This window comes from Balaenoptera physalus (assembly GCF_965194825.1).
Source record: "Balaenoptera physalus genome assembly, chromosome: 5".
Taxonomy (NCBI): domain Eukaryota; kingdom Metazoa; phylum Chordata; class Mammalia; order Artiodactyla; family Balaenopteridae; genus Balaenoptera; species Balaenoptera physalus.
Genome location: NC_138884.1, coordinates 56664798 through 56808976, shown reverse-complemented (window position 1 = coordinate 56808976; position 144179 = coordinate 56664798). Strand labels below are relative to the sequence as shown.

The window sequence follows — 144179 nt, the reverse complement described above, 5'->3', positions numbered from 1 at the left end:
TAAAAAAAAAAAATCAGTAAATGATACACGACCAAAAATCAGAATATCAACAAATAGACAGAAACTATTAAAAAGAACCAAAGAGAAAGTCTGGAGCTGAATAATACAATAATTGAATTGAACGATTCACTAGAGGATTTCAAAAGCAGACGTAATCAAGCAGAAGAAAGTATCAGTGAACTCAAAGACAAGTCATTTGAAATTGTTGAATCAGAGGAACAAAAAGGGAAAAAGAATGAATACAAGTGAAGCTGTCCTAAGGGATTAACCAGAGACCACAGAGCAGACCACTTATGGGAGTATTTGTGAGTATAATAGGAGTCCCAGAAGAAGAAGAGAGAGAAAAGGGAGCAGAGAGCTTAAACGAAGAAATAATTGTCAAAAACTTCCCAAATTTAAGGAAGAAAATGGACATCCAACTTTAAGAAGCTCAACAATACCAACTAAGATAAATCCAAAGAATTCCACACCAATACACATTATAATCAAATTGTCAAGTCAAAGATGAAGAAAAAATCTTGAAAACAACAAGAAAAAAGTGATTTGTCATGTACAAGGAAGTTCCCATAATTATCAGTAGATTTCTCAATAGAAACCTTGCAGGCCAGAAAAGTGCTAAAAGGAAAAAAAAAAAAAAAACCCTGCCAAATAAGAAGCCTATATCCAGCAAAACTATCCTTCAGAAATGAAGAAGAAATAACGACTTTCTCAGATTAAAAAACAAACAAACAAAAAACCACTAGACCTGCCTTACAAGAAATGCTAATGGGAGTCCTTCAAGTTGAAATGAGAGGATGCTAGACAGCAACACAAAAGCATACAAAAAAGTATAGCTCTCTAGTAAAGCTAAATATTTAGACAAATACACAATCCTGTAATATTGTAATGGTGGTGCATAATCACTTTTATAGAATTTAAAATATAAAAGCATAAAAAATCATAGCCATAATGATAAAAGTATGTTAAGTGACACACATATAAAAAGATGTAATTTGTGACATGAATGATATAATATAAAGTAAGAGAGATGTAAAAGAGTAGAGTGTTTCTATGCAATTGAAGTTGTTATCAGTTTAAAATACATTGTTAGAGGGGAGCTCAAGGTGGCAGAGTAGGAGGATGAAGAGCTCACCTTCTGCCATGAACACATCAAAAATACATCTACATGTGGAGCAATTCTCACTGAAAACAAACTGAAAACTGGCAAAAAGACTTGTACAACAAAGGCTGTAAGAAAGATCCACATGGAATCATGGAAGATTCACTAGAGGGTTTCAAAAGCAGACTTGAAAAAGCAGAAGAAAGTATCAGTGAACTCAAAGAATCTATAGGAAAGGAAAAATTCCACTAGTAAAGGGAAATACATAATAAAAACTGTGGATCAACCACTTAAATAAGCTAGTACAAAGGTTACAAGACAAAAAAATTGTAAATTCAACTATAACTACAATAAATAGTGAAGGGATAAACATGAAGATGTAAAATATGACCTCAGAAACACAACAGTGGGGACTTCCCTGGTGGTCCAGTGGTTAAAACTTCGCCTTCCACTGCAGGGGGTGTGGGTTCAATCCCAGGTTGGGGAGCTAAGATCCCACATGCCTTGTGGCCAATAAACCAAAATATAAAACAGAAGCAATATTGTAACAAGTTCAATAAAAGACTTTAAAAATGGTCCACATCAAAAAAAAAAAAACTTTAAAAAACCCCACAAAAGTGGGGGAGGGGAGTAAAAAAAAGTAAATCTTTTAGAATGTACTTGAACTTAAAGGACTACCAGTTTAAAACAAATAGATATAGTTATAGGTCAACACACATGAACCCTGTGGTAACCACAAACCAAAAACCTACAATAGATACACAAAAACAAGACACAAAGGAACACAAGCATATCACTAAGGGATCCATCAAACCACAAGGGAAGAAACTAAAAGAAGAAGAAATGAACAGAAAAGAACTACAAAAACACCCAGAAATTAAGTAACAAAATGGCAATAAGTACATACCTATCAATAATCACTTTAAATGTCAGTGGACTAAATGCTCCAATCAAAAGACATAGGGTGACTGACTGGATTAACAAACAAGACCCGTCTATATGCTGCTTACAAGAGACTCCCTTCAGAGCTAAAGACACAGACTGAAAGTGAGGGAATGGAAAAAGATATTTCATGCATATGGAAATGACAAGAAAGTGGGGGCAGCAGTTCTCTCATATCAGACAAAATTGACTTTAAAACAAAGACTATAACAAAAGACAAAGAAGGGCATTATATAATGACAAAAGGATTAATACAAGAAGAGGATATAACACTTGTTAACATATATGCACCTAATACAGGAGTACCTAAATATATAAAGTAAATATTAACAGACATAAAAGGAGGAATTGACAGTAATAAAATAATAGTAGGGGACTTTACCACTCCACTTACATCAATGGACAGATCATCCAGACAGAATCCAGACAGAAAATCAATAAGGAAACAGTGAACATAAATGACACATTAGACCAGTTGGACTTAACAGATATCTACAGGATAGTCCATTCCAAAACAGCAGAATACACATTCTTTCAAATGCACAGGGAATGATCTCTAGAATAGATCACAAAACAAGTCTCAACAAATTTAAGAGGATAGAAACGATATCAAGCATTTCTTCTGACCACAACAGCATAAAACTAGAAATCAATTACAGGAAGAAAAATGAGAAAAACACAAACACGTGGAAACTAAAAAACATACTACTAAAAAAGAACAAAAAAACCACAATGGGTCAATGAAGAAATCAAAGAGGAAATCAGAAAATACCCTGGGATAAATAAAAATGAAAACAAAACTTTTCAGATCTATGGGATGCAACAAAAATAGTTCTAAGAAGGAAGCATATAGCAATACAGGCCTACCTGAAGAAGCAAGAAAAATCTCAAATGAACAACCTAACCTACCAACTAAAGGAATTAGAAAAAAAAAGAACAAAGCCCAAAGTCATCAGAAGGCAGGAAATAAAAAAGATCACAGAGGAAATAAATAAAATAGAGACCAATAAAACAATAGAAAAGTTCAATGAAACCAAGAGCTAGTTTCTTGAAAAGATAAAAAAATTGGTAAGTCTCTAGCCAGGCTCATCAAGAAAAAAAGAGAGAGGATCCAAATAAAGAAAATAAAAAATGAAAGAGGAGACATAACAACCGATACCACAGAGATTCAAAAAATCATTAAAGAATACTACAAACAGTTATCTGACAACAAATTGGACAACCTAGAAGAAATGGACAAATTTCTACAAACATACAACCTTCCAAAACTGAATCATGAAGAAATAGACAAACTGAACAGACCGCTCACTAGCAGTAAAATTGAATTTTTAATTAAAAAAAAAAAAACTCCCAGCACACAGAAGTCCAGGACCAACAGCTTCACAGAGGAATTCTACCAAAAATATAAAGAAGAGGTAATACCTACCCTTCTCAAACTATTCCAAAAAAAATTAAAGAGGACAGAACATTCCCAAATTCATTATACAAGACCTCCATTACCCTGATACCAAAAGCAGACAAAGATACTTTTAAAAAAAGAAAGAAAATAAAATGACAGGCCAATATCTCTGATGAGTAAAGATGCAAAATCCTCAACAAAATATTAGCAAACCAAATTCAACAATATATAAAAAGGGACATACACCATAATCAAGTGGGATTTATTCCAGAGATGTGACATTGGTTCAATATTCTCAAATCAATCAGTGTGATACACCACAATAACAAAGGAAGGGTAAAAATCACATGATCATCTCAATAGATGCAGAAAAAGCATTTGACAAAATTCAACATCCATTCATTATAAAAACTCTCATCAATGTTTGTATAGAGGGAACATATTTCAACAAAACAAAGGCCATTTATGACAAACCCACAGCTAACATCATACTCAAAAGTAAAAAAAGCTGAAAGCTTTTCCTCTAAAATCAGGAACAAGATAGGGATGCTCACTCTCACCACTTCTATTTACATAGTATTGGCATTCCTAGCCACAGCAATCAGATAAGAAAAAGAAATAAAAGGCATCTAAATTGAAAGGGAAATTAACTGTCACTATTTGCAGGTGACATGATAATATATATATAGAAAACCCTAAAGTCTCACACACAAAAAAACTATTGTAACTAATAAATAAATTCAGTAAAGTTGCAGGATACAAGATTAATATACAGAATCTGTTGCTTTTCTATACACTAATAATGAACCATCAGAAAGAGAATTCAAGAAAACAATCCCATGTATAATTGCATCAAAGAAAATAATATACCTAGGAATAAACTTAACCAAGGAGGTGAAAGACTTATACTCTGAAAACCATAAGAGATTGATGAAGGGAACTGAAATTGGCAGAAATAAATGAAAAGATATGCCATGTTCACAGATTGGAAGGATTAATATTGTTAAAATGTCCATAGTACCCAAAGCAATCTACAGATTTAATGCAATCCCTATAAAAATACCCATGATATTTTTCACAGAACTAGAATAACCCTAAAATTTATATGGAACCACAAAAGACCCCAAATTGCCAAAGCAATCTTGAGAAAAAAGGACAAAGCTGAAGGTATCACACTCCCTGACTTCAGACTATACTCCAAAGCTCCAGTTATCAAAGCAGTATGGTACTGGCACAAAAAAAATAGACATAGAGATCAATGGAACAGGATAGAAAGCCCGGCAATAAACCTACACACCTACGATCAACTAACCTACAACAAAGGAGGCAAGGATATACAATGGAGAAAAGACAGTCTCTTCAATAAGTAGTGCTGGGAAAACTGGACAGCTATATGTAAAAGAATGAAATTAGAACCTTTGCTCACACCATATACAAAAATAAAATCAAAATGGGTTAAAGACCAAGTGTAAAACCAGAAACTACAAAACTCCTAGAAGAAAATATAGGCAGAACACTCTTTGATGTAAATCATAGCAATATTTTTTGCACCTGTTTCCTAAGGCAAAGGAAACAAAAGCAAAAACAAACAAATGGGACCTAACTAAATGTAAATGCTTTTGCACAGCAAAGGAAACCATCAACAAAACAAAAAGACAACCTACTCAATGGGAGGAAAAAGTTTGCAAATGATATGATTAATAAGGGTTTAATCCAAAATATATAAACAGCTCATATAACTCAACATCAAAAAAACAAACAACCTGATTTTTTAAATGGGCAGAAGACCTGAATAGACATTTTTTCCAAAGAAGACACACAGTTGGCCAACAGGCACATGAAAAGATGCTCAACATCACTAATCATCAGAGAAATGCAAATCAAAGTGAGATTATCACTTATTTTATTATCACAGTGAGATTCACACCTCACACTTGTCAGAATGGCTATCATCAAAAAGTCTACAAATAACAAATGTTGGTGAGGGTGTGGAGAAAAGGGAACCCTTGTACACTGCTGGTGGGAATGTGAATTGGTACAGTCACGAGGGAAAACAGCATGGGGTTTCCTCAAAATACTGAAAATAGAACTACCATATGACCCAGCAACTCCACTCCTGGTTATATATTCAAAGAAAACAAAAACACTAATTCGAAAAGATACATGCACTCCAATGTTCATAGCAGTGTTATTTACAATAGCCAAGGTATGGTAGCAACATAAGTGCCCATCAACAGATGAATGAATAAAGAAGACGTGGTATATATATATACAATGAAATATTACTCAGTCTTAAAAGATAATGAAATTCTGCCATTTGCAACAACATGGATGGACCTAGAGGGTACTATGCTTTGTGAAATAAGTCAGACAGAGAAGGACAAATACTGGGTGTTATCTTATATGTGGAATCTAAAAAATAACACGAATGAATATAACAAAACAGAAACAGACTCACAGATACAGAGAACAAACTTGTGGTTACCAGTGGGGAGAGGAAAAGGGGAAGGGGCTAGACAGTGGTAAGGGATTTAGAGGTACAAACTACTATGTAGAGAATAAATAGGTTACAAGAACATATTGTACATTACAGGGAATATAGTATTTTATTATAATTTTAAATATAATGTATAAAAATTTTGAATCACTATGTTGTACACCTAAAACTAATATAATATTATAAATCAACTATATTTCAATTTAAAAAATAGATTGTTATACCATAAAATGTTTCAGATAATCTCCATGGTAAGAAAATACGTAGAGAATGAGAACAGAATCACAGCCTGCACTGTAAAAAACCAACAAAACACAAAGGAAGACACTGAGAGAGAAAAAAGACATAAAGAAAAAATTAACAAAATGGCAATAGTAAGTCCTTCCCTATCAGTACTTTACATATAAATGGATTAAACGTCCCAAATCAAAAGACATCAAATGAGTAAAATGGATTTTAAAAAAAGATCCAACTATATGCTGTCTACAAGAGATTCACTTTAGATGTAAGGACACACATAGGCTGAAAGTGAAAGGATAGAAAAAGATAGTCCATGCAAATGGTAACCAGAAGAGAGCTGGGGTGGTAATAATTATGTCAGCAGAGACTTTAAGTCAAAAACTGTCACAAGAGATAAAGAAGGACATTATGTAATTATAAAAGGTCAATTCATGAGGAAGATTTAATAATTATAAATATATATGCACTAACATCAGAGCACTCCAATATGTGAAGCAAACATTGACAGAAATGAAGGAAGAAATAGGCAGTAACACAATAATAATAGTAGATTCCATACGCCACTTTCAGTAATGGATAGACCAACCAGACAGAAGATCAATAAGGGGAAACAGAGGACTTACACAATACTAGAGACCCACTGGACCTAACAGATATACACAAAATTCTGTTCAACAATAGCGGAACACAAATTCTTCTCAAGGATACATGGAACATTCTATAGGATAGAGCACATGTTAGGCCACAAAAAAGTCTTAACAAATTTAAGAAGATTGAAATCATACTAAATATCTTTTCCTTTCACAATGGAATAATATTAGAATTCAATAGCAAAATAAAAACTGGAAAATTCACAAATATTTGGTAATTAAACAACACGCTCTTGAACAACAAATGGGTTAAAGAAGAAATCTCGAGGGAAATTAGAAAATATCATGTGATGAATGGAAATGATAATACAACATATCAAAACTTTCAGGATGCAGCAATAGCAGCACTAAGTTTATCGTTAGTAAATGCCTACATTAAAGAAGAAAGATCTCCACTCAATAACCTTACTTTACACTTCAAGGAAATAGAAAAAGTAGAACAAACTAAGCCCAATGTTAGCAAAAGGAAGGAAATAATAAAGATTAGAGCTAAAATAAATGAAATAGAGAATAGAAAAAAATTCAATAAAACTAAGAGCTGGTTTTTGAAAAGAAAAACAAAACTGACAGACTCTTAGCTAGATTAAGAAAAAAGAGAGAAGACAACACAAATCAGAAATGAGAGAGGAGATGTTTCAACTGATGCCACAAAAATAAAAAGGATTATAAAAGACTACTACAAACAATTATATGTCAGCAAATTGAATAATCTAGAAAAAATGAATAAATTCCTAGAAACATACAACCTACTGAGACTGAATCAGGAAGAAATAAAAAATCTGAACAGACTTATAACTAGCAGGGAGACTGAATCATTAATCAAAAACCTCCCAACAAAGAAAAGCCCTGGACTTGATAGCTTTACTGGAGAAGTCTACCAAACATTTAAAGAAGAATTAAACTAATCCTTCTCAAATTCCTCTAAATATTAAAAAGAAGGGAGCACTTCTAAACACATTTTATGAGGCCAACATACCAAGGCCAGACAAAGATACTATAAGAAAAGAAAAATTCAGACCAATACCCCTGATGAATACTGATGTGAAAATCCTCAACAAAATACTAGCAAACTGAATTCAACAGCACATTAAAAGGATTATACGCTACAAAAGAGTGAGATTTACTACGATCCTGGAATGAGATGAGATTACTACGATCCTGGAATGCAAGGATGCTTCAATATACAAAAATCAATCAATGTAATACACCACATTAATAGAATGAAGAGGGAAAGGCCACATGATCATCTCAATTGATGCAGAAAAAGCACTTACGAAATGTAACACCCTTTCATGATAAAAACACTCAACAAACTAGAAGGAAACTACCTCAACAGAATAAAAGCCATATATGAAAAACCCACAGCAAACATATTATTTTGCTTATTTTGTGAAATAAGCCAGTCACATGAAGACAGATATTACATAATTCCCTATGATGTATGTAAAATAGTTGAACTTTTAGAAACAAAAAATAGAATGGTGGTTGCCAGGGACTAGGGGTAGGAAGAAAAGGGGAGTTTCTGTTCAGTGAGTACAGAGTTTTTGGTTTTGCATAGAGTTTATACTACTGTACCGTACACTTAAAAATGGTTAAGAGAGTAAATTTTATGTTATATGTTTTTTACCACAATTTTTTAAAAAAGTGTCCCAGTTAAGTTATATGTTATACATAGGTTAAGTTATGTTATATGGTCTCCCTACCAATGACACATAGCTGAGTCATTCAAGTAATCTGAAGCAAGCCATCTCCAACACCCCTCCCCAACCTACTCCAGAGAATGAATCACTCAAATCGGTGTTTTATGATAAATCTGCTTGAGGTGGGGGAAATATTCAAACTTCCATGACTTTGCACGTGCTCTTCCCCAGTTTGAAAAGGGCATGGCTTATCTGGGGAACTAGTCCATCTGCTGTGGCAGGGAAATAAGGGCTGAAGGGGTAGGAAGAAGGTGAGGTTGGAAAGGTCCAATGCTGTGCAAGGCCTTTCAAAATCTGACCCCATCCAAAAAGTGGGAAGTTTATCCTCTAGTCAATGGAAAAATCTCTAAAAAGTTTCCACAGCAGTGAGTGACAAGATCCCATTTGTGTTTTTAGAAAAATAATTCTGACAACTGCAAAGGATGGATTGGCAAGGGCAGAGTTGGTATGACTCAGCTGGTGTCATCTATACTTTTGCAAAACCTTCTTAAAGAAATTGTGGAAGGGATGAATTTAGGAGATGTTTTTGAGGTAGAATTAAGAGGATTTGGTGACTGACAGTAATGGAATTAACTGAAAAGCATTTGAAGGAATAAATGTAATTCACCTGGCATAGGGCCTGACACATAGTAGGCAGCTAATACATATTCATTTCCCCATTACTTAGAAGTACATATGCTTTACAAGTAGCATAATTGTTCTGTTACTTGGTTGCTGGAATAACTAGGATTCTTCTTTTTAAAATAAATACATGCATACCACATTTTATTGCACTTTGCTTTATTGCACTTTGCAGATATTGCATTTTTAAGAAATTGAAGGTTTGTGGCAACCTTGCGTTGTCAGATGGTGGTTAGCATTTTTTATCAATAAAGTATTTTTAAATTAAGGTATGTACATTGTTTTCTTGGTTTGGTTTTTTTTTGTTTGTTTATAAATTTATTTATTTATTTATTTATTTTTGGCTGTGTTGGGTCTTCGTTTCTGTGCGAGGACTTTCTCCAGTTGTGACAAGCGGGGGTCACTCTTCATCGCGGTGCGTGGGCCTCTCACTGTCGTGGCCTCTCCCTTTGCGGAGCACAGGCTCCAGACGCGCAGGCTCAGTAGTTGTGGCTCACGGGCCTAGCCGCTCTGCGGCATGTGGGATCTTCCTGGACCGGGGCACGTACCCGTGTCCCCTGCATTGGCAGGTGGATTCTTAACCACTGCGCCACCAGGGAAGCCCCTACATTGTTTTTTTAGACACAATGCTATTGCACACTTAATAGACTATAGTATAGTGTAAATACCGCTTTTTATATGCACTGGAAAACCAAAAAACTTGTGTGTCCTGCATTATTGTGACATTTGTGGTCTGGAATCAAACCTGAATTACTGCCGAGGTATGCCTGTAATATATTTTCATCTGCGAAAAAAATTTTAATACAATGGAAATAGAAGCAACCAGTCAGGAAAACTTTTGGTAATATTTGGCAAAATTTGGCAAGATTGAGTCAAATTGAATATACTCATATCCTAAGACCATGCAACTCCACTTCTGTCTATAATCCCTACAGAAAGTCTCATGTATGTGAAAACTGAGAACAAAGAACCAACCAAAATGTCCATAAAGAGGAAAATGGATAATGAATTGTAGACTATTCATATAATGGTATGCTATATAGTACTTATGAGCATGGATAAATCCCAAAAATATATTAGGCAAAACAAAAAAGTTGCAACGAGATATGTATGATACCACTTAAAGTTTAAAACCTGTTAAATAATACTATGTAATAAATAAGAGAAGAGCCTTGTATAAAGGAGGAGTGCATAGAAGGTCTTAATTACATTTATGACATTTAACATCTTTGAAAGAAGGGCTTGCACAGGTAGAGCATAATGTTAAGATTTGACAGAGGTACATACACTGGTGTTCATTACCAGATTCTCTATACTTTTTTTTTTAACATCTTTATTGGAGTATAATTGCTTCACAATGGTGTGTTAGTTTCTGCTGTATAACAAAGTGAATCAGCTTCACTGATGTATGCATGTATCCCCATATGCCCTCCCTCTTGCATCTCCCTCCCATCCTCCCTACTTCACCCCTCTAGGTGATCACAAAGCACTGAGCTGATCTCCCCATGCGATGCATCTTCTTCCCACTAGCTATCTATTTTACCTTTGATAATGTATATATGTCAATGCTACTCTCTCACGTTGTCCCAGCTTACCCTTCCTCCTCCCCGTGTCCTCAAGTCCATTCTCTACGTCTGCGTCTTTATTCCAGTCCTGCCCCTAGGTTCATCAGGACCATTTTTTTTTTTTTTTTTTTTTTAGATTCTATATATATGTGTTAGCATACGGTATTTGTTTTTCTCTTTTTGACTTACTTCACTCTGTATTACAGACTCCAGGTCCATCCACCTCACTACAAATAACTCAATTTCATTTCTTTTTATGGCTGAGTAATATTCCATTGTATATATGTGTCACATCTCCTTTATCCATTCATCTGTTGATGGACACTTAGGTTGCTTCCATGTCCTGGCTATTATAAACAGAGCTGCAATGAACATTGTGGTACATGACTCTTTTTGAATTATGGTTTTCTCAGGGTATACGCCCAGTAGTGGGATTGCTGCGTTGTATGGTAGTTCTATTTTTAGTTTTGTAAGGAACCTCCATACTGTTCTCCATAGTGGCTGTATCAATTTACATTCCCACCAACAGTGCAAGAGGTTTCCCTTTTCTCCACACCCTCTCCAGAATTTACTGGTGGTAGATTTTTTGATGATGGCCATTCTGACTGGTGTGAGATGATATCACATTGTAGTTCTGATTTGCATTTCTCTAATGATTAATGATATTGAGCATTCTTTCATGAGTTTTTTTGCAATCTGTATATCTTCTTTGGAGAAATATCTATTTAGGTCTTCTGCCCATTTTTGGATTGGGTTGTTTGGTTTTTTGATGTTGAGCTGCATGAGTTGCTTGTAAATTTTGGAGATTAATCCTTTGTCAGTTGCTTCATTTGCAAATATTTTCTCCCATTCTGAGGGTTGTCTTTTCGTCTTATGTTTTCCTTTGCTGTGCAAAAGCTTTTAAGTTTCATTAGGTCCCATTTGTTTATTTTTGTTTTTATTTCCATTTCTCTAAGAGGTGGGTCAAAAAGGATCTTGCTGTGATTTATGTCAAAGAGTGTTCTTCCTATGTTTTCCTCTAAGCGTTTTATAGTGTCTGGCCTTATATTTAGGTCTTTAATCCATTTTGAGTTTATTTTTGTGTATGGTGTTGGGAGGTGTTCTAATTTCATTCTTTTACATGTAGCTATCCAGTTTTCCCAGCACCACTTATTGAAGAGGCTGCCTTTTCTCCATTGTATATTCTTGCTTCCTTTATCAAATATAAGGTGACCACATGTGCGTGGATTTATTTCTGGGCTTTCTATCCTGTTCCATTGATCTATATTTCTGTTTTTGTGCCAGTACCATACTGTCTTGATTACTGTAGCTTTGTAGTATAGTCTGAAGTCAGGGAGCCTCATTCCTCCAGCTCCATTTTTCTTTCTCAATATGGCTTTGGCTATTCGGGGTCTTTGGTGCTTCCATACAAATTGTGAAATTTTTTGTTCTAGTTCTGTGAAAAATACCATTGGTGGTTTGACAGGGATTGCACTGAATCTGTAGTTTGCTTTGGGTAGTATAGTCATTTTCACAATGTTGATTCTTCCAATCCAAGAACATGGTATATCTGTTTGTATCATCTTTAATTTCCTTCATCAGTGTCTTATACTTTTCTGTATACAGGTCTTTTGTCTCTCTAGTAGGTTTTTTCCTAGGTAGTTTATTCTTTTTGTTGCAATGGTAAATGGGAGTGTTTCCTTAATTTCTCTTTCAAATTTTTCATCATTAGTGTATAGGAATGCAAGAGATTTCTCTGCATTAATTTTGTATCCTGCTACTTTACCAAATTCATTGATTAGCTCTAGTAGTTTTCTGGTAGCATCTTTAGGATTCTCTATGTATAGTATCATGTCATCTGCAAACAGTGACAAGTTAATGTCTTTTCTGATTTCTATTCCTTTTATTTCTTTTTCTTCTCTGATTGCTGTGGCTGAAACTTCCAAAATTATATTGAATAATAGTGGTGAGAGTGGGCATCCTTGTCTTGTTCCTGATTTTAGAGGAAATGGTTTCAGTTTTTCACCATTGAGAATGATGTTGGCTGTGGGTTTGTCATATATGGCCTTCATTATGTTGAGGTAAGTTCCCTCAATGCCTACTTTCTGGAGAGTTTTTATAGATTCTCTATTCTTATTCATATGTTTGAGACATTTGCAGTAAAAATTTTAAAATGAAGTAGTCAAATGTCTACTGTCCTCTAAGCTCCAGAAAAATATTGTGTCCAGTATTTGCTAAAGCTGCAGGACAGAAACTAGGTCACATTTTTAACATTGAATGGTCTCTGTAGAAACAGCAACCACTTTGGTGCAGTGGACATGGGGTTCTGAGAAACCAGTGCTCATCTGGCTCTGATCTTGGGCAACTCAATAATTCTCTTGTGACCTTGAGCAATTCATTTTACTCTGGTCGTCAATTTCCTCACCTCTTCTTCAACCAATACAGCTTAAATCCCCTTGAATTCAGAGGAGAGCCTGAATGTTACAGTGAATCTTAAAAATAATAACAAGGATAGCTTACCATTATTGCTACATGCCAGAGATTCTGGTAAGCACTTTAATGAGGAGGATTAAAAGGTACAATGCATTTGTGTCCTATTATTATCTCTAATCTATACATCAGAAAACTGAGGCTTAGAAAGGTTAAATAACTTGCCAGTGACACACAGACAAAGCAGGGATTTTAACCCAGATATATCTGTCACTTTCTGACTCCAATGCCCATGCATGGTCTTAACCAGACCCGAGGACCCTTGCTTGGTCAGATCCACACTATTAGTAAGTACCCCTCCTAATATTCGGAGTAGGGTGGCCACGTAACTTATTCGCCAAACTGTGACACTGAAAGTAAAAGGGGGACTATTAATAATTATGCCAGGCATAAACCAGGACTGTCCCAAGCAAACTAGAACACAAGGTCACCACATTTCTGACTCTCCAGCAAACAAGTTCCAGCAGGATTTTTAGAGATACCATACAAGCACAGTGGTTTTCTAGTAGCAATCAAGTGGGTCATTTAGATACCCAGTCTAAGGGTCTGCTGCTCTAGTAGCACCAGAAGTACTCCCAACCCAGCTGGCAGAAATAGCTGCTGGAACAGTGCCTTCTGATGATGTCTTCATACACAGGTGTTGCCCACAGAGGGACACAGCAGCTGCTCCAAAGTCCTTCCACAGTTTCTCTCTTACTGCCCTATTCATATTCTGGAACACAGAGTTTCTGCTTCCTCACTTGCTGAGGCATTTAGGAAAATCCTGTCTGCTGAGAAGGCTCTCACTCCTGGAAGCCTTGGATGGGATAATGTCGCCCTCTAGTGTGATCAAGGAGGCAGGGAGCACAGACCTGGTCAGGAGGAGGGTGCCTTACAGAAGTGAAGGCGAGGAAAGCAGTTCTTACCAAACAAGCATATTAACAAGTTTTCCTATTTAATTCTTACAACAACTTTACAAAGTCCATTCTTATGTTATCCATTTTTAGAGATAATAGAAGTGCTCAGAGAGATTGAGTAACTTATTCAAGCTCATACTACTAGAAAATGGATAGAAGTTTAAACCACAGTCTCTCTAGTATTAAAACCCACGGTCTTTCCTTGTATCATTCTGTAGGCCATATAAAAACTGGGTCTTCAAATATTCAAAATATATTTTGGAACACTATTTAATGCCAGAAATAGAAGTTGAGAATAGATTTATTTATTCTATAAAGAGACCTCAGAGTACTTTAAGATGAAGTATGTGCACCCATCCGTGTGTGTGTGTGGGAGGACAGGGGTGGGGGAGGAAGTGGAAACAGTCCCTAGGTGCCTTTCCTTATGTGATTCTTTCACTTATAATGGCCTTCTACATCTTTGTTAATATTTTCCTATATCATTCATAAAAATTCAGCGTTCCTTACCAATCCTTGTCTCTCACTTCTGAAGCACCTACCACTTTTCTTAGTGAACTCAGTATTACAGTCATCATCACATCGAATTCCTCCATCCACCATCCATGTATTACTTAGTAAACTACCTGAGAGCTGAGACTGTCTTACTTTTTTTCCACTTCAAACCCTTGAACTTCTATCACAGTGCTCCACAAAGAACAGACCCTCAAGGCATTTGCAGAATTTGGACTGCAATAGATGTTGGTCACTGTTCTTGATGAGATTTTAATTCCAAGACATTAATAGCTTCTTCCAACTTGATAACACCCCACTGTGTCCTCTTACAGAGCAAATTAGCCAAGTTAAATGTCTAACAGCCTGGCAAGATCAAAGCTCTGCTAACTCACATCCAGATACTGGTGAAAATATAGGTCAATGAAACTTGGAGTTGGGAAATGGGCTGGAGGTGTGGTCTCTCTCCTCATCTCAAGCGTGGAGGATGTGGGCCAGCGTTCCGCCATGCCTGTCTCGGTCTTCCTTCATTTCCTCATCCTCCTCCCTCGGTATTTGGTGATTCTGTTCTACCCTAGCACCATCTACCCTCTCATTCAATTGCTCCCTTAAATAGAACCCCTCTGCTTTTTCCTTTCCCTAAATGGCTTTCACTGATCCTGACTGGTGTGTCCTCTATGTTTAGGGAAATGTGACTAACCTCCTGACCTCTAATTCTGCCACAGACCAGCTGTCTTCCATGTATTAACCCTGTTTAAGCAAGTATTTAAATTCCTGGGATGCTCAGTCAGCAGCATCAACATCAGCAGCACCATCTGCTGGGAGTTTTAACCCCTGGCTCCCTGGGTTGTAATGGTGGAGGTGGATTAGAAACCCAAGTTTCACATGGGGCTAGGTCTGAGCCACATAATATCTTAATGTTCCTCTGCAATTCCAATCATTCTAAATGTTGGCAAAGTAAGTTTTGATATTGAAAATGTAAAATTTTAGTACATTTATGTTAGTCTCAGCGATATATAATAGTAAAATATTAGAAGCAATTTATATATTCATTAAATACAAAATTCAACCCTATGAAAGCACAACCAAAACATTTTGAATGGCTTTATAATATTCTGTGGTTTTGAAGTTATATTTATTAACCTGGAGAAATGCTTAAGTTATAATGTTAAGTGGAAAAGAAGTAGGATATAAAAATGAATTAAAACCTAGTAACCATTTTGATGTATTTTCATCCATTTTTTCCTGCACCAATATTCTTAAAAATATAAAAAGAGAACTTCCGTTAGTTTAAAAAGCACTTTTACATATTCATAGTAATACCAAATCAATGCAATACGATAGCTCTGCTATAGGTATAGCGTGTTAACCAGCATAAACCCACAGCTAACAGGTGAGCTAAACCATTTTTATTGTTTCCTCCAGTTCCTAGAATTCTTTTTTCTACTACCAATTTTTCAACACTACCACCATAAAAAAAAAAAAAAAAAAACCCTTTCAATTCTCTTCTTTCTTCTTTTTCTTCCCAAAGTCATCCCAGGCCCTCTTCTTTGCACCTGAGCCTCAGATAAGGGGAATAGAAAAGCGGATCAGAGCAAACATTTCTCCCATTTCATCTTTTCACTAAGACACTCCTCCTTACATCCCTGAAAATACACAAGGCACTGTCACTACAGAAAAACTGGTGGCCCATGAGTTCACAATTCCACTAGAGATGATAGTCCCACCACTGCAGTTTCAGACAAGATCAGAATTTTGTATAGTAATTGCATAATTGCCTAATTCTGGCAAAAAGACAAATATTATACATGCTTTTAACAACTGTACTATAATAAGGCACTCTCAGACCTTTGGCATGTATGCTGAAAGGATTTCTTATTCCTTTCTCCTGCGTTTGTTTTCAGGATAGGAAGAGACACTGAGAGCTCATATGACATAACACTTGTCCCTCCAGACAGCTGAGTATTTTCCACAGATAGACAACGACATTTACTTGGAGAAGCTTCTTTAATATGCATTTAGACAGCAGATGTTTAAAACACTGTTCAGCCCTTTCAAACAAAGAGCCATTTCCAGTCGTTTCACTTGTATTCAGAACGTAATCAGGTCAGAGGAATACCCCTAGATAACATTAGAGTAAAAAAGACGTTCCGTATAGGCCAGTAACAAAGCCCATCCAAGGTGGCTTGGATTTAAGGAGGAAGTATGCAGAGGAGAGGGACAAGGAGCTATAGATTTAATCAATTCTTTGATAAGTTTTCCATTTTTATGAAACCCCACAATTGATTATTTTTTCATTGCTCATAATCTATTATAGCACGCACACATATACACCACCTCCCAACTGTGGAGATTAAGTTCCCAAATATCTACAAAATGGGAGCAGTTGAATGTGAGAAACTTAAGAGCCTAAAGCACTAGGAGTTGGCAGACCAAGTTTAGTATTGAACTTTTAGAAGTCCTTTATAAATAAAACTATAAAACAGCACAGTAAAAAAAGACTATCAATGACTTTTTGTACAATTTAAATTAGTAATAATAGATTTGTACTTAATAAAATAGAGAAGAGAAAGATAGTACTTATCAAGTCCTACTGGTCTTACATCTGTAATGTTTCTGACTGACCTCTTGCTTTCCATGGCTCCCCAAACCTTGGCCTACTCCTGACTGGTATCTTTTACTCGCCCTACCTAAGAAACCAAGAGGAGGAACAGGACAAGTGATGGAAAGATTCATTTAATTTGGAATATAGTGAAATTAGTGTGCCCAAGAATTTCACAGAGGCAGTCAGAAATAGAGGACTAAAAATAAAGAAAGAGATTGGGGTAGAGTTAGACGTTAGGGAGTCATCTATGGATGGAATAATGAAAAGGAAAGGAAGCACCTAGGGCTGATGCTTGGAATAATTCAAGGGTAGTGGAGAAAGAAAGAAAAGGAACAAACAGGGAAGAAATAATTTTTCCTGAGTCTTTTTCAACTCTTCTGAAGGTTCACAAAGGCCAAGAGAATGGAATTTTTAAGAAGAAATGGATGCTTATCATGAGTGAATGTGACAGAAAGGTTGAGGGAAATAAGGACCAAGGTCATTGATTTGATATCTGGGAGTTGGCCGACCACCTCTGGGTTTCTGGACCCACTACTCCACTAACCTGCTTCCCTCCAGGTCCAGAGGGTCTAAAGAGTGAGTGAGAGAGGAGGGAAACAATAAGAATTTTCCTTTCCTTCACTGTCAAATTTGTTATTTCCCTTTCTTTTGTCTTCTCTTTCAAGATGAGAAGGTAATGGAATCAAATGAACATTCTACAGAATGAAAGAGGCTTAATTATGTCCAGTTAAGAGTTGAACTACTTATTCAATTACTCATATACATAAATAAATTGGCCATTACATTTCCTTCAGTCCCAGTTATATTTTAATTCTTTGCATACTTCAAAGACATTTTTATTAATGACTATGAACATAACTATCTGAATGATAATGAAAATTGAAGATTCTATGAGTCTAAATGCCAGAGTTGGGAGGCCAATTAGTGGTCATCTAGACTTACTGTCTACAGAAACCATATTTTCTTCTATGGTGTTTCCAGAAGTAGTAGCAAGGAAATCTCTATGTGGTCTGTTTTTAAATACTTCTAATAATTTAAAAACTCTCCCATTTATTGTTCTGTGTGTCTTTAAAGGAAGGAAAACTAAGAACAGAGGGTAGCTATTAAAGAGAGGCTCAATAATTCCTCTCCCATATGATAAAAGTTTTCAAACATTTGAAGGGCTGTCATATTTCTAAGTCTTCTTTAATGAATTCATTCAATAAACATTTTATTGAGGGCACTGTGCAAAGATGATAAAAGCTGCTCCACCCTCTAAAACTGGGAAGTTGCAAAAGGAACCTAATTTTTTGTATCTTCTCACATCCCTCACTTAGCCTACACATTTCCTAATGGCTCCATGCCTTTTTTTTTTTTTTTTAATTTTTTCCCCATAAGTATGCCTATGAGCTGGCCTGCATCAGGAAAGTAGAAGAAACATTTGTCTTTTGCCATCTTCACATTGAATCCAGTAGTCACTGTCACGTAGTCTGTACGTGGCGAGTTTGTTAAGTCAGATGTTTGTGGTGATTGCCAAAGATATCCCCTTGGTTCTAATGGAAGGCATTACTATATACAACTGAAACCCTGGGTCATGTGGAGAGCATCCAAGACTGTTCAGAAACAACTGCTTGGCCAGTTGTGCTGAGGAGAAACCCAATCTGGAGGGTTAAAAGAAGTAGCACATTCTCATGCTGTCAGCCTCTCTAGCAAATCTTTCCTCCCTCCTATGGGGGAAAAAAAATGGAAGCTGTTACATGGATCATTGGGTCAATGCCTGAATCTAACTTCCTGATCACAGGGCAGAGAATTCACATAGTCAAAACATAAAGTCTTTCTTTTTTAAACCTGGTATAGAATGTAAACTTTCCAAACTTATCTGATTTTTGGTAGATAAGAGTTGACAAACCATCAAGGGTATAAGCAAAAAGTTTGGCAAGAGTATTTTTGGCTTAGAATAAGACTCTTAAAACAAAAGAGTTCCCTTTTTTCCCCTCATAGAATATTTTATAGATGTGGAAATACTAAAAATAAGGATTAAAATTTCCACAGAAATAAATATCTCACAGCAGGATTCTCCATACTATTTCCTCTCCATATGTTTAGTACCTCATTTTGACACATCATTTGTGGTCTACTAAATTTAGACTAATCATCTTGGCTATGTAGTTGCAAATTACTAAAGAAAGCCAAGCTTATGGAAGGGAAGGTGTGTGTTGTTCTTTGGGTGTTCTTAATTTTCTCTATTAACAGGTAAAATATTGAATAAAGTAGTCAAAATAATGAAAGTACTTAGAATCGTATTTAAAAGCTTGCTACTTCAAGTAATTTCATGCCTCTCATAAGATGATATTTATGGTGATTTCTTCTATATATAAAAAATATGTAGGTAGCCCTACCAGAAAATAATGCTAGGATGACATAAGATTCATCTGGCATTCATGCTGTTACTACTAATGACATACAAATATAGCCATATGTTTGCAAGCTTTTCTGAAGCAAAGTCTGTACTGTATCATCTCTATGAATCCGCCTACAGCACCAAGTGTGTACATAATTACAAAAAAGGGATATACTTCTTGTGCTGGTCATTTGCCTGCTTGCTCTCAGATTCATTCCCATTCTTCCCTAGTTCTGCCTGTATCTCAGGATTTACATTTCCCAGGGTCCCTTCACAAGTGGTTTCTCAGTAGGTTTGGCAAATGGGAAGCCTTGCTGGATTACTTGGGAGTGGGAGAGAGAAGTAGTCAGGGCATTTTACCCTCTCCTTCTCTGCTTTGGTGGCATCTCTGGCATTGGCTATGTTCCCTCCATAACACCAGTTCCCATGGGATAATCATTCCTATATATTTCAGATCTCACAAGATAGCCACTGAGAGGTTCCAGCTCCCAGTAGATAGCTCAGCTTCTGAGCCCTGGTAGCACTCTGTCCTCCCTACATTCCATCCACCCGAGTGGTGGTAGCAGTTTCCTGCTTTTCCACATTTTTTAGGATTGCCTCAACACCTTCTTATTTGGCTTCCCAGTTCTTCCATTTCCTGTAACCAATCCCCTGCATGAAATTTCTTCTGTTTGCAACGCCCGAAGTGGTGTCTATTTTTCTGAATGGCTCCTTACTGATACAGCTCTTGGTATCAGGAATGGTTGCAGGAAACTGATATTCAACATGGAACCCTGAGATTGGGTTGTTATCTGTTTGACCAGGAATGCAGTGAAGACCTCTTTATAGGCAATAAATGAACACCAGTAAGTTGTGGCGTGCAGCAGCAGCATGATTACTTAATAAGCTGTGGTTTCTTGAGACTAGTACAGGGTTAAGACAACGCTTTGGCCAAGTAACTGATGCACTTGACCATTATGATAATAATCATGATTAACAAGAATTATTAGATGGTATGGATGCTTCTGATTGATCTGAAGAGTATACACAAAGAAAAAGATAAACCTAACACCTTAAACTTCTAACATAAAACCTTAGGCTTCATAGCCACATTCCATTGCCCTGTAGTCACAGGGCAGACATGGCTGATAATACAGACTGAAAAGTTGCAACATTACTTAAATGTATAGTCCTATTAGTTATTTTATGCTAAGATAAGGGCTCTGGATGCAAAGGAGCATTTCACTGAGACTTTGGATGGTAACATTTGCGCAGACAGAGATGAGGCTGCAAACTCTGAAATTTCCAACTTCCTGAATCTTCCTAGCTAGCAGTAGTTCTCCCCTTGTCAATTTGTCAATTTAACATCTCACCCAAGGCAACCAACCCTCACTTGCATAAAACCTTTGCATGACTTCACTTGTGGCATTTGCCAGAGAAGAGGATGATTATTCCCCATAGAACCCATTCTAACCATCCATCATTGTCTCTAGTCTCATGACAAAAGTTCTATCCCAACATAGCCCAGATGGAAAAGCTGGTACAGGACCTGCTCCAGTGAAAGACAGCAAATACACCAAAGGAGTTGCAGAATTTTGTCAGTTCGTATTGAAAGAAGTCTTGAAAACATGTATAGGAATATGTCTTAGTCCATTCCGGCTGCTATAACAAAATACCACAGACTGGTAGCTTATAAACTACAGAAATTTCTGACAGTTCTGGAGACTGGAAATCCAAGATCAAGGCACCAGGGACTTCCCTGGTGGTCCAGTGGTTGGGACTCCGTGCTTCCACTGCAGGGAACACGAGTTCGACCCCTGGTCAGGGAACTAACATCCTGCAAGCCACGTGGCGTGGCCGAAAAAGACAAACAAACAAACAAAAACAAGATCGAGGTACCAGTGTGGTCACCTTCTGGTGAGGGCCCTCTTCCTAGTTCATAGATGGCACCTTCTTGCTGTGTTGTCACATGGTGAAGAGACAAAGGATCTCTCTGGAGCCTCTTTTATAACGCACTAATCCCATTCATGAGGCATCCAACTTCATGGCTTAAGCCCCTTCCATAGGTGCCACCTCCTAATATCACAAACTTTGCGGGTTAAGATTTAAACGTATGAGTTCTAGGTGACGTGATCATTCAGACCACAGCAGAATATATTCTAAGACTATTCAGAAGAATGGAGTTCAGAAGACTGAATCAGTGTGAACGTACTGATGTGGGTACACCTGCCTGGGATTCAGGATTAAGTGTGTTGACTGAAGCACCACGGGGTGGGACTAACCCCGTTAGATTAGTAAAATAATGCCAAAAACATGTGAGGCAGAGATGGCAGAATGTGCTTGGCACACTGAAGAACAGTGCTATCAGACAGAAATATGAGCCACATATGTAATTCCTAGCTTTCTAGCATCCATATTTTAATCAATTTTTTTAAAACTATCATTACAAGTGCTCGACAACCACATGAGGCTAGTGGCTACCACAGTGGGTAGCACAGGCATAGGCAAAGGCATCTGGAGAATCCTAGAGATGAGACTCTGGAACGGGTTCATAATGTACAAACTGCTTAGCCGCTCCCAACCATACCCTCACCTTGAAGGGCCCAGAAGACATTCTTTTGACACAGTATTAAGAAATACATCTGCGACAGGAGCATATTTGTGTAAAGGACACTGGCGTCCTGTTACATAGCAGCATTAGGTTGTGGTTGTATTGACACTAAAAATGGTTAGACATGAAGAAGGGTTCTAGGAAGATGGCAGAGTAGAATGCACCAGGAATCTGCCTCTCCACCTAGACAACAATTACAGTGGCACAATCTATCTGAGAACTCTGGAGTGTACTGAAGACTTGAAACTTCCAGGGGAAGGCTTGGAAGGTAAATCGGGATTAATTTTGGTCAGTGTCAGCTCTTAGCATAGTAGCAGCTACCCCACCCCCAGCCACGTGGCGGGCAGCTGTGCACCTGTTCCTGGAGCAGCCAGCGCACAGCTTGCAAGAGGCAGGGTGAGCAAACAGAACCCAGTTCTCCAAATATTGGGGATCTGTGCTCTGACTACCAACTGCTGCCTTTGATCACAAAGGTGCAAACACAGGGAGATCAGCTGGGTGCTTTGTGACCACCTAGAGGGGTGGGATAGGGAGGGTGGGAGGGAGACGCAAGAGGGAGGAGACATGGGGATATATGTATATGTATAGCTGATTCACTTTGTTATACAGCAGAAACTAACACAACACTGTAAAGCAATTACACTCCAATAAAGATGTTAAAAAAAACACAAAACACAAAGGTGCAAAGTAAGAGGCAGCCAGTGCTGTTGCACCTCCCCTCACTGTTGCAAGCCCCTCCCCCTCGGGCTGAAGTGACTTCCAGAAAATATAAAGGGTTGGTGCCCTTCCCCCTGGAAACATCACAGCACAGCCTGTGCAGAGGAATACAACAGAAGAAAACAACTTTCCCAAAGAATTATAAGACCTGGGCTAAAATTATGACCAGGTACTGGAGAACCATGTGGAAGTGGATTTTGAAAGCGCTGGGCCAGAGAGACCTCAGTTAGAGTACATAAGGAACAATTTATTGACAAAGTGGCACTCTCTAGTGATTCAAAATTTAAAGTCTTAGCAGGGAGTCCTGGAGGCAGTCCTAATATGCTTCTGGCATGACTCCTTAAAACTAGGTGTGGCAGGTCCTGTTCCTTGGGAAGCATACTCTGAGACGGAGATTAGTGTGCAGGAAACTTATTACTTTAGGAAGTGCTCTCAGAATCACACCCCGTGAAAGGAATTAGAACTGGACCAAGGGAGAAGTTGGGTTACAGTGAAGTCTCAACAGAGGCACCATGGGGAACTCTGAACATCTGGTGGGTTGGCCCTTCAGAGTTGCTGAGGTGTGGACTGAGACCAGGCCTTCATGCCCACGCTGCCCAGGCACTGGATGTAGGCTGCCCCCAGGAACGGGCCATGTGGGGCTCACCATGCTAGTGTAAAGGTTCACCGTACTGCCATGAGAAAGTACGGGTGCTACTACTACAAAATGGGAGGCAGGAAGAAGCATGTCTGGAACCCACGGGATTCACTGGGCGGCTCTTGGTAATTTCATGCCCAGGGATGGGTTAGCAGACTGTTTACCAATGGCCCAACAAGCATAATACATCTTGTTGGGATGAAGGTCTGGGTCACCCAACGTTAGGGAAGCAACCTAGACCACTGATGTGGTGGTGCAAAGCTAGATGTGGAATGCATGATGGAAGAGGGAGGATGACATTAATCATAGATTAATTGTAGCCTCAGCTCCACCAAATGTTTCTCGCTTTCTGCACCATCTCCCACCCCATTTCTCCACTATTATTGTATGGGATACCTGCAGGGACCTGCTTAGTGGATTTGATAGGTGTACAAACATGGATAGGAAAAGGAATTAACACCCATGGAGCAACCCTTGCCTCATGGGAGATGGGACTCCACAAACAAATCCTCTCCTCTCCTACCCCTCACGGAGACAATTTTGAGGTGCATTCCATTCAGCTCTTCAGAGGGTCAGTGGCAGGTTTACGCCCCAGTTGCCCACAGAGGATTAGCTCAACAGTGCATCCTTGACTTGGCTTTCCCTCCTTCCCTGTTTCATTCTTCCTAGTGCCCTACTCTGCTTTCTTGGGATCACTTCTTCAAATAAACCACCTGCCTGCAAGCCCTTGTCTTGGTGTCTGCTTTTTGAGAGAAACATTTCATGAGATTTAGTTTCTTAAATTCATTTTACCAATGAGGATGTGTTTTGCCCAAGATCACACGGTGGAATGCAAGGTCACCTGGTGAATGTCTTGATTGCCCTGTGTGTCTTCTTAGTAAGGCAGTATCCTGAAACCTGGTCCCTTCAAGATCCACTTCAGAGGTGAGTGATTCTACTTTTGGAGGACTTCCAAAATGCTGGCCAACATCAAGGCCTCTGTAAAGAGATGGTCCTCAGGGTCAGTGACAGGCTCACAATGGGTCCTTAGTAGAAAAGACAAATCAGTAGGCAGTGAGCTTTCAGCCTAGAGATTTGATGTTCTTAGCAATCTGTTCCAAAATAATCTGTCAGTATCTTCCCTAAACACTTGTTAAACTGGGCAGTTCAGTTTTTTATTGTGTTTCACTCAAGAATAATATTGAATTATTCATTCAAAAATAATCTGGTCCCAATCACACCATGCGTTAATATCATTTTTCTACTGAATATCCCTAAACATAGCTTTCAGAATTCCTAATTATTTCACTGTGTGCCTTTCCCTCTCCTCTTCCAAGATTCTAAGATTTAAGATACCTTTAACTAAAACACTTCACTATTTACTAAATAGTAATAAATAGAAGAGGATTTGGAAAGTGAATTCTTGGAGGATGGGGAACCTGTTGGAACCTGTCCAACTTGTTCATAGCAGATACTTAAATGTCTGTTGAATGAATTTACTCTAAGTCTTGGCAGGTTCACCTGCTGAGATTGGTCAATACTGGTAACTCGGCACATCTGTCTGATGGTTGTCTATCAGTCAGGACGGGCTAGATTATGCTGTAATAACAAACGTTTACTGAATTAAGACACTGAGATTTGGCAATTGTTTTTCACTCACACTACATGTCCTATGTAGTTCAGCAGGGGAGCTCTGTTCATCATTACCCAAGGATCTAGGATGAGAGGTTTGATCTCAACATACGTTGCTATGATCATCAAGGCACGAAAAGGGAATATGACAAATTGCACACTGGCTCTTAGAGCCCCGCTCAGAAGTGACACATGGCCCTCTGCTCAGATTTCTTCAGCCAAAGCAAGTCTCATAACTATGACTATTTTCCAAATCTATTCTAAACAAAGTGTTACTTAAGTAGTAATGTAGTTTTCACCAGGAAAAAAAAATGTAGTATGAATTTGTAATTTTTGCCTGACCTTGGTTCCCAACTTCACTTTAGAAGAGATACGCTGACCTTAAAGCAGACCTTTAAACTGCACACGTAAAGAGTAAAAAACCAAGACAAAGGTATGCAGTTGCAAAATGGCCATTTATTACCTACAGGGGAAGGAACGGGAGGGAGAGAAGGGGAAGTACACAGGTGCGAGGAAACAAGCATATATTTAGCCCTATACATCATGTGTGAGCAGTACCCAATCTCCAAAACGGAAAAAAGTATTTTGTCATCTGACATAGTAGTTAAGGTTCTTAAGCACCTCCCTCCTGAGCTGCCACAAGATTTAAAAGGCAGGACTGCTTTGATTAGTCAATGTTCACATTAATGAAAAAATACTACCACCCAACTGTGTCCTTTTGCACGCATATTTTGTACAGTGTCTATTGTGAAAAACATCTCAGCTGAGCAGTTTTGGTCAAGATACAGACCTCATCAACTGTTTAACCGTAATAAATAGAAAAATAAAGCAGCTGGTGATTTTGTCAGAGAGAATGTGTTCCATAAGAGTAGAACCACTTTCTCCGGGGATGACAGAGTGTTAAATGATTAGAACACCACAGAACCAGTCTATCAAACATTAAACACTAGTAACCTACAATTACATGGCACTTCATTAAATCTTCTGATTAAAAAAAAAGAAAGAAAATCTCAGATTTTAAACTGATTATTAGAACACAATAACAAATTGATTTAGGGCTTGGCTTTTTCTTAGGACAAAAGCAAAGTAAATACACAACCTAAAACAGTAGAACCTGTTTTGGAATAGCATCAACAGAAACTACCAAGTTTGCAAGGAAAAAAATTACCAAAACATCTTGTTCAGTTTTAAACTCATGTGCTTTGCTTTCCAACCATTAAATTAGTTACAAAAACACTTTAGAGGCCACAGAATGACTCAAATGTAGGCAAAACAATGGATTATTAATTTAATGCCAAGAAATTAAAATAAATGAGCCCTTCCCTATTCAAATGGTAAACTGAGTGGAAGAGTCAGTCATCTCACGGACAATTAGTTGGCACTTGTTTTATGGTTGAAAGAAATCACAATAGAAAAAAAATATAAATTAATCCACGGTGAATTTGACCAACACCCTGGCCCTTTCAGAGAGAAAAGGTACATACACACTCTCAAAAAAATCCCCAAACAAAAAACCACCTCCCTCCATGCCACCCCACTCCACTCAGACAACAAAACCAAAAGTTGAAACATTCATCCCTCTCAAAATATACTAAGTACTCCAACGAATCCTACTCCTCAGCTTCTCCTAGATGAAAGAATTGCTTGCATGTGGACAACTGTACGAATGCCCATAGTGCACTTCTCAGTGCTGCTGGTGTTTAAGAAATTTGCCACTCACAACACTGAACAATTCCACACCCAGTGTGCAGTAACACAGCCATCCAAACCACACCCCCAAAACCTGGCAGAGCACCGCCCAAGAATTTCAAAGGTAAGGAAATATATTTTAAGCAAATTAAGCACACAGAAAGAACAGTACAGTTTCTGAATAAATACACACCCAGACTAGTGCATCACTTACTGCATCAAGATTTAAACAAGTAGCAGGAAACTAAGCCTGTTCAGTAAGAAGCAAAGTCATTGTTTGACACATCAACGCTGAGCCAATTGTGTGAGTTAACTAATTAAACAAATGTGGTACATATAACCATTGATAACTTGAAAGAAAACAGTCATATAGCAGTAATTAGAAATTAACACAAAACTGAAATGAGCAAGAAAGGACCACTTCTGAGAGGGCTACCATGATTCTTACGCTTTCGAGTTAAAAGTGACAGACACACAAATAGGGAAATTATCTAAATTTGGGGAGACTGTTGTAACAAAAACAACAACTAGTAGGCGCCAAACTATATGCCTTCTGAAAGTTTCTGGAAGCTGAATATATCCAATGCTACTGTGCCAAAAGACTCATATCACTTGGCATTTGCAAACACTCTTCATAATGTGATTTATTTCTGATGACACAATTTCTCGTGTCAGTACAATGCTACTAAATTTTACACCACTGCCATAGAAAATTAATATTTAATATGCAGAAATGTCCTTATTTCCCATGCTTTGAAAGTGAAAATTATTTTACTTAAAATTCCATTACTTTGATGTCATAATGTTTGTTGAATAAAACCTTAACATGCTTGTTGTCCTTTGGTTCCAAGAATAACCAAACAAACTTATGCCAAAAGAAATTACTAACTAGGCTAATAAAGCTTGCTTTTCCTGGTATTTCCCTATTTCTTACAGAACTTGTGATTTAACAGAGAAACTTACACAAGGCATTTGGTTATAAACAAGAAACATGCATGTTCTCCCTTACCATCTTCCTGAAAAGAACTACTTTTTTCTTTCTGTGGATCTTGTTCAGAACACCCTGCAGTACAGGTATAAGAACCTTCTTTTTTCTTTTAAGCTTTAAGGTGACACACAATGAAGATGTATCATGCTGTAAAACACAAGACGCTCTTGGCATCCTGTTCTTAAACAGATTACAACTTTGGTAAATAAACCAGGTTAAGATGTACTAATCTACTTAGGTTTGAATTCAAATTTAGTAATCATGAGGCTGTTAAAAAATTACAATCACTCAAAGCAACCATAAGTATAAAAGTTCTCATCTGTCTACAAATTCAAAACTTTAAAGCTCCTGGCTTAGAAAAATATTCTAATTTCCCTAGTTAATTTGTGTACCAATAATTCACAGAGTTCTACAAACATGATACAGTTCAGAAGGAAAAGGTTAAACAAATCTTCTACACATTAGAAAGGTGTCTTTTTTTTTAAGGGGGAGGACAGGTAGAAGAGAAAGACTACCTTACAAATGTGAGAATTCACATTTCTGTCAAAATGTAAGTATATATGAGTGCTATTTTGAAAATGTGCAGTGAAGTCTTTGCTCGCTATGAAACCATTATTCTCAGGGCCTGCCAAATGTATCAGAAACTGATGACGTTTTCTGTGACTGAAGCTACTGATCAGTCAGTGCCTTTTACAAAGCTATTAAAATCCCTCAGAAACTTAGAATATAAGACCTTAGAAACAAAGAAGTAAGTACTGGGGATACAGTCAATTTTTATTGCTAGAAAAATCTAGCCTTGGATTGGGAATGACGAACCATATGCCTCTGGTTCCACCGAAGAACACATTTAACTTTTTTTTTTCTTGTGCTTTCTCTATTCTTTGCTATTTGATTTGAAAGTATACATGGCACTAGTGATTTTTAGAAACTCTTGGAAATGCAAATACAAACTTAATCTTTCACCCATTTAATGGTATATACTTAGGAGATACAATTTTAAAATGGAACACCATATGATTGCCCATGTTCCAGTTTTAAGGTGTCACATCCTCAATTCTAATACAACCCACCGTAGAATCAAGTGATATGAGCCTTCGGGATCTTTCAACTTTCTCCCTTGCTTCTCTGTGATTTAATAGGTAACTTTAAAACACCAAATAGGGACAAATAAGAAATGAAGCTTTATATTTCTGCAAACTACAACACTAAAACACAGTGGCTTCTTTAATACATTCACACAGGATGCTTATTAGTAAAATTAAATATTTGCCTATGAATATCAGAAAAGTAATTTGAAAAGAAAGAGCTCGGAACAAGGCAAATGGGAGGGAGGAAAAGCTGGTCTCAGAACCCATTGTGCCATACCTGACTTTAACATGTGATATTCAAACGAACGTTCACACGCCTTACATCAAAGAAATGAAACAAAAATATTCAGCTACGTTGTACAAAAATTTTTTTTACATAAAACATCATAAATCTTGAACAGATTTACTATATTTGAATTCTAAAAAGTTGCCTATAGAATGGTGCTGGGATTCTGTTCTCTGCTTGCTTTTAGGCAGTGCTGTTGCTTAAAAGTTGACACCAGGCACAATATTTTAAAACAAAGTCAACAAGCAAGGAGCAGTAAGTGGATTTGAGCCTTTCCCAGATGTCAGTCCTGAGGATGCTGCAAGACTCCCCATCAACATGTGTAAAGCTATGAGGCGGATACTGATGCCTGAGAGAGTGGGTGACGACACGCACTGTGTGACTGTTGTAATGCCAAATAGTGCAGTTTTCCCCTCCTCAAACAGCACTGTTTCAATAAATTTAAAGAACACTCCAGTTCTTAGAAAAATATCAGAAATCATATTTAACAGTTAAAAGAAAACATTATCACAATCTAAAAATGCCCAAATTTTCTCTCATCTTCAGATAAAATATGCAGCAGCCCCATGGCATAAAGCTTATTAACTTATTCTGAGAACCAGAAAGTATATGAGCATAAATATTTTACTTTCACTGAATATATACCATATGTCATTCACCTCTTCCTTTTGGCTTTTCATGCCAAAGGTCCAAATGGCATGCGTTTTTAACAAGACAATACTGAGGAGAGCAGCATTTCTGATCATCTGAATTGGCAGCTCAAAACAGATACCACTCCTTTTACAAAGGGAACAAAGGGTGAAGGGTGTGTGAAATTTGGGCAGTGGGCTAAAGGGAAACCGTGCACATGAAATTTGGGTCACCATGCCCCAAGTGTGTTTGCCACCCAAAACATAACACAGTTACCTACTTCAACAGAGCTACTACCAACATTTACTAAAACCACATTAAAAATACACAGGATAATGAATGGTTTGAAAGAGTGCATTTGGAAGCAGAGAGAACCCAATTACACACCTTCCTGCAACAGAGTGCCTCAATCATACACAAAATAAACTTAAGCTGTTTACAATGTTTCCCAATTTTTTTTATTTTTCCCTCTACATTTAACTATTAAAAAAGTTTTTTATTAATAAATGGGCTCCTCTGTGGTTCATATACAATCATAAGTGAACTTTAAATTCCATTTTATACAAACATCTCAAAAAATATTGGGAGTGAAGTATGGTAAGAAATATTGCTCACATTGCTAATTAACATGCGTAGATGAAAGGAGGAAAATGTTTTGTTAGTGCATATACCTCCAGAGCAGAAAACCCACCCAAAACAAAAGATTTAAAATAAAACATACAGTAGCTGATTACAAAAAAAGGTAATGTCCACAAAATTAAGTTTTTCATGCTATTCTACTTTCCAGTACTATGTAATCAATTTGCATGGCTAGATGTTGAATGCTTGAGGTATATAAGAAGGGATACCTGCACATTGAGGAAAATCTGTCATCTTAAGGGTTGTTTCTTTGTTTATTTTGTTTATTCTGATATCTTGACATTTTTAAAAGAATATTTTATTTACATCAAACTTCACTCAACTACAATGACATTCCAATTATAATAGATGACAAACAACGCCTCTATCACTAGGCACTTTTAAAAGGGAGTTTAGGCTTTACAGAACCCTTCTGATGCAATCCCATATATGACATTACATCAACCCACCTCCCTCGTTGCACTAAAATTACCCTTCAGGGGAAATATCATATTATGTAGCCTGATTAATTTACTATGGAAGAAATTAGTATAAAATGACCAAAGGAAATGCATCATTTAAGACTAATAAAACAGCCTAAGATGTCAGGTTTGATAGAGGAGACAAATTGTATATATTTAAAACTAATTAAATAATTTAAATTTGACCTGTACTTTATATATTAGTGAAACACAAATATAGGTTATTTTCTTTTAAAATTTCATTCACATAATGGAGAGTTTCTTGTTTATTAAAAATATCACATTTTGAGACTAGAAACAGTAAAGTGCATGAAAAGTTTAAAATATAAATTTCAGAAAACTCTTATAGCAGCAAAAAAGCAGAATAAAGAAAAACTTAAAAACACAGACACAACCTTTTCCTGTTACTGTGCCATAATTAACATCAAGTAGCCAACCAATTTTTCCCCCATTAAACGGTATTTCAATCACTGCCTCTTGAGTCACAGACTTTCAACTGGCCCCTCCTGGGCGAAAAAAGGATTCCAACATATCTAAAGAGCATCAACAGTTGGGAATAAACCAGTAGCTTCTTAATTCAACCCTGACAGACAACGGAAACAAAGATTAAAAGCATATAATGGCCATTTGGCAACTAGAGTCAGGAAAAATGATCCAAGGTTTTCAACTACTCCCTGTTCTCTCTCTCTCCCAAATCCTTCCCACTGTCACCTCAAAAGGCCAAAACCAACAGCCACTTGACCTACTCTGGGAAACACATGAAATATTTGTAGCTTTCTTCTTCTAAAACTTTGATCAGGGCCTTTTCATTCAGTAGTTATTTTTTAAACATTTGACCATAACAGCAAAAATGATACAGATCATATAATATCTGTTTTTTCCAGCACAACCAGGCAGAAAAGGGTGGATGGAAACAATAAAAAATACTGGACACTAATTTTGTGGGCATCCTAAATAGACCAAATTCTATTTTCAAGATGTGTGGCAGCAGAAATTACCCATTGTTTTCCTATAAAGAAACTGAAGAGACAGGCTTAGAATTAATACTTCTAGTAAGGTTATAACTAATAGGGGAACAAAATACAGAATGATTCCTCAAAAAACAAAACAAACAAATAAAAAAAACCAACCAGCACTTGCCCAACAAATTGTTGTGTGCTGTTAAATGCTTGATTTTGAAAGCATATTGTGCAATCACCTTTCATTCCTCAGTTTTTCTCATTATGGCTAGTTTATGTACAGAGCTAGCAAATTTAAGTGCTTTGTTAATGTGCAAATGACTGGGGAGCCAAAAATCAGTTTGTTATCATGGAAAACAGAAATTCAAGGAAGTTTCCTGCAAGGCATGCCATCATTCAGTTTAAAATCTTATATTTATAGTTTTTAAAAACTGCCTTTCACAAAAATGAAAAATGGTTGGCTCACTTGAAACCATTCAAAAGAAAGTATTTGTTTTGGAAAAACAAATACCCTGTTGTTGGGCCTTGAATCGGTGATTTATCAATTATGAATGCTGACTCCTAATATAATATGAAGAAGGTCCAACTTAAAAACATGTTAAATTAAAAATTTGGAAAGAGAGTGATAATACTTTGGTTCCAGCCCTAGTGCCAAATGATACCAATATGCACAAAATTGTACAAAATCTTATAGCAAACACATAATGAAAGGAACCTGAAGAAGCAGCTTAAGGATGGCCATACTTCACTCCTACATACTTTGATTTACAACTGTACAGGTCCATAGTAACAGATCCCCGTCTTTGCGGGGCAGTACTCCACTACCTCCGATTAGGCAAGTGGACACCATTGACAAGAGGCAGGAGTGGAGGGTGGAGTTCAAGTTGTGTTAACAGTGAGAAGTGGTCTGAAGGGATGTGAGGGTGTGGACACCCAGTGATGTTGTTCTCAACCAGCCATTGAGGATCTAAAGGCCCCAGGACACCAAGCACGTTCATATGAGTCTTGGAATAGAAAATGTAGTCAATCACGCCCTGAAAAGAGATTGGGAGTTGGGAAAAAAAGAAAAATATATGCTTAGATAAAAGAAAAACTTACGATATATAAAAGAACAATACATAATTTGTAAAAGCCAAATACCTGAGTAACCTGTATTTCTGGTACACCTGCTGTCTTCACAATGGGTCAAATAGAGCTCAAATCTTGAATGGGTACTACATGAAATAAAGGTGGCTGGACAGGGAAACACAGTACCCTAGTGGAATCATAAAGCCTTGCACATGTGCATAAGTGGTAAGCAAACTGAGAAGCTAAGCACACCAAATCATGTCTAGGTATCTTTAGAACTGGCTTGCTTGGGTCAGTGAAATCTAATTTATCAGTATAAACAATATGGAAACTGCACTGACTCTGTTACAATAAACAGAAAATCAGAATATTTATACAAACATATACAAAGTTAATGAAAAGTTACGACAAGAATAATTCTTTTCATGATAACTGGTATGATTTTCAGTTATTTGTACATCAATCAAACACATCTGAATGAAGCCACTGTAAAGCATGTTTTCAGATTTGCTAATCCTAGTTCAGCTTTCCCAGATTTTATACATATATACAAAATACTGCACATATTTAATCATCCTAATCTGTTCTTAAGTTTAGAATATTCATTTTCACAAATCCTGGTGTACTATAAATTCTGGATTCCTTGATGCATAACAGTACCTCAGCAAAAAACATTCAGTAAAGACCTATCTATGTATTCAGTTGTATCACTCAGAGCTAAATGATTCGGTTTATCTGATCAGTAAGTTTCAAAACTAGTGTGCTTTTTTTGCCCCAGGCTATGTATGCAAGAGTGTGAAGTCAGATTTCTTCCTTCCCACATCAAGAGAGCCTGAGCCCAAGTACGAAGAAAGAGTTCCACACCTGGAAATACCTATTCATAAATACTATACACAGTGAGTTCTAGCTAATATTTTTAAATGGTATCACAGTGAAATGGGCTACTTTACTAAAAGAAAAAAAAGAAAAGACTTCAATGAAAAAAATTATACTGTGAAATTTCGGAAACAATTACCTTAGTTTGCTGATTTTGACATGACCAAGACCAAAACAACAGAACAGTTCTTTTGAGGGAGAGGGCCTTATTCAACATTAGATACTTTAACTTTACTTTACCACAAATTAAGGAACCTACATGAATCCAGGGGAGTACTTTCTGCCATTAATGCTCCAAGTCCAAATAGTCAAGAAATATTAGCGCAATGTATTTTTATCCCTTCATTTTGGCTAATGCCTAGTTTTGCAGTGACATTTTAGGAAAAGGGTTGACAAGAGTTACAGTGGTTTTACTTTCTTTTATGAGACCACCCTTTGCTTCAGCGAACACATTTAAAACATTTGTGTTTTAAACAAAACACAAACAAAACATTTTCAATTATTTATGTTGAATAAAACCTCTTATATCTTATCACTTTATTATAAAGTATCATTATGCACATTAGCTACTAGAGTTAGAGACTCCTTTGCAAACATAGGTCCCAATAAAGATGTTAAACATTCCAGAAAGTAAGAACTGGAGATATCACCTGTAACTGTTTTCTTGGTTTGAAACATCCAGAGTAAAAGCTCTTATCAAAATCCTTAGCAAGTTCATGTCTGAACTCGCCCAAATATTTATACGTATGTAGGTACACTTGTACACTGTATCATATTCACAAAGAAGGTTACAGACTAATGATTCTTAACCTTTTCTGATTCAAACTGTTTCTTTTTTAAAAGACCATAAAAAGGTGGGAAAAGTCTTTATATTAGTAAAGTCTGTAGGTAAGTCTATAGAAGTGTATATGAGAAAAAAGTAAAAACAATGAAAATAGTTTATGAGGTGACATTATGCTAAGCTTTGTTTTGTAAAAGAATGTGAGAAAATTATATACTATACATTTCACAATGTGTTAACAGAAAGATTTACTACTTGACATAATAGGAAAACTGTCCTTCCTCTTTTCATTAAATGGTTCAGACACACCCTTAGATTGGCACGGGGCAGGAGGGGGAGCAGGTGATGGTGAAAGCAGCAGCAAGTTTGAATTAGGCTGTTTATTCAACTTATCTGATGTTATGAACTGAATGTTTGTGTTCCCCCCAAATTCCTATGTTGAAATCCTAACCCCTAACCTGATGGTATAAGGGGGTGGGGCTTTTGGCAGGTGATTGGGCCATAAAGATGGAACCCTCATGAATGGGATTAGTGCTCTATAAAAAGAGACCCCAGAGAGCTCTCGCTCCGCCATGTGAGGATGCGATGAGAAAACAGCTGTCTGCAACCCAGAAGAGGACCCTCATTAGAACCTGACCATGCTGGCACCTGATCTGACACTTCAAGCCTCCAGGACTGTGAGAAATAAATTTCTGTTGTTTTATAAGCCACACAGTTTATGGTATTCTGTTATGGCAACCTAAACTCACTAAGATACCTTGTCTACAAGTAATTCTCCTAACTGCTTACCCTTCAAGTCATTCCAAATCAGTTCTAGATTAAATGACTCTGAGTTCTAAATACCACTTTTCTACATTTCTAATTTATTCGAGAACCAAGAAAGTAAAAAAGTGCTAAGCCAAGTAAACAAAATTTAACAGTACTCCATTGATGCAATGGCAGAACACCATACTTGGATCTGTATTTAATGCTAATCACATGACATTTTTACATTTGATGTTACCTATCCTTTTTTACCAACTGCCTTCAATATTGGCACAGCACTAATTACATAAAATGCTCTGTATGAAATTGAAAAGTTTATTGTCTGCTACTTGGACCAAAAGCTTAATTCTCTCTAGTCAGGTATGCCCTTAGTTTGCTCTCTGATCATCCTTCTTTTCCATCCTATTCCACCCTCCCATCCATCTACCCCGCCAGCCAGCGTATTTATCTTCCCATTCATGCCTCTCTCGCACGGATTTATAGTTCTGCCCTTTCTCACCCTATCCTACATATGCAAACATCAAACACTCTCTGAGGCATGCACTTTTGGTTCTTTAACTGTACTTCTTTAGGCAATATAAATGGTTCAATAAGATTCTTTTATTCACTTATTAATACATGTAAGTTCTTTTGAAGAAACATCAACAAAAGGTTTGAAAACAACTCAGATGATAGAGGAAGATGGCTTAGATTAATATTCTAAACCTTATTTCCCTAATTTTTACTTTGTGGATAAGGTAAAAGCAACCTTTATAAAAGCCTAGTTAAGGTAAAAATGATTTGGTTTTTTTACCTACACACAAACCAAAAGAACAATAAGAGTTGTAGAATTACTGAACAATTATTTTAAGGAACTTTATTTTAGGTTTTCTGGGTTGTGCTGTGCTGGCAGAGCTGTATTATATACCACTGTATAGGATTTAACCTACAGTAATCTGTGTATCATTAAGTCCCGAGGTTTTCCTTTAAGCTTACACAAGAAGCCGTGGTGTGATAGAGTCAGCTAGTACTTGCTTTCTTAGCACTTCATCCCAACTCTGTGTTCAACAGTATGATGTTGGGAGCTTGAAATCTACTACAATGGGAGTACATGTACCACAGAAATCAGCAAACACTACAAATTTGGGCTTCTTTTTTTCTCAGAAAGCTGATTATTAAATATTTACCAGTACATTACTGCATATGAGTGATCTGAACAAAATCAATTATCTCTGAATAGTATTTTCTACTCTAACAGCAAAAATACTAAAATTAGATTCAACTTCTAAACAATTCTTTTCCACTTCTTGATTACAAAAACTGACCAATAACATAAGCACACAAATTTCCTTTCTTCTTCCTACTATCTGTTTCTTGGAAAGGGGCTAACAAGCAATGAAAATGGAAAAAGGTTATCGGAGATGTGTAAGAGCCCAATTCATAAATTTCCTTTGGTATTTTATTAAATTCCCCATCTAGGATTCTTACTCCTAACCACTTTCTAACAACTGCATTTTTTCAGGACTGTATAAGACTTTAGGATAGATGCCTGAAATGCCAGAAAGTCAAACAACGGTACAATAGAAGAGCTACAGGCAGACAGAGTGATTAGAAAACTGGCAAAGGGAAAGGGACTGACTACAGAAAATCACTACCAATCAATGTTTCAAAAGAACAACTGGGGGCTTCCCTGGTGGCACAGTGGTTGAGAATCTGCCTGCCAATGCAGGGGACGTGGGTTCGAGCCCTGGTCTGGGAGGATCCCATATGCCGCGGAGCAACTGGGCCCATGAGCCACAATTACTGAGCCTGCGCGTCTGGAGCCTGTGCTCCGCAACAAGAGAGGTCGCGATAGTGAGAGGCCCGCGCACCGCGATGAAGGGTGGCCCCCGCTTGCCACAACTAGAGAAAGCCCTCGCAGAGAAACAAAGACCCAACACAGCCATAAATAAAATAAATAAATAAATTTAAAAAAAAGAACAACTGGTTTTGTACAACTGGCCCTCTAATTTTTTTTTTTCTTATTGTGCAAAAAGAAAAATCTTTCTTGTCCTTTTACTAAGCTGGAATGGTCTACTGCCTGGGCATTGATTAGCATGACAACGCGGATATAAAATAGACCCTAAACACAACTTTCTCTAACCCATCTCACAAAGAAACCTGGAATATATAAAGATAAATAAGATATCAATGGAAAGTACTAAGGAAATTTTGAGGGAATATTCTACAGATTCATTCAAGATGAATGTAGCTATATCAGGTTGCTTATTATTTGGATACTTACTGAAAGTTAGGGGTGGTACGGACAAGTGAAGATTAACTATATTAATAAATATAAAGTGCTTTTGAACAGTGCCTGGCACACACATAGTAAAGTATTTTGGAATGTTTTGCTATTATCATGGTTATTTGAAATTTGAACAAATAAGGGTTCAAAGAGAATTCTCAAGTCAACAATAACCACCACAAAACCTAAGAAACCTCCTTACATTATGTGCACGCTTAGCCAAGACATTTTGAGAATGTAAAAAATCCTGAAGATTATACTATTAAGCATAAACAACACATATCTTTCTTGTCACAAGTTTGTATTTGACATAATTTCTATGCCAACCCAGAGGCTGTCACTCACTTTGAAATCAAAGGTGTAATTGGTGTAAGGCATCAAGTTATTTTCATAGGCGCTCTTCAGTTGGAAGCCATGTGTGATTCTCCCTTCTGAGCTTCCATTCTTTCCATTGCAGCTGAAGTTCATAAGACACTCATTGTACCTTAGTTCCTTGAAGTCTTTATGGTTGTCAGCTACTCCTCCATTGCTTAAATATTCCACGACACCTAGTAGAATAAAGAAGGAAGAAACACTACCATTTAGCATTTAGACCTTACAGAAGACTTCATGGCCAAAATCTGTTGCCAGGTGCATGCACCAAGTTCACAGTGGTTTTACTACACTGAATATTTACTTTTACATATGAAACTGCCTTTTTGTTGTTGATGCTAAAGAAATCAAATATCAGCAATTTCATATGGTTCCATCAAACTGAGGTGTATTTGCCTACTCCAGAGCAAAACATCCTGATCACCCAGAAATATCTTCAGTTTTCTTAATGGTTCTTCAAGCTGAAGATGATTCCCAGGGTCTAGGATGGCATTCACCAGGAGGGTCTTGACCCTAAATATTTTTAGAATATTATTCCAAAGCACTATCTCTCTAGCATTTCACCATTCTATGCAGTCAATCAACGACTTCTGGAATATGTAAAATATAGCATACATAATAAAAAAAATTTTAAATCATTGACAATAAAAATAGATTTTGCATCTTCAACACTGCAATGTCTAGCTTCAGCTAGGCAACATCATTCTTTGTTTTGAGCTACAGTGACACTAAACAGTACATTATATGCTGGAGGTATACCACTTGGTCAAAAATACTAGATGTGTCTAAAAAGCTGAAGAGAGTAGAGGCATTCAAAAAAAGCTCACCACTTCCACTGAATAAGTAAACATGAAAAAAATACCACAACCCTTCTTATGACGATGATGATTACTAAAGTTTGTCAGTCATCTCTTTCTATTTGTGATCAGGAATGACAGCAACATATATAATGAATACATGATGAGTGCAACATCAGTAGTGTGAATAGCTGAAAAGGAGCTATCATTTATCCAGCAGTTACTACATGCCAGGCACTGCTGTAAGTGCCTTACACACTTAAACCTTACAAACAACTCTATGAAGTGGATAAAATGATTATCCCTTTATTTAAAAATGAGGAACCTAGCCATAGACTGCAGAGCTCCTAAGTGGCAGAACCAGGATCCAGGCCTGACAGTCTGGCTTGAGTCAACTCAGCCTGCTGTGATGCCAAATGATAGCTCATTGGCTTAACCAAATCAAATGAGATGGGGGAAACCTGTGCTTGAGAGCAATTTACTCAAAAAAAAAGAAAAGGATTAAAAAAGGAGGACATGGTTAAGGTGTCAATGGGCCTAAGGGCTGAATACAAACATTTGTGAAAGGATGATTTCGGCATTTATTTGCTAAGGAGAAAAAGCAAAGGTGTTTTCTAGATTTGAGACTTTTATTAATATTACAATTGTAGGCATTTGGGTTATGTTATATTTATTCTTGAGTGGTTATTTTAAACAATTTAAAGTAGCGTACTGAAAATAAACAAAATTTAGAACATGCCTCAGTAACAGCAAAACTGTGATACTTTAATGTTTTACATTTGAATTTTAATATCTAAGTGCAGAACTGATTTTTTACAAAGATCTAGAATAATTTAAGTTAGGACATAAAGTAGTTAAGTGGAGCTCAAGAAGTAATGTGAAATCCTAAGATAATTTTGATTACTCTTCTGCACCTAATATCAGAATTCAAGCATCATTTAATGAATTCACTTAAAGGCTGCCAACATTATTAAACTAGATAGCTACCTGTGCTGCATATTTTCTGGTTGCTTCTTCAGGTCACCCTTCTCCACTGCATTCTGTGCGGCAGGAGGCTGACCTTTACTTGCATCAACTGCAAACCCCTCCCCGCTCTAGCTTCTAGTTGGATTTGGTCAATGGACAGCAGTGGCGAGAGATCAGAGGACAGTAGCAGAGTGAGGCAGGGATATATATTCCCCTGGCTCGTCAGTTTGCAAGGGATTGATTGCATCCCAATTCAAATCCATCGCTCCTATTACATGGCCCTCTCCTCGTAAACTATTTTTTCCAAGTTCTGATAACAGTTCCCACCACTTTTCCCCCTTAGGTGTACAGGTGGTGAAGGGTCCCTATCTCCCCTAGTGGCAGGGTACTGCATCCTTCATTGTTTTATGTCCCTAACCCTGCACACATCTTTGGAAATAGCTTAACTAAATAAACTCTCCTCAATTACTCCATGCTCCATCCCTGGGATTCTTACTGATACACTCTATAATTTAGAAAAGAAAGTCTCTACTCAAAAGTTAAGAGCTAACTGACCTTTCAACTAGAAGTAAAAACAAAACTGAAAGTGAAAAGGAAATGATGTTATAAATACCTGAATCTGGCAATGAGTTAAGATCTGCACATAGCACCAGCGGGATGGAATTAGGATCTGCAGTTGGGCTGCCAGGCCTACTTGAGGCTTTCTCCAGAATGTTTTTAACCTCTGAGACAAACATCATGGTCTGAATGAGTTTCACATCAGAATACTCTGGGTCCCAATGCATGTGGGCATTTGCCACTATAAGCAGCTGTTTGTCTGCAGCATGAATAGGCTTCATACCTAAATTTAAGCATTAGAGAAACAAAGGTTAAGATTATACTTTATGTATCAAAAAAGCAGTATCTTAAGGTTTTTCTCCCCCAAACCCATAACCACTTCTTTATTCTTTTCCATTCATTTATATTTTCCCCTTTATCTCATAAAGTAGTTCTTAGAAGCTAAAGTGCTGAGATTCTGGTAATCCCAACATGGGGGTCGACAAACTGCAGCCCATGGGCTAAGTCTGGCCAACCACCTGTTTTTGTACAACCTGCATGAGCTGAGGCTGGTTTTACATTTTTAAAGATTCTACCAAACATTTTTTAGAAGATTGTGATAGAGGCCATATGTGGCCCACAGAGCCTAAACTATTAACAACCTGGCCCTTTACAGAAAAAGTTTGCCAACTCCTGCTCTCTACCCAAGTTAGGAGCTATACTGTGATGTAACCAACATTTAGTTATAGTACCTTGATTTGCTGAGCTTAGTGTAAACAAGCAGTTTAAATATCTCTGTCATTTAAATATCACAGTAACCTAGTGAGGTAGGGTTTTCAGTTATTTGAATCACCTAAACCTTAATTTAAGTTCTTCCTACTGCCCAGTACTTGTTCACCTTGCATTTCCTGAGCACATCAGTGACAGGGTCAGCGGTAAAAGGCAGTAACATTATATTAACCTATACAAAATAAAGTAAGGCAGAGAATTTGCTATGAATCTGCTACCAAAGCAAATTCATACCACACACCCAAAAGAAGTAATGTAAAAATTGAGAACTAGGGAGTAGTGTGCTCTCAAAGTCTGGACATGGGCTTCACACTTGGCTTTATTACTAATTACTAACCTTTATTTCTAATCACTTAGCCATTCATTTGGACAATGAGGTATTCAACTATAAAATCTCTAAGGTTATTTTTCCCCCTAAAACACTGTTTTATAATTCTGTCAAAATAAATATTAACATGGTGGATGAGGATAACACATTAAAGAACTTGCCCTTTCAAAGAGGCCATACGTACCTCTGAAGGGGCAAACTGTGACAATTCAACTCAGTTAACATGTACTGACAGAGAAAAAAAGTGTCCATAAAGTTCTTAAGGCTCAAAACTCTATATGCACGGTACGATGCCATTTAAATAAAACTATACACATATATGTTAGTGATGTGTAATGAATGAATAAGAGTTACTCCGAGAGGGTATGAATAAGATGAAGGGACTCTCACGTTTTACTCTATGCACTTTTGTACTGTTGGAATATTAGATACATACAAAATTAACTTTTCTATAGAATTTCTATAAGTATTTCTTAACATTTTCTATTAAAAATATCAACTCTGCAGAAAGACCTGATTTTTCTTAGTCTACTATTTTGGTAAAGTTTCCGTCTTACCAAGCTATAATTATCTTTAATGTTGAGTAAAAAAATAACTGAAGTTATCTTTCATATGTGACAGAAATGGTCATTTTTAAAGCAATCTGATCATTCTCTAAGCTCTCTTCTTTTCCTAGGAGTTTCACAGTATCACTTTTGGCTGTAGATTATATGTTCACGATACTAAATATTAAAAACTTGCCCCTTCAAAAAGGCCATAAGCACCTTCTATAATATTAAATTACTCTTCCAGGAGTATAAGAGAGAGGTATTTCAGAATGTGAAAGTTTTAACTATATAATTAGTAATTACTCTTCTGCAAATTAAAAGGAGAGTAAAACTCTAAAAGAAATTCAATGTTCACATTACCAGAAAAAATGGTACCAAACTTTTGAGAAGAATGAGACTGGAAAGGACATAAAAGTCAGTAAAAATGGAGAGGCTAAAAAAGAAGAAGGAATTTAAAATCTCACATCAAAGACTGATTGTCTTTGATGATGGATAAACTGAAGAACAGTGAGAAAAGGAGGTTTGACAGATATGCATGGTCTGAATAATTCAATCAGTACTTAAGGCAAAAATCTTTTCTTCTACAGGTAGTAAGTAAAGAAAAAAAATTTTAAATAAAAGCCCTGATGTTGTCTTGCCACCTTCTCCTTGCTCTTACCTAAAATATAGTTAAGTAAACAATGAAATGCTGAAAGGCAGGCAGTAGAGAGGGGAAAAAAAGGTCTGGATATGCAAAGTACATAATGAGTTTCTTACTTTGAAGGAAGCTATAAATATCTAAAGTGGAAAACAAAAGTACCAGGTAGATAAAAGATGCCTCTCTTACCCTGACAATGACTGAGATATAACAAAGAAATTAGAGAAAATGTGCGAAGTACTTAACCTTCAAGACAAAAGATTTCACAGTCAAGAAGCTAAAAATATGGCTAAAAGGAGAACCAAATCATCATAATTTCCAAATTCAGCTTAAAACTATTCTTATTTCAAATAACCTTCTGGAATTAATGGCATAGTGAAGATTTTCCTTTTTACAGATTACCCGGCAAGTAATATTCCAAGATATAGATGACGCTTTCCACAATTAGTGCTGTTTTCCAGCCTGTCTCCCTTAGATTTTCTCAAAAGACAAGAAAATAACTATGCAATAAATATCAGCAAGACTCGCTGCACTTGAGATGGTGTTTATTTTTTCTAAGAATATTTTAAACTGCACTCACCTGCTCCAAATAGTTCTTTGTGGACCTCTAATACCACAGCGACACCAATATTATCTTTTGTCATCACTCTGTTCAGCATAGCTTCGGATCCATCTGAATTAGCCATTGCCACTTGGTTAAATTCCACTGTATGCTTCTGCACCAATGTAAATCTAAAAGGTACAATGCATTAGTATTATGATATTAGATACTTGGACTATCATGCTAAAAGCCATTAAATGAAGGGAGCACAAGGTATAGATGCTACTCATTGTCTCCCTAGTCACTTTCTAGCTGCAAGGGGCCTTGTGATATAGTTCTGGCCAATGAGAGGAAAAAGGTCTGATTACTGTAGAAACTTTCTTGGAAGTGCCACCTAGCAAAGATGGTGTGTGTGCATGTATGTGTATGTGTGTATTCCTTTACCCTTTTATATCTCTGCCCCTGTGGTGAGAAACAGGAGGGTAAAAGCCCACTCTGAATGGAGAAGCAGCTGAACCAGTTCTGGACTGCCATTTTTGGACTTCTTGTGTGAGAAAATTACTCTCCTCCTACTTCTTTAAGCTACTGCTGGGATTTTCTGGTATTCAAAGGTGAACACAACCTTAACTAAGTCAGCAGATTAATAAGAAAGAACAGCAAGAGGGAGGGGATATGGGGATATATGTATACGTATAGCTGATTCACTTTGTTATACAGCAGAAACTAACACAACAATGTAAAGCAATTATACTCCAATAAAGATGTTAAAAAAAAATAAGAAAGAACAGAATAAAATCTACCTACCCTGTTTGCAGTTTTATTCTCACCACATCAAGAAATCTGTCAAGAAAATGCAGGGACACACCCTTATCTCGGCTAAGTCGAAGCCGATTTTTCCATCTGGCTTTTACTAGAAAGCTGGAATTAGGTGAATGTAAGTGAACAGAAAGAAAGATTCTATAAGATGAGGAATGGCTCTCCCTGTGATTATAGCTTCTGCATCTGCACTAATATTTCCTTTCCTTAGTGCCAAAGCAGGTATTCTAGCATTGTAGGATTTAATAGAATTGAGTCTAGCACTGTCATTTAATAGCAGTATGACTTTGGTCAAGCCATTTAACCTCTGTCAGCCTAGTTTTATTAAGTTTGTGAAGTATTTATAAACAACCAAAAGCTACTAAATATACTGTCTACCTTTCACTAGGTTTTAAGTGGAGAAAAGACATCTTTGCTCTTATAAAAGGTCCCCACCCCATGTTCTCCTAGCTTTGAAAGAGAAGCCTGCACACATTCCTTCAAAAATACTGACTAACATCTTACTGTGTTGCAGGGCACTGCTAGATGAAATAACACTCCTCTCCTTGCTCCAATTCTGAACGTCTCAGATGCGCTGAGAAGAATAAAAGGTCGGGTCATGTGCCTACTCCTAAGCCAGAGTGATTCAAGGGAGTGCAGTTTCCACCCTCTACCTTAAACAGGGGATATTTAAACTGAAACATGAAGGATGAGGAACTACCAAGGTGAAGAATGGAATCAAGAGCATTCCAGGGCTTCCCTGGTGGCGCAGTGGTTGGGAGTCTGCCTGCCAATGCAGGGGACACGGGTTCGAGCCCTGGTCTGGGAAGACTCCACATGCCGCGGAGCGACTGGGCCCATGAGCCACAATTACTGAGCCTGCGCGTCTGGAGCCTGTGCTCCGCAACAAGAGAGGCCACGATAGTGAGAAGCCGGTGCACCGCGATGAAGAGTGGCCTCCATTTGCCACAACTAGAGAAAGCCCTCGCGCAGAAACGAAGACCCAACACAGCCATAAATTAATTAATTAATTAATTAAAAAAAAAAAAGAGCATTCCAGATAGAGGAAGAAGAGAGAGGTCCTGGGTCAGCAAACAACTTTGTACGTTTATAGGTTAGAAAGGAATGGAAGGGTGGAAATGGTGTTGGAGACTAAGAGGAAGAAGACTGAATAGGTTCTAAGCAAGGATATGTTATTATTTGATTTATATTTTTTAAGATCATTGCAGCTGCATTGTAGAGAATAAATTACAGGAGCCAAAGTTCAGGAATTATGAGAACAATTAGAAAGTTTCTGAGGTTGTTTGGATGACAGATGATGGTGGCTTAGACTAAGGCAAGAGAAATAAAGAGAAGTAGGCAGATTCAAAATAAGTTCTACAGATACAATTGATCATCCTCCATATCAGACTTTTAAAAATGTCTTTAAGCAGTGGAATACCTTTTTCAAACAATTTCTGTTAAGATTCTTATATATAAAACAGATAAAAGCAGTATTACATTTAAATAAATCAATCACTGAAAATGATGAATCTGTTTTGATTATAAAAATTTGAAATCAGAGGGTACGGATGATAATTATAGTCATATCAGTCTCAGTACCCAGTTTATTTCTCTATTCTGTTTTGGTTACACAGTATTAATAATAAAAATCCTGATTCACACAGACACACAGATACAAGTGGTAAATAACTGACTTTGAACTCAGAAAAAGCAAGCAGGCAAAAACTCAATTCAGAGGTCTGCAACAAGTCAACTAAGCAGCGTATCAGGAACATGTTATCAATTTCCAAAGTGTTAAAATTTGATATTTGAAACATCTGAGTGAACATGTTATTTTTAAATTACAGTTTAATTATTTGTATTTAATTTTTGAAATATCTTGTAAATATTAACTCTTAAGGCTTATTTATAGGAACCTAAGGTTCTGTAGGAAAGTTTGAAAATCCTACTTAATAGTTATATTTTTAATATTGGAATATTTTTCTTCTACCAAAGTCAGGTTATTATTTGGTAGGGGTTCTAATAATTAGATATTCTCTCCCCCCCATATCTAATATCTAACTATTAGAACTAATATATCTAATTATTAGAATTGTCTAATTATTAGAGAATATCTAATTATTAGAACTGTCTTCCCTAACTAAAATTTGTTTCCCTGTATCTTTCTTCCATCAAAACTAGATCTATATCATTTCTTTACAGGAATATAGAATTTCTTTTCCATTTGACACTACTTTAAACATCATCCCCAAGTCTTCCCCAGAAAAGAAATCATCAATTCTTTATATGATATATGGTGTAAAACAGTTGTTCATTTGAAAAACTCAAGTTCACCCAAAGGTGCAGTACCTAGAACTGGGCAAAAATGAACTACTGCCTTCCTCATTTTGGACTGTATTTTTGTTAATAAAGACTGAAATTGCATTTGGGGACAGCCATATTATTTATAAGCCAAATAAGTACTAATATATATCTAAAACTTTTTGGTCCTTTTAGCTCTTAAACCAGGTCTCTTCAGTTCTGCATTTATAGATGCTTAAAAACAAACAAGTGAAAAAATGATTTTATTAAGTTACATATGTTTATTATAGAGATTTGGAAATGAGTTAAAAACATAAAGAAAACTTCAAGTCACTTGCAATCTAACACCCCCATCAACAAGTCAATATATTTCCCCCGACTTTTCTCCATGCACGTGCACACAAACATTTTTTATACAATTAGAATAATACTCTAGGTCTATATTAATGAACATTCTACCACGGACATTTCCCTATAAAATACTATATGTTTCAAAAATCAATTTTTATGATTGCATTATAGTCCACTATATAGATTCACCATAATTGAACTATTCTGTGTTGGACATTTACTTCTGATATGAGCTATTATAACTAATGCCGTTAGTTATAGTAATTAACATTTAGTTTAGTAATGAACTCTTTTCAGTGTAAATATTCTTCTGTGCTTTCAAATAATTTTACCTCTTCCTCTTTCTTTCCCTTTAACAATCTAACAGTAGCAGACTTTATTTCTGTTGAGTATCATTTCATGAGCTTCTGCGCATTAGTTCACCCATTCAGATATTAAGGGTACTTGGAAACTACATTCTGTTTTTCCAAAAGATTAAATATCCCTGCCAGCTTTTCAGTTTTTATAAATCTTATATGTATATATATATATCTTCTCTTAAACAATCAAAATTCTCAATAGGACAGTACAAATAATAATAAAAATAAAAATAAGGGGTCCGTTATTGAGGATCAACTTTGTATCAAGACCTGTGACAGGTACTTCATACATATTAGTCCTAAAATTTGTTAAAACTTTGCAAAGGGGTGGACATGAAGAGATGCTGCCCAGATTCCTCATCAATCCTTCAGGAATTGCTCCAGTTGCAGAGAGCTGCCTCACCAAGGTCAAGTACTTCTGGGAGTGGTACATATCCAATTACAGATCAAAAGCAAAAGATAAAGGTCTGGGGATTTTGGTCCCTCCTGGGTTAACTCTCACAGGCCATTTCAGCTCTAAAGCTACAGGGTGGGGTCAGCTGAGGCTGTCCAGGTCTGCAGCACAGCTCTACTCTCTATGCTCATTTCTGCTTTTTCCCCTTCCTTTCCACAGTTGTTGATCCCTAATAAACTCCTAAACACCAAAGTAACTTGGAGTCTTCTTTCTGGAGAACTCAAATTGCAACAGACAGTATTACTATTACCATTACAAAGATGAGGAAAACTGAGGCTCGCAAATTTTTTGGAAAATGAGGTGGTTTATTTGTCCCCAATATATTAGGACTTTTCCTATACACCAATATTCATGCCATCTATTGGGCTGGCCACACAGTCCGTTCGAGTTTTTCTGTAACATCTTATGGAAAAAACCCGAACGAACTTTGTGGCCAACCCAATACTCCTCTAATCATACTCTGGCAAGATATTTTAATACTATGGGGACATGGGATATAATTATATTGATATGGAAACCTAACTAGTTAAGGCACTTTAGTGACTCTCTTGGCTTACCAATCTCCTCTTCTTGGTTTGCCAATCTCCTCCTTACCTGGTCTTAGTCTTTCCACTTTGAAAATAATTCTCCTCAACAGAGACCATGAAAGCAAAATAGAAGTTGCATACCTCTGTTTTTTTCTTGATCGTCAATTAGTGATGGCACAATCCACAAACATATACCCCTTTACAGTGCATACGTTATTTAAAATATCCTCCTCGTTGCCTTAACACTTTCACCCAATTTTCCCTTTTTCTTAATTTTCATGGCAAAGAACATAGGTTCATAAACTCTTTTTTTTTTAACACATACTTGGTTATTGACTTTTTTAATCAAAAAGAAAAAAAAAAAAAAAACCCCAAAACAAAAAACACTCCTTTTAAAACTAATCCTGAACAATTACCCGGTTCACTAGATGCCTCCAACTACCTCTCCAACTTTCTTCCTCATTGTTAGTATAATTTATAATTGTATTGCCTTAGTTTTGACTTTTGAAACTTCCCAATCTTCTTGAGGTATCTGCTTTTTAATGTCTTTGGTTTCAAAAAGTTCAGAAAAATAACACCAGTTTTCCTAAATAGAGTACATGTCATTATAACTTATACCTCCCTCCTTGGGGCTTAGAGATACTAAAAGGGTCAGGGTTATATGCTCAATTTTATTATTTCAGCTTCACCAGTAGTTGAAGAACCAAAGAGATAGTTGAGAACTAAGGAAAAGAAGATTCCTTCTGTCCAGTGAGAATTAAATAAGAGCACAGATACACTTCTTGAACCATAAGAACTTTTCAGGGACTCTGCTTTTACAAAATGAGATTTCCAGCACCAGTATAGGGAGTTATAATCTCCTGTAACTTATCTTGTGTTTGTGTTTATTTTATACTATATTTATAATACATTTATAAAATAGTAAGAAATAGTTATCCGTATTCTATCCATACTACTTTAGAACAATACTATTTCTTACTTTCTCCTCTCCTACCTACAACCAAATAACCTTCACTCTGCTTCTACTTTCTGTTAACTATGACCCTTTCTGATCACATTAAACTCACTCTTAAACCTAAACCAAATAGAAGTTTTTTATTGTATATTCAGTATAAGATGCTATAAAATGTGTTCTTAGGTCCTTTCAAGTAATCATGGGAGTGCCAGAAAACAATCTGCTAGAAAAGGTAAGCTTAGAGAGTGAGATAAATAGGGAAGAAAAGTGGATATTCACCATCCTACCTATATTTGTACAACACTTTTAACCACTAAAAGCACTTTCACATTCTTGATCATTTTAGCCCCATACGAAACCTCTGAAGTTAGGCAGAACAGTTATTATTATCCATACTGGAAAGGTAAAGGAAACTGGCATAAAGCAATAATTTTATGTTTCAGATTAAATTAATGGGAAAGCTAACACTGGAAACCAGAAACCACAATCTCAGATTTTAAAATTCTAAACACAACCACCACCTATGACAGACAAAATTAGTAACTGAGAAACTATTAAGACAGGATTATCACAATAGGTCATTTTGGGACAACACTATAACCTCTGAATGACCTCTTCTCAACCACAAAACCACCTGTCGTAATACAGAAGGAAAAACAAGGACTTGGCCTTACCTGGTACCTCTGAGACAGACAGCAGAGGCAATACAGTAAGGACTAAGCACCATGACAACCTAGTTCCCAGTCCTATTGGAAGAGACTGCCTCTTCACAGTGTAATGGTCACACTGTTCTAAAACTGCTGTTTTCATCTTTCCCTTTCTCACTGATTTGAAACAAAGCATGATCAGATCAGAATTGCTAACCTCAGGAAAAGCAAGTAAGTCTAGTATCTAGATCTGGTTTCAGCTCCATTTTTCAACATTTTGGATTTCTTCAATTTGTGTATCGGGCTCCAAGACTCCATTTCTACTAACTGTTTAGTCTATAGGACAAAACATGGGAATGAGAAACTTTCTGACTCTAAAAAACTTATCTATAATAACAGTCTCTTCTTACACACACACACAAAATACAGGCCTATATGTATATGTCTGTTTTATAAAATATTTTGGACTGAAGAAAACACTTATTAAGATAAAGGACAAAGATAAAGGTGATTTCTGGCATCTTGGCAACCAAAATTTCTATTTTCTGGTATCTAATTACCCAAAAAAAGATGTTCATAATAACCAAAAGGTGCTACCAAACCTTGAAGTGCCTTCTGAATCCCCAAAGATTAAACTAGAATGAATACAATATAAAGTATAATGTACACAATATAAAATATAATGTATTCTAATTCTCTGAATAATGGTCTGTGTCCCAGCCATTACTAAGCAATATACTATCCTTCCATCATGATGGATAAGAGATTTTTATTATAATATTTTGCTAAAAATAGTGATTATTATAGTTTCCATTTATTGTTACCCATTCTGTACCACTGTTTTCCATGAAGGGAAAAAAAATGTCATCAATGAAGATGAGAAATTATCTGATACTCTGGTTTTAGAAGATTAAGACCCTGAGAATGAGTACAGAGAATTGAAGCACTCTTCTACAGCTATCTTTTAACTGTTAGTTTTGTAAATCATATAAATTCTCTTACAAGGTAATACACAAATATGTACAAATGAGAAAATAAGGCCAGAAAGGGTAAGTGACTCATTCAAGATTATACAGCTACATAAGCAGGAGAATCACCCGGCTTCAAAACAGTCTTTTCTTTGCACTGCATCATTTCTCCAATCTGAAGAAGAAGTAGAAGAAATGCAGCATAGTATACTTTGTGTTAAATTCCAAATAGTTTGGCATTGGATAGATAACATGACATCAGCAAGTTATTTGGCACTGTTCAAAACAGGTGGAATTTAACAACATATCACACTCAAGGTCTTCATCTGTTGCTGGATCCATGTTACTATTTAGGCAAAAAGTCGAAGAAGGAAAGAAATGCAAATGATGCATCTAAGTATTTCCTATGTATTTATCTCTTAACTAATTTACAGCATTTTTAATAATTCAAGTATCAATTTTCAAATATTTGGTTGTTTAAAGTTTCCTAGACAATTGTTAGTTCAAAATCTTAATTACCTCTAGTAAGGCAGTTTAGATTTTCCTCTCAAAACTGTGAAGGGAATGAAAGAAATTTTATGTATTATCATCTTTCAGAAAGAAACAATGGCAAATGGAAAAACAGATTGATATTACACGTCTCAATGTTATCAGTAATTCTTTTTTTAATTATGGTGTTTCAAGGAAATTTGTGCATGAATACTGGTAACAAATATCAAATTCAAGGCAGTATTTCCCAAATGAGGTAACCTTTTAAGAGGTACAAGTGATATTGGAAGCTGAAACAATAAGTCTAAAGATAAACAACAAGGACATACTATATAGCACAGGGAGCTATACTCAATATTTTGTAATAACCTATATAAGAATCTGGAAAAAAATATATATATATGTAAAACGGAATCATTTTGCTGCACACCTGAAACTAACACAACATTGTAAATCAACTATACTTCAATTAAAAAAAGTAATAAATACTAAAAAAAAAATGAAATCTAAAGACACAGTTTAGTACAGTGGTTAAAAGCATTGACTGTGAAGTCAGATAATCTCTATGTCTTGGTTTCCTCATCTATAAAAATGAGGAAGTAGCTCTATTCCTACCTCTGAGGATTGCTTTAAAAATTAAATAAGATAATCAGTATAAATAAAAGAAAACGGCCGACATGTAAACACTATGAAAGTAATAGCTATTGTTATTCTAAAATTTGTAAAAAAAAAAAAAAATCACCAACCCACTTGAAGAATTTAGCATATCCTGACCTCAAATACTTCAGGGCTGTGTACTAATTATTAAACAAATGAAAAATCTCTATTAAAAAGTCACAGAAAAGATATGAAAGTAGGTACAAATAAGTGAGAAGAAGGGGCTCAAATAGCTTTCAAATTCACTTAATTCATTTACTTAAAATAACATGCCAGGTTGGTAATAAATAGGCCTGTATCAATAAAAACATTGAAATGATTTGTTATAATAGGCACCAAACAGGAAAATATAGGAAAATAGTCACAGGCATTTAGTAGATGATTCCCTATCTAATGTATCAAACCTAAGTTATTAACTACGGGATACAATCTCTATGAGAATCCCTATATTTCAGTCTTCTATTGGAGGTTCCTTCAAATTTTCCACTGTAAAACTGGCAGCCTTTATGAGGCAAAAATACACTTCTCTCTTTTCCTCAGGATGATAACCAAGAATCTGCCTCTAACCATCTAGTCACTCAGCCAGCGTTCAAGAGATAGCCTTCTATGAAATAATGCCATTTGCAGCAACATGGATGGACTTAAAGATTATCATACTAAGTGAAGTAAGTCAAAAAGAGAAAGACAAATACCATATGATATCACTTATATGTGGAATCTAAAATATGACACAAATGAACCTATCTAAGAACAGAAATAGACTTACAGACATAGAGAACAGACTTGTGGTCGCCCAGGGGGAATGGAAAGGGGGAGGGGCAGTGGCGGAGAGATGGATTTGGAGTTTTGAGTTAGTAGACGCAAACTGTTATATATATAGAATGGATAAACAAGGTCCTACTGTACAGCACAGAGAACTATATTCAATATCCTATGATAAACCATAATGAAAAAGAATATAAAAAAGAATGTATGTATAGCTGACTCACTTTACTGTAAATCAACTATACTTCAATAAAAATAAATAAAAATAAATAGATACATAAAAGAATGAAAGAGTCACATAATAAACTCTTCACAATTCCAAACCAAAAAAAAAAAAAAAAAAAAAGGGAGAGATAGCCTTCTCAGTGTGTTACAGCTCTGCACCCTCAAGTAGGAAATGCAGTTCCTAAATCCAATGCACACAACATCATAAACCCAGTAAGAGAGAAATACTAATATTGCAAAGGATTACAGAAACAGAGAAATATGACAATAATAAAAATATTTCCAGGACACTTAATGATTTACGAAGTACCTATCCATTCGTTATCTCCTTTAATTCTTGTCACTAACTCTGAACAGATACTCTTTTCCATTTTAAACTCAAGAATACTAAAGCACAGAGGTCTCTACAAGATTGTTCATGTATTTTAATAAGCAGTCATCATCTTTTTATCTTTGACTGTATTTTCATCAACTATATTACAGCCCTGAAAAAACAAAGGTCATGTTTTCTGTTTTCCATTTCAGGTCATGACCGCTTTCCACTGTCCTGTCTCAGTCAATCCTTTAACTCCCTACCTCCATAAGCTCTGTGCGTGTCCTCCCTTATCTATCCTTGCATATCTCCATCTCATATATACCATATTAGATTGTGATTTTCCTACTAGAGCTCTGAGTGGGATAGAAACTATATGTCTTTGAGTCTATTGTGACTAGCACAGCACTTGTCACAAAGCAAATGCTCAGTAAACATTTAGTGAATGAATGACTAAATAAACATATAGAATGTTAATTTAAAAAGATGAAAAGTTCATAAAATGAATGATTCTGAAAAAGGTCAACTAGCAAAAAAAAATCTACTTTCTTTTTTACACAAAAACTAATATTTTACTTCATGAAAATATATATAGAAATACAGTATCATTCAAGTATATACCCTTTAATATTTTTAATGTAATTTGGCAAAAAAAGCATAAAGAATAATACAGTAAACATTCTTATTTCCAATACGAATCAGTATAAATAAAACGGCTGACATGTAAACACTATGAAAGTAATAGCTATTGTTATCCTAAAATTTGTTAAAAAAAAAAAAAATCACCAACCCACTAGAAGAATTTATTAGCATATCCTGACCTCAAATACTTCAGGGCTGTGTACTAATTATTAAACAAATGAAAAATCTCTATTAAAAAGTCACAGAAAAGATATGAAAGTAGGTACAAATAAGTGAGAAGAAGGGGCTCAAATAGCTTTCAAACTCACTTAATTCATTTACTTAAAATAACATGCCATGCTGGTAATAAATAGGCCTGTATCAATAAAAACATTGCCTAAGAAATAAAACATTACCAGCAGTTTTAAACTTTTATATTACCTGTCTGTTTCAGGGTCAAACCAAAGACAATTTCAAATGTGTGGTAATTAAAGAAATAAGTACACTATTATGCTTCATTTCCTTAACTCACTTTTCTGTTTTGAAGAATATTGCACAACCATCCACATGCTTTCTCTCCTGCTCAGACATGATTTTGGCACGTGACTTTGGAGAAAAAAATCCATCATATCCACGCTCCTTCAATGCTGGCAGAAAGAGAGTGAAGTATTGCTCTGTTTCCACTTCCTGAGACGAAAGAAACATTATCATTGACATGACAGAGGAAAACTAAGATATAAAAACGTGCAGCATTGTGAGTAAGGTGTGACCAAGTTAAAATATTTCACTTAAAAAATATTATCTAAGTACCTTACCTTATTGCTGGCAGCCACCATTTGACAATGGCAGCTTTTTAAAACCTAAGAGAACCAGTAAGTAACGTGATTTTCTCATGCTCACACAGGTAATTGGTCCCAAGTCTCTTGACTCCCAATTTAGAATTCATTCCACTATACTTCACTTCCTCAACTGGTAAATGAACAATGAAAGTTGGTCATATTATAGATTAGGTGGTATGGAATAGCAAATTTTATATTATAAAGAGGTAATTTTAAAAATTATTTCAAATTTCTCAACTGTGGTGGAAAGAAATGATACTCAAGAGTGAGAAGCTTAAGATCTACCAACAAAAAATTCTACTTAAGGAATTTTTAGGTACCTGAATACCAATAATCCAATGGTCTGTGTTGAAGTAGTAATTATTAAGTTAGACCCATAACATATTTTTAACAAATCTTTCCAAATGAAATAATCAAGTGTGAAGATAATGATTTATGTATGCTAATGCTCATAACAACATGATTTTGTAACAGTGAAAATATAAACAGCCTGAATGTCCAACAGTAGGGAAAATGCTAAATCAATTAATATATATTCATATAATTGGCTTTGAGGAATTTTAGTAACATGGAAAGTGTATTAAGTGCAATAAACAAGAAACAAAATACATCAATGGTGTGATCTCTATTTTGAAAACATATCCGTACATATTTGTAAATAAATAGGCAAGTGAATTTTTTTAAGAGTGTACAAGAAATACTTCAGAAGTTTTAACCCAGCAACTGTATTTGGGATATGGGATTAGGTGTTTTCCTCCATTATTCTTTATATTTTTTCAAAATTTCCAACTTCTCTAGAATGAACACTTTATAATATAATATTACTTTAAATATGTTCTTACTATAATAAGAACATATTTTTAAAATCATGATGCTTTTTTTTTTATATTTTGGGCTTTGTGGTCCATTTTCTATCTTTCTTTCTTTCTTTCTTTCTTTCTTTCTTTATTTATTTATTTATTTATGGCTGAGTTGGGTCTTTGTTTCTGTGCGAGGGCTTTCTCTAGTTGTGGCAAGTGGGGGCCACTCTTCATCGCGGTGCGCAGGCCTCTCATTATCGCGGCCTCTCTTGTTGAGGAGCACAGGCTCCACGGCATGTGGGATCTTCCCAGACCAGGGCTCGAACCCATGTCCCCTGCATTGACAGGCAGATTCTCAACCACTGCGCCACTAGGGATGCCCCATATGATGCTTCTATACTTCATACTACACTTTACTTCTGAATCAAAAGGAGGACAATTAAGTAACTACAACAAGCCTATGCTTATTTGCCTCCTCCTCCCCCCAATTTTGTGTCAGTTGTCAGTGTTTAAAACAAAATTTAATTTCTGAAGACTTCTTGTTATTTCCTAGGAAGTCAAATGAACCATGGATAATAACACAAATATAAATAAGCTGTTCTAGTACAAAAAAATTATTATAAAAAGTAATAGCTTTCTTAAGCTATGCTGAAAAGGAGGTATGACATTATAACACTTAAAATTTTTAAATACCTTTAAGCATTTAATATGCTTTGAAAGTTGCTAAGGAAAAAGTACTAAAAACTACACATAAACCTTCTTGGCCATTCATTAGCTGAGTGTTGAAAAGAAGCAATAAGACAAATATTTCAATGGAAAGGTACTTTGTCAGTTAAATTCATTATAAAGTATCTAGATTTCTGAGGTTGCTTTTAAAATAAGGCAAAAATGCATGATTTATAGCGCAATATTTTTAAATGTTTAAAATGCTTATCACTGGGACTTCCCTGGTGGTCCAGTGGTTAAAACTTCACCTTCCAATGCAGGGGGTGCGGGTGCAATCCCTGGGTGGGATCCCTATTCAGGGAACTAAGATCCCGCATGCCTCGTGGCCAAAAAAACCAAAACAGAAGCAACATTGTAACAAATTCAATAAAGACTTTAAAAATGGCCCACATCAAAAAACAAATGTTTATCATTAAAGAACAACGGTGGGCAAGTAATTCTGTTTTACAGAACCCATTATAAGTTAAATTTATAAACCTTAGAGATGCAATATTCTGCAGTTTTCTCTTTCGGCAATACCAACGATTTGTTCATAAAATGAATTAACATGAATAGTGTGGTGAGATTACTTTCATGTAAGAAAATAGTAAATGAGTATAAGTTGGTGGCTATACTTAGCAAGACAGTTTCACTGTAGAAATATCTGAAGTGCTTATTAAAATTGTCCTTTTTTTTTAAGAGGAAAGAAAATAATTGCTTTGGGTTTTCCTTCGAACACAGGAACTCTCCCAAAAGTAAGGTCTTCTATAATTTTTAGGTTCACCTTTAAGTTAAAGACAATTTAATTTCTATAGTGTTACCTGAAGACTAATGATATCTGCGTCACAGTTAACAATTTCTTCCATAATTCCCTTTTTCCTGTATTCCCAGTTTAATGCCCAGGATGGGCAATAGCCATATAGCTGCCGGGTGGCGTATTTATCACATAACACATTGTAACACATAACCGTGAATGATGCTAAGAAGTGGGAGAAAAAAACAACAGACAAAAGGGAGAAAATTAGGCAATGTTTTCTAAAGCAATATTACATATACACCTACACAAGCACACGTGCCACACAAACATACCCCAAATATCTTCATCGTGAAATGCCTTGGGCAAGATTCCGTTAAACTATACCTAAAAAAACTTCACTGGAATCCATCACACCAAAGTTCTTTTACCAGAATTAGACTAATACTTCATATTTGTGATTTTTTAGAATATTTTAATAAATAAAAATTCAACTTTTAAATCAGAATACTATTTTTTGCACATAATTTACTGAGCAAAACTTTTCTCTATAAATGGAATAAAAGTAAATTTTAATTTCTTTCTCGTTAAAAGGCTCTAATTTCATTAACTTGTATTAACAAAATATCCATACTTAATACTTTTTTGGGCCTCTTACTGCTCTCACTGCTCTGAGCCAGAAGAATATGGACTAACAAAGTTCAGTCATAAGAGAATCCTTTTTTACCAAATCAAATGTTCATTTCTAAAACTAAATTCTCATTTTAAAATGCCTGTAAAAGGACTACGAGCAAACTAATAGGAAAACGCAGCTTGTATCCCTGCTACTCAAAAATGTGCTCTAAGTACCAGCGGCATCAGTTATCACCTAGGAACTCAGTACTGAAGAATTTCTGGCTTCACAAAGACGTAATGAATTGGAACCTGCAATTTAACAAAATCCCCAGGTGATTCATATGCACATGCACACCAGTTTGAAAAGCCCTGATTTTTATCATTAATTCTCTATCCTGGCTGTCCATTAGAATCAGTTCGTAGAACTTTTTAAAAAAAATGCTGATATTCAGCGCCCTACTCCAGACTAATTAAGTTAGTATATTAGGATTTGGGTATTAATATTTTTAAAAAGCATCCCAGGTGATTATAATGGGCAGACACAGTTGAGAATCAAGTACTTAATAAAAGATGAGGAATCCAAGAATGAAGTAACACTTGATTGAAGTTGATTCAAAGTCAGATGATGGGAAAGGTATTAAGAGAAACTTAGTTCAACGGTCCCCTGGAAATCTGACTGGTGGCCTTTTTGTATACTGGTACCTCTTTTCACTATCTGGGATTAATTCTTACATAGTTTAATTACCATTATAGTTTTGTGGCTATAAATCACCCATAACCATTGTTAGTTATTATACACATCTCCCTATGCATCAGAAGTAAAAGGCATTTTTAATATCTTTTTTTTTTTTTGTAGCACTGATTCTACTCACGGACGTCAGACATCCCAAGAAAAATCCATAGTGGTTTTTCAATAAGGAAAACCCAAGAACACATTACTTGAGACTTCAACAACTAATAAAAACTTGTTTCTGTTGTTCCTCTTCTTAATGGAAATGAACGTATGTGATATTAGGAAAGATTTTCTTCAAGATTATGTTAACTCGTGCTCAGAAAGGGATTACTTTGAAGAACTAGAAAATGGTGTTCTTAATATCATTTTAATACCAGAAAGGGAACAATTAATTACACATTAAGGAAGGCTAAACATAAAATAAATCTGCCTAACTTAAGGCTTTGTAGAAAAACTGAGGTGTTCGTTTTACTCAGACCATCAAGGTGAATCCTGATAACAGAAGTGTTATTCTTGATAACACTGATACAGTACCTCTTAGAACAGGCTGCAACTATGGCTCCAGAGTGTGGTGGTTTTAAAATTATTACCTCTAGAAGATACAGAAATGTACTGATATGATAATATTTCTCAGTGTTATTAAAATATAAATAGAACCATGAACACGTTACACTTCCCACATCACCCGATACCTAAGCAAATGATTTTTTCTGAATCCTTCCATTTCTTACCTTAAACTAAAAAAAAAAATAAGACGGGCTTTATATTGTTGTAAAAGTACATAATAAATTCTGTGGTTTACCCTTTAAAAATTAAGTATCGGTATTCAGTGATTGGTTTACCTTCATATTAAAACAGTAAAATTTTCATTTTTAAAACAAAATTAGGTATCATGAAAACTATCACTTGTGAGTAAGAGGAATATTAATTCATAACAACTTATTTTAAGCAGAATTCCCAATCATAAAATGTCTAATAAGCAGTAAGAAGCCCTATAAATGTCAAATCATCATTGGTCTGCACCAAAAGATAAAGGTTTATATTTCCTACATTACTGCAGTTCTAGAAATGCTAAATCATATAATTAAACTGCTCAAATCTTCACTCTATATCATTTCTATACCCTTGGCCTGGTATCATATTTTGTTTCCAATATAGTAAATTTGACTCAGTCTAAATTATCCTTCTACAAGCGTTATCAGCCTACCCACTCAAGAAACATAAAGTATCTAAGTAGTTCAAAATTCTTCAGAAGAAAATTCATTACTACTCATTTTTCTTAAATCACCAAACCCTATGTGAAGATGCCATTTGGAAAGCTCTATTACAAGAAATAATTTTAAAACCAAGAGCTGCATCATTGTGAAAGGTATGAGATTCCTGTACATAAGCCTTAGAGTAGACTTTTAAGTCTATTGATCAGTATTTTTAAACGCATCTACTTAGGGGAGGTAAAATGAAGGCCTGCCAATTTTATCACAAAGTCCAAATGGCATTTCAAGTATATCTGAAAAAAGTCAAGGAAGAATAAGAAAAACTATTTACCTGATGGCAGAATTTGGTCTCGTTCTTTTAATGTAATCCATGGCCTCGGAGGAAGCTGCTCTGGATGAACTGGAAAAAATGTATATTCTTTTAAACATATTTTCATATCTTTCTAAAATCAGTATCATTTGCTTTATAATGTCAAATCAGCTTCTGTTTTCTCTTCAGCTATAATGCCCCACAAACTGACTTAAAAATATAGTACTGAAATATAATGAAGATTTAGAAGCTGAAGGAAGTTGACGAAGGGTTCTGCATAAAACACGTAACTAATATCCAAAAAGAACATGAGGAAATTCATTAGTGGCATTTATACTTACACAGTATTTATAAAAAAGTACCTATTTAAAACCTTAAGTAAGGTTGCTTCCATGTCCTGGCTATTGCAAATAGTGCTGCAATGAACACTGTGGTACCTGACTCTTTTTGAATTATGGTTTTCTCAGGGTATATGCCCAGTAGTGGGATTGCTGGGTTACATGGTAGTTCTGTTTTTAGTTTTTTAAGGAACCTCCATACTGTTCTCCATAGTGCTGTATCAATTTACATCCACCAACAGTGCAAGAGGGTTCCCTTTTCTCCACACCCTCTCCAGCATTTATTTTTTGTAGATTTTTTGATGATGGCCATTCTGACCGGTGTGAGGTGATACCTCACTGTAGTTTTGATTTGCATTTTTCTAATGATTAGTGATGTTGAGCATCCTTTCATGTGTTCGTTGGCAATCTGTATATCTTCTTTGGAGAAATGTCTATTTAGGTCTTCTGCTCATTTTTGGATTGGGTTGTTTGTTTTTTTGATATTGAGCTGCATGAGCTGCTTCTATATTTTGGAGATTAATCCTTTGTCAGTTGCTTGTTTGCAAATATTTTCTCCCATTCTGAGGGTTATCTTTTCGTCTTGTTTATGGTTTCCTTTGCTATGCAAAAGCTTTTAAGTTTCATTAGGTCCCATTTGTTTATTGTTATTTTTATTTCCATTTCTCTAAGAGGTGGGTCAAAAAGGATCTTGCTGTGATTTATGTCACAGAGTGTTCTGCCTATGTTTTCCTCTAAGAGTTTTATAGTGTCTAAAGGCAGGACAGGAATAAAGACGCAGACACAGAGAATGCACTTGAGGACACGGGGAGGGGGAAGGGTAAGCTGGGACGAAATGAGAGAGTAGCACTGACATATATACACTACCAAATGTAAAACAGATAGCTAGTGGGAAGCAGCTGCATCGCACAGGGAGATCAGCTGGGTGCTTTGTGACTACCTAGAGGGGTGGGATAGGGAGAGTGGGAGGGAGACGCAAAAGGGAGGGGACATGGGGATATATGTACACATATAGCTGATTCACTTTGTTATACAGCAGAAACTAACACAACATTGTACAGCAATTATACGCCAATAAAGATGTTAAAAGAAAAAAAAAAAACTTAAATAAGATGTTATGTCTTAATTACACATGTAAATTGTGTTGACCCAGCCTTGTTTCCAGCTGGAAAATCAAAGCTATGTGAAGTTTCAACACACTGATGAACAAAATATTCAAATATTTTTAAAATAGAAAAAAACAAATATGCATGCATAATAAAAATTACTGAATTTTCTAACAGGGCTTTCATTTCCTAATTTTAACTCTTTCTTTCATAATGTCAATGCAAAGCAAGAGATTAGAGTTACATTATACAGAAAAAAAGAAGGCACTGGTTAAACATTAATTGCTCAGATATGATTGTCAATACTATGGAACTAAATGTTACCAAACTATAAGATGAAAGAAAATTACTAAGTTAAGATTTAACTTCCTCTTTTTCTTCTCCCTTTTAAACACATTTGCAGTTACAGAACAATTTGATTAGAGGTTGCAGATTTACCCAGGGAATTAGTGGATAAGAAATGTATTCCTTTAAAACAAAAACACTCCATCATCATCCAGCCACAGATATTTTGACCACAGTATCCAAGACCTTTAAAAAAGTTTCACTTTACTAATCATTTTGATGTTCTGAAGTCTACCTAAAGGATGCCTGTTTTAGCAGCCATGCTTTTCACAAAGTGAAATGAATGTTATTTTGCACAGTCCATATGAAGGTCATCATAAGATGACAAACAAACCATCCAGCTGGTTCAACACATTGAATCCTGGAAAATAATCATGCCTGCTAGGAGTGCCACGCCAGAATCTTGGCAACTATCTCAAAAAATGGAAAGCTCATTATATAAATATAATGAAGAGTAAACAAGGAACTTTTTAGCTGCTGGGATCCTTATTAGCAAATAGTTAAAAATTCAGAAAGCACAAAAAATATCAAAATAAGACAAGTAAGGTGATGTCAACATTCTCACACTTCCCATATCTTAACTGATACAGCACAATATATCAGTGTAAGTAAAACGTATAATATTCCCCAACAACAACCAAAGAACAAAAACATAGGAAAAGATACTCTATCTCACCAGTAACCGGGAAAAATTAAAAAATGAGATAGCATGTCTTTATCCAGATTGACAAAAAAATTTTTTAAGTTTACTAATATCCAGGGTTGGTGAAGGTGATAAGAAACAGATACTTGCATGTACAACTGGTGGGAATACAAACTGGTACAGCTATCTGGGAGGACAAACTGGCATCATCTTTTAAAATTTAAAACATTCATGTCCCTGTGACCCAGCAATTCTATTTCTTGGGATCAGCCCTATCTGCTTAAAGCAGCATTCAAATATATATTCATTATGCCACTGTTTATAATAGCAAAAGCAATGGTAAATGGTTATTATCCATTTCACAGAAGTCTATGCTACAGTTTAAAAGAAAAAAGATATATGTGTGCTAAAGTGGAAAGGTATATAAGAAATACTGTTGAGTGAGAAAAAAAGTAGAAAAATATATGATACATTTTAATTAAATAATAAGATACATTATAACAATAGGATAGATTTTATTAGAAAAAAGTTTAAAACACACATGCAAAGTAATACCATAAAATTTCTACTGGTATAATTTTTATATGTAATGTCTATAGACATGTCTACAAGGATACACACCCAACTTACAAGTGTGTTTACTTACACGGAGGGGAGTGGAATTAAAGGTAGTGGTCAAAGGAAAATCTAGTCTTAACCGGAATTTAAGTATTTCTTCCAAGGAGAATATATATTCATGTGTGGCACATACTTAAAATTGACATTTTTCAAAGATAAAATTGCATAGCCAATGATACGACAAAGGAGAGGAATACAGAGTTATATGGGCCAACTATCAAATCAGATAAAGACTGTTTAATAGATAAATCTATATGGTCCTAGACACAGCACCAGGATTTGGATCAAAATTGAAGATAAGTCTATTCTCATTATGAAGAGAAGAAACAGCAGTTGACATCTTAATACGTCTTTCAGCATCATACCTATAATGTGATAAAACAATTCTCCCATTTTTATCTCCCACACATGCCACATTAAGTGCGAGACAGCCCTGAAGCCACCAGGAATAGACCCAGGGTGGTGAGGCATGCAAGGAAAGTTCTGATTTCCCACACCTCCCAGTGGCTGGCAGCACTGGGCCTGGTCTCCCCACAGAGAGGGTGCCAGCTGAGCCTGGGAGGAACAACAGAACCTACAGGCTAAACCTAAATTGGCTGCCTGCTACTGAGGTTTTTAAAAGGTCATGAATCTCCTAACAGAATATTCAAAATATCTAGGGCACAACTGAAAATCACTGGTCATACCAAAGACCAGGAAAATCACAACTTAAGTGAGAAAAGACTACCAACAGACAACAACACAGAGATGATTCAGATGTTGAAATTACCTGACAGAAATTTTAGAGCAGCCATCATAGAGCTGCTACAAAAAGTAATTACAAATTCTCTTGAAAACTGAAAAAATAGAAAACCCAAGCAAAGAATTGGAAGGGCACAATAATAACGATAACCAAAGATAAAATGATTGGATTTGAGAACAAATCAAGAGAATTTACTCAATAGGAACAATAAAAAGAAAACTGAAAAAAAAATGAACAGAGCTTGAGGAACCTGTGGGACTATAACAGAAGATCTAAGCTTCATATCATCAGAGTTCAGAAAGAGAATGTAGACTTAAAAGTATTCTAAGAGATAATGAGTTAAAATTCTCAAATTTAATAAACAACATAAATCTACAAGTTTAAGAAGATGTGCAAACTTCAAACAGAATAAACCCAAAGTAACCCACACCAAACCATGTCATAATAAAACTGCTAAAAATTAAAGACAAAAATCCCAAAAACCTCAGAGAAATGACACATTACCTAAAGGGGAACAATAAGTCTCTTTTCTAAAACCATGGTGCCAGAGGAAGTGATAAAGTGCTAAAAGAATAGAACTGTCAACCTCAAATTCTGTGTCCAGCAGAACTTTCCTTCCTAAATCAAGGAAAAATAAAGATGTTATCAAAGGAAAACTACAAGACTTTGTTGCTAGCAGACCAGCCCTTAAAGAATGACTAGAGGAAGCTCTCTAAACAGAAAGAACATAACAGAAGAAACGGAACATCAAAATGGAAGGAACAGAGAATGACTAATATTAAGGATAAAGATAACAGATTAACCTTCTCCGCATAAGCTTCTTAAATCGTATCTGACGGCTGAAGCAAAATTTGTAATGCCTGTGTGGTACTTAGTACAGGTAGAGGAAATACTAGGGACAATAATATTTTAAAAGTGGGGAGGGTGAAGGGACACAAATGGAAGTAGGGCAACAGTAATTCACTTAAAGTGATAAGACACCATTATCAATAGACTGTGCTATGTATGTAATTGTGATATCTAAAGTAACGACTAAGAAAACTATACAAGACAATATACTCTAAAATAGCATAAATAAAACAAGATGGAATCTTAAAAAAATGTTTAAGTAACCCACAAGAAACCAAGAAAAGATAAATGAAGGAGAAACAAAGGAAACAAACAGAATACAAGTATCAAAATGGCTGATTCAAGTTCTACATATCAATAATTATTTTATATGTACATGGTCTAATAAATACACAAATTAAATGAGTGGAATCTTGGCAGAGTAGATAAAAATCATGACATAAAAGTCAACTGTACACTAATACAAGAAATTCACTTCACATACACATAGTGAAGCTGAATCTAAGAGTATGTAAACATTAAACAAACCAAAAAGAAGCAGAGTGGTTATGTTCACATCAGATAAAGTAGACTTAAGAGCAAAAAAGATACTAGGAACAAGGGAGGTTATTACACAATGATAAAAAGATCAATTCATCAAGAAGATGTAGCAATCCTAAATATGTATACATCAAACAACACCACTTCAAAATACATGAAGCAAAGACTGACAAAGCTGAAAGGAGAAACAGACAAATCCACAACTATGGTTGGCAATTTCAGCACTATAACATCTGGTAAGACTACTAGATAGAAAGTTACAAAAAATATAGAGGAATTAAATACCACCAGCAACCGGCATGATCTAATTTGCATGTGTAGAATACTCCACCCAACAAGCCACAAAATATATACTTTTTTCAAGCACTCATGGAACATTCACCAAGACAGACAATAAAACAAACCTCAAGAAATTTAAAAGAATTGAAATAATACAGAATGTTTCCCAACCAGTCCCAAACTGGAATCAAACAAAAAGTTAGTAACAGACAACAGGAAATTAAGTAACATATTTCTAAATAATCCATGAGTCAAAGATGAAGACTCAGAGGAAATTTTTTTTAAAATACACTGGACAGAATGAAAATGAAAATGAAAATACAACATATCAAAATGTAAGGAATGCAGCTAAAGTAGTTCTGAGAGGGAAATTATAGTGTATAGTGCTACATCCTTACATTGAAAATGAGGAAAGATTTCAAATCGACAATCTAAATTGTTACTTCAAACAAGAAAAAGAACAAAATAAACCCGAAGTAAGAAGACCGAAGAAACTACTAAGATATAGGGATACAGAAAGGTTTAACATAGAAAAAACAGAAAAAGATATACAGTGCAAATTCTAACCAAAATAGAACTCATGCAGCTGTATTTTTTTCATGTAGCTATATTAATATGAAAGTAATAAGAACAGCATAATGATAAAAGTTTCAAATAACCAGAAAGATGGAACACATGAAAATATATCCTCAATATATGTAATGAAAAGTTGTAAGAACTACAAGAAGAAATAAACAAATCTATAATCAAAGTGGGAGATTTTAACACAGCTCTATTAGTAATGAATAAAAACAAAGTAATCATTAAGTATATATAACACATTCAAATTAGCAAACTTTAATATACATAGGATGCTGTACCAAACAACTATAGAATGCACATTCTTTTTAAGTACATATTTAACATTTATAAAAAGTAATTAAGCATGAGCTGGCTAATATATAACATATTTTTAGAATTTAAATCAGAGTATGTTCTTTGACCACAGTGGAATTAAGCTAGGAATCAGTGACAAAGAAAACTAGAAAAACTCCCCTAAAAATAAAAAAATAAACTTCTAAATGACTCATCAGTCAAAGAAGAAATGAGAGCTTGGAGAAAATATGCTGAACAGAATGATAATGAAAATCATACAAATTAAAACTTGCAGGATACAGCTAAAAGTCATGTTTAGAGGGAGATTTATTAATGAATACATCAGAGAAAAAAAAGTCTAAAAGTGAAAGATTTAGGTGTTATAAGAAGTTAGAAAGAAAACAGCAAATGAAACCCAAAGAATGCAGAAGGAAAAAATAAAGATAAGAAATTACTGATAGTGAAAAAAAAGTATGATAGAGATGACCAAAAAAGCTAAAAATTGGTTCTTTTCTTCAAAGAAAATATTGATAAATCCCTGGACAAGACTATTCATGAAATAAATAGAGGCAACACAAACAACTAGTATCTGCAATGGAAAAGAGACATCACAATACATTAAAATGAACATTAAAACCTCATAAAAAGATATTCTGAACAACTGTATGCCAATAAATTTGAAAAATGAGATAAAATATTCAAATTAACAAAAAAAACTTTCAGAAACTGATAAAAAGAGAAATGGAAAATCAGACGAGTATTATAGTTATTAAAGAAATTAAATCAGTAATTGAAACTGCCTACAAAGGAACCCCAGGCTCAGATGTATTCTACCAAATATTTAAGAAAGAAAGAATACCAATCTTAAATAAACTCTTCTAAATAACAGAAAATGAGGAAATAATCCCCCAAAACTTTAATGAGGCCAACATAACCTTTATATCAAAACTTGACAAGAAAAATTACTGGCCAGTCTCACTCAAATACACATGCAAAAAATCCTAAGTAAAATATCAGCAAACAGAAACAGGGATATATAAAAAGAATAATAATATATTACAAGTTACTTGGGCTTATTCCAGGAATACAAAGGTGGTAATACGAAAAACCATCAATGCAATTACCAAATTAACAGAATAAAGGACAAAAATTTTATACTCATCTTAATAGAAAAAAAGCATTTGATAAAACTCAACATTTATTCATATTAAAAAATAACAGACTCTCTTAGCAAACTAGGAATAGAAGAAAATCCTTAATCTGTTTAAACTATCAATATAAAAACTACAGTGAACATCATACTTAATCATAAATTATTAAAAGCTAATAAATTATGAAATTAGACAATGATTCCCATTATCACCACTTTTAGTTAGCAGTTTACTGGTGGTCTTAGCAAGTGCAATAAAGAAAAAGAATAAAAGATATAAGAATTAGAAAAATAATATTAAAAGTAGAATTTACAGATGATATGATTGCATAAATTGACATTAAAATGCATTAGTATTAAAAAGAATTGAGCAAAGTGGTTGAACACATATTTAGCAAGTGTTCAGCAAGGTGGGAATACCAAGAAGTATACAAAACTCAACTGCACTAACAAATCAGCAATATCCATTAAGATACTATTTATTTTCAAAAAGACTATAAAAGCATCAAAAAAGTCAATACCTAGAATAAATGTAATAAAAAATGCACAAGATCAATACACAGAAACCTAAATCTAAATAATGAGATAAATTAGAGAAGGCACAATAAATAAAAGAATATTCTACACTGTTAGATTAGAAAACCCAGTGTTGTAAACATGTCAATTCTTTCCAAAGCAGTCTACAGTTGACCCTTGAACAATATGGGGGTTAGGGGCCCTGACTCCTGTACAGTCAAAAATTTGCATATAACCTTACAGTCAGCCCTTCATATCCACGGTTCCACACCACAGATTCAACCAAACGTGGATCCTATAGTACTGTTCATTGAAAAAAAAATGTGCATATAAGTGGACCCGTGCAGTTCAAACCTGCGTTGTTCAAGAGTCAACTGTATCCCCAATCAAAATCCCTACACTTGGGGGAGGGAAGAAATTTGAAAAGCTGTTTCTAGCAATTTTAATGAAAATACAAGGCAAAAGAAGCATGGGGCCAAAACTAGCCAAGACTTTATAATCAAATCAAGAGGGAAGACTTACTCTACTGTATCTCAAAACATTTTATAAAACTGCCATAATTAACAACAACGTTATACTGCCATAAAGACTAGTGGAAGAGAACAAAAAATAGAGAATCTAGAAATACCATACAAACATTGATGATTCATGACAAAGATGGCACAAAAAAACAGTAATGAAAAGGACAGTCTTTTCAATAAATGGCTAAGGGTTAATTTAATACACACATGGAAAAACTGACTCCTGTGTTACACAAATATCAATTCTGGGAAGACTATAGCTCTAAGTGTTGCAAGTAAAAAATGGAGTTTTTCGATACTAACATAGGAGAATACATTCATGAGCTTGAGGTAGAGAAAAATTCTTAAAGAGAACACAAAAGCAGTACCACACTAGAAAGATCAATAAAGCAGAGTATGTTAAATTTTTTCTATTCATCAAGAGACAAATTAAGAGAGTGAAAAAGCAACAAGAGCACCAGAAAAGGTATTTGCAACATATGTATCAACAAACAGCTTATATCTAAAACACGTGAAAAACTCCTTAAAAATTACACACACACACCACACATGCCATATGGCTGGGTCAACAGGCTATATCCATAGAGACAAGAGATACTTAATTTTTAAACAACAAGGAAATAACATACACATGCTTTGTATACAACTTAACAGCAACATATTCTTAATTTCTTACTAAAAGGACTTCTCTAATAAGTTTGTTATCTCTCTCTCATCAATCAACCAAAAAACTTTTAAATAACATTAATTTGACTTCACCTTATTGTAAATCTTACGATTTTTTTTTAATTTTGTATGTAGGTGGGTGTCTTCTATGATACAATTAAAAAGAGAACAGCCAAAATATTGTGATGATGGCCTCTATGCTGGGATCTAGATTTCTCTAGCTCTGTTTCAAGATTCTGTGTTTTAGAAAGGCATTATTCCAAGAAAAATATCTGAATTTAGTAGCATCTCCATTCTTTTAAATGTATTTTGAGTGTTTAAAACAAACAAAAAAGTTTTAAGTCAAATACTTAATAGCTTTCTTACATTAAAAATTTTTCATCTAGAATATCACTATTTTGATCAGATAAATCTGGTGTTCTTAATTAAAATCTTGCTTTCAAAATTTCCACAGATGTGTAGTGAATCAAACAAGTCATTTCATTCATGAAAAATGTGCACAATGTGTGGGTTCCAAACATTCTGCATCAAATTCAAACAATTGATAACTATGTATCTTTGTGATTAAGAGCAAGACAATCTTGAGTTCACAGCTCTGGCATTAATCAGCTGTGTACTCAGGTAATACTTTATTCTCTGAATCTCAGAATTTGCATCTGTATAATGCCAGTAAAAATTCCTACCTCCTATGTTCCTAAAAAGATTCAACAAGATAATGTAACTAATGATCCTAACATAAAGCACTCAGTATGTGAAAAGAAGAATGTCCCACTACCATGGAATATACTAACGCCAGAAACTTCAATCCTATAAGCAGTTATAAAAAAATGGTCAGATGCCTACAATAAAAATTTTTAAAAATAATAATAACAACAACTAAAAAATAAATGGTCAGAAGCTCTTAAGCAACATGTGATCTATTAGCTAACGGTAATATCTGTAGAGTTTAATATTTACCTGCAAGATTGTCAAGCATGAAGTTCAGTAGCTTTCGGGTTCCATCTGGGTCCTGGTATAAATTGAGAATATCCTGTGATAAAGGATTGCCTAAAGACGAAGAGAAAAATAAAATCTGTAAGAGTTACAATTGGAAGACAAAACAAATGTACACTATAAAACAAAATACTAATTTTCTAAAGTGAAGTTTACTGTACTTAATCTGTTACATAAATTTAAAGAAATCATAGAATTAAATACTCTTTGTTGATAAAGTCATAAAGAAAAACTTCAAAAGAATTATTTCTTTCCAGATTTCAGTTTATACTGTATACCTATAATTTGAGTGTGTCAAAATCACATATATACATACATACATACATACACACACACACATACACATATTAATCTTGGTCAGTTCTGAAGTAATATCAAAACTTGGCACCCTTAAGTAACCCATAGGTTCTACATTTATCTTTGAAGATAATACTCTAACTGAAAGAAAAACAGCCTTGTATGAGAAAGAACGAGTGATATCATAAAAAAGGAGGGTCTTCCTAGTTAGAATATTTATACTACACATGGAGAAAAGGAAGGTATTTCAAGTGAAAAGAAAACCTATCATTACCAAGATGAGTTAATGAAATGTAGAGGGAAATAAGAATTTTTTTTATGACAGTGATCAGGGGTTATCTGAATACTGAGAGTACAGATATATCAAATTTCAAAAAACTAACTACTGTTAACAGTCTATATATTCTTTTAAGAAATAAAGGCGGTATTTATTAAGACAAGCATGCAAAAATAGTCTAGCAAACAGATTTGAAAAAATAAAAATTGTAGAACTTTCAGAAATGAAGTTTCTAACTATTAAAACAAAATCTTCAATATAACACACACCAATCAGAATAGCTAAAATTAAAACGCAATGACCAACGAAGTGGTTAGAAAGAATGTGAAGTACCTGGAACTCTCAGAAGTTGCTGGTGAAAGTGTAAAATAGTACAACTATGGTGAAAATCTGGTTAGCAGCTTCCAACTGACTTGAAAGTGGGAAAAAGAAACTTCCTGGGTTGATGGAAATGTTCTACATCTTGAGTTAGGCAGTTACGTTTGTCAAAATTAGTCAAGCAGCATACTTAAGTATTTGGGTATTTTACTGTATGTAATTATAACTCAGTAAAGTACTAGGGAAAAAACCATGAGTGAGTTAGGCAGTAGATGACATACAGCTGAAAATAAAATAAGTGAACAGGAAAACCATATTCAAAGAAATTACCCAGAATGCATCACTGAGCATCAAGAAAATGTAAAATATGAGACAATAAAAATATGGGAGTTAGAACAAGAAATCTTAATATACGTTGAACTGGAACTCTAGAAAGAGAGAACAGTAATTTGGTTTCTGGTCCGACATGTAAAGAGACTGGAAGTTGTCACTCTCACCCCCACAACTGAGGTCACAGGGCAAACTGCTGTCCTGAACACAAGCAGGGCCCTATACTTTGCTGCATTTTACTCCCCGGGGTCCTACTGGGTTCTCACTATAAAGACTGGAAAAAAAAAACCTTGTGCTTCTGTTAGGGGAGAGGGAAAGTAATGTTCTCCTTAACCAATTCTGCCCACAAGGGAAACCATTTTACCAGAGTATAACCAAGTGGGGTTTTACCAAAGCCTAACCAACCCAATATTTCTCTTATCCCACTCCAGCCCCCTCTAGCGTGTGGGGAGGGAGGATACCCAACTCAGACTCACCAAAAGACTGAGACCTAATCATAGGACTAGAGGACTCTTCTTCTCCTTCACACTTTATCACATCAACAGAGCTCCTATGTAACAGAGGGTTAGAGCTCAAGAACTGCAAGCCTCAGACCCTAGTTAAAGAGTCTCTGGGAAAACCCAAGGATAACAGAAGCGACAAAAACAAGGACATGAGAGGAAATTTTAGATTCTGACACACAGATGGAATAAACAGTAAACACATTCTAACTCCTAGCCAGAAAGAGATTAGAGAAAGAGGAGAAATGAGAGAGGCAATATTCAAAAAGAAAAAGGCTGCAAACTTTCAAAAGCTAACTTTTTAAAAATTGAATAAACTTATACAAGAAGCACAATATATACAAAGAAGTTTACAAAAACTTTCATTTTACGTTGTACTGCAAACTAGAGAATGCCAATGGCAAATACAAGACTTTAAAACCAGATAGGGAAAAAGGATCAATTACTTCTAAAGAAAAAAATATGAGAATGCCAACAAAATTCATTAACAACAATGGAATACAGTACAGTAACAGTAACAATACAGTAGAATAATATCTCTAAAGAGTTGCAAGATGGTATTTGAGACTTTAAAACTCCTCTACCAGTCACCAATATAAAAAGTAGACAGAAAATCAATAAAGATGAAGAAGACCCTAACAACACTGTCAAACAACTAACTGATATCTATATAATACTCTACTCAAACACAAGATATACATTCTTTTCGAGTACACATGAATATTCACCAAGAGAGACCATACTTTGGGCCAGGAAACAAACTATAACATATTTAAATGAAATGAAATCACACAAAGCATACTATCCGACCATAACAAAACTAGAAATCGACAACAGACAGACATCTGGAAAATCCCCAAGTACTTTGATACAACTAAATCAGTGTTTAGAGGAAAATTTATAGCATCAAATGCTTATATTAGAAAAGAAAAATCTAAAATCAGTGACCTAACCTCCATATTAAGAATCTAAAAAAAGAAGAGCAAATACATCCCCAAAGAAACCAAAAGGAAGGAACTAATAAAGAGCCAAAATCTATAAAATCTAAGATAGGAAAACAACAGATTCCTACTGAACCCAAAAGATGGTTCTTTGAAAGAGGCAATAAAATTGACAAACCTCTCTTTGACCAGGACAAAAAGACACAAACTATAAACATCAAGAATGAAAGACAGAACAGCCCTTGAGACATTAAAAGGATAGAGAATATTAAAAACTATTTATGTGCATAAATTCAACAACTTAGAAGAAATGAATAAGTTCCTTCTAAGACAGAAACTACCACACCTCAAAAAGAAATGGATAGAGCACAGCAAAAACGGCAGAGAAGAACTCCAAAATTTTGCCCCTCCACAAAAGCAGTATCAAAAACCAAAAAAGCTAGCAAAAATTGCAGACTCAACTATTTCAGAACTCTGGAAATTAACTAAATGATTACGGCAACCCAGGGGGTCAAGAAAAAAGGACAGTGATTTGTGGAGTTTTAAACCTTCTCCTGGTCCCTCATTGCCAGGGCAGCTTGGCAGCCACTTTGGAGCAACCAAAACTGAGCTGGAGCACTCTCAAAGCCTCATTCCCAAACACTAGTCATTATCTGACCTGTGTGGTGGTTCCTCTACTCTTGCATAGTGTTATAAGACTTCTTCCTGGAGGAGAAGGAGGAAACTATTACTGGCAAATGTTTTAAATTTGTAGGTGTCCAAGGTCATGGAAACAGTTGGGGCAAACAACAGACTAACCAAAAAGCTTAAAAGGAAAAACTTGGGAATGAGATGTCAGTACGTGCTCCAAAAAGGTCTGACATACTCCTGGGACTCTAGAAGGTCATATGGACATGGAGGTCTACGCACATGCTCAGGAAAGACCTAAAAATAGCCTAAGCTCTCACCTCTGTCTGACCTTGAGGCTTTGCAATGAAGGAAGTGAAGGACAAGGCAGAGTTATAAACTTCTTGGCTGAGCAATGAAGGTGAACCCCAAAACACAAACTGAGCCACTTGGCCAGGAGTGGGAGACTTACTGGTTACAGGCAGTTAAGGAAATCTCTGTCCAACCATTAGCTGACCATAAACTGAATAAAAAGACTTCAATGGCCACACATGACAAAGCATACAAAATTTACAGAATTAGTTCTGAAAAGTCACTAAAGCAACAAACAACAAATAAAACAAGCAGCAGCAACAGACAACCCTGGGAAAGGGAGAGAGTCTAATTCCAAAGTTGCTGCATTATTTGAAATGTCCAGTTCTTAACAAAAAAAACCTATGAAACATACAAAGAAACAAGAGAGTATGTCCCATACTAAGGGAGAAGAGCCATCAATAAAAACTGTCCCTAAGAAAAATAAAAATTGTACCCAAGGACTTAACAGAAAACACTTTGAAAATCCACTATTTTAATATGCTTAAAGAGCTGAAGAAAACCATGTCTAAAGAATTAAAATGAAGTATGAGAATGATATCTCACCAAACAGAGAATATCAAAATAGAAACAGGGCTTCCCTGGTGGCGCAGTGGTTGAGAATCTGCCTGCCAATGCAGGGGACACGGGTTCGAGCCCTGGTCTGGGAAGATCCCACATGCCACGGAGCAACTGGGCCCGTGAGCCACAATTGCTGAGCCTGCGCGTCTGGAGCCTGTGCTCCGCAACAATAGAGGCCGCGATGGTGAGAGGCCCGCGCACCGCGATGAAGAGTGGTCCCCGCTTGCCACAACTGGAGAAGGCCCTCACACGGAAACGAAGACTCAACACAGTCATAAATAAAAAAAAAAAAAAAAAAAAAAAGAACGTGAATTTCTAAAAAAAAAAAAAAAAAAAAAAATAGAAACAGAAATTATAAAAAGGAACCAAATAGAAATTATAAAACAAAACAAAACAAAATCACTAGAAGGGCTCAAGAGCAGTATTGAACAGGTAGAAGAAAAGATCTGTGACCCTGAAGAGAGGTTAGTTGAAGTTACACAGTCTGAAGAAAAGAAAAAAGAATGAAGAAAAATTAACAGAGCTCAGAGATCTATCAGACAACAAGTGTACCAACATATGCAAAATGGGAGTCCCAGAAGAGGAGGAGAAAAAAGAACAGGAAAAAAATGTAAAGAAAAAATGGTCAAAAGATCCCAAATTTAAAGAAAAGCATTAATAGAAGAAGCTCAATAAACTCCAAGTAAAATAAAATGTAAGTGAGATCTACTCCTGGACAAATTATAATAAAACTGTGCAAAGTCAAAGACAGAAAGAGAATCTTGAAAGCTCTAAGACAGAAGTGACACATGGTATACAGATCCTCAAAATAAGATTAACAGCTGGTTTCTCATCAGAAACCATGGAGGCCAAAAGGCAGTAAAATAACATATTTAAAGTACTGAAAGGGGAAAAAACCCCCCCCCAAAAAAAAAACTATCAACCAGGAATTCTATATCCAGCAAAAATATCCTTCAAAAATAAAGGGGATAGTAAGACATTCCCAAATAAACAAACAGAGTTTCTCACTAGCAGACCAACCCTACAGGAAATACTAAAGAGATTCCTCTAACTGAAATGAAAGGACACAGGACAGTAACTTGAATCCATATGAAAAATCAAGAGTACCAGTAAAGGTACTCTGCATAGCACATATAAAAGACAGTATAAATGTAATTTTTGTTTTTAATTTTTTTTCCTGATATGAGATAACTGCATACAGCAATAATTTTATATCTATGTCGATGGGCACACAATGTAAAAAGATGATATTTGTCATGATAACAGCATAAAAGAGAAGTGAATGGAGTTATAGGTGCAAAGTTCTTTTATATTATTGAAACTAAATTGCCATTGATCCAAATTAGATTGCTGTAAACTAAGATGTTAATTGCAATCCTCAGGGTAACCACTAAGAAAATAACTCAAAGTAACACAGTAAAAGAAACAAGGGAATTAAACTGTACACTGGAAAATATCCATTTAGCACAAGAGAAGGCGTTAATTGAGGAACAGTGGAACACAAAGGACATAACACATACAGAAAACAAACAGCAAAATGACTGACATGAATCCTACTTTATCAGCAAATACATTAAATGTAAGTGGATTAAACTCTGATTAAAAAGCAGAGATTAGCAGAATGAATAATTAAACATGATTCATTATATGTTATCCAGAAGAGAGACACTATAGATCAAAGACATAAATAGAAAGTAAAAGCACAGAAAAAGGTATGACATGCAAACAGTAACCAAAAGAGAGCTGAAGTAGCTACACTAAGACAGGGATAACCTCAAAGTCTTGTATCAATGAAAGAAACTGAATTAGTAGTTAAAAACTTTTCAACAAAGACAATTTCAGGCCCATATAGCTTTACTGGAAAATACTACCAATAGTATAAGAAAGAAATAATACAAATGGAAATGCTTCAAGAAAATAGAAGTGTTAGTAACAGTTTCCAACTCATTTTACGAAGTCAGTAGTATCCTTATCAAGCTAGACAAAAACATTGTAAAAAAAAAAAAAAAAAACTACAGAATGCCTTACAATCATAAATGTATAAATCCTCAACAAAATACTAGCAAGTCAAATCCAGTAATATATTAAAAACAAAATACATTATGGCTAAGTGGTATTTAAAATGGGAATAGAAGGTGAGTTCTACCTCTTGATAGAAGTCTGATTATTATTGAAAAACCACCAATGTAATTCAGCATATAAACAAAGTAAAGAAGAAAAGTTATGATCATTTCAACAGTTGCAGAGAAAGTATCTGACCAAATTCAACTTGCATCAATGACAAAAATCCTCAGCAAAAGTGAAGAAATAGAAGGAAAATTTATTTAACCTGAAAAAGCATCTACCAAAAAACTTGCAGTTGATATAATTCATGGTGAAAGACTGAACGCCTTCTCCCTAAAGTTAAGAACAGGGCAAGGACATGCACTGTCATCACTTCTATTTAATATTGTCCTTGCCAGTGTGATAAGGCAAAAAATAAGGAAAGGAAGAAATGAAAAGGTCTCTATTCACAGATTAAAAGGTTGTAAAAGTTCCTAGAAGTAATAAGTTTACTAATGTTGTAAGGGATAAGGTCAATATACTTTTAAATGAATTGTGTTTTAATTCTATAAAATATCAATGGGTAACTGGAACTTTTAAAAGTAGTATCATTTACAATAGAATCGAATATCAAGTAAGTAGCAAATCCAACAACAATATATAAATCTAGCAAAATATTTGCAAGATCTGCATGCTGAAAACTACAAAACATCAAAAAAATAAAGAAGACCTGCGTAAATAGAGAGGTACACTGTATTCATAGATTGGAAGACTCAGTATTAAGTCTCAAGATTAACATACTGATTCTAACTCCAAACTGATCTACATATTCAGTACAATTCAAATAAAAATTCTAGCAGGGTATTTTGCAAAAATCATAATCTGATTCTAAAACTTATACGGAAATGCAAAGCATTTAGAGGTGTCAACGCAATTTTGAAAATAACTACAGAGTTGGAGAACACATACTATATAATCTCAGGGCTTACCACAAAGCTGCAGCAATCAAACATTTTGGTATTGGCATAGATCAGTGGACAGATTATATATCTAGCGGTAGACCCACCCACATAAATTTGGGTCTAATGAATTTTGACAAAGTTACAAGAAAATCCACATGGAAAGCATAATCTTTTCAACAAATAGTGCTGTAATGACTGGATGTACATATGTAAAAGAACAAACTTTGCACCATACTTACAAAAATTAACTTAAAACAGACCCCAGACCTATATGAAAAACCTAATTATAAAATTTCTAGAAGAAAATCTTCATGTACTTGGGTGAGGTAAATACACCTTAGATGTACTTGGGTGAGGTAAATACATCTTTGGTGTATTTGGTAAATACACCAAAGACATAATCCATAGATGAAAACAAGTGATAAATGGGACCGCATCAAAATGGAAAATTGCTCTTTAAAAGGCCCTGTAAAGAAAATAAACATACAAGCCACAGATTGGGAGAAAATATCTGCAAAACATACTTTAAAAAGGACTTGAATCCAAAACATATAGTAAACTCTCAAAATCTCAGTAATTAGAAAAAAAGCAACTCAATAATAAAACTAGGCAAAATATGTGAATAAACACTTCCTTCACCAATGAAGACATACAGATGGCAAACACATGAAAAGTATAATTACTCATTAGAGAAATGACAAGCTAAACCACAATGAGATATTACATCCTACTAGAATGAAAAATTTACAAAAAAATTGATAATACCAAGAAGTACTGACAAGGATGCACAGCCAACTAAAACTCACTCATATTTTTGGCAGGAATACAAAATGATAAAACCACTATGTTGGATTATCACACAAACAGTCTGGAAGTTTCTTATGAAGTTCAACATACACTTACCATACCACCTGGCAGTTCCAGTCCTAGGTATTTACCCAAGTAAAATAAAACTTACTTCACACAGAAATCTATACAAATGTTTACAGTGCCTTTATTCCTAATCACTCATAACTGGAAACAACCCAAATGTCCTTCAACTTGTGAACAGATAAAAATCGGTGGTATATCCACACAATTGGATACTACTCAGCAACAGAAATGAGCTACTGAAATACACAACAAGATGGATGAACCTCAAATACATTATGTTAAATGAAAGAATCCAGACTCAAAAGGCTACATACTATGTTACCATATATGACATTCTGGAAAAGTAGTTGCCAAGGGCTAAGAGTGGCATAAGGTATTGACTTCAATGAACACAAATGAATTTTGGAGGGTGATAGAACAGTTCTATTTCTCAATTGTAGTGGTGGTTATGCAACTGCATACATCTGTCAACATTCACCAAATGTGAATGTCTGTCAACAAAGAGGTCAATTTTACTACATACATATATTTCAGTAAAAAAGTTGCTAAAAATTTAATTTTTCAAAAATATATTCAAGGTATAATTTCAAGAGTGACCACTGAGAGTCCAGAAATAGAATGTACAAATCCCACACCAACAGAAGTATATAGATCAAGAAACAAACAAGGGGGAAAAAAATCTGTTTTTAGAAAGGCAAAAAGAAAACAAAAAATCACACAAAGAATGGAATCAAAAAGTAGGATGGCAACCAGACAAAAATATCAATAATTGCAATAGAGGTAAGGCAATTGGTCTGAACCCACACATTAAAATAGTCAGACTGGATTAAAAACAAAGACCAGTTATATACTTTTTGTAAGAGACACACCTAAGCATAAGTACACAGAAAGGTTGAAAGTAAACAAAGGAGAAAAGATGTATTATACAAATATTAACCAAAAGAAAACTTGCATAGCTATAATATGAGACAAAAAAGACTGTAAGATGAAAACCCTAACAGGAGGCTCATGACCTAATATCAGGTTCAATTTACCAGAAGGTATAGCAATATATAGGCATAGTTGGTATACTTAATAAAATAAACTCAAAGGCTATAAGCAAAAGCTGACTGAAGTACATGGGGAAATGAACAAATTCAGCATTTAAATGGAAATTTTAGCATATATACCTTAATTATTAAAAGAGCAAACAGTCAAAAATTTATAAAGATACAGCAAATATGAGGAACACAGCTAACAAATTTGATCTAATGGAGAAACATATAGATCTGTACCTAACAATTAGAGAAACAATACTCTTTTCAGATGCAGTAAAACATTTATAAAAATTGATCACATACTAGCCCATAAAGCAGGAATCAACAAATGTAAAAGAACTGGCTCATACAGGTTACCCTAACTGCCTATAATGCAATTAAGTTTAAAGTTAACAATAAAGAAAGGTAAATTTAAAATCACATGTGCATGGAAATTTTAAATAACTGATGAGTCAAAGAAGATATGATAACCTATATTAATAATACTCAGGCAAAAATGATGAGAATATTTCATATCAAAATCATGGGATGCCAAATAAATTTATAGTCTTGCCAAAAAAATTTATCGTCTTAACTGCTTATATTTACTTGAAAATAAGGAAATCTAAATATGAATAAGCCATATATCCAACTTAAAAAGAGAAAAAAGGAAAAAAACTATAATAAATCCAAACAAAACAGAATAAAGAAAAACAGAAACAAACCAGTTTTTAAAAAATAAAAGCCAATATTGACTCACTGAAAAGAACGTAACCAACAAATCCCTGGGGAGACTAAATCAGAAAAAAAGATAGAAAGCACAAATAATCTTACTAATGAAGAAGGGGGTAATATAAACAAAAGAGTCTAAAAATATATCAAGAGAATATTATGAACATTTTTATGCAAATTTGAAAACTTTAAAAAGTTGAAAAATTCCAATATTACAGATACAGTCCAAAAAAACTGACTCTTCAGCAATTAGAAGACTCAATGATTCTTATCACTACAAATACACTGAGGTGATAGTTCCACCAGGCAATGGTAGTTTTATAGTCTTGTTCCACCAAAATTTCAAGGAACAGATTAATTCAATATTATACAAACTCTTTGAGAAAATTGAGTAAGAACAGTAAGAACACATGTCTATCTTATTCATGAACATACATGAAAAATTCCTTTAAAAAGTTAATGTGAAAGGCAGTCCGTCAGGGTCCCTGTACTTCCCCCCTTCATTCTTTGTGAGTGCAACAGATTCTGAAACTTATCTGTCTCTTGATACTGAGCAGTTTCTATAGCTAGTTAAATAGGGAACTAAACAGGTAAAGGCAACCAGAGCAATACTTCCATATAACTCTTTGTACCCTTGGAGAAGCAGGACTAGTTGTTTTGTTTTGGGTTTTTTGCAGCTAGCTACAATATTTGCTGCTTGCTTGAAAAGTGCTGCACCTTTGGACTTAGATTACTCAATTGCAGTGCAAACTCTTTGTGTATACAGCATGTGTCTGGGTCCACCCTGTTGCTTGAGTGATAATGTTCTTTGTCTCTGACCCAAGAGTCTCATGTCTTCTACCATTATCCATGAAACAATAATTGGCTAACTTATTAGCTTGTAATAGGGTAAAATCTCAGAGCCTTAACAGTTCTTGACAAACACTATCAAAATAAATCCAGCAGTGTATAAAAGCACCAAGTTGGGTTTACCTCAGGAATGCAAGTGTGGTTTAAAGGGGCAGGTTGGGGGGATGCTTACATATAATTTACCACTTCAATATATGAAATGAGAAAATAATGTAATCATCTCAATAGATGAAGAAAAGCATTTAATAAAATTCAGCACCCGAATAAGGATTAGCAAAGTAGAAATAGAAGGAAACTTCTAGAACCTAAAAACTTTTTACCAAAAATATAGAGCAAATATTCTTAATGGAAAAATATTAGAAACATTTCCTTTAAAATTGGGATTAGAAGCATGCCCAGTATTAATGCAATATTGTATTAAACATGCCAGTACATTACAATAAGGAAAAGAAATTATAAGAATTTGAAAGGAACAAAGTCTTTATCAGCAGATGAAATCATTATCTGCATACAATACCTAAAGAATTTGTGGACAAACTTTTAGGAAGAATGAGAATTTAGCCAAGAAGGCTTACTGTAAGATCTTTTTTCTTTTTAATGGTAATTCGTATACCCCAACAGCAAACAGGCAGAAAAAGCAACTTAAAAAAGACATGGTTTCTAAGAGGAACAAAAAAACTTATAAAGTATCTAGAAACAAATCTACAGAAGATATGCCTGAACAGTGTGCAGAAAGTTATAAAATTTTATTCAAAGACATTAAATAAGATCTAAATAAATGGAGAGAATGCACAAATTCATGGATAGCAAGACTCAATATAATTAACATGTCAATTTTTCTTAAATTGATCCAGACATTCAATGCAGTTCCAAAGTCCGAACAGCATTTTTTGTGAAACTTAACAAGCTGTTTCTTATGTATGAGGAAGATTCAAGGCACCCAAACTGCCAAGACATTGCAAAAGTAAAATGTAAAGGGACTTCCCAAAAGAGATATCAAATCTTAATATAAAGCCATAGTAACAATTATGACAAGGTAGTAATCAGTGCAAGGTTAGACAAACTGACTACTGGGTACAGAGAATGGAGATCCCAAAACAGGCCTACTACACATTGCTGATATATGAGAGAGGTGACTTTGCTGATCAGTGGGAAAAGGGAAAAACTAGTCACTAAATGATGTTGAGACAACTGGTTATTCACAAGGAAAAGACAAAATGAGATCCCTCCCAAAATTAGACCTCTCATACCATGTTAAAATATCAACTCCAAATGAATGAAAGAATTAACTATGAAAAGCAAAACTTTACAACAACTTTTAAGAGATAATATAGAAAAAGTATTCTTGACTGGGGTAGGGCAGGATTTCTTTAATAAAACATAAGATGCACTAGTCACAAAAGAAAAGACTTTTAAATTCAACTACAATAAAAAAATCAAATCTATTCATTGAACAATACCAACAAAGAAAACAGAAAGAAAAGCCAGAGTGGAAGAAGACATTTACAATACAGAATAGACAAAAGTTAAAAATTCCAAGTGAAAATAAGCAAAAGATATCAACAGCAATTTCAGAGAAGAAACGTGGCCAATACATATATGAAAAGATTCTCAGTTTTATTATCAATTAGGAAAATGTAAATTAAGAGTAGAACTAGAAACTGTTTCACACTTAATAATTGGCAAAACTTTAAAAATCTGACAATACTAAGTAAGTGTTGGGAAGAAGACAGAAAAATGGCAACTGTATTACTTTGGGGAGTATATTTTAGTACAGCTACTTTGTAAAATATTATGGCATTACCTAATAAAGCTAAGAATGTATAAAGTTTCTTTCTATAACCCAACAATTCCATTCCTAGGAACTCTATCAGGAGACATGTACAAGAATGTTCATGGCTACATTGCTTATAGTAGTCAAAAAAAGGTGGAAACAATCTAAATATCTATAGTAGAATGAATGAATTACAGCATATTCATATAACAGAATACAACACAGCAATGAAACAGATGAACTACAATTACACGCATGCATGAATGTATGAATCGTAAATACATAAAGTCAAATAAAACCAAGTCACAGAAAATTACATTCAGTAGGATTCCATTTATATAAAGGTTAAAACACCCTTAACAGATACATATATAAGCTCAGTATCTGGCACATAGTATGTGCTCATCAATACCTGTTGGATGACAGAAAGAAAACTAACAGAATTTAGGACAGTAATAACCTCTGGGAGAAGTGATGAAGATGTAATCAAGAAAAGGCACAAAGGAAACTTAAAAGATACAGGAGATCTACACCAACAAGGTTTGATTGTGCCTATTTCCCAATAATCTCACCAACAGTTATTTTATCAAATTTTTGGAATTCATCCAATCTGATAGGTAAAAATTGAGTATAGCTTCAATTTGCATTGTTATTACTATATAAGGTTGATCAACTTTCTAATTTTAGAGCCATCTGTAAATCCTCTTATATGAATTATTAATATGCTCTCTAATAGACTATCTTTTATTTACTGATTTCCAGAAGCTCATTATATAATACAGAAGAAAGTACTTTGCCTCCTATATGAGTGGCAATCGGATTTTTAAATGCATTTTTTAAAAAGGTACTGAGAACGTTAGATAATGGGTGTGTAGTTATTTATTTTATTATTTTCTTTAAAATGTTACTCTTTGTATATTATGATATATTTCATGAATTAAAAAGTTTACATAGTAAAAGAATCTTCAACTGCCATGGTCCATTTTATTTTAAGGGAGATAGGTAATTCTTAGAAGGAAGCTAGAAATCTTCACAATTATTGACGTTCTAAAGTTTTTATTATTTGGGGACATCAATGTTTAATGCCTGAGGGCAACTGTTTGGCCCATATGTCAGAGAAAGTATTGCTTTATACCTTAGGACATGAATTCTAAATTATTTAAAAATAACTATATGAGAATTGCTTTCACTTACACCTTTTCTTCCATAAAACTAATAGAGTTTGGATTTTTCTTTTAAGTGACTTAAAAGAACATTTCCAACTTCCTGGACTGGCCATGTTTGTAGTTTTTAAATTGGCCTTCCTATCCTAACTCTTCAAATACCCTACCCACCACACATACTCCTCAAGTCTCAAAATAGCATTTCTAAAAATTAACTTGTTGAGCCAGGAAGATCAAATTCATTATCAAAATTTCAGTATCTGTGTTTCAGAGGAAGACAGGAAATGTAAGAAAGGCACTCCTTTTTCTAGTTTCAAGACAAAATGGAATCTTAGAGGCAATCCATTTTCACTGTTTCTTTTAAATATATCAAAGTGCTATTTTAAGTGCTCCATTCTACTCCCTCCCCCTTTCTTTGGACACAAAGTACCACTATGTGGTTATTAAAACTGATTAAGAAATTATTTCAAGTTTTACCTTCCTAAGAATATAAAGCTAGCATTCATTAGGAACATTTTATTCCTTCAATTCCTTCATAAAATCAATCCTGTTTTTACCACCTTAAAGTTTTGAAAGAAGGCAGGGACGGCTCTGGCTTTCTTTCACTTCTAAAAGATCTTTGCTCTTCTGTACTGATCACCTGAACATAAAATAGCACTGCCAGAAAAACAGATTCTCACAGAAGAGGAAAGGCTGCAGATAGGTATTTATATTGAATTTAAATTGAAGTTTAATGAAAAGGAATTTATCCATAGGCACGGACAAAGCTAAGTTACAGCTGGTAAAGCAGAGCTGGCGCCTGATTTGAAAGTCTAAAGTGAGATTTTAACAAATGTGAATCATCAGTAGACAAGGGACACTAGAATCAAAGTCCAACCAAAGACAGTAGTTTGGAAGACTAACATTTTAACTAGTAAAACAGAATGAAGAACCCAGGAGATAAAGGATATTCAGAAAGATTCATTCAGTTGATACTAAGCATAAATTTTCTGAGAACATGTCTCTATATGAGATAACATGGAGTAGAGTTATGAAACAGTAAGATATATAATATTTGCTTTTCCAGGAAAGTTTTGTGGTATGAAGGGTAAGTCCAACTGGGTTCAATACCAAGGTATTCATTTGTCATTGACATGCTCTCCATCAAGATTAGGAGGAGGAAAGCAGCTGTTCTGATTGATGTTGAAAGTAAGAAACAATAGTTATCCTTGGAGACAAAAAATATACAATTTATTATAATCAGTATGAAAGTGTGAATTCTGAAATCTAAGATTATAAAAAATGACAACCATTCCATACTTTTTAATAGAAATGAACAGACCTGCCCCCATTCCAACTCTAGCTGGATGGCTGTTTCAGCTACATTTACAAGATTAAGATTTAGCACATAGAGCATAAGGTGAAATGTCCCAGCAGTTAAATTTCAAATGCCTTGGGTTAATTCTCAAGAAAATACTTTAGATAAAAAGTATTCCCCGTATGTCTACTTCATACACGATAAAAAGCATCAGCAAATTCCTACAAAGAACCTAAAATCACAAGAGTTAGACCATTCATATAATTATCCAACTTACGAATTATCCAACTTCCTTAACTGTATAAGGAAGCCTAACACCACTTTTGTCATTTCAACAAATAATGTCAGCAATCTTACCACTCTTATTCAAGCTTCTTTCTTAATGCTCCATTATATGACTTAAGCAAACGCAAACAGAACACGTTCATGAGACTCAGTAGTCTTTGAAGAAGGAAAATAAAACATATGAAAGTGTATACTTTATAAGGCTTTGATTAATGTTCACTCCTCATTAGCACAGAAAATGTTTAACCAATACAGTAAATCTGTATTTAGTCCTCTGCATTCAAAATAAACCCTTCTTCCTATGCTATGATATAAGAGAAAAATATACAAATCTCAGTATTTATGTGATTTGAGTATGACTTTCATTCCAAACTGAGATGGTATTATCAGAGGAACATGCATTTTGGATTAATACACTATTTACAATAATTACACGTATTAGATATAGCTCATTTTTACTGTAATGTTTTCCCTCTTATAAACCTAATATGCCAATGCTATCTACTCTATCAAAACCAGACATTCTGGCTGAGGTTAAAATTTATTATGTTACATCATTGTTTTTCAATTTATTTTTAAATGGGAAAGAAACTACAGTGCTAAGTGTTAATTTAAACTATCTCCTCCAAGAAATTTCAGTAAAATATAAAAACAAAACAAAGCGAAAAACCCCGAAATTTCCCCCATTCAAGTTTGTTAAAATGATGGCAGCTTGTTGAAATCGTGAAGCTCAATTTGATACAGAAGAACCACTTTTCTTTCAAGAGGAATGTATAGTTACATTCTCAAAATTATACTAAAACCTGACCTAATTGTAACCAAAATGGTCTTCAAAAGGCTAAGAAAACCTCAATCCTGAGCGCTAATGCTATCATTTTTAAAAAATCACTCACCTTTCAAACCTAGAGTTTGTAGCTGGAAGAGCCGACCAAGTTCATAAGGCAAAACCCGTAACAGATTGTTATTTAAAAGCAATTCCCTGTTTTTTAAAAAAAAAAAAACAAAACAAAAAAACTGTTTTAGTTTAATATATCAAACTTTATTAATACCTACAGTCGTTGTTCTTAACCTGCCTTCTAACATAACATGAGTGATGTCTACATTCAGGGTATATTTCTCTACATTCATCCAAAAATGTTGTAACTGCCACAATTATTAACAGTGTTTCTATGATTTACTCATTCTCTAGCACAGATTAAAGTTAAAGGTATAGGAACTGTATGTCATTCTCAGGCTAAATATGCTCCCTTTTCTCTCTCACCCAAAATGCCTCTCAGATGCAAATCAGAGTGACACATATTTTATGGATCCAAAGACAGCAGATATCCTTGAACCTAGTCTCATTCATAGAAAAAAGTAACCTTTTTAAAATAAACTTCAGGATTTAACTATAGTAGCCAATTCCCTGTATCAATTTTTATAACAATACAACTATTATCACTTCAAGATACAACAATCATTGACACAGAATATAAACATTAAAAATAAAGCATAGGATAGTATAAATAGGATAGCACAGGTAAGATCTGATTTATGATTGTGAAATTTTGGGCAGACTACAGAAAAAATAAACAGCCCCTGTAATTAATTAATGACCAAAAGTATAAAATAAATGACTAAAAAGTATAAAAAACAACAAAAACACACAGTAAGGGGATGGCAAAAAACAAGATTTTTAAATGATATTAAATATTTAATTTTAAACATGTGATAGCAATTTTTTAACATTACTATTCAGCAGATAAGGAAGAAAAGCAATCCTTGTTTTCATTGGGAACATTTATAGAAGGTCTCAAGATTCCTATAAAATTTTCTCCTATGAAGAAATTCTTAAAGAATCCTGAAAGACTAGAAATAAATCCATTTATTATCAGGTTTTAAGATTTCCTTAAGGAGTTGTAATATACAAGTATACCTTGCCTTATAAAATAGATATGTTCCTAAAAGCTTTACTTATAAGCAAATCGTTTTCCCAATTATTTCTCATTAGTCTAGACTAGTCTAGCCCCAATTAATTCTGATGAGATTTGTCACTTGAGTGTAAAGCAAGACTTAGGTATTTTAGCCCTATCCCACCTCAAGTCTGTCAAAAGAAATTGGTAATACAAGCACATTTCTAGCCAGAAACCTCCAAATTTAAAGGAAGAAAGGAAAAGAAGCGTTCAATGGAGCCCAACTCAAGCACTCTGCTTAGACAATTTATATCATTTAACCTTCATATACATATGGAAATCCTACTGTAAGATGAGTAACCTCCCATAATATTCTTATTTGGTAAATTTAGAATTTTATACAGTGAGTCACATTTATATTTCCTCACCTGAGAGACACCATGTTTCCTAGTTCTGCTGGTAAACTTCTGAGTTTATTGGATGACAGATCCAGGTAAACCAGATTATGAAGCTTGGCAATATCAGGTGGAATGCGACTAAGGTAATTGTCATTTAGGTGCAGTGCTGTCAAGTGTGTCAATGACCAAAGTGATGTACTTAAGCTCCGCACTCTACCTAAAAGGCAAAATATTGATGCATTAAACTTCTAGGCCCAAGACAAAGACTGAACTACAAGGACTAAAAAGTGGGAGAAGAGCCCACAAATACATACAGATATTGTGACTCTGGCATTTTAATTTTGTATTTAATGCTACTTGATTGCTTCCAAACACACCTGGTCGTTCTTTAATTTCATGCCACTTTCCCCTGACAACCATTCTTTCTCATGAATCTTCCATGTATTAAATAAGATGTGGCATAATGAGGAGACCCTTGGAGTCAGGGTGATCACATGGTCTCAAGGAGAAAGCGTGGGGCTGAATTGAGCTTTTGCAGTAGAACAGTCCTGAATTTTTTTTCTTTAAGTTATGATCCTCACAAAAGCACTTCTCACATACTTCGTGAAAATTAATAGTGCAAGGTTTATCTATATCTAGGGCCTGAATTAGTCTACAAACTTTAAATAGACAGGAGTAACTGCTATGATTTAGAACCAACCTTAGATTAGCCACCGGGAAAACCATTTTACTCCCAAAGGAGACATCTTCCCCAGCCTTCTCATATTTCAATTATACATTAATAACTCTGGTTTAAGATTCTGCATTTAAGTGCAACATACTCAAGGAAATAGTCACTCATTAAGCTTTACCTATCAGTCAACATCTGACAGCTATGGTAGAACATGTACTGGAAAAAGAAGACTTGGTTCACAGTCCTGATTTTTACCATTTATTAGCCATATAAGGCTAAGCAAATCACATAGTTTCAGCTTCTGTAAAATGGGATGTTATCTTAACAATAAAGTTATATGAAGAGACTCTGAAAACCTTACCAAAGTAAAATGCTAACAGATATTGATTAAAAGAGCAGTGGAAGGTAGAGAGGGCAAAAAGTCTCAATAGGGAAATGTTATTTTTCATATGGTTATCAAGCAGTAGACTCGAACTTAGATCTTCTGTTCAGGGTTCACAGGTTCCTTCATGCTGTCTATAACCAGGCTTAAAGTGCCAATTAGGATTTTGCATTTTAATGGGAAACAAAGTTTTCAAGTGAGAAGAGGCTCTAGTAAAAAAGAAACTTAGTTTTACCCAGGGTTTAACCAAGTGGTTCTCAACCAGGGGCAATACTGCTCCCCAAGGGGCTTTAGCAATCTGGAGACATTTTTCGTTGTCAAAACTAGAGGGGTGCTACTGGCATCTAGTGGGTAGAGGCCAGGAATGCTGCTAAACATCTGACATGCACACAACCACTCCCAACCACAAAGAACTGTCCAGCCCTAAGTGTCAATAGTGCCAAGTTGAGAAACCCTGGGTTAACCTAATAGGATTTGCTCATATTCATTTTTTTTTAAAATTATCAATCACCTAACCACCACCTTTTAGCTAAAGATACAGGTAATTCTTGCTATTGACACAATATGGGTTTAACTCTTCCAAATGAAAGCCTACTGGGGAAAAAATTACACTCTAAATATAATCTGTATTGTATCAATTCATAAAAGAAAAACTGTACTTATATTTTATTTTTAATAAACTTTTAAGTTTGTGATAATTTTAGATTTACAGAAAAGCTACCAAGATAATACAGTTCCTATATCCCCCTCATCCAGTTGCCCCTAGTACCAGCATCTTATATTACCATGGTACATTTGTCAAAACTAGGAAACCAAGGTTGGTACGTAGTGTCAATATTAACTAATTTATAGAGTTTATTTGACTTCACCAGTTTTTACACTTTTTTGTTCGAAGATAACTAATTTATAGACTTTATTTGAATTTCACCAGTTTTTACACCTTTTTGTTCAAGGATCTGGAGGATCATATATTTTGCATTTAGTCATCATGTCTCCTTAGTCTTCTCTCATCTGTGACAGTTTCACAGTCTTTCCTTGTTTTTCATGACCTTGACAATTTTGAGGATTACTAGCTAGGAATTTTGTGGAATGTCCTTTGGTTTGTCTGATGTTTTTCTCACTATTAGACTGGTTATGAGTGTTTAGGAATCAGATTCTATTTTAACAACTCCTAAACATGTAATTTATAGAATAAACAGATAGCTTCTAGGTTTCCCATTCTACCAACAATGGGATGATAGGAGGATGGCAAAGATTTGCAAAAATGATTACTCTGCAATAGCCAAAACAAAATCTATTATATCAAAGAACCTGGTTTTACATAGAAACTGAACTCCCAATGCCTTCAATTTTAGATGCCAACTGTGGCCCCCAGTATTAATCTCAAAAGAAAGAATGGGAACAAAGATATTTAGTCACAGATAAATCAGTAAGTTAAACACTAGTGCTTCAGCATCTTGTATTTTCTCAATTAATTCATCTAATTAAAAATGTACAGCAAAGAAATAAGTATAACACTCAACTCTTGTTCATCATTGCTATTATAGCCCAGATTAAATGTTTCAGATTCCACTCACCCGAGATTTCTAATTCTGCCCAGTGAGATTTTTTCCCATTGGCTACCTCCTCTGCTGACATGATGGTATAAATTCTGCGAGGATCTGGAGGATCATATTTTTCCTTTGGCATCCCTATTAGTCTGTAAGGGAAAAAAAAAAAATCAACAATTATAATCTAATAGAAAAAAAGAGACAAAGAAAAATGAGATGGTAAGTCTTCTGCTTCTCCCCCCTTGCCAGGCTACTACTAAATCCTCACTAGAAGGAAAACACATCTAAAGTATGCTAGGCTATTGCAGGTACTCAGTAACAGACGCCTCAGGAAAAATGCAAAGAAGCAGGGACACTGGACTTCACAGAAAACATGGTGGTTGCTTCCCAAACATCCATTGCATCCTTTCCCCTTCATTTAGCTGCCTTGCTTCCCAAGACAGACTGACCCTATGCAAGTTTCCTGAATGGACTCTGACTGGCCTAAGAGAATCAGAGTAATCTTATCCTCCTTGTCTCAGTGATATTCAGATATTCCATATCTAAGACAATTAGCACATGACATTCCCCTTGTCACAGAGATTAGTTCAGAAATATCTAATAATCACTAGGCTTAAGACTCATTTTATGTTTATGGGAGAAGCAGGCTTCTCTCTCCTGCCGGTCATAAATGAAAAAGAATATAGCACAGCTATTGTTGGCAATCATCCAACTGTAAGGGAAGCCAGCCGTAGCAGTCAGAGATGAGAAAATAGAGAAACAAAGCCAGAGTCCTCACCAAACCACACCTGTAGCACTCTCAAATACTGGGCTTTTTGGATACACAAGTCAATCTATTTTACTTATTGTTTAAACCACTAGTTTATGTTTAAACTACTGCTACTTGCAATCAAAAGCATCTAATTAAGATTATCATGTATCTTGGTTTGCATGGACCAGTCTTGGTTTATATCTGTTATTCTTAGGTAATTATTGATATCACTTCTTCACTCCCAAAAGTGTCCAATTTGGATAATGAGTTACATGGCCACCCTAATTGAAACTAATATTATACAGTTCTATTCAGTTAACTGCCAAAATAATCACTGAACAATCATCAGTGATGACCAGCTAGACATAAACTCCTCAAGAATGCAATGTATGAATCAGATGACAAACGGCCATAGAAGTAATCATTCAAGAGGTCTAATACAAGAGTTACTGCTCAGTAATTGGCAGAAAATGAAATCCCGTTCAGATCTAACAAGAATAGCAAATTACAAAATCCTGAACCTAATTAAACTCCTGCATGCTATCAGTAAATATCCTCATAGTATTCATAGTTGGTTCTTTGTTCATATTTTAACACACAGAGACATACATACACACACCAAAACCAACTGCCTAAAACTGGGAGTGTTTCTAAGCAGTTTAGAAGTTCTATCTCAATGGAAGAGTTACTTTCAGATGGTCTGAAATGTGTTACATAAAGAGAACAAAGAAAGATAGGAAGTATTCTATCATGTATCAAGGAATCAAAGCTAGAAAAGAATACAATCAAAATTTCCCATACCATAATTTGTCCTCGTATTGTGGAAGGAAAAACAGTCATTCCTTCCTATTTACTAAAAGGGGCAAAGAGAAAGTTTTCCAGATTTTTTCATCTGTTAACAGTAATTAGCTTCCAAATTTCCAGGTTAAGCTCTTCTGCTCTAACCTTATCACACAACTGGGTGATACTGAAACATATTTTATTTTCCATAAATGTCCCGGATCTTCACACAGCACAAAGAGTATGATCATTTTCCTCAGGGGAAAAACTTGAGTTTTACCACTTTTGGCCTATGTAAAGTATTTCTGAATATAAAATTTTTAGGTAACAAGGTTTTCAGAATTTCTACTATGCACCATAAGGTACATGTGTCTCTGTGGGTACTCCTGCATACTAATATAAGATTCTACAAAAACACAAGTTAAGCAAAACCAAATCAAACAGATTCAGATCCAAAGACATGCTACAAATCCATCATCTACAATGAGGATGGATAAAAAAACTAAGACCGTGACATTTGCAAAAACATATGTTTCATTAATTTTAAATCATTTTTATAAAATATAGTGCATAGGTCAACTTAATTTGGCAGTTTTAATCATGGCTCCCACTAGACGGTGTGTTATTTAAGGGGACAATGAGTTGTTTCTGTGTGGAGGCATATCCTTTTTATAACTCTATACAGTTCCTACCACATAGTAGGCACTGAATATGTATTTGTGGAATGATCATATATGCTTTATAATCCTAAAAACTACCATCTTCCTCTCACCTTTCCCAATTAACAGTCAATGCTCTTCTAAAAATTAATCTCATGAAATGGTCATTAATCCACATGCTCAATTGCCTTAAATATTTATAAAATCTAGATAGGAGATTAATAATCATCATCTCTTCTGGCCCACTAATGCTAATCTCTAAAACAGCTACTATATAAGAACTATATTTCTTTTTTTTAAATTTTTCATAAGTCTCCATCTTTGTAAGTCCAATAAAATTTATAAAATCTATTCCTGCAAAACATATCCATAAAATGTTTACCAGTGTCTATAATATGTAAAAACCAAAGTAATATTAATACTGTTATATTAGGGGTCAAAGGTCTCCTTTGGATTTGATTAGGAAGTCAATAAAAATACAAGTCACTTAATCCTTCAAAATGAAACTAAATTTGAAGTTAAAACATTTTTCATTTGCACTAACTAAGTAATTTAGTAGAGTCTATAGATCTGGTGATCACTACTGTCCCAAACATCAGGTTTTCAAAAACATGCTACTAAAAACTTAGCTCAAATTTAGGAAACTGGTATTATTGAATACTCCTATTCAGCTTTATCTTCCCTCTCAGTTCCTCAGCATCAACCTTCCATCCTGGAGACATACCACAAAAACCTATTTCAAAGTAACTTAATATATAAAATAATAATTCAAATGTAATTTAAATCTCTAAATGTGACACTGTTAATGTGCTTTCTCAACAGTCTTAAGATATAGGTCAGTCCAAGGCTTAAATACTGGATTGACACTTTTCATCCAAAAAGCAGAAATGTTTTATTTTGTAAAGCCTAGCAGCTAATTTCCTTTTCCTATCTTCTTTATCAAATTGATGAAGAGGCAGGTTTTTAAATTGTTTTTTCCAAGAGTTTCTAATTTCTGCAATATCTTACATCAGTTCCCAAAGGATCCTCCCATTATATCAACCTAATTTATATTGGGGATCCTGATCACATAACAAAGTAAACTAAAAGCCCCTTCACAACACAGCCTTTTTAACTTCCAGTCTTCAAACCCCATTTTGACACTACGAAAAATACTCCACATAGCTCCCCAAATACTAACTACATAAGCTTCTTTGAACCTACCATCCTCTCTACTCCATTCCTTGAATCTCATTTTATCACCAACGCAGCCCCCTCAGATTCTAGGGCAAAATTTCTGAGAGCAACCGTCAGTCCTGGAAAAACAACCTGATTATCTCCTACTTCCTTCATTTCTATGAACTATCCTGAAAGTAAACAAGTCTTAATCTCTGTCACTGAAGGATGATTAATTACTACATATAGTGAAGATTTTCATTAGTTTAGTTCTCAGTCTTATGTATAATTAAGCAAAAACTTCAAGTAAACCTGTAAAATACTGACTTCATGGAAAATGTATTCCAATCTTTTTTTAGCTGCAAAGCAACACTGTATGTAACACTAGGGCTACTTTGCCTTAAAAAATTTACCTTGGAGTTTCCAACTGTAAATAAAATACAAGATACCTACATAGCATCGTGTTCAGTGAATAGCATGTTACAAAATATATATATGAGTTACGCCCAAATACACTATTGCCAAGGAATCCCAAATCTCAGGTTTTATATCTGGGGCTAGGAAAATAATGCAAAATAACTCCTCCCTGCCCCATCCCCGAATAATAATAATCTGAGTCAAATCAGAGCAAACTGTTAAAGGCCAGAACTAAACTTCTGCTAATTTTGGTCATCTGAAGCATCTTATTAAAAAAACAGCGGGCTCTATAGTACATATAGAGATGTTAAGTCCTTAATGGTGTTAAACCACAGCTTTCCTCCCACCACCTTCTCTAGATTTAAGATCATTTTATCTCAGTCTATAGTTCAGCACAATTTATACTATTTCATTTAGAACTTAGAATAAGAAAGAGAGAATGCTACAACCACCGAAGAGTGCTTCATAACGAACCACAGACTTCTAACTCAATGAATCCAAACCTAAAGTACAAGCCAGTAGACATGCACTTATATCCATAGAAATATTAAGTGATCGTCCCAACAGTAGTTTGCAAAGCAATCTTAGGCAGAGATGCAGACTTCCCAAAGTTGAAAGAAGACAAAATTAAGCCTACATTAGATATTTCTGCTTACATTTTGGAGTAAGATGTAGTGACTTATTACACTTTACATATTCTCAGATAAATCTGTCTTCTATCAGCATTTATTTCCAAAGGTTATGGAACACATTGTTTGTTATTTATTGAATACCCACCTTGACTAACATCCATCCTTCCCAACTGTTCTTAATCATTAAGACCATTTTCCTTTCTGAGAAAATATGTCTAAGTTTACCTTTTTTAATAAAGCAAAATAACCCTTGCACTACAGCATTTCTGAAGTTTCTATTTCCTCATCAATATCTATTTTTAGCTATACACAAGTATTAATCATTACAACTGTCATACAAAATCTATACCTTCCCTAAGTGAGCTCAAGAGCTGCTACTAAAAAACAGCACCTAGCAAATCACACTGCATATAGTAGAATCATACTGATAAAAATAAAGATTGATGGCAATCACAAGAGCTGAGAAGACACCCTGAGATAAATAACAATTTCATCCACATTTCCACTCCTCTTCTATACCAAGGGCCTCTGGATGGCATTTGTCTTCAATGAGATAGTCAACTCAAGTCCGTAGATGATGATAATGCAAACGTTCAGAAAGAATCCATTCAAAGTTTTCATGATATCTCCCAATCTGTCACCATTCTAAACAAAAACAAAGCAAAACAAAATCCGTGTTTTACAATGGTAAAGCCACCCATCATTATGGAAAAAATAACCTTCAGACTTCTGGAATTTCATGTTTCTAATCAGTTTAACATTTATTCAAACATTTACTGCAGGAGTACTAATTATAATGTATTATACCAAGCACTAGGACTTCGACAGTGAACAAGATGAACAGCATCATTGCCCTCAGGTAGCTTACATCATTTTCATAGCACTACTTGAAAAATAAAGTTATAAAATATTCTACTTTCAAATACTTCTACGAAGAATTTGGCATTTCTTCTTGTTACTACTTTTTTTCCCTTTATCAGGTAATTGCCACTGCATAGGCATATATAACAATAAATCCCCTGAATGAAAATGAGATAATTGTAATGACTGTTATACTCCTTTATAAAGGTAATCCAAAGAAAACTTTAGGGTAATCCAGAAAGATAACTTCCGACTCCGTAAAAGGGGAAGTGTTAGGGTTAGTCTACTTGTCAGTTAAAGCACTATCACGAGGGAGAAAAAAGGCAGAAAGAATAAGAATGTAACTCCTTTTCTGCATATCTAGAAATTTTTTCCCATATGTGGGATACCAGAAAACAAGAGCAGCAGCAACATAAAACATAAATAAATACTAAAAGGAAAAATGAAGACCTGGAATTACAAATCTACCAAGCACTTCAAAGTTCCAAAATAATGCTATTATTGGACAAGTTTCATTTTATTTCACTAGCAATCAATTTAGACAACCAAAGCTTATGATTCTTGTCCTATCATTCCAAATTAGGTCTTAGTCTCTATCTAACAACCACTATGCTTTAATGTTTCTTGTATTTAATGCCTCCCACTTACCTAAAAACAGTGAATACAATCTATCTATCTTACAGAAAACAGGAGGTAATTAGACTAGATTAAAAATTTCAACATCAATTTTCTCAGGACTATGACTTCTTCCCCAAATCTCGATCTTTCCGTTTTTTTGGTGTAGCCTGTGTTTTCTACTTCCTCTGGTATATACATTCTCATCTCTTTCAATGATGTCAAATTCCTATCCATCCTTCATGGTTTAAGTCATCTTCCATCTCTTCTTTAGAATATTTCCCCACCTAAAAATCAACAAGCTGATTCTCAAATTTATGTGGAAGGACCTAGAAGAGCCAAAACACTTTTGAGAAAGAAATATAAACTTGGATGTGCCCACTATCTGATGTCAAGCCTTACTAGAAAGCAATGATAATCCAGACAGTTTGGCACTAATGAAAAGACAGACACATATAGTTGAAAGAAATATAACTGAGAAACTAGAAATAGACCCACGTATATACAGTCAATAGATTTTCCATGAAGGCACAAAGGTAATTCAATAGAGAAAGGATAGATTTTTCAACAAATGGTGCTGGAACAACTGGACATCCATATGCAAAAATAAAGAAATAAGCATCAATCCACACCTTGCACCATACACAAAATTAACTTGCAAGGATCATAAGCTTACGTGCAAAAGCAAAACCTATAAAACTTATAAAAGAAAACATAAGAGAAAAATCTTTGTGACCCTGGATTAGGCAAATATTTCTTTGATAAAACACAAAAGCATGATCCATAAAAGAAAAATACTGATAAACTAGATTCCTTGAAAATTTAAAACATCTACTCTTAACAAAAGATCAAGATGAAAAAAAACAAAAAACAAAACAAAAAACAAAACAAACAAACAAAAAAAACATCTACTCTTGAAAGATGAATGAAAAGACATGCCCAGAGACTGAGAATAAATATATGCAAAACACTTACACGAAAAAGCACTCTGGAATATATAAAGAATTCTCAAAACAAAATTATAACAAAGTCTAATTTTTAAAAAGTGGCAAGAGATTTTAAAAGATAGTTCACCAAAGAAGATACATAGATAGAAAATAAGCACATGAAAAGATGCTCAACATTAGGCATTAGGGAAATGCAACTTAAAACCACAATGAGATATCACTACACAGCTATTAAAATGATTACATTGAAAACTTACAATAGGACTGACAAGGAAAACACACACACGTGCACGCACACACACACACCCCATATCCTTGCGTGTATGTTTACAAATATATACATATTTGTACATAAATACACACACACTCACAACCTCATATTTTACTGATGGGAAAGTACAATGGTACTGTCACTTCAGAAAGCAGTTTCGTAATTTCTCATAAAGTTAAACATACACTTATAGAACCCAGCAATCCCATTCCTAGATATTTACCCAAGCAAAATTAAAACTTATGTTCATACAAAAACCCATACATAAATGTTTTCAGCAAGTTCATTTATAGTCACCCCGAACTGGAAACAATACAAATATCCTTCAACTGATGAATAAACTGTGGAATAGCCCTACACTGAAATACTACTCAGCAATAAAAATGATTGAATTACTGACACACACAACATGGATGAATGTCAAATGCACTATGCTAAATTAAAGATGCCATACTTAAAATGCTATATACAGTAAACTTCAACATAATAAAGGCCACGTATGACAAGCTCACAACAGACACCCATACTCAATGGTGAAAACCTGAAAGCTTTTCCTCTGAGATGAGGAACAAGGCAAGGATGCCCACTCTTTCCACTTTCATTCAACATGGTACTGAAGTCCTAGCCAGAGCAATTAGGTAAGAAAATGAAATAAAAAGGGATCCAAATCAGAAAGGAAGTAAAACTGTTTGCAGATGACATGATATTATATGTAGAAAACCCAAAAAACATTAGAATAAATGAATTCAGTAAAGTTACAGGATACGAAATCAATACATAAAAATGTGTTGCGTTTCTATACACTAATAACAAGCTATCACAGAAATCAGGGAAACAATCCCATTAACATTTGCATCAAAAACAATAAAATACTTAGAAATAAACTTAATCATGATAAAAGACCTGTACCCTGCAAACTGTAAGACACTGATGAAAGAAAATAAAGACACAAAAAGACAGAAAGACATCCCATCCTCATGGACTAGAAGAATTCAATGCAATCCCTATCAAAATTCCAATGCCGTTTTTCACAGAAATAGAACAAATAATCCTAAAATGTACATGGAACCACAAAAGATCAGAAGAGCCAAAGAAATCTGGAGAAAGAACAAAGCTGGAGGCATCACTGTGAAATCACTTCCTGATTTCACAGTATATTACAAAGCTACAGTAGTCAATATAGCATGTTTTTGGCATAAAAACAGACACACAGATCAATGGAACCAAATAGAAAGCACCAAAATAAACCCACAAATGTATGATCGGTTAATTTATAACAAAGGAGCCAAGAATATACAATGAGAAAGGACAGTCTCTTCAATAAACAGTGTTGAGAAAACTGAACAGCCACATGCAAAAAAGCAACTGGACCCCTATCTTACACCATTAACAAAAACCAACTCAAAATTAGTTAAAGACTTGAATGTAGACCTGAAACCATAAAATTAGAAGAAAACATAGGGGGTCAGCTCCTTGACATTGATCTCAGTAATGATTTTTTGGATTTGACACAAAAGTAAAGACTACGAAAGCAAAAATAAACATATTGGACTACATCAAACTAAAACACTTCTGCTCGGTAAAGGAAACCATCAACAAAATGAAAAGGCAACCTATAGAATGGGAGAAAATATTTGCAAATCATGTATCTAATAAGGGGTTAATATCCAAAATATATAAAGAACTCACACAACTCAATAGCAAAAGAAAAAAAAATTCCAATTAAATAATGGGCAAAGCATCTGAACAGACATTTTTCCAAAGAGATATATAGATGGCCAACAGATACATTAAAAGGGGCTCAACATCACTAACCATCGGGGAAATGCAAATCAAACCCACAACGGGATATCAACTCACACCTGTTAAAACAGCCATTATCAAAAAGACAAAAGATAAATGGTGAGGATGTGGAGAAAAGGGAACCCTTGTGTACTGTCAGTAGGAGTGTAAATTGGTGCAGCCACTATGGAAAACAGTAAGGAGGTTCCTCAAAAAATTAAAAACATAACTACCATATGATCTAGCAACTCCACTTCTGGGTATTTATCCCAAAAAAACAAAATCACTATCTAGAAAAGATATCTGCACCCATGTTCACTACAGCATTATTTACAATAGCCAAGACACAGCAACAACTTGTGCCCATCAACAGATAAATGAATAAAGAATATGTGATACACACACACACAAAACACACAATGAAATATTATTCAGCCATAAAAAAATAAGGAAATCCTATCATTTGCAAATGGACCTTGAAGACATTATGCTAAGTAAGTCAGACAGAGAAAGACAAATACTGTATGCTCTCACTTGTATGTGGAATCCAAAATTAAAAAAAAAATAGTCATAGATACGGAGAACAGATTGGTGGCTGCCAGAAGTGGGGGTGGGGGCGTAGGCAAAATGGGTGGAGTCAAAAGGTAGAAACTTCCAGTTACAAAACAAGTAAGTCCTGGGGATGTAATGTATAACATAGTAACTACAGTTAACAATACTCTACTGTATATTTGAAAGTTGCTAAGAGAAATCTTAAAAGTTCTCATCACACACACAAAAAAATGTAACTGCGTGGTGATGGATGTTAACTACACCTTTCTCAGTGCAATCATGTCACAATATACACATATAACAAATTGTTACGTTGTACACCTAAAACTAATACAATGCTATGTGTCAATTATATCTCAATTTTTTATAAAAAGCTATGTAGTATACAAATCCATTTATATGACATTCCACAATAATCAAAACTATGGGAACAGAAAACTGGTAAGTGGTTGCCAGGGGTTAGGGGTAGAGGGAGGGATAGACTATAATAAGGATAAGGGAATTTTTTTTTGTGATGATGTGAACTACATATACTGGTTAATCTATAATTACTCATAATATCATCATCAGAAAGACACTTAGGAAACAAAATAATTTAATCCTTCATGTCTCTTGGTAAAGCAAACCAACTTGGGGAAAATTGCTTTCCCATCCAAAACACTACTTAAGTGAATAAAAAAGGAAAATAAACAGAATATGATTCCATATCTCTAGCTTTACCACAAGGCATTTATAAATGTTAGCCTAAAAAGAGCATAAATTGACTTTAGCAAATCAAATCATGAAAGTTAAATCCATAGCATTTTTCAAACTCTTAGTAACAATGCCAAAGAGTTGTAATAAGTCAACTTTATTATTGAGTAATAAATGCTAACAGAGTTTATATGGGACCCAGGCCATTTGAAAAGAAGATCCCTCCCCCGCTACTCCCCCACCCAATCCTCACCAGACACACACGCACACACACGTGTGCGTGCTTGCACGACAAGGGGATTACAAGCAGTTCAGGGTTGCTAAAAATATCACTGGAGGCATGGAGAGATGGTGTTGTATAGATGGACAGAGGAAAGATCATGGAAAGTTCAAAAATCTGTTTATGCTTTCCTACAGAACATTTTCCTAACATGAAAAACTGCCAGCCAAAGAGACTCTAATAATAAACATGATACTCTCAATCCTGGTTGCCTCCTTCATTCATTTCCTTTTACTTGCTTGCTCAACAGCATTTCTTCTAGTCACACTTCCAAGAGGTCCTATATCCTCTACTGATTCAGCTGTCACATTCTTAAATTACAAATCTATTAAAAAATAAAAATGAATAATAAAAATGCACAAATCATCTGAAAAAATTATAAATGCATTTAAAACCCTGTACTTATATGAAATATAAAATATTCTTATCACTTCCCATCATAAAAGCAAGACTATTATAGCACGGTATTTGACTGTTATCACATTTAACCCAAGTTTTTCAGCATGCACAATTATAATGACTAGTGTAGTAAACAGATCCAGTTAGCCTAAGACCCAATTCTAAAATATATACTCATACTCTTCTTTGAAATTGAGAGAATAATACACTTAAAGCAGACTAGCTCTAAATTCAGGATTCTTTAGAGTCAGCAACTAGTCTCTATTCTAGTTCTAAAATACTGTAAATCCTTTCTTTCAGGTTTTGAAAACAAATGTGAGGTAGAAATCCAGATTTAGATTATTCCATCTAAAAGAATGATTTTATGCCACAGAAGAAATGCAACAAAATCCCAAGCTTATGTCCCCAAGGTTTAATTTAAAATTCCTACTTAGTGGTAGTTGGCTATAATTTTAGAAAGTTTCATTTATTAGGCTATCCCAGCAAATTTCTCTTCAAAAATTTCCAAATTAACACATATTTAATGAAAAACACTATTATTTAATGGCTACATTAAAAATATCATAAAATTTCTAAACTAATATTTAATGAAAGACACCATAATTTAATTTTTATACATAGATACATCAAATACAGGACGAAAAAGAGCTACAGCAATCCAAGTCCATAAAACTGAAGTAGACAAATAAATTGTTTCAGGGGGAATGTTTTTTTCTACAGTTCAGTTTCCTCATGATTCTCTTTGACCAGGGAAAGTTATAATATACCAAATAATAAACCCCCATGTTCTCAGGAGTGAATTCCAAAGTGAATAAATGAAAAGGGACTCTCCATGATGGTTAGGAAGTGATGCTAGTCATTCCAAAATGGTGACCAAAAATATGTATAATAGTAACTAAAAGATCATATATTCTATACAGTCTTAGTAAAATTAACTTTAACCAACATACATTGTTATTTGTTATCCTTGCTTTTAAGAACTAGCCTCCAATAAAACTAGTAGCTCTTTTACACTGATAACAGCCTAATATAAGTTTCCTTTAATAACTACCTCAAAATCCCATGATTTACTTTAAAAAAAACACAGTATTCAAATAATGACAGTTTTTCAAAGATGAACAAAATATAATTACTACGGAAATTGGTTTAGCCAGAATTCTATTATTTGGTCCTCTCTAACACCTAACACTTGTGCCAATCTACAATTCTACAATAAATAATCCCAAAGAATAACATTTATAATCAGTATAGAGTGGATGTTTATTTTTTTGTAGCCCAACCTGCAAGTTGGTAATCTATATTTAGCAAAAAGCACCTTTAAAAATCAGAACAGTCCATTCTCCAATTGTGAAAGGGCACTAAATTCATATTTTTTTACTTTTTTGAAGATTTAAATCTGTGGGAAAGTATTCAAGATGTACTGCTAACTAAAAACAAAAGCTGATTTAATATATAATAATCCCATCTTTGTAACAAAACGTGTATATGAAATCTGTACCAATGTGCATGAAAGAGTCTAAAAGAATAATAGGATTATGAGTAATTTTTATTTTTCTTATTTAGTTATATTCTCTAACTTTTCAATATTGCCAATATATTGTTCTTGTAATATGACAATAAAACTTTTTTATTATTAATAAACTTTAATTTTAGGGCAATTTTAGGTTCACAGTAAAACTGAGCAGAAAGCACTGAGCTCCCGTTTTCTTCCTTTTTCCACACAGCACAACCACCCCCAACAGTTATTATAATCAATGAACCTACACTGACACGTTATCAACCAAAGTTCATAGCTTACAACAGGGTTCACTCTTGCTGTTTTACATCGTTACATTCTGGCTATTTGACATGTGTATGATGACAATTAACTACCCATGTAGCACGGTACAGAATACTTTCACTGCCCTAAAAATCCTCTGTGCCCTGCTTATTCATCCCTCCCTCTCCTCTAACCCCTGGCAACCAATGATCTTTTTACTGTCTCCATGGTTTTGCCTTTTCCAGAATGTCTATAGTTGGAACCATATAGTATGCAGCCTTTTCAGACTTGCTTCTTTCACTGATTAATGTGCATCTAAGGTTCCTTCATGTCTTTTCATGGCTTGATAGCTCATCACTTTTTAGCACTGAATAATATTTCCATTGTCTGAATGTGCTACAGTTTATTTATCCACTCACCTACAGAAGGACATCTTGGTTGCTTTCGAGTTCTGGCAATCATGAATAAAGGCTGCTATAAACATCCATGTACAAGTTTTTACGTAGACATAAGTTTTCAATTCATTTGGGTAAATACCAAAGAGCATGACTGCTGACTGGATCATACGATAAGAATATATTTAGTTTTATAAGAAACTGCCAAATAGCCTTCCTTCCAAAATGGCTGTACCAATTTGCATTCCCAACAGCAATGAAAAGAGTTCCTGTTGCTCCAAATCCTCGCCAACATTTGGTGTTGTCAATGTTTTGGATTTTTGGCCACTCTTACAGGTGTGTAGCATTCACCGTTATTTTACAAAGAGTTTTTTTAATTAAAAATTTCAAAGGCACCTGACATATTTGAAGATACATGCAAAACTTTCACATTTTTAAAAATAATTTCTTTCATAATTCTGATACTAACCTAGCACATTATCAGTGCTGATAAAGTTATATCCTACAGACATCTGCAAAAATATCAAGATAAATAACAAGCTCATACTGTAAAATACAAAGACTAATAAAACAAGAAATAAAATTCTGCCAAGTAAGATAATTTAAGAATACTTAGATTCACAAAATTAATGAGTCTTGTAAAGAGATCACTATCCATTTAAACATCCATATTTTCTTTGATGAACAGCAGTATATTCAAGCATTTTTGTGCTTAATTGTTTAGTTATGATAAGCCTAAGACTACAGAAGTATACTATGGCATATAATTTATCTAAGGTTTATTCATCTGTTGCACCAATATTTTTCTAAATTTTTTTCCATATTCTGGTTAAGGAAATTAACCTGTTTTGCTTAGTATTATTTAAACTATAAATATAGGATATTTTAAAAATCATTTGGTATTATGAAAAATATTCTGATAAGGCAAACCACATCTAAAAGAAACACTAGCTGGGGACTTCCCTGGTGGCGCAGTGGTTAAGACTCCACCTGCCAATGCAGGGGACATAGGTTCGAGCCCTGGTCCAGGAAGATCCCACATGCCGCGGAGCAACTAAGCCCATTGCCACAACTACTGAGCCTGAGCTCTAGAGCCCGTGAGCCACAACTACTGAGCCTGCATGCCACAATCACTGAAGCCTGCATGCCTAGAGCCCATGCTCTGCAACAAGAGAAGCCACCACAATGAGAAGCCCACGCCCCACAACGAAGAGTAGACCCCGCTCACCGCAACTAGAGGAAGCCCGCGCACAGCAACAAAGATCTAACGCAGCCAAAAATAAAATTAAAATAAATTTTAAAAAAAACATGAGCCGTTTTAAATTTATAGATTCAAAACCATATTCTTCCCAGAAAATGTACATAAACACACACATCTGAAGCATAAAGATCATATTCAAAAGCATGTTTAAAAACTTACTGCCAATAACACTTTACACTGTATTTACTCTTAAGTTGTTCAGTAATTTTAATTCAAATAGAATACCTTGCATTGTTATTTCTTTTTCTTTTTCTTTTTAAGATCCTGTTTAAAGGTCACTTATGAATGCCTAAAGACAATAGACTACCTCCAAGCAAAAATTTCCTTTTTGGGGGTAGGATATACTTGTTTTCCCAGCCACCTCTGAACATAGCATAAGAAGTGGAATCATAAGACAGGTGACTTCCTATCTCTTCTTTTTGAAAACAAAGTGCAATAACATACAAAAAAGTTTAGACCTGGGTGCTGTTATCCACTGAAAAATTCCCTAGATGCCTAAATCCATTGCATCTACATGGGCAAGAAAAGATTTTTTTAAGCCATCACTTTGAGCAGTCACTAAAAAAACAGAGATACCCTACCGACCAATCCCAGTAGCAGCCAACTAATCAAGCAGCTATGCTAAAGTGAAAATATGAGAAAGATCTATTGAATAAAATTAGTGGCAATCTTGAAAAAAAAGTACTGATTAATAAAACCGTCATGGCTCTCTCAAAGAAATACTAAAACAACAAATCACAGTTTCATATCACAGCACACACCTGAAGCCCCCTCTAAAAAAGTAGTTCTCAACCAGGTGTGATTTTGCCCCTCGGGAGACATTTGGCGATGTACAGATACATCTTTGGTTGTCACGACCTGGGGGGTATGCTGCTAATGAGTAGAGGTCATGGATACTGCTACACATCCTGCTCAGGACAGGCCCTCACACAAGAAATATCTGACTCAGAAGGTCAATAGTGCCAAGGTTGAGAATCCTGCACAAAAAATGAGTCCAGAGTATAGTGTATGTTAAACAAGTGCTTAGAGAAATCAAGTACTACTGCAAAAAAATCGCTTATGATAGAAAGGAAAAAGTCAAAGGTTATGAGTTAAATTATGAGTTACATTTATTCCTAAGTTCTTGGCTAAGGACATCCTAGCCAATTAAAGTTGTCTCCAGGTGCTAAGACAAGCAGATAGTTATTCCACCAAAGGCTGAGCATCTCAGCAATTTCCACGTAGAGACAAATATCAGGCTATAGCTACTACTCAAAGAGCACCAACCATCTGAAAACATTATCCACAGTGTTTTACATATATTAATTCACTTAGTAATCACAACTACTCTAAGTTGTAGGTGCTTTAATTATTTCTATTTTGGAGAGGCAAGGCAAACTTGCCTCTGGTTACATGGCTAGTGGGCGGCAGAGCTGGGATTTAACCCAAGCAGTCTGGTCCTACAGTCTCAGTCTTATCCAACACACCATTACTGCTTCATATGCTGGACCTGGGAAAGTCTGAGAAGAGAGCAACAGAGCAGAGAGAAACTTCACAATAACTAGAGCCTTCTCTTGAGTATTAAAGAGTAGCCATCAATTGCTGAGTGTTGGGCAGGGAAGCTGTGAAAGACACAGCCAATATAACTAACTACAGGAATTGCTCAATTTCAGATGACAGATAAGCTCTCTGGTGGGGAAGAGTGTGTGGTGTGAGGATGTGTATGTGGGGTGTGTGTGTGCAATTTGTTATGAATTTCACTAAATTAAAATGTGCCACAAAATTAAATAATCATAAAATATACAGTACTCATTATTGTAAATTTCATGTAACCAATTGACTCTCACACAACGTTTTAGTTCATTTGTTACTGAATTCTTGTTTCTGTAGCTAACGTATGGTAGCAAATGACAAATGAATGCAGTTTCGACATGAATTATGGTTAACAATTTCATTTACGTTAAAAAGATAAACAATAAATATCAGAACTTTACTTGTTTGTCAATAACACGAGAAATTTCTTTGCTGATAATGGTTGTCTAATACTGGAAAAATATTTCCTTAATTTTTTTGTGCTACTCACAACAGACTCAGAACATTAAAGTTTAATCTGGATTAATAATATTTGCTCCATCATTTTCCTAACAGTACACAATTAACAAATTAAGCTCTATTTGTAGCATTTGCTTATCTGTAAATCTCCCATATGAATAGCAAATTTCAAGTTATCAATAGGATGCCCAGTAATAACAGCATTAGGTTGTATTTCAGAAGTAAATAATCTCAAGAGTATAGACACAATAGCAAAATAATTACTAAGTGATGAGTTTTGAGTATTATCTTTGTTTCTAATATGATTTAATTTTGTTATATAATTTAATTTTCAATAGGTTGTATTTAATAACTGGCTTGCAAAATACCTTAAAAATGAACAACTGGCCATCTCAAACTAGCACAAGCCAACTCCAGCACACCACTGTAGCACACCACTGCCTTCCCCTCTCTTACAGATCCTCTGTTCCTTGGAGTCAATTCTGCTTCCCTGAAAAATCCAAATCAAACATCAACTTACTCTGTGCTGTACCTAGCAAAACTAATTTACTTCTCCCACTCCACTTCCAAGGAACTTCATTCATTAAATAATAAGACACAGGAACTGTTCTTTATTTATAAGAACATATGCATCCTATTATATGAAAAGAACAAAAATAAATTTTAGAAACAGAAGGAAACAGAGATCATATGTAGTCCAGTACTTCTCAACCACAGTTAGTCTTTAAGGAAGAAACAATACAAATTCTACCCAAACTCTTCCATAAAGTTGAGATGAACATTACCCTAATACCAAAACCAGACAGTACATGAAATGGTTTTTAAATCTTTAGCAAATTGAATCCAGTAATATATCAAAAGGATGATATATCATACCAAGTGGTGATTATCCCAGAAATGCAAGGTTGTTTAACACTAAAAAAAAAAATCTGCATAATCCACCTATATCCAGACTAGTATATACAATAAACACACACACACACACACACACACACACACACACACACAAAATCCTCAACAAAGGCACAAAATGCATTTTAAAAAATCTAACAACCATTCCTATTTGAAAAGAAAAGACCTCTCATTTCAAAAATAAAAAGAAACATACTCAGCCTGATAAATGGCATCTATGCAAAACATACTTAATAGTTAAACTCTGAATGCTTTCCTGCTAAGATCAGGAACAAGGCAATGATCTCTGCTTTCACTTCTTTTCAACTTTGTACAGATGGTCCTAGCCCATGCAATCAGGCAAGAAAAAGACATAAAAGGCATTGCGATTGGAAGGAGGAGTAAAAACCCATCTTTATTCTCAGATAACACAACTGTTTATATGTAGAAAATCCCACTGAATCTACCAAAAAAGCTACTAGAACTAATAAGTTTAGCAAGGTGGCAGGATATGATACAAATATATTCCCCTCCAAAACTGCATTGTTAAAACTGAAATTTTTAAAATACCATTTATAGTAGCATCAAAAATTATACAATACTTAGAGATTAATATGAAAAAAGATGTGCAAAACCTGCACACTGAAAACAACAACACTGCTGAGAAAACTCAGAGCTAAAGTAAATGAAGACATACAGCATGTTCATAGAACAGAAGACTCAACATTGTTACGATGTTAATTCTCCCCATATTCACCTACAGATTCACTATAATCCCAATCAAATCCCAGCAGGTAGTTTTTATAAAAATTGACAAGCTTGTGCTAAAATTTATATAGAAATCCTAAGGACCTAGAACAGCCAAAATAACTTTGCAAAGGAAAAATAAAATAGAAGACTTATACTATCTGATTTCAAGAGTTATTATAAAGGTACAGTAATCATGGCGATGTGGTATTAGCATAAAGATAAACAAATAGATGAAAAGAACTGAATAGAGAGTCTAGAAGTAAATTCACATATATATGGTCAATTAAAACACAGATGCCAAGGCAATTCAATAGGGAAAGGATAATCTTTAACAAGTAGTGCTGGAGCAATTAGATTGCCATATTCAAACTAATGAATCTCAAACTTTACTTCACACCATATACAAGAATTAACTCAAATTCGGTAACAAGTATTAATTTACATGTATTATTAATTCACTTAGTAATCACAACTACTCTAAGTTGTAGGTGTTTTCATTATCTCTATTTTAGAGAGGCACAGAGAACTATAAACATAAAAGCTAAAATTACAAAATATCTAGAAGAAAACACAGGAGAAAATTCATAATCATGAGTTTAGCAAAGATTTCTTAAGCAAAAGAATAAGAACATGATCCATCAAGCAAAAAACTGGTAAGTTGAACTTCATAAAAATCAAGAACTTTCATTCTTTGAAAAACATTAGTAGGAAACTGAGAAATCAATCCACAGACTGGGGAAAATATTTGCATATCATATGTGTAATAAAAAAATGTATCATCCAGCATAAACAAAGCATTCTCAAAAATCAATAAGAAAATTTTCTTAATGGACAAAACATCTTAACATATACTTCACCAAAGAAGATATGTGGATAGCAAATAAGCACATGATAAATACTCAATGTCATTAGAGAAATTAAAATTAAACCACAATGAGATACCATCTACTAGAATGGCTAAAATTTAAAGACTGACCAGGTGAGAATGTGGAGCAATGAGAACTGTCAAACAATGCAGGTAAAATGAAAAATAGTACCACATTGGAAAACAGTTTCACAGTTTCTTAAAAAGTTACATGTTAAATACATACCTATCAAGTGACACAGACATTTCACTGCTAGATATTTATTCAAGAAAAATTAAAACATATGTACACTCAAAGACTCAACTGAAACCAAATGTTCTTGACAGTTTTATCTGTAATAGCCAAAAACTGGAAACAACCTAAATGTCTATCAGCAGCCTAATAGATAAATAGAATGTGGTAAATACAAAAAATGAAGTACTACTCAGCAATAAAAAAGGAATGGCCTATACTATTAATACATAATGATCAAAGGATCAATCCAAGAAGAACACATAACAATTGTAAATATATATGCACCCAACAGAGAAGCACCTCAATATATAATGCAAATGTAAACAGACATAAAAGGAGAAATTGACAATAACACAATAATAGTGGATGACTTTAACACCCCACCCACATCAATGGACAGATTATCCAGACAGAAAATCAATAAGGAAACACAGGCCTTAAATGACACGTTAGACCAGATTGACTTAATTGATACTTACAGAGCATTCCATCCAAAACCAACAGAATACATTTAGTGCACATGGAACATTCTCAGGATAGATCACATGCTCGGCAACAAAGCAAGCCTTGGTAAATTTAAGAAAACTGAAATCATATCAAGCATCTTTTCCAACCACAATGCTATGAGGCTAGAAATCAACTACACACACACACAAACACAACCTGCAAAAAACACAAACACATGGAGGCTAAACAATATGCTACTAAACAACCATGGATCACTGAAAAAATCAAAGACAAAATAAGAAAATACCTAAAGACAAATGAAAACAAAAACATGACGATCCAAAACCTATGGGACACAGTAAAAGAAGTTTTAACAGGGAAGTTTATAGTTATACAAGCTTACCGCAGGAAACAAGAAAAACCTCAAAAAAACAACCTAACCTTACACCTAAAGCAACTAGAGAAAGAAGAAAGGAAACCCAAAGTTAGTAGATGCAAAGATATCATAAAAATTAGTGCAGAAATAAATGAAATTGAGACTAAAACAACAATAGGAAAACACCAATGAAACTAAAAGTTGGTTCTTTGCAAAACTTATAAACCTTTAGCCAGACTCATCTAGAAAAATGGGAGAGGGCCCAAATCAGTGAAATCAGAAATGAAAAAGGAGAAGTTACAACCAACACCACAGAAATACAAAGAATCATAAGAGACTACTACGAGCAACTACTATGCTAATAAAATGGACAACCTAGAAGAAATGGACAAATTCTTAGAAAGGTACAAGTTCCCAAGAATGAACCAAGAAGAAACAGAAAATACAAACAGAGCAATTGTCAGTACTGAGATTGAATCAGTAATTTTAAAACCCTCAACAACCAGAAGTTCAGGACCAGATGGCCTCAGGAGAATTCTATCAAACATTTACAGAACATTGAACACCTATCGTTCTGAAACTATCACAAAAAAAATTCCAGAAGAAGGTTCTATGAGGCCACTATCACCCTGATACCAAAACCAGAAAGCTATCACACACACACACACACACACACACAAATCACAGGCCAATATCACTGATGAACATAAATGCAAAAATCCTCACCTAGCAAGCTAAATCTAACAATACACTAAAAGGATCATACACCATGATCAAGTGGGATTTATTCCAGGGATGCAAGGATTTTCAATATATGCAAATCAATCAGCGTGATACACCACATTAACAAACTGAAGAACAAAAAACATATGATCAACAATAGATGCAGAAAAAGGTTTTGATAAAATTCAACATCAATTTATGATAAACACTTCCAGAAAGTGGGCATAGAGGGACCATATCTCAACATAATAAAGGCCATATATGACAAACCCACAGCTAACATCATACTCAAGAGTGAAAAGCTTAAAGCACTTCCTCTAAGATTAGGAAGAAAACAACGATGCCCACTCTCACCACTTTTATTCAACATAGGTTTGGAAGTCCTAGCCACAGCAATCAGACAAGAAAAAGAAATAAAAGGAACCCAAGCTGGAAAAGAAAAAGTAAAACTGTCACTGTTTGCAGATGACATGATGCTATACATAGAAAATCCTAAAGATGCTACCAGAAAACTACTAGAGCTCATCAATGAGTTTGGTAACATTGCTGGATACAAAAATAATATACAGAAATCTGCTGCACTTCTATACACAAATAACAAAACACCAGAGAGAAACTAAAGAAACAATCCCATTTACCACTGCATCAAAAAGAATAAAATACCCAGGAATAAACCTACCTAAGGAGGCAAAAGACCTGTACTCCAAAACCTATAAGACACTGATGAAAGAAGTTAGAGGACACAATAGATGGGAGGACACAATAGATGGAAAGACACACCACATTCTTGGATTGGAAGAATCAATATTGTTAAAATGACCATACTATCCAAGGCAATATACAGGTTCATTGCAATCCCTATCAAATTACCAAGTGCATTTTTTATGGAACTAGAAAAAAATTAAATTTGTATGGAAACACAAAAGGCCCCAAATAGCCAAAACAACTGTGAGAAAGAAAAACAGAGCTGGAGGAATCACGCTTTCTGACTTCAAACTATATTACAAAGCTACAGTAATGGCATAGTCCTGGCACAAAAACAGAAATATAGATCAATGGAACAGGACAGAAAGCACAGAAATAAAGCAAAGCATCTATGGTCAACTAATCTACGACAAAGAAGGCAAGAACATACAATGGAGAAAAGACAATCTCTTCAATAAGTGGTGCTGGGAAAACTGGACAGCTACATGTGAAAGAATGAAATTAGAACACTCTCTAACACCATACACAAAAATAAACTCAAAATGGATTAAAGACCTAAATGTAAGACCAGATACTACAAAACTCCTAGAGGAAAACAGAGGTAGAACACTCTGACATAAATCACAGCAATATTTTTTTGGATCCACCTCCTAGAATAATGAAAATAAAAACAAAAATAAAGAAATGAAACCTAATTAAACTTAAAGAGATTTTGCAAAGCAGTGGAAACCATAAACAAAATAAAAAGACAACCTATGGACTGCGAGAAAATATGTGCAAACACTGTGATCGACAAGGGCTTAATTTCCAAAATATACAAACAGTTCATACAGCTTAATATTACAAAAACAAACAACCCAAGCAAAAAATGGGCAGAAGACCTAGACATTCTGGCAAAGAAGACATATAGATGGCAATCAGGCACATGAAAAGATGCTCAACATTGCTAATTATTAGAGAAATGCAAATCAAAACTAGAATTAGGTTATCACCTCACAGCAGTCAGAATGGCCATCACCAAAAAGTCTATGAATAATAAATGTTGGAGAGGGTGTGGAGAAAAAGGAACCCACCTATGCTGTTGGTGGGAATGTAAATTGGTACAACAACTATGTAGAACAGTATGCAGGTTCCTTAAAAAACTAAACATAGACTACCATATGACCCAGCAACCCCACTCCTGGACATATATCCAGAGACAACTCTAATTTGAAACTCTAGTGTGCACATCGGGACCCAGGGGAAGGAGCAGTGACCCCATAGGAAACTGAACCAGACCTACCTGATAGTGTTAGAGGGTCTCCTGCAGAGGCGGGCGGTGGCTGTAGTGAGGCTCACTGTAAGGACAAGGACACTGGAAGCAGAAGTTCTGGGAAGTACTCCTTGGCGTGAGCCCTCCCAGAGTCCGCCATTTGCCCCACCAAAGAGCAGGGTAGGCTCCAGTGTTGGGTCGCCTCAGGCCAAACAACCAACAGGGAGGGAACCCAGCCCCACTCATCAGCAGACAAGCAGATTAAAGTATTATTGAGCTCTGCCCACCAGAGCAACACCAAGCTCTACCCACCACCACCAGTCCCTCCCATCAGGAAGCTTGCACAATCCTCTTAGATAGCCTCATCCACCAGAGGGAAGACAGCAGAAGCAAGAAGAACTACAATCCTGCAGCCTGTGGAACAAAAATCACTTTCACAGAAAGACAGACAAAATGAAAAGGCAGAAGGTTATGTACCAAATGAAGGAACAAGATAAAACCGCAGAAAAACAACTAAATGAAGTGGAAATAGGCAACCTTCCAGAAAAAGAATTCAGAATAATGAGAGTGAAGATGATACAGGACCTTGGAAAAAAAATGGAGGCAGGGCTTCCCTGGTGGCGCAGTGGTTGAGAATCTGCCTGCTAATGCAGGGGACACGGGTTCGAGCCCTGGTCTGGAAGATCCCACATGCCGCGGAGCAACTAGGCCCATGAGCCACAACTGCTGAGCCTGCGCGTCTGGAGCCTGTGCTCCACAACAACAGAGGCCACGATAGTGAGAGGCCCACGCACCATGATGAAGAGTGGTCCCCACTTGCCGCAACTAGAGAAAGCCCTAGCACAGAAATGAAGACCCAACATAGAAATCAATCAATCAATCAATCAATCAATCTTTTTTTTAAAAAATGGAGGCAAACATCAAGAAGATGCAAGAAATGTTTAACGAAGACCTAGAAAAATTTAAAAAACAGAGATGAACAATACAACAACTGAAATGAAAACTACACTAGAAGGAATCAATAGCAGAATAACTAAGGCAGAAGAACGGATAAGTGACCTGGAAGACAGAATGGTGGAATTCACTGCCATGGAACAGAATAAAAAAAAGAGAATGAAAAGAAATGAAGACAGCCTACAAGACCTCTGGGACAACATTAAACACAACGTGCGCATTATAGGGGTCCCAGAAAGAGAAGACAGAGAGAAAGGACCTGAGAAAATATCTGAAGAAATTATAGTTGAAAAATTCCCTAACATGGGAAAGGAAAGAGCCACCCAAGTCCAGGATGTGCAGAGAGTCCCAGGCAGGACAACTCCAAGGAGAAACAGGTCGAGACACATACTAATCAAACTGACAAAAATTAAAGAGAAAGAAAAATTATTGAAAGCAACAAGGGAAAAACGACAAATAACATACAAGGGAACTCCCACAAGATTAACAGCTGACTTCTCAGCAGAAACTCTACAAGCCAGAAAGGAGTGGCATGATATATTGAAAGTGATGAAAGGGAAGAACCTACAACCAAGATTACTCTACCCAGCAAGGATCTCATTCAGATTCAATGGAGAAATCAAAAGCTTTATAGACAAGCAAAACGAAGAGAATTCAGCACCACCAGACCAGCTCTACAGCAAATGCTAAAGGAAATTCTCTAAGTGGGAAACACAAGAGAAGAAAAGGACCTGCAAAAACAAACCCAATAACAATTAAGAAAATGGTAACAGTAACATACATATCAATAATTACCTTAAACATGAATGGATTAAATGCTCCAACTAAAAGACACAGGCTCGCTGAATGGATACAAAAACAAGACCCGTATATATGCTGTCTACAAGAGACCCACTTCAGACCTAGGGACACATACACATTGAAAGTGAGGGGATGGAAAAAGATATTCAATGCAAATGGAAATCAAAAGAAAGCTGGAGTAGCAATACTCATATCAGAGAAAACAGTCTTTAAAATAAAGAACGTTACAACAGACAAGAAAGGACACTACATAATGATCAAGGGATCAATCCAAGAAGAAGATATAACAAATATAGATATATATGCACCCAACATAGGAGCGTCTCAATACATAAGGCAACTGCTAACATCTATAACAGAGGAAATCAACAGTAACACAATAATACTGGGGAACTTTAACAGCTCACTTACACCAATGGACAGATCATCCAAACAGAAAATTAATAAGGAAACACAAGCTTTAAATGACACAATAGACCAGATAGATTTAATTGATATTTATAGGACATTCCATCCAAAAACAGCAGATTACACTTTCTTCTCAAGTACGCACGGAACATTCTCCAGGATAGGTCACATCTTGGGTCACAAATCAAGCCTCAGTAAATTTAAGACAATTGAAATTATATCAAGCATCTTTTCTGACCACAATGCTATGAGATTAGAAGACAATTACAGGGAAAAAAACATAAAAAACACAAACACATGGAGGCTAAACAATACATTACTAAATAACCAACAGATCACTGAAGAAATCAAAGAGGAAATCAAAAAATACCTAGAGACAAATGACAATGAAAACACGACAATCCAAAACCTATGGGATGCAGCAAATGCAGTTCTAAGAGGGAAGTTTATAGCAATACAAGCCTACCTCAAGAAACAAGAAAAATCTCAAATAACAATCTAACCTGACACCAAAAGGAACTAGAGAAAGAAGAACAAACAAAACCCAAAGTTAGCGGAAGGAAAGAAATCATCAAGATCAGAGCAGAAATAAATGAAATAAAAACAAAGAAAACAATAGCAAAGATCAATAAAACTAAAAGCTCATTCTTTGAGAAGATAAACAAAATTGATAAACCAGTAGCCAGACTCATCGAGAAAAAGAGGGAGAGGACTCAAAACAATAAAATAAGAAATGAAAAAGGAGAAGTTACAACAGACACTGCAGAAATACAAAGCATCCTAAGAGACTACTAAAAGCAACTCTATGCCAATAAAATGGACAACCTAGAAGAAATGGACAAATTCTTAAAAAGGTATAACCTTCCAAGACTGAACCAGGAAGAAATAGAAAATATGAACAAACCAATCGCAAGTAATGAAATTGAAACTGTGATTAAAAATCTTCCAACAAACAAAAGCCCAGGACCAGATGGCTTGACAGGTCAATTCTACCAAACATTTAGAGAAGAGCTAACACCTATCCTTCTCAAACCCTTCCAAAAAACTGCAGAGGAAGGAACACTCCCAAACTCATTCTATGAGGCCACCATCACCCTGATACCAAAACCAAAGATACTACACAAAAAGAAAATTACAGACCAATATCACTGATGAATATTGATGCAAAAATCCTCAACAAAATACTATCAAACAGACTCCAACACCACATTAAAAGGATCATACACCATGATCAAGTGGGATTTATCCCAGGGATGTAAGGATTCTTCAATATAGGGAAATCAATGCGATACACCACTTTAACAAACTGAATAAAAACCATATGAGCATCCCAATAGATGCAGAAAAAGTTTTTGACAAAATTCAACACCCATTTATGATAAAAACTCCAGAAAGTGGGCACAGAGGGAACCTACCTCAACATAATAAAAGCCATATACGACAAACCCACAGCAAACATTGTTCTGAACGGTGAAAAACTGAAAGCATTTCCTCTAAGATCAGGAACAAGATAAGGATGTCCAGTCTCGCCACTATTATTCAACATAGTTTTCGAAGTCCTAGCCACAGCAATCAGAGAAGAAAAGAAATAAAAGGAATACAAACCGGAAAAGAAGAAGTAAAACTGTCACTGCTTGCAGATGACATGATACTATAAAAAGAGAATCCTAAACATGCCACCAGAGAACTACTAGAGCTAATCAATGAATTTGTAAAGTAGCAGGATACAAAATAAATGCACAGAAATCCCTTGCATTCCTATACACTAATGATGAAAAATCTGAAAGAGAAATTAAGGAAACACTCCCATTTACCATTGCAACAAAAAGAATAAAATACCTCAGAATAAACCTACCTAGAGAGACAAGAACTGTATGCACAAAACTGTAAGACACTGATGAAAGAAATTCAAGATGATACAATCAGATGGAGAGATATACCATATTCTTGGGTTGGAAGAATCAATATTGTGAAAATGACTATACTACCCAAAACAATCTACAGATTCAATGCAATCCCTATCAAATTACCAATGGCATTTTTTACAGAACTAGAACAAAAAAAAATCTTAAAATTTGTATGGAGACACAAAGACCCCGAAGAGCCAAAGCAGTCTTGAGGAAAAAAAACAGAGCTGGAGGAATCAGGCTTCCAGATTTCAGACTATATTACAAAGCTACAGTAATCAAGACAGTATGGTACTGGCACAAAAACAGAAATATAGATCAATGGAACAGGATAGAAAGTCCAGAGATAAACCCACACACATATGGTCACCTTATCTTTTATAAAGAAGGCAAGAATACACAATGGAGAAAAGACAATCTCTTAAATAAGTGGCAATGGGAAAACTGGACAGCTACATGTAAAAGAATGAAATTAGAACACTCCCTAACACCATACACAAAAATAAGCTCAAAATGGATTACAGACCTAAATGTAAGGCCAGACACTATAAAACTCTTAGAGGAAAACACAGGAAGAACATTCCATGACATAAATCACAGCAAGATCCTTTTTGACCCACCTCCTAGAGAAATGGAAATAAAAACAAAAATAAACAAATGGGACCTAATGAAACTTAAAAGCTTTTACAAAGCAAAGGAAACCATAAACAAGACGAGAAGACAAACCTCAGAATGGGAGAAAATATTTGCAACTGAAGCAACTGACAAAGGATTAATCTCTAAAATTTACAAGCAGCTCATGCAGCTCAATATCAAAAAAACAAACAACCCAATCCAAAAATGGACAGAAGACCTAAATAGACATTTCTCCAAAGAAGATATACAGATTGCCAACAAACACATGAAAGGATGCTCAACATCACTAATTATTAGAGAAATGTAAATCAAAACTACAATGACGTATCACCTCACACCAGTCAGAATGGGCACCATCAGAAAATCTACAAACAACAAATGCTGGAGAGGGTGTGGAGAAAAGGGAACCCTCTTGCACTGTTGGTGAGTAAATTGATATGGCCACTATGGAGAACAGCATGGAGGTTCCTTAAAAAACTAAAAATAGAATTACCATATGACCCAGCAAACCCACTACTGGGCATATACCCAGAGAAAACCATAATTCAAAAAGACACATGTTGTTATAAAGCAGAAGATAACACACCATTGTAAGGCAATTATACTTCAATAAAGATGCTTAAAAAAAAAAAAAAAAGACACATGCACCCCAATGTTCACTGCAGCACTATATACAATAGTCAGGTCATGGAAGCAACATAAATGCTCATCGACAGACGAATGGATAAAGAAAATGTGGCACAGATATACAATGGAATATTACTCAGCCATAAAAAGGAACGAAATTGGGTCATTTGTAGAGACGTGGATGGATCTAGAGACTGTCATCCAGAGTGAAGTAAGTCCGAAAGAGAAAAACAAATATTGTATATTAACGCATATATGTGGAACCTAGAAAAATGGTACAGATGAACCGGTTTGCAGGGCAGAAATAGAGACACAGACGTAGAGAACAAACGTATGGACACCAAGGGGGGAAGTGGCGGGGGTGGTGGTTTGATGAATTGGGAGATTGGGATTGACATGTATACACTAATATGTATAAAATGGATAACTAATAAGAACCTGCTGTATAAAAAAATAAAATTAAAAAATTTAAAAAAAGAAGATATGGTACATATATACAATGGAATATTACTCAGCCATAAGAAAAAATGAAATAAATGGGAAGGAAATCTGAAGAAGAGTGGATATATGTTTACGTACAACGGATTCACTTTGCTGTAGAGCAGAAACTAACACAACACTGTAAAGCAACTATAGTCCAATAAAAAAAATAAAGAATGAAATAATGCCATTTGCAGCAACATGGATGGACCTAGAAATTATCATATTAAGTGAAGTTAAGTCAGACAGAGAAAGACAAGTATCATATGATATCACTTACATGTGGAATCTAAAAAAATGATACAAATGAACTTATTTACAAAACAGAAATAGACTCACAAACAGAAAACAAAGGGGATAGAAAGGGGAGCAGGGAGATAAATTAGGAGTTTGGGATCAACATATACACACCACTATATATAAAACAAATAACAACAAAGACCCCCTATATATGTAGCACAGGGAACTATATTCAGTATCGTGTAATAACCTATAATGGAAAAGAATTTATATATATAAATCACTTTGCTGTATATAAATCACTTTGCTGTACACCTGAAGCATATACAACACTGGAAATTAACTATACTTCAATTTTTTTTGAAAAAAAGGTTAAAAGAATAAAAATTAAAATAAAAGAACATTACTAAATATGAAAAAAAAGACCGACCTATTGATACACATGGCAACATAGATAAATTTCAAAATAATTTTGCTGAGTGAAAGAAATTAATTTTTCTAGTCTCAGAAAACTGATTCTTAGGCAAATTGATTTTCAAAAAGTTGATCTAGAAACAGAAGAGATGAGGAGTAGGAGGTCCATACAGGTCTTAATTTTAAACCAGTCCAGCACAAGGCCTATATATTAATGAACTGCTAATTCAATTCTCATTTTTCTTCATATATACAGTCCCCTCAGAAACCCCAAGGACAGAGGAATGGATAAAGAAGATGTCCCCAAGGACAGAGCAATGGATAACGATTTTTGGTTGGACTATTACTCAGCCATAAAAAAGAATGATATAATGCCATTTGCAGCAACATGGATGGACCTAGAGATTAACATACTAACTGAAGTAAGTCATATCTGAAATCTAATTTAAAAATAAAGATACAGGGTTTCCCTGGTGGCACACTGGTTGAGAATCTGCCTGCCGATGCAGGGGACACGGGTTCGAGCCCTGGTCTGGGAAGATCCCATATGCCGCGGAGCAACTAGGCCCGTGAGCCACAACTACTGAGCCTGCGCATCTGGAGCTTGTGCTCCGCAACAAGAGAGGCTGCGACAGTGAGAGGCCCGCACACCGCGATGAAGAGTGGCTCCCGCTCTCCGCAACTAGAGAAAGCCCTCGCACAGAAACGAAGACCCAACACAGCCAAAAATTAATTAATTAATTAATTTTAAAAAAAAATAAAGATACAAATGAACTTATTTACAAAACAGAAACAGACTTACAAATATAGAGAACAAACTTATGGTTACCAAAGGGGAAACGTGGGGGGGTGGGTAGAAATCAGGAGCTTGGGTTTAGTACACACACATAACTATGTATAAGATAACCAAGAAGGACCCACTGTATAGCACAGGGAGCTCTACTCAATATTCTGTGATAACCTATGTGAGAAAAGAATCTAAAAAAGAATGAATATATGTATACGTATACCTATATCACTTTGCAGTACACCTGAAACTAACACAACATTGTAAATCAACTATACTCCAATAAAAAGGAAGGGAGGGAGGGATCCCAAGGAGACAAGTAGAACTCCAACTAGCTGGATAGATGGGTAAATGAGAGTATAGCTAGAGACCCAGGAATACCCAAATCCTATTACAATCATAACCCTAACATGCTGAATCCAAGTAACCTGAATGGAGTACACACTGACTCAGAAACAGTTCAATTTTCTGACACAGGCACAACAAATGTAACATCCATTACAGTGCAGCTTACTATTCAATGAACTTTGAGATAACACAGGGAAACAATGTTCCTATTTGTCTAATGAATTCTCACTACTAGCAGTTCCTCTCTTTCATTTCCTACTTCAATCACAGACACTGACAAAATAAACAAGAAAAATGGTTTGTGATTTTTAAAATTTGTACGCTTGTCCTCTAAATTCTCAATCAGCCTAACTCCAATATACCTCACATCCCTCTTTGAAGGGCAGTTGTAAGATATCCAGGGTAAGCAAGAAAAATGTCACAGGATGACAACGAGGTTTCCACCCTGTTGTGTACTCAAGATGCTATTATGAAGTCAAGAGGGAACTAACCAATACATCTGGCACATGTTCAAGGATAAACACGCAAAGTCTATTCTCCAGCATTCTCCTTAACATACTAATCATCAAAGGTCACTATATCTGACTGCTGGAAATTCTCCTTCGAATTCCTCTTCTCCACCATAGTTAACCTACTAAAGTTAAGTGGGAAGGGAAAAAACAGAAGCAAGAGTACTCTATTCACAAAGATGTCTACAATTTAAGATCAGAAAGTTTACTGCAAGCATTCTCCTAAATCTCCTAATCAATAATAAGTAGTACCCAAAGAAAAGTATTCTCCTACATCAGTTGTCTGTGCAATCTAAAAGAAGAGTAAACAAGAATCCACAGCAAAGTCTGTTGCTTCAAACCTACCGGAAATGAAAAGATCTTTGCTGCTGTAAAGGAAGTCAAGAGTAAATATGTTCAGACCCAAACTAAGACAGGCTGCAAGGGCAGTTTTAAGAGGATCACAGATCATCTAGATAAGCCACACTTTTAAAAGTAAGCATATCAAGGGAATTCCCGTGGTCCAGTGGTTAGGACTCCCCCGCTTCCACTGCAGGGGGCATGGGTTCAATCCCTGGTCAGGGAACTAAGATCCTGCAAGCCGTGTGGTACAGCCAAAAAAAAAAGTAAGCATGTCAAGAGTATGAGAGTTCCTATGACTCAAAATAACAAATCCACTAGAAAAACTGGACTCAGTCCAAGGTGTTAAATGTGAAAAAAACTTAAGTAACATGCTAACACTTCATAACAAAATAAAATACTTCTTCATCTTTTCTTTCTCCTACCTTCTAATTTCAGGCTCTGCCTCTCTAGCAGTCTGTAAAATCAAATAATTCACTAATATTTCACAAATATAATGCCTTAAGTCTGTTTACATAAGCAAAAAAAATCACCTGTGTATAACTTATGAATGTTGTATTGCACCAAGAAAATTTAAACACTAACTCAAAAACTCATTTGGGGGGCTTCCCTGGTGGCACAGTGGTTAAGAATCCGCCTGCCAATGCAGTGGACACGGATTCGATCCCTGGTCCGGGAAGCTCTCACATGCCACGGAGCAAACTAAGCCCGTGCACCACAACTACTGAGCCCGCGTGCCACAACTAGTGAAGCCCATGCACGTAGAGCCCATGCTCCCCATCAAGAGAAGCCACCGCAATGAGAAGCCCGCACACCGCAACAAAGAGTAGCCCCCGGTCGCCGCAACTAGAGAAAGCCCCTGCGCAGCAATGAAGACCCAACGCAGCCACAAATAAATAAATAATTTATTTTTTTTTTTAAATAATTTGGTTTCCATTACTAGAAAACTGAACATGATAGCAGTATCAAAAACTAAGGATTTAACTAAAGAACACTTTTCATAATGAACAGCTTTTCTAATTATTTTAGCTTTTCTATTTCTTTGGGAAAACAATTTAATTAAATCTTGAATACAACGTTTTATTGACTAACATTAAAGTCTGACAGTAATCATAATAGTTGTCCCATACTTTTTGACCTGAACCAAACTGCACAATGCTCCAATGTTAGATATACATAGCAAAATATACATAAAGAGGTGTTAAACCTAGTTTTACTTATCTGAGAAACCAGGGTTTAGAATTTGGAAAAACCATATCTAAATCTACAAGTCTCCATTAAAAAGAGAGAAATAAAACAGAAAAGCCTTAGTAACTAAACTGTGTCTGGGATAAAACTCGATAAGGCACAAAGAAAAGCTCCATCCAGGAAAGGGTTCCTAGGTGCCAGCATCTTAATCATGAAATAATTTAAAAGGAAAGGCCAATGCAGACTCACGCTGATCCAAAACAGATAGCATTAAACAACAGAGCTAATCCTTAACTTTTTGACATGAATAAATGCCTAAGGAGAGTACCCACTCTACTCATATAAATGACTGCCAATAAGGTGGTGCTTTGTGCTGAGTGGAAAAGGTTTGAAGGGAAGGGGTGTCAGCTTTAAAACAGTTCCTAAAATAGTTGCTTAAAAAGATAAAGAAAAAGAGAATTTACAAAGGCTTTGAGTCACGCTTGGTTCCAGGAAAAGGATACTTTGGCTCTATGTGAAAGCAAAAACCAGTCATTGTAAAATACAGATACCCAGATTTTGTCAGCAAAAGGAAGAGTATTGTCCATTATTTCCCACAAAGGCAGCAGAGCCTTTAACTTAGATTCCTATTTTTTCTTGGCAGGTAGATATTCTGCAAAAGCAACAAAGCAAACTAAATATAAAACTCTTCTGAAATTCAACCCCGCAGTCAAAATGCCAAATTCACAAACTCATCAAAGGTCACAGAGGAACAAATTTCCTGTTTTTTTACTCAAACTCATTACCTTCCTCCTGAGCTAACCAATACAGAATTTCCTTCTTCTTGTTTTGAGGCTGATAAAATGAGGACAGCATACTTACAACACACTAGGAACAATAGGCAGTTACCCAGAATCACAGAATCAAGGAATAAAATTTGATATCATTTTCTAAAACCCAGTTGCACATAATCCATGTCTATTATTTCTCCATTTGAGAAGAGTGAATTGTTTTATTAACAATTTTTAAAAACTTTATTTTGAGGTTGTTTTACAAAAAGACTAAAAGAAAATGTAATGCTTTATAAACATTTATCAAAAATCCATTACTTTTAATTATTAGAACTATGTTCCTTGCCCTAAACACCTTATAGTCTAGGAAAGATGAGGAAAAGGTAAACAATGATCACTATATTGTAAACATTTATGTATTTCCCATCTCTTTCTAAAATGTATTTAAAGTTGCTTTACACAAAGAATATTTAAGTGTTTACAAATAACTGTAGTTTAATGAAGAAATGTGTGTAAATTCAATAAAAGAGCTACTAAGAATAAAATTTGTATGGAGCAATAGTTCTTGACCAAGCTGATGATTAATCGTGAAATGTGCTACAAGTACTGTAATTTGTAAACTAATAATAGTAAAAATGACCTAAGTTTGTGTACAAGTTATACACACAACATATACTATATGTGTATTAGTACTGCTAATCCTATCCTTTTACCAACATTCTACCAATGAGAGAAAAAGGAAGAGTTTCAACTATTTCTCAAAGATATTATTAATATTGATGGATACACATTGCATATGTGAATATCATCCTTCAGGTATGTTGCATGGTTTTACATAGTCCTCATCCTATTAAAATATGGCTGTCTCTCTTACCACTCTAATAAAAAATGTTCCTATTAAACATACATGGCTTCAAATTACTAAATTGATTTTCAATCCCCTTTTAAGTCAGTACTCATTCTGTATGGCTTCTCTGGTTTTAAAAAATGAGGGCCACCCTCTTTTCTTGAAACTTTCCCTCTTTATCTTCTGAATCAGATTTTAAGTAGGCTGAAGGAAGATAGAGTTTATAAATGGGGGAGAGAAGAAAACATGTATTGAATGCCCAGTCTGTGTCCAGATACTGTGCTAGACTATTTGCATGCATTATATATGTAATTTCGCTAAAAATATAAACTATTATTAATTGCTATTTTACCAATGAGGAAGCTGAAGTACAGAGAAGTTGTGAAACATCCAACACCTCACAGCTAGTAAGTGACTGGACCAGAATTTAAACATAGGTAAATCCAACTACAAAATCCAAGCTGCTTCTACTAAACCATAACAAGTTTAATTTCAGACATTTCTAGAAGAAAATGAAGAATAATCATCTTGTAATTCTGGAGTGGAAAAAGCTTAAAGCAAGGTAAAGACCATACAAAAAAAAGAATGACAGAATAAACAATATAAAAAAAATTTAATGTCTGTAAGGCAAAGAGCAAAGTCATAAAGTCAAAAGATAAAGAGGAAAGCGGAACAAAAAGTCTCTGTAATATTTATAATAGACAATGAGGTAATGTTTCTAAAATACAAACAGCTTTTACAAATTGATAAGAATAAATGTAAACATCTCAAGGGGAAAATTGGGATTAAAGGTCATGATAAGGCAAATCACAAAAGAATAAATACAATGACCAAAAAAAGTGAAAAAAAATAATGCCTAATCATCAAATAATTGAAAAAATTTAAAAATATATGACTTTATTATCAAAAGACAAAGATTAATAATGTGAAAGTGTGTGGGGAAATAGACATCCACTGCACAACTGATAGGAGTATAATTTTGTACAACATTTCTAAAGGGCAACCTGACAAGATATCAAAATTTTGAATGTGTAATCATTTTAATCCAGCAAGTCCACTTCTAGAAACTTTACCCTTTAAAACAGTGTGCAAAGGTGTATATATGAGTCTTTTCATTGCATTAGTGTTGATAATTGCAGAAAATAAGGAAATCAATTATTTGCCAATCAATAGCAGACTGAATTATATAAGCACGTCAATAAAATGGACTACAATGCAGTCGTTAAAAAGCATGATAAACAGAAATGTAAAATGATGCAGCTGCTGTGGAAAAGTCTGTCAGTTGCTCAAAAAGTTAAACAGAGAACTATCAGATGATCCAGTAATTCTACTCCTAGGTATATACTCAGGAGAAGTGAAAACTTATGTCCATACAAAAACCTTTTCATGAATATTCATAGCAGAATTATTTATAACAGCCATAAAGTGGAAACAACCCAAATGTTCATCAGCTATGAACAGATAAAATATGGTATATCCATACAGTGGCATATTATTTCAGCCATAAAAAGAAATGAAGTAGTGTTTCTTGCTTCAACATGGCATAATCTCGAAAACATGCTAAGTGAAAGAAGCCAGACACAAAAGGTCACACACTGTATGTTTCCATTTATATTAAATGCCTAGAATAGGCAAATTCATAGAAACAGAAAGTAGATTGGTAGTTGCCAGCAGATGAAGGAATGGGCAAACTGGAACTGCTAATAGGTATGAGATTTCTTTGAGGTTGATGGAAATGTTCTGGAATTAGATAGTAGTGGTGGTTCACAACACAGTGAAAACACTAAAACCACTGAAGGGTACACTTTCAAATGGCGAATTTTGTGTTATGTGATATACATCTCAATTTTTTTTAAGCCATAAATTTTTTAAAGCCTGAAGCATACCCAGTGATAGAAAAAACGCCAATAATATGCTGTTAAATCAAAAAGCAAGTTTAAAAAACAGTGCATATAGTATGATTCTATTTATGTATATTTATGTGGTTATATAAGTTCATCTTGCCCAGAAACAGATAATGGTACTATATATATAGTACACACTACTAACAGTCTTGATCTCCATGAGATAGGATAACCAGAAAATTATGCTCTTTAGCATCATTTTTTTTTGTACACAAAGAGCACATAATTATTTCCAAAAGCAGACATGAAAAAATATTACCATCTGCAAAGAAAAGGAGAATAATATGAGAAAAATACACATAGTAGACTGAAACCAGGAGACAATACAGCAAAGATTATTAACCTGAGGTCCATAAACCTCAAAGAATCTGTAAATTTGTAAAGGAAAAAAATTATATCCCTAGTTTCACTAACCTCTGTTTAAAATTTTGTACCTCTTTCAATTAGACCTAGACAACCTACCATAATAATATTAGCAGCACCTGTGGTTTTTGTCACTAACAAGTTGTATTTCACATCACATTACAGTTGTTACAGATACCTCAAAATATTATCTACGTATATATTACTTTAAAATTATGGTAGTTATTATAGACTCACTGCTAGATCTTGTTCTTTAAGTGCATTAATAAAAGGGTATATATATTAATCTTCACAAATTGTTTTTATATATTTCAACATAACACGTTCCTTTTTAATCTTATTTATTTCATTCACTAAAAATCATTATTCCAAAACGGCTCCACAGTCTTCTCCAGACTGCCAAAGAGTCCATACAACCAAACATCCACCCATATCCAAACATAACACCCATGCATTAGAGGGAGGAAGGGAAAACCAATCCTGAGGGTATGCAGGCATAAAGTAAGTAGGGCCTAAATACAGGCAAAAATAGAAATAATTCCAATTTTAATCAATTTGTCTAATACAAAATTCATAATTTTCTTCCCCAAATTGTATCCTCCTTCTGATTTTTCAGTTATCTTTGACTTCCTCCTTCATATTCAACCACTGATGTCACTTAAAAGCTTTCTTTTCTATCCCAATTGACACATCTCTCTCCTGACTTACCACTTCATATTTTAATTTTAATTCTTTAAAAAAGAGCCTCCCTCCTCCCACACTGATCTCCGCAACTGATTCTGCATACCTCAACCAGATTAATCTTCTTAAATAATTATTTCCAAACTGCCACCAGGCTCTCAAAATCACTCAATGCTCCCAAAGTCTTTAATAGTAGTATTGATAATTACTTGATTCTAGAGCCATATCTGCAATAACTATTAATCAAAACAATTATACAGCCATGTCCTATAAAATATCATCTAAACGATATTATGACATAAAATTCAGGTATTACTAAGAGAACCCCAATTTATAGATGTAAAAAAAACACGTGGTGCTCTAGAATTAAACCTAGGATAAGACTTAAATTCCTCATTCAAACCCCTCCATTATAATCATGCTCCAATTTGCCCTATCACCTCCTTGGTCCCAATGAAGCTCTGGAAGTTAACCAGATATTAACTCAATGTCCCTCTTCTCCTTGAATCTGGACTCATACCTTTTATTTTTCTTTTTAAAACATCTTTATTGGGGTATAATTGCTTTACAATGGTGTGTTAGTTTCTGCTTTATAACAAAGTGAATCAGCTATACATATACTTACATCCCCATATCTCCTCCCTCTTACGTCTCCCTCCCATCCTCCCGATCCCACCCCTCTAGGTGGTCACAAAGCACTGAGCTGATCTCCCTGTGCTATGCAGCTGCTTCCCACTAGCTATCTATTTTACATTTGCTAGTGTATACATGTCCATGCCACTCTCTCACTTCGTCCCAGCTTTCCCTTCCCCCTCCCCGTGTCCTCAAGTCCATTCTCTACATCGGTGTCTTTATTCCCGTCCTGCCCCTACGTTCATCAGAAGCTTTTTTTTTTTCAGATTCCACATATATGTGTTAGCATACGGTGTTTTTCTCTTTCTGACTTACTTCACTCAGTATGGCAGACTCTAGGTCCATCCACTTCACTACAAATAACTCAATTTCATTTCTTTTTATGGCTGAGTAACATTCCATTGCATATATGTGCCACATCTTCTTTATCCATTCATCTGTCAATGGACACTTAGGTTGCTTCCATGTCCTGGCTACTGTAAATAGAGCTGCAATGAACATTGTGGTACATGACTCTTTTTGAATTATGGTTTTCTCAGGGTATATGCCCAGTAGTAGGATTGCTGGGTCGTATGGTAGTTCCATTTTTAGTTTTTTAAGGAACCTCCATACTGTTCCCTATAGTGGCCGTATCAATTTACATTCCCACCAAAGGTGCCAGAGGGTTCCCTTTTCTCCACACCCTCTCCATCATTTGTTTGTAGATTTTTGATGATGGCCATTCTCACTGGTGTCAGGTGATACCTCACTGTAGTTTTGATTTGCATTTCTCTAATGATTAGTGATGTTGAGCATCCTTTCATGTGTTCGTTGGCAATCTGTATATCTTCTTTGGAGAAATGTCTATTTAGGCCTTCTGCCCATTTTTTTTTTTTTTAAGCATCCTTACTGGAGTACAACTGCTTCACAATGGTGTGTTACTTTCTGCTTTATAACAAAGTGAATCAGCTATACATATACATATACATATATCCCCGTATCTCCTCCCTCTTGCATCTCCCTCCCACCCTCCCTATCCCACCCCTCTAGGTGGTCACAAAGCACCCAGCTGATCTCCCTGTGCTATGCAGCTGCTTCCCACTAGCTATCTATCTTATATTTGGTAGTATATATAAGTCCATGCCACTCTCTCACTTCGTCCCAGCTTACCCTTCCCTCTTCCCATGTCCTCAAGTCCATTCTCTACATCTGCGTATTTATTCCTGTCCTTTCTGCCCATTTTGGATTGGGTTGTTTGTTTCTTTGATATTGAGATACATGAGCCGCTTGTACATTTTAGAGATTAATCCTTTGTCAGTTGCTTCAGTTGCAAATATTTTCTCCCATTCTGAGGGTTGTCTTTTCGTCTTGTCTGCGGTTTCCTTTGTTGTGCAAAAGTTTTTAAGTTTCATTAGGTCCCATTTGTTTATTTTTGTTTGTATTTCCATTTCTCTAGGAGCTGGGTCAAAAAGGATCTTGCTGTGACTTATGTCATAGAGTGTTCTGCCTATGTTTTCCTCTAAGAGTTCTATAGTATCTGGCCTTACATTTAGGTCTTTAATCCATTTTGAGTTTATTCTTGTATATGGTATTAGGGAGTGTTCTAATTTCATTCTTTTACATGTAGCTGTCCAGTTTTCCCAGCACCACTTATTGAAGAGGCTGTCTTTTCTCCATTGTATATTCTTGCCTCCTTTATCAAAAATAAGGTGACCATATGTGCATGGGTTAATCTCTGGGCTTTCTATCCTGTTCCATTGATCTATATTTCTGTTTTTGTGCCAGTACCATACTGTCTTGATTACTGTAGTTTTGTAGTACAGTCTGAAGCCCAGGAGCCTGATTCCTCCAACTCCGTTTTTCTTTCTCAAGATTGCTTTGACTATTCAAGATCTTTTCTGTTTCCATACAAATTGTGAAATTTTTTGTTCTAGTTCTGTGAAAAATGCCATTGGTAGCTTGACAGGGATTGCACTGAATCTGTAGATTGCTTTGGGTAGTAGAGTCATTTTCACAATGTTGATTCTTCCAATCCAAGAACATGGTATATCTCTCCATCTGTTCATATCACCTTTAATTTCTTTCATCAGTGTCTTATAGTTTTCTGCATACACACACATCTTTTGTCTCTAGGTAGGTTTATTCATAGGTATTTTATTCTTTTTGTTGCAACAGTAAATGGGAGTGTTTCCTTAATTTCTCTTTCAGATTTTTCATCATTAGTGTATAGGAATGCAAGAGATTTCTGTGCCTTAATTTTGTATCCTGCAACTTTACAAATTCATTGATTAGCTCTAGTAGTTTTCTGATAGCATCTTTAGGATTCTCTATGTATAGTACCAAGTCATCTGCAAACAGTGACAGCTTCATTTCTTCTTCTCCGATTTGGATTCCTTTTATTTCTTTTTCCTCTGATTGCTGTGGCTGAAACTTCCAAAACTGTGTTGAATAATAGTGGTGAGAGTGGACAACCTTATCTTGTTCCTGATCTTAGAGAAAATGATTTCAGTTTTTCACCACTGAGAACCATGTGGGCTTTGGGTTTGTCATATATGGCCTTTATTATGTTGAGGTAAGTTCCCTCTATGCCTACTTTCTGGAGGGTTTTTATCATAAATGGGCGTTGAATTTTGTCAAAAGCTTTTTCTGTGTCTATTGAGATCATCATAAGGTTTTTCTCCGTCAATTTGTTAATGTGGTGTATCACGATTGATTTGCATATATTGAAGAATCCTTGCATTCCTGGGATAAACCCCACTTGATCATGGTGTATGATCCTTTTAATGTGCTATTGGATTCTGTTTGCTAGTATTTTGTTGAGGATTTTTGCATCTATGTTCATCAGTGATATTGGCCTGTAGTTTTCTTTGTGACATCTTTGTCTGGTTTGGGTATCAGGGTGATGGTGGCCTCGTAGAATGAGTTGGGGAGTGTTCCTCCCTCTACTATATTTTGGAAGAATTTGAGAAGGATAGGTGTTAGCTCTTCTCTAAAAGTTTGATAGAATTTGCCTGTGAAGCCATCTGGTCCTGGCCTTTTGTTTGTTGGAAGATTTTTAATCACAGTCTCAATTTCAGTGCTTGTGATTGGTCTGTTTATATTTTCTATTTCTTCCTGGTTCAGTCTCGGAAGGTTGTGCTTTTCTAAGAATTTGTCCATTTCTTCCAGGTTGTCCATTTTATTGGCATATAGTTGTTTGTAGTAATCTCTCATGATCCTTTGTATTTCTGCAGCGTCAGTTGTTACTTCTCCTTTTTCATTTCTAATTCTATTGATTTGGACTCATACCTTTCTGCTACTACATTTTTGCTGATGTAATTTCTACCATCTGCAATGCCATTTGATTCATTCATTTATTTAATAAACAGTTACTAAGCCCCTAAAATATACTAAACATTTAGTATATCTCTGCCCTTAAAAATCTCAGTCTAACGAGAAAATAGAGACATAAACCAGGTAAACACAATACAGTCTGGTAAATGTCATAAAAGGGGAATGCACAGGATGCTAGGAGAGCACAGAGAAAAAGCATAAAGCAAAGACTGGAAGTGTGAGGCAAGGTTTCCTCGAGTAGGGAGCATCTAAGGTGAGTTATTAAGAAAGTCAGTGAGGTCGTAAAGTATAAGGTATTGTAGGCATGTATAAAGCACAAACTAGGCTATATATAAGTCACTCAGTTGGCTAGGCTAGAGAATATGTTTGAAGGAGGAGGAGTAATAAATGATAAAACTGGAAAGGTGCAAGAAGCCAATAACATGATGGACCTTACATATAATGCTATGAAAGCTCCATTTTATTCTAAAAGCAATAAGCAGCAGCAGGATACACTGGAAAGTATACAAGTTGAGGAATTCCCATGACCTAAATCTGAATTCAATCTCTTGTGTCATTTACTTGCTATGTGACTTTCATCCAATTTGCCTCTCTAAGCTTCAGTTTCCTCAACTATAAAATAGGAATTAAAAATATCAATTTTGCCAGGATTCTAACAAGAAGTTAATTCATGTAAGTCTCCTAGCACAGGGGTCAGCAAACTATAGCTTGGTTTGCCAGCAATGAATGGCTTTACATTTTTAAAGGATTGTTTATCTAACAAACAACAACAACAACGATATAGAACAGAGATCTTATATGACCCACAAAGCCAAAACATTTACTATACGGCCCTTTACATAAAAATCTTAACCAACTTCTACCTTTAAGCACATAATAGGCAACCAAACAATAGTAACATTATTAAGGATTTTAAGTAGGGAATTTAAGCAATATCGAAAGAATTTTAAAAGGATTTCTCTGGTGACAATGCCTACAAAGAAACAGAAGTTAAAGCAGCAATAATGGATGTTGGGAAACAAGCAAGGAGAATGCTGCAGTAATCCATTAACTTTTCCTTTCCTCCTCCTAACTATAAAGGTGAGATCAACTTCCACCTCCTCTCTTTATCCCTGCAGGCTACAACCCCATATGTTCTCTGCTATAGGGTACAGCACTTAATGTTCTTTGTCACTTAGCATATTCTGCCTTTACTTGCTTGCTATTTATCCAGGCTTAAATCCCCTATAAGTGTAAGTAGTGTAAGGGTAAATATTCTGGAGTCAAACAAATCTTGTTTTAAATATTAGTTTTATCAATATTTAAGATTTGTTATTTAACTCGTATGGCTCCTAACAATAAGAAACAGTAACAGCTAACATATATTGAGTTTTTTAGTTTTGTTTTGCTTTTTTACTTCAGATGTGCCACATACTGTTCTAAGCACTTTACAAGCATTACTTCATTTAACCCTCCCAACAACCCTGTAGGATAAGGATTATTAATTACTATCTCCCTATTACAGATGAGGAAACTGAAGCATGGAGAAGTTAAATGAGTTTCCCAAGAGCTAGAAAGTGAAGGATCAAAGACTCACATTCTTAACCAGCTAGAGAATGAGAATCATACTGTCTAATTCACAGGACTTTTCTGAACACTAATTTAGATTACATATTTAAAAGGGAAGGTGATGGCTTTCACAGTCCTTAGTACTCAGTAGTCTGATAAATATTAGTTCCACTTCCCGGTATAAAAGACTATATTCTGAACTTCTTTTTATTCCCCAGAACCCTGAATTTAACAGTTTATAGCCAGTAGAAGCTTAATAAATATTTATTAATAGGTTAGATATACTTTCGGTGATTCAAATTCTTATTATTTCAAGGTTATCATTCTGTACATAACTCACAATATATTATTTCATGAATTTATATGTAGATTTTGCAGCAGATTGCAAGATTGCACTACATATGAACCTATAGCAGAACATACCTTGTCAGTTTTTTGGTTTTGTTTAAATATAAACATTATGATCAAAGAGCTATAGATATATATGTAAAGATCCCAGCAAAGTCTGTGTATAGAAAGACATTAAGGTTGGTATATCCTAAATTTAGTTCTATTCTCTTATCAGTATTTGTAACTGGTATTATATAACTGAACTATTTTACTCATTTAGGGAATCTAAGTAATTTGGGGAGAGAAAAATAAAAAGTTTCTAAACTATAAGATTACAGAGAGAGGTTCTCTCTGCAAAAGATGACTATTAAGAAAGATAAAGTATTGTAACTTCTATTTTGTGTCACCAATTTCTATTGTTAATAAAGGAAAACAATATGAAAGACCACAATTACCAGATGTCTGTCTATTCAGCATGAATGAGTCTCTCACACAGCAAAGTGAACTACTTATTTCTTCAAAAAATTAGAAATAAATTTTTACCTATAATGAGATTTTAAAGTAGACTGAAAAAAAAATTAATGAAAAGTAATAATCCTGCTACAAAATAGGATACAAAACAAAAATTCTGTTACTACTTATCAATTTTTGCCTTGTGAAGAGAGATTCTTGGCTAAACCCAAAGTTATTTGATTTCTGAGACATAACATGAAACACAGAAATACATTTTTAACATTACCTAATCACGGGGCTTCCCTGGTGGCGCAGTGGTTAAGAATCCGCCTGCCAATGCAGGGGACACGGGTTCGAGCCCTAGTCCGGGAAGATCCCACATGCCGCGTAGCAACTAAGCCCGCGTGCTACAACTACTGAGCCTGCACTCTAGAGCCCGTGAGCCACAACTACCGAAGCCCGCACACCTACAGCCCATGCTCCCCAACAAGACAAGCCACCGCAATGAGAAGCCCGCGCACCGCCACAAAGAGTAGCCCCTATTCGCCGCAGCTAGAGAAAGCCCACGCACAGCAACAAAGACCCAACTCTGCCAAAAATAAATGATTAATTTTTTAAAAATTACCTAATCAAAATGCAGCTGCATGCAATTGTGTAATTAAAATTTCAAAAAGTAAACGAAGGATAATCACCACATCAAGTGCATCATAACCTTACCTTGCAGAGCAAAATTTCCTAAGAAATCTATTAAACTTTTTAGAAAACTATGCAGAAAACTTACAAAAGTAGAACCATTAATGCTGAAATGTTTTGGGAAAAAGGTCAGGTGACAGCCAGGTTCAAAGTAAACATGGAATTCTTCATTAACCATACACTTCTTATCACAAAGGTTTGTTCCCTTCTTTTTAACTCTATGTTTAGTACTTCATTTATGATTTAGATTCTCTCTGCTTCCTGTGTCCCCCTCCAACCTAGCTATCAAACTAAAAGAAAAAAAAATTCTCCACACTGATTTTAATTAATGCTTTTCAAAAGAAACAATATTCTCCACTGATCAAAAAACCCGAATTATTCAGAAAATCTTCAGTAAAGGATTAAGGGCCCTCCAAATGTGTATAGGGATTAATGGGAAGACAATTAGAGATCATGAAAGGGGTAGGGAAGAGAGAAAAGAAGGGAGAGGGAAAAAGAGGAGGGGGGAAGCTAGCCCCTCTTTCCCAAACAAGCATCATTAACTGCCACGTATCACTGGACTTAGCATCTTCACTTTTCTAATTCATATTTCATACTTTCCTCAAAACTCAACCTTAACACCCCTTCATGATAAAAACACTCAACAAACTAGGAAGAGAAGGGAACTTCCTCAACCTGATAAACAGCATCTGTGCAAACCCCATTAGCTAATATCATAGTTAATAGTGGAAGACTGAATGCTTTCCCCTCCAAGATCAGGAATAAGACAAGAATATCTGCTCTTGACACTGCTTTTCAACAATGTTTAGCCAGGGCAATTAGGCAAGAAAATGAAATAAAATGCATCCAGATTGGAAAAGAAGAAAAACTATACTTATTTACAGGTGACATGATCCTTGTTATACAGAAAACCAGATGGAATTCATTTAAAAAACTATTAGAACTAATAAACAAGTTCAGCAAGGTTGCAGAATACAAGATCAATACACGAAAGTCAGTTGTATTTTTTCATACTTGCAATGAGCAGCCCAAAAATGAAATGAAGAAAACAGTTCTATTTACAACAGCATCTAAAAGAATAAAATATTTAAGAGTAAATGCAACAAAAAAAGTGTAAAACTTTGAAGACTATAAAACACTGCCAAAAGAAATTAAAAATCTAAATATATGGGAAGATCCCACGTTCATAAATAGGAAGACTCATTTAATATTGTCAAGATGGCGACACTCCCCAAATTATCTACAGACTTAACACAATTCCTATCAAAATTCTAGCTGGCTTCTTTGCAGAAATTGATAAGCTAATCCTAAAATTCATATGGAAATACAAGTAGATCAGTGACTGCCTAGAATTAGGGGTATGGGAGAATGAGGGATAACTCAAAAGAACACAGGATTTATATTTCAGGTGACTAAAATGTTCTATAAATTTTGGTGAAGGCTGCACAAATGTGAATATACTAAACACTACTGAGATATTTTTTAAATGGGCTACTTCTATGATAAGTGAATTATATCTCAAAAAAGCTGTTACCAAAACAAATCTCTCAACTTTGAGTAGTCCCTGGCCCACCCACCATTCCACTTTACGTTACTCCGTCTCAGAACGTCTGTAAACAGTTTATATTGTAGTGACTCGCACTTGTTCATTTATTGTTTTGAAATAACTAAATTATATGCTTTATTTTCCTTATTCATAAGCTATAAGCTTCACAAGGGTCTCTTCTACTTCTTTCCTTTTAGAACGAAGTATAATAATGGGTACAGAATAGGCTCTCAAATAGGGTTTTTAATTTTCAAAATGCAAAACATTAGAAATACTTAACATGGAGAAGTTAGCCAGACTACTCAAAAATCTCCTTTTGGGGAATACAGACATATATAAAACTCCCCAGATTCCTAACCAAACTGTTCAGAATAAAGACGAATAAAAGTATACCCAGAGCTGAGGTTTCACATTACAATAATCCTAGGCAGTAAAAGAGTAAGTTGCAATTCAATTAAAATTAAAGTCCAGAAATAAAATTAATGTATTATGGTACAGTATAAGTGCAGGTGGTCAAAGAAAGTTGTAGTATTTTCATCATGAAACACGAACACGAGTTAATAATTGAGCCTTTGTTGTTTACTTGATGATTTTATTGTTCTTTCTGGGTTAAGCCTCACAAATATTAATTACAATGACTTTAGAATTACAAAAAACAGCAACAGAAAACACTAAAACACAGTAAGGTCCATCTAAATGATATTTTAAAATAATAATAAGAATAATGCTCTATCCCAACAGAAAAAAGAAAATCTAAAAATACGTTCCCATGAAACTATACCTCAGAAACTGAAATTCAAAGTCAACTGATTTCAAAGCACAAAGAGAAATAACTCAAACAGCCAGAACCCAGTAGACCACAACAACAATCAATAACTGGATAGCAAAGGAGAGACCCACTAAAGGTTATAAACTCCAATTGTATTGGTCTTTGTAAAATCTGCATCTTTAAATAGCTGCTGACGTTTACCTATCATTCAAACCCACCTTGGAAGAAAAGTCCTTCTTCTCCTCCTCCTGTGGCTCTTACTCCTTCCCTTCTCTTCCCACTACTCCCCACCGCTTCACACAATTTTACGCTTTGAAGATGGAAAGCAATTTTTAGTATTATAATTTACCTTTCGGACATAATTTCACAAATATATGCTACCACCTAAAATAACATCATGAAATGCCCCAAGCTGTCCACCACCCAGGGACTACATTCCCATCCCCCTTGCATTCAAATAAGGCTCTGTGACAAATTATCACCAATGAAATGTGGGCAGATGTTTGTCTTTGGGGGTTCTTAAGAAATGTCCTGTGGGTAACAGGCAGGGCTCCAAGGCTCCAGGGAATGGTGGAGACATAAGATGTAAGGCGTCTGGGTTCCTCAATTACCACATGGAGGTAAGCCACAAGCCTGCTAACAAGGAGCACCTGCACTGGACTGTTATGTGAGCAAAATACAAACTTACATGTGCTAAGCCACTGAAATTCTGGAGTATATTTATTACCCTAATTAGCATTACCCAAAGTAAAACATGCATAAATCTTAAGTATTTCAATTCCCCCTAATTAAAGACATTTATAAGGGATATTTTGGAAAGATTGTTTAAAAGGCCACTTAAGTAACATTAAATTTTAAAACCTAAACAATTTTCCACCTTGATTTTACTGTAATTACTTTAAAATGATAGCAAGAGGAGTCCACTGTTAGTAATAAATTTCACTGTTCACATATCTTAACATATTATTTCAGTATCTCCTGGTTTCATGATTATTACAGAAAAATGTCTTCCTCAATTCTCCCAATTTAAAAAAAATTACAAAGTGTTTTAAAATACCATAATTCATAATGTCTAAGGAAAATTACCAAATACCTAGTTAAGGGCAAAATTCATTTCCATTTTATTGTTTTTAAAGTATTAAAAATTATCACATAGTTTTTAAGTTAAGAATTCTTCCTTTCAATATAACCATATGGCAGATAATTCTGTTCACTGTAAATGCACATACACCCATAACACATACACTTTAACAAAACCATGACATTTGGCATTCTAATAAAGTTCTCCCTCCTATCCTTCACAAAAATACTTCAAAAATGTGTTGAAATTTTAGTGCTTTACTAGGTTTTTTTTTTTTAAGCTTAACATTGCTGATATAAATAATAATGATATAAGGCCTAAAGAAACCTGGTTTAGTAAACACAGACATTACAAACTTAAACCAATGAAACTCCTCCCACATCATCTTCACTCTGCCGTCACCAAAAAAAAAAAAAAAGAGGAGAAAAAAGAGAAAAAGCAAAAGAAAAAACACTTTATTTAACCTTTCTGTTGTCTTTAAACTCCATACCATTATTTTTTCCAGCACAATACAATTAAAATTAAGTGAACAGCCCACTTACCACTCCACACAGAATAATAAAAATGGAAAATTACTGAAAGTTGATAGAAGATTTTTGCTTCCACTCAGGAAAATATTCCAGAAGTTTTTGTTTTGTTTTCTCCAGAATCAGTCAACATGAACTAAAACAATTACATAGCAATTCTGTGGCACTTATAGTTTGTGGATCTATATAAATAAACTCTAGGTCCTTGATCCTTTTTGATGTTTGATTGTATTGGAACATATATGTGCTATATATAGCTTAAACAATTTTTTCCAGGGCTACATAGCAAGAACTCACAAAAACAGTAATGAAACTGAAAGATGGCCTATTCAAAAATACGAAAACAAATCAAGTATGACTAGATAGTCTCTATAAACTGGTACACTAGGCTACTTTAATGACAGTCAGTTCAAGGAAAAAAGGCTTCTAAAATACATTTAACATTGTTTATATATACTTTATGCATATCAAAGGACTCAAATGTTCTGTTGTCTTGATTTTTAACTTAAGGTGACACAATATTTCTCTCAGTAATCCAGTAAGTATTTGTACTTATACATGTTTTTCAACGCCTACAGTCAGGGCTGCAAGAGGAAGAACTAGTATTTAACTAAGCAGCTACTATGTGCCAAACATATGTTTTTTAAATTTATCCTCAGGACAACCTTACTATAAACGTCTTATCTCCTTGTTACCTATGAGAAAACAGACTTACAGACATTAGGTACCTTGCCTAAGGTAAAACAGCTAAGAAAAGTGGCACAGCCAGAGTTTTGAGGTCCCTAAAACAAGTCCTTTTTCCACTAAACAACATGTGTTGTTTTTCCAGTAGTGTTCATAGAAAACAGCTCTCCACCCCTCCTGCTCTTCTGCTCACTTCCCAGTGAACAGCAGGAAACATTTCTTTGTGAGACCAGGTTCAGAAAGGAGCAATCTCTGACCATTACACAGAGCATGGCCTGCAAGGATGGAATCTGTATGACGACTTCATCCATAGGGTTTTAGCTAGATGAGCTAACCAGATGCAAATAGAGGGTGGAGTAGATAAAGTAAAGAGCAAATAATCATCCAAATACCATGTATATTTGGTTCTGAAATGCACTGTATGCCTACTGACAGCAGATTTACCTTTACAGTTGCGTTCTGCTTAAACTACTCTCAAAATAGCCTTCGAAGAGCACACACTTGGAGTAGACCATACAGGCTGCTTGATCTAGGTTTTGGATACTGTGAGGGAAAACTTGTTTGTACATGACTATCTTGACTGATAACTAAGATAACTAGAGGCAATAACGTAGTACCTCCTAAAATGTAGTACTGTGCTTCCCATGTGTACTAACGGCTCAGCTAAACTCCCTGAACACAATGCATCTAAACAGCCTAAGCTGAAGAGTTGGCTGTGCTAAGTAGGATGACAGCTCCAGTAACTTCCTCTTCCTCACAGACCTCCTTAGCTAGGCGTGTACACCCCTTTCCCCCTAGGAGGCAGGATAAAACAATTTCAAATGCACGAAATCCATCCAATCCTACCAACACCATAGGGCAGGGAAGCCAGCTTCCATTTCTTCCCCCGCCCTTCCGAGAAAAATTTTATCTTAAAAAAAAAAAAATGCGTAAGTATCATCAACGAAAAAGTATTTGCAACGAAAAAAGAGCTGAAAATATGTACTCAGTCCCTCCACACAGCCTTAAGGAAAGGATGAAAAGAAGGGATCTCGACACCGCGTCTTCTCGAGATTTACTGCTTTGATTCACTTTCCCTCGGGTCCCACCGCCGGCCAGGGGGGAGAGCTTGCGGTCGGAACGCCAAAATATGCCTTCGCCTCTCCTCAGGAGACGCGGGGGCGGCCAAGGCGACGGCGATCGGTGCGTCCCGCCTCCGACCCTCACCTGCCCAGGCCCTCGGCAGCGCCCGGGGCCCGCGCGGGCCCGGCGCCCCGGGAGGCGTCCGGGGAGGCTGGCGGGAGGCAGGCCGGCGGGCGGGCGTACGCCGAGGCGCTTAGGCCGCGCTGCAGGCCGGCGCGCTTCCTGCCGCGGCCCCGGGAACAGCGGCGCGGCCCTGACCCACAGCTCCCGGACCCCGCTGCTGTGTGTGTGCCGAACACACACTCACCCTCCCCGGCCCCCGCGGAGCAGCTCTCACCTGCGAGGCTCCGGAGCCTCGGCCACAAAGGGGGAGGGACACGCCACTCGGGGGTCCCGAATACACGGAACCCGCCCCCAGAGTCCCGGGCCCTGGGCGCGGACCACCCCCCTCCCAAACACACACACACACACACGCACGCACGCACACCCCGGAACCTTCGCCGCTTCCGACAGAGACGCGGGTCATCCCCGCACCCGACACACACCCACTCGCTGTGGGTCCTCAGGCCGCCTCCCCGCCTGCCGAAGTCACAACTCGCACACCCCCAGGCACATCTGTCCCTCTCCCACCTCATTTCCCCGGGGACGCGCTCCTCTTCCCAACACTCTCGATCCTACTCGGAGGCACAAAAACACTCTACCTCATTCTCTTCCTCTGGCCCAGAAGGAGCAACAGCAGCCATTTCCCCGCGGCAGGGGAAACACACACACAAACACGCGCGCGCGCGCGCGCACCAGGCCCCCACAGATGCTTCCCCTCCGGAGCCGCGGCCGCAGACGCAAACACAAACACCCACTGGCGGGCCTCGCTACCGCCCGCCCTGAAGGGAATCCGCGGCCGCGGCCGCGGCGGCGGCGGGCAGGGCCCGGATCCCGGTTCGCGGGTGGGCGGGCGGGCGCGCAGGGCGCCCGGGCCTGGGGTCGCCGAGGGCCTGCGCCCCCTCCTCACCTGCATTCAGCGCGCCGGGGTCCGGGCGGCGACGGCGGCGGCGGCGGCGGGGCGGCTGCTGCTGGTGCTGGTGCTGCGGCGGCGGGGGAGGCGGCGGCGGCGGTGGCGGCGGGGCTGAGGGCAGCAAAGACATGCAGGCAGCCCGCCGGGGGAAGAGGCACCGGCCGGAGGGGACGCGGGGCGGGCGGGCCGGGCCGGGCCGCCTGAGGAACGGCAGACGCGGCGGCGAGGAGGGCGGCTGAGGGGAGCGAGGAGACGGATGGGGGGCTGGGAGGGGGCCGCGCCGCCGGGCTTCGGGGACGGTGACCCTGGGCGCGCAGGAGAGGCCCCGCGGCCGCGGCCGCCGACGCGAAGGGCTCTGCTGGAGGAAGCTGCGCCCCCGCAGCCGCCGGAGCCGCGGCTATTACTCGGAGAGCCGCACAGAGCCTGGCCTTGGCCTTGGCCTCCTGGCGCCGGGGCTGCCGCCGCTGCGGGGGTTGCTGCTGCGCCTGCTGCTGTTGGAGCCGAAGCTGCTGCACAGAGACTCCAGCTTTCGGTGCCTCCGCTCTCGCTCACACACGTTCACACCCCCGAGGGCCGGGGAAGAGGCGTCCGCGCGCTATCGGTATTGAGATTAATAACAAGGTGCAGAGAGTGCGAGAAGGAGGAGGGTTGATTGACGTGGAGGGGCTGGCGAGAGTCAGTCACTCCCAGGCGCGGAGGGGTGGGGTGAGGGGAAGGAGGCGGAGCTCCAGCGCCGCGCCTTGGCCCCACCCCCGGGGCGCCGCGTTGGGTCGTGGCGCGCGTGCGCGCGCGGCTGCCAGCTCTCTTACCCAGTTTCTCCTTTACCCTTGCTGTTTCCTTACTCGCTTTTCTTGGCTTGAGTGACGAGCAGAGCCGGAGAGGCTGGTAGGTTATCAAAAAGCCACAACCGCAAAGCCATGGGGGGTGGCGGGAAGTCACTGGTGATCCCGCCTCCCCCGGTGTTCGTGCCTGGGCTTGGCGCTGTTTACTGCCCGCTCTCCGGAGGCGGCCTGACCGCGAAGCCCAGCGCTGGTCTGAGTGGCGAATGGGACGCCAGGTGAGGTGAAGGAAGTGACCTGAAGGAAGAAAATGTTTCCTGACACCTTCAGTGGTTTAATTTTTTTTTTTTTTTTAACGTGTAACGCCTGTGAGTTGCATAGCGAGGGGTAAATAAAAGAGCCCGTGACGCTCTACGATAATCCCGTCCTGTTTATTTTCTGAGTCTCCCCTCTCACGGTAGAAATACATTTGTTTGGCCGTGCCAGTTACAAAATGAAAACGGCAAAATGTAAACTAGGAATAGTAATGTTTACTTGGCGAATGTGGCCTTGACATCTGAAGTTTATGGGGTTTTTGTTTTCGTGGGTCAGCTTCAGCTTTTACCACGAGCAGTCCAAAAACATTATACCAGCTCTAGAGGCAGAATACTGCTGTTTCAGTTTTGCATAATCTCTTTCCCAGCGCATGCCCCGGGCTTGCGTACTTACCAGTGTTGGTCGAGGGTATATTCGCAGTGTTCAGGATTTCCCCCACCTCCCCACAGGGGTGTTGTTTAGCACACCAAGCACGTGGTGTTGGTTGCAGTTAATCTTAGGCCCTATTATTGAACGTAAAAGGCCTTCATCTCTTGGGGGGGAAAGTTGCGGTAAAAATGCAAATCATCATTTAGCCAGAACTGATCAGTTATTGAAAGAGTCCACCAGAAGAACAATTGCATCATTTTTATCTTTGTCACGCGGAAGTGTGAGTGAGTAATTGGAGAAGCCCCTCAAGACATAGAAGACCGCAGGCTACTTTGTTTTCTCCCCCCCCCCCCCCCCCCCCCGCCACCGGTTAAGTTTCCATTTCCCTCCCTAGCAACATCACCCCCTTACCAGCTTCTGCAATGGGTCTGAAAATGGCCTTAATCCTAGAAGTCCCACTTATTCCTAACTATCTTGATTCTAGGCTCACATATAATGCATAATCACCTTTGGCTTTGTAAGCAACAAAGCCAAACAAGTAACTGCAGGAGCCCAGAATAGGAAACCTGCCTCAGTGGCATCTTGCCACGGCATTTCTCCTTGGCGCAGAAACACCTGCCCCATGGAGAAATACTACCAAATGTTGAAGAAAAGAGGAAAATAAACACCTGAAAAATATAAATCAGATGATGGGATATCCTCACAGGTTTAAGCTTCTTCAAATACCTGTAGATATATAGATTCCTAGCTATTCATTCATATACCATAAACAAACATCTCTGGAGGGTGTATTATATTCCAGACATTGTATTCAACATCAGAGACACAAAAATAAGCACATGTAGTCCCTATTCTTAAGTATCTCACAGTTGTTGTAGGGGAAACAGACCCATAAACAGGAAATTCTCAGAGAACAAACCAGAAATGAAAGTATGAAAGGTAACACAAAATTAATAGTCACAATGATGCCCAGGAGGATAAAGCTGATGGCACTAGCAATTTCACTTGAGCCACGTGATACCTGCCAATCTCACAGGCCGAATAGCCATAGTGACTGGGGTGAGGAAGGAGGAGAGAGCCTCTGTGGATGTTAAAGAAGCACAAATAAACGGTGCGGTTTGCTGGTCCTGAAGCTCACGTTTATATAGGCCATGTTCATTGTTGGCCTTTAAATTTTAAATACTAAATGCGTCACAATCCATTGAATAATTATAATTGTGACATTCAGAGTTAAGAATAGTGGATTTTATTATAAAAAGGTCAGTTGAATGCGGGTTAAGTTTAAATAACCTCTACTCTCTGGGTTGTTCTCTTTACACCATGGAAAATAGATTGACTCACTAAAAACAGGAAAGGAATATTTTCATATATTAATGAGTATAACCGTATCATCAAAAAATACCTTGTTATTTTTCTCGTTTGCAAGGAGATTGACGTTAAAGAAATAATAATTTTCAAATAGTTGGCCCTGTACAAATGCTGAGAAATTAAGTCTTTGCTGATATTTTTAAAACTCCCTCATAAGACTCCAATTCAAACACATTCCAACAACAAAAGAGTAGCACTTAAGCCATTTTTAAAAAGTAGTTTTATAGTAGATCAAGGTTTGCAACAGAATAGTAACTTGATTTTGATAGCTTATTTCATGGGTCTTTTTCATGTTTGACAGATATTGCAATTTTTAAATTAAGAGCAAAACAGAAAACAATTCTATGAAAGAGAAAGTATAGAAAAAAAGTAGAGAGCTGATTTTGAACATTGCATTTTTAGGGAACTGAAAGAGAGAGGCATATACTGAAAAAATAAAATAACTCAATAAGAAAATATCTCTTTAAAGAGGTGATTTATCCAAGTAAAAACTTCTGGCTTATGTAAGGTCTTTTTGACCAAAATGGTTTAATAGCAGCACTGTGTAGGTACAACTTGTTCTGAAAACACTTACGTTTATTCGCATTATTACAGAATTGGTTCATTACTTCTCAAAAAAAAAAAAAAGTACTTGATGTTCTAGTGACCACCTGTGTCTTTTCCAAATTAGCAATTAATATTTTATCTGAGTAAATCTGATCTCTCCATGTTTTTTCTGTTGGTAGCACAGGTAGCTAGACTTATAAGATCCCTTGTAACTATGTCCCTTTGTTTTCTGAAATTCTGTTGAGCAGCTTGCTCAAAAGGCAAAGATTTAAATTTTGTGATTTAAGAACTTTATTACTATTTCATAGAGAAACAAATTTGATTTTACTGATTTTAGTACACACTTTTATACTAATAGCTACAAAGCTTTGCAAAAAAAGTGTTACATTTATATTATATAGTAATGTATAATTAATCAAATAATCAAGTGTAATTTACCTGATATTCATTAGTACAACTTTTAAATAGGTATTAATCAAGATGATCTTGAATTTTTACTTCCCAGACCTCCTGACAGGGCCTCCAAACTATATTCCAATGACATATTCTACCTTTTACTGAACTACATTCCTCTCCAACTTCCCATCTTTACTCATCTTACTCTTCTTCCTCTCTACCCTTCTATCCCCATTTCT

General features: G+C 35.7%; 1 protein-coding gene across 8 annotated transcripts; it reads right to left on the bottom strand.

Annotated features, from left to right (window-relative positions):
• Nucleotides 1-25543: 25543 nt before the first annotated feature.
• Nucleotides 25544-140715, bottom strand: CNOT6L (CCR4-NOT transcription complex subunit 6 like). 8 transcript variants are annotated; one of them, XM_082463813.1, is made up of 14 exons: nt 140165-140276; nt 94684-94809; nt 89798-89919; nt 87196-87382; nt 85769-85854; nt 69644-69733; nt 59540-59608; nt 56714-56871; nt 54081-54235; nt 43923-44036; nt 43158-43309; nt 40352-40579; nt 37949-38151; nt 25544-32881 (listed from the first exon to the last, which is right to left on the bottom strand). In XM_082463813.1, exons 3-14 carry the CDS (start codon nt 89907-89909, stop codon nt 32669-32671), a joined length of 1767 nt encoding a protein of 588 aa, XP_082319939.1. In that variant the 5' UTR covers nt 89910-89919; nt 94684-94809; nt 140165-140276; the 3' UTR covers nt 25544-32668. The 8 variants fall into 8 exon arrangements, with proteins under 8 accessions (XP_082319939.1, XP_082319940.1, XP_082319937.1 ...); XM_082463814.1 differs by lacking the exon at nt 140165-140276 and adding an exon at nt 139857-139924; XM_082463811.1 differs by lacking the exon at nt 140165-140276 and adding an exon at nt 139786-139923.
• Nucleotides 140716-144179: the final 3464 nt, after the last annotated feature.

Bases quoted from the DNA above. Each gene is read 5' to 3' on its own strand.
- CNOT6L (XM_082463810.1), bottom strand. The intron at 56,872-59,539 runs GTAAATAGTTTT...CCCACTTCTTAG, and splicing joins AGACCAAATTCTGCCATCAG to CATCATTCACGGTTATGTGT. The intron at 38,152-40,351 runs GTATTTATAACA...TTATTCTACTAG, and splicing joins TAACTCATTGCCAGATTCAG to GTGTCGTGGAATATTTAAGC.